Consider the following 102381-nt stretch of genomic DNA (forward strand, 5'->3'; position numbering starts at 1 on the left):
CTAGAGATGTAAGGAGCAGGTAGGTTTAAATGGATGCCTTCAGAACCTTTGCCCTTAACTCCTATGCAGTACTGAATATGACTGTATGATCAGTGTGGATATATGTATGTTGGGGTGTGTTTAAATCTATCTCCCTATCTATCTATCTATCTATCCATTCATCCACCCATTCATCCATTCATTTATCCATCCATTCAGCCAGCCAGACAGACAGACAGACAGCTAGCCAGCCAATAATCTCTACCTATCTATCATTGGCAGCTGAGTTGTTGCCCTGGGTCAAGTTTTGTGGAAGCCAAGCTGTGGGAGACTGGAGGAGACGTAAAAGAGGAAACCATGACCACTTTCAGCTGGCTCAAAAAAGATCGAAGTTCCTGTCATGTGTTCCCTTTAGTTCGGAGTGCCTGTAAGGGACAAAGCCCTGTCCCAGTGTGCAGGGGGAGAGTTCTCAACCAAAAAGATGGATGCATCCTCTTCATCATTCCCACCGACCCAGGCCAGTGACCAGGCACCAGATGGGCACAGAGGGAACTCATCACACTCTTCAGAAGACAAATCGGGAGCTGACCATTTATCCATCAGTGTCAGTGCTCATCCAGAGGACTAGAATTTGTACACTGGAATCCAAACCAGTTCATATCTTTGAGAGTGATTTCCTTCATGATTCTCCTTAGCACTTACTAATTTTTGGGACGGGGTGCTAAATCTGGTTTTAAACAGATAGAAAGCTGATAGGAAGAACCGAGTTAATGCTTCAAGGAAAGTGGGACTGGTGGGCAAAAGAATAAAATGATTTGGGAGACAAGAAGGGAACTGACCAGTATGACTAATAAGTTACTTTGGGGACTGGGGGCCAAATCACCTGGGTGTGATGGGGTAAGTATTATTTTCTATCTTGAAGAAAAATGTGTGATGTTTATACTGTCTCAGAACAAATAGGCCTGTGACTGATGGATAGTTTACCATTCATGTAGCTGGTTTCATGTACTTTTGACAGCTCAATCAGGATTCCAACAGTTATAAAAAATGATTTTCTTCTTGGAAGTTGCAGGAGGGAAGTATGTACCCCTCGCCCCCGCCCTGTGCCCACTCGCGCTATACTTCTGAGTGAGGAAAGATGGGATGTTCAGAGCAGCACGGGGAGTGGGAAGAGGCCCGTGGGTGCCCCTGAGTCTTCCTGAGTTGGACAGGGGGTGTCTCACTTCTCAAGGGCTGCCTTGGGACTCTTTGGCTGAACTGAGGCCTGGAGGGCCATTCAGGAAGGTCCATGAGCCCTCACTGTCTCTAGGACTGGGATGGAGAGGGGACTGTAGACACGAGGAAGTGGAGATAAGCCCACGAGAAATCGAGAAGAGTCAGACCCAGACAAAGACTGGCCTTGAGGCCGTGTGGAAGATTTGGATTGCGTGTGGATCCACCTGGATCCAACCTATGACCAAGCCCCTGTCTCAGCTGACCTGCTTCCCGGCAAGAAGGGGACCATGAGGATGGAGAGAAGGGCTCCATGAGGATGGAGAGAAGGGCTGTGGTCTCCCAGCCTTCAGGCTGTGGTCTCCTGGCTTTCAAGTGGTGGCAGCAAAAATGACAGTGGCCAAAGCAGGAAGATGGAAGGTAGGAGGTCGTATTTTGCCATGTGCCCATGCCCAGGGCCTTTGGGTTTGGGTTCATCCCCTTTAAAACTATTTCAAAATAGAGAAGTCTACTTGGCACCAAAGATCAGTTAGAGGCTGATGAGATAGTGAAGCTGGAAGCACAGGATGGTCTCAGCCAGGTTTGGAGGTTTTGCCCACACTGGGGCAGGTGACAGGTCTGAGAGCCCCTCAGAGCTAGCACTGCCCACTTACCTGGCACAGACCTGCCACCAGACATGTCGTCAAGCCTCTAGCCTATGACTTTGGTAGGATTAGTGGGATATTCAAGGTGACTTTCACGGAGGCAGCCTCAATATGTGACTCAGCCCCAAGTACACATGGGTCCTCCTGAAGAGTAAGGCTCTTCCCATACTTTTTTCTGCATCACCCCCAACCTGAGCAGGTTCTGGAGTCAGGCCACCTGGGTTCAATCCTTTCCCTTCCACTTACCGGCTACGTGACCTTGGACAAGCTGCTTCTCCTCTCTGTGCCCACTTCCTTCATTTACAAAATGGACATGATTGGCCCGTTCCCAGAGGCTTGCTGAGAGGAGTCCATGAAATAACCTCCTGTACTTGTTTAGGACAGTGCTTGGCACATTGCAAACACCCGCTAAGTCATCATTACTTCTCCACCTCCCTCTTTTTCTAATTGCTATTCTATTAATATCAACCGTGAGCTAGGCATAATTTAACATGAATTTACCTTATTTATTTATTTATTATTAATTAATTAATTAATTTTTTGGCCATGCCATGTGGCTTGCAGGATCTTAGTTCCCCAACCAGGGATCAAACCTGGGCCATGGCAGTGAGAGTGCCAAGTCCTAACCACTGGACCTTCAGGGTATTCCACCTTTCTTTAAATTTAAATTTTTTTTACATAAATTTACTTTAAAATGTATGTCAAGCACTATAGTAGGTGTTGAGGATAAAGTAGTGGGTGCCTATCATGATATTATGCAGCATTTATTGAGCACCTACTCTATGCCGAAGCTCTACTAATTACTCAACATGCACGACCTCATTCACGAAGGTCCTTGCCTTCATGAAGCTAACAGTTTAAAAGCTTTTTTTGTATTATATCTCATGACGTCCTCACAAGAAATCCATGATGCAGATGTGGCTCCAGTTCTACAGAGGAGGAAATTGAGACTGAGAAAGTTCAAGCAGATTGGAGATAATGAGACTTAGATTCAAACCCAGCTCTGTAGCCCAAAGCCCATGCTATTTCCACCACACCACGCCTACATTGCCAAATACTGACAAATTAATTGCCATGCCTATAAAAGGATGGGTCTCATATCCAGGGTATATGCTCCTGTATGTCTGGACACCCGAGCCTGGATGTATCTCTTTGAATGGATACCTTATATTAATAAGTGTAGAGGATGTGTGTGTAGCTGTATTTCTGCATCTTATGCCTGAAGGGAGACTTTTTATGTAACTTTGTGGGGTTGTGCGGCTAAGTGCAGCTGTGGTCTGGTGAAGGGTCAGTGTAACTATGTGAGCAGGGGTGTAGGGGTGTCTGCTTAGATGCCTGTTGGTCTGTGTGGCTATGGTGTGCTCAGATTGTCAGTGGGTTGCATTGGGGTGAAGGGCTCTCCAGACTCTCCCCTTAAAGGAAGGGAGAGAGGTGCTGGGAGCCAGGAGGGGGTGGTCTTCTGGATAGACCCTCCTGGGTGGGGACATCCGCTGGGCCTGGGCCTTGCCTGCTGGCTCCAGTGCCTGGTGCTGGGCTTCAGGCTGAAAGCTGGAGATGCTCATTTCCCCTTAAACACTGCAGATGAAGGTCCCGCAGTGGGCATGGGCGGGAGGGCGCCGTGTCGCTCACGTTACAAATCAATTCATTACCGGCACTCGCAGTCGCCTCCGATCTTCAAGGATCGGGGGTTTGATGAAGAGGTTTCATTTCAAGAAATAAACCTTTTAAATTAACCAAGAGATGAGGGAAATTTCTTTATTTAAAAAATGCTCAGGCCCTGCTGGCTTTGTTTTCTCTCTCTTATTAGCATTGTTATTAATAATCCTACCCTTTCTCTCCTGTGGATGGTTCACCCTGTCGGGGAGGCAGAGCGAGCCACTCAGACTTGGGGGCAGACCCCTGGCCCCAGGCACCTCTGGCCAGGCCTGTCTGCTCCACCAGGTCTCCCAGGTCCAACAGTGGGGACCCACCCAGGCTCCTACGCTCCAGACAGACTCTCAGGCAGGTGGCCACGAACCTGCTGTGTGACCTTGGGCAAGTCACTTGACCTGTCTGTCCTCAACAGCAAGACGAACATAGAATCACCAGTTTCTACAACTGGATCTTAAAGATAGGAGTTTAGCCTTTGCATGTTATCAATGAGAAACCAGGCTCAGAGAAGGCAAGTGAGTTATTTAAGGTTACACAGAATCTTCATAGCAGAGATGATTTTGACATCTACCTAATTTCTAGTCTAGTTTCTACTTGGAAACAAGCATTTGGATTTGTGGTCTATAAGTTACAAAGCACCTTGATACACATGATCTCACTGGATGTGTACTAAAAACTTAGCTGTATATTATCATCCCTCTTTTACAGTGAGGGAAATGAGGTGCTCTGGGAATGCACCAGCCAGAGTTTTGACAGGAAACTTATGACATACTCTATTGGGTTATTTGAGAAGAGTTTCATAAAACAACTATTTACAAAGGTATGGAAAAGGATTGGGAAAAGTACAGGTAATGGTGCAGTATCCTGGGGCTGGCAACAGTGGAAAGCCATGACTAACCCAGGTCTAAAAGGAACAAAGATGGAGATGGAGAAATGTGGCCAGAATCAGGAGAGAGAGCTGAGTGGATAGGTGGGGAGAGCTATGGCCTCAGGTGGGGAGATGCAGCCAACCGCAGCAACCTGGGCGTGAGGGAGCCAAGGAAGGAAATACCCCAACTCCCCTCTCCTCTCCTTCTAGTCAAACCCAAGGGGGCCAGTGGATGCAGACTGTGCAGGCCAGGCTCCTGGGCACAGAGCAGGGTGGAGGAGGGTGGCAAAGGATCTAGAGGGCAGACAGCCAGGGGGATAGCAACTTGCCAGTAAATGGCAGAGAGAGGATGTGACCTCAGAACTCCCGAGCCTAAGGGTCTCCTAAGTCCAAAGCCATAGTCTTTTCTGTCACCACACTCGGACCCAGTGATACCTGACCCTGCCTCACGGAGTTCTGCACAACTCAAATGCAGTGCTGGGTCTGGAGGTGTAGCCTAGTATGAGGGACGGCTGTCCCTCCTGATGGCCACTCCAGGAGGGACCAAATGCTGGCATCGAGCAATGACAGCTAACAGAATCTCACTTCCCAGAGAGCAGGTTTGCATCAGAACAGGGACCTTCCGGAAACCCAAGGCTTTCACCCAGCCGAGTAGCCCGTGGGGTGTCCCTGGGCTCCTTTCACAGGCCCACCCTGCCGACAAAGGTCAGCCCTAAAAGTCTGCACACCACAGAGCCAGCACAGGGATCAGATTGAGCAGATGCCATCCCCCTTCACACAGACAGAGAAAAGTGGGGCTCATAGAGGACACCACCCACTGCTTCCTTTGGGGTTCACTCCCCACTTGATGTAGGATGGGTTGGAGGATCCCAGAGAAACCCAGATTAGAGCCTCTTTTTCCTTGCCATCCCCCCCCCCCACAAGGAAAACTAGGCTGACAGATTAAGGTCATGGGGAAACTTGAGAGACAGTGGCACCCAGAAGGGTGTAGAGCTCAGTTCTGGAGGATCCAGGGCCTGGGGACACCAGGGAATCTGAGGTTCTACACACAGGGAGAAGGAGGGGATGGAAGTTATCAGAGGCGGGGCAAAACCAGGCTGTTTAAACTCTATTTTCCAGGTCCCATCCCAGCTGGTATTTACAGAGTCATTTCTTAGGGGGGCAGGGTCTGTCTTCCTGTTTAAAACAAGGCTGCCCAAGGCCAGGACTATGTTTTTCATCATCAGACTAGGGGTCTCCGGAAGTGGAGCTTAGCTCATCCTCTGTGTGGCCTCCTAAACTCAGTCCAGGGCTCTGATCTCAGGTGGGAGCGTCAGCTCAGCAGACCTCCCCATCAAAGGACCGCAAACCCCAAGGCTCCCCCTCCCTTCCCAGGTGCCCTCCCAGTCTGCCCCCGCTGCAGACTGGGGGAAGGAGGGAGAGGAGGAGAAAAAGGCCTTCCCAGCCTAGGCATAGACCTGCCCAGGTGTGTGGGGGACCAGTTCACCATCTCATTAACGTGGAATTGTTTTTAGGTTAATAATCTTGCGTTAATTTCCCCTTAAAATATTGTCTTTGACCGTTAAATGCTCACACTGTTATAAAAAGAACGTAATAAATGATCTTGAAGCAAATTCTCCTGCCAAATGTCATAATTTATTTGCATAATTAGCTCTTAATTTTAATTCAATATGCAAATCCACGCTTCCTTTTCATTGCAGCCGCCTGTTTCCCAGCCGGGTGGCCATGAATTTACTGTGACACTCTCTCCACGGCTGTCAGAGGCCGGGGTGGGGAGGCAGGTGCCTTCTGGGGCTGGTGCCTGGAGGAGGGGTTCAGACACACAGACTCAGATGGACAGGCCCACAGGTCCCTGCTACTTGAATGCAGGCTCCCAGGATGGACCGGTGTGGACAGTGGGATACCAACATGCAGACTGGCAAGTGCAGAGACCCACCAACACTTTGCTCAGGCAGAGACCCAGAGGTGAAGGTGCAGAAACCCAGACTTATAAGCTGACACATTAAGAAACCCATGGACACCCTAGGCACACTACACAGGCAGAAACGTATGAACACTGACTCCCATGAAGTCCCACGGCCTCCTGGACCCAGACATGTGTGCTGACACTCAGACACATGGGCACATCCAGATATACCTACAGATGTGGATGAACTCAGAGACCCAGCCTGCGAGCAGAGGTGCATGGGCACAGAGAGCACTGTTTGGATGGAGAGGTCCCTGGGCCTAGATACAGATGTGCGGAGCCACGCTTGCCAAGACACCCAGAGCTGGGAGACCACATCTATGCATGCATACATATAACAAGACACACCATCACAGACAGGAACTGGACAACCCTACAGAAAAGCCAGGATGCTACGTGGACCCCCTGACGCAGGTAGGACTTGGCCTTCAGGTCTCCATAGTAAGTATTCTGAGGCCTTGTAGGGCCTGTGGGAGGAGCACTGAGCTTAGAGTCAAGGGACCAAGTTCTCGTACCAGCACCACCTCCCACTTGTTGGGAGACCTTGAGCAAGATATATCATCTTTTTTTAATTAAAAAACTTTTTTTCATCTTTTTTTAAAATAAGAGCTTTATCGAGATATAATTCATCTATTTAAATTGTACAAGTCATGGTTTTTAGTATATTCACAGGGTTGTGCAACTATCATCATAAGATGTTTTAGAACAGTTGAATTATACCCCCAAACCCTATACCCACTAGCAGTCAGTCCTCTTTTCCCCCCACACCCTCTCTTCCCCCAACACCCCTTCCCCACCCCCCAGCTCTAAACAACCCCTAATCTACTTTCTTTCTGTGTATAATTGCTTATTCTGGACATTTCCTATAAAGGGAATCATACAACGCATGGCTTTTGGGGACTGATTTCTTTCACTTAACATAATGTTTTCAGTATTCATTCATGTCGTATCATGAATCCGTACTTCATTCCTTTTTATGGACAAATATTCCACTGTATGGATGTAGTACCACATTTATTTATGCATTCGTCTGTTGGAAATTTGGATCGTTTCTACTTTTTGGCTGTTATGAATAATGCTTCTATGAACATTCTTGTATAAGTTTCTGTGTGGACCTATGTTTTCATCTCTCGAGTTTATTCCTAGGAGCGGCACTTCATTGTCTTAGAGTTTGATTTTTGCATCTGTAAAATGAGAGGGTTCACTCTAATGGAAACTCGAAGGCTTATCTTGTTGCATTTGTTTATGATTAACATGGCATTTTCCAGCTGAGGTTATGGTTTTCTCACACAGCCAGACACACACAGCAGCTCAGATACATACTCACACACACACACACACACACACACACTCACCAACACGGCCACCCAGACACTTAGCCACAAAGGCACAGGTGCACCCAAATTGACCTAGACCCCCGCAGGAACCTATCCCTGAGTTCAGGGCCTAGAGAATAAGATAGAAATGCAATTGGAGAGACTGTGAGAGCCACAGGGAGGGCCTTTCATGGTGAAAGGAGGGTAAGTCTGAAATTTGGGAGGAAGGAGGTCAGCCAACAAGATGGAGAAAAAAGGCAGAACGAGAGGATGAAGTGTTAGAGATGGGGAGTTGGGGTCAGGATCTGGTCTAAACACCAGGACACTTGGGTCCCATTTCCCCAGCTGTTTCTGCCTTATCCCATTGACTAGGTTCCCCTTTGTTTCCCTGCTCCCTCACCCTAGAGGAAAACTGACCCCTCCCCACCCTCCAGCCACCCCCCCCCCCCACCTTCTACAAGCTGAGGAGACAAAAGGGATCCTTTTCCAGGATAATTAAGCCTCAAAGACAGCAGCTCCTCCCAGGAAACTGATCGGGTTTGCCCTGAGAGAGCCCTTTAGTGTGGGAGGGGAGGAGAATGGAGACAGGGAGAGACAGAGAGATGCCTAGGAGACAAGAAAGTGAACTCAGACACAGCTGACACTGATTCCTGTGGCCATGTACTGCCTGTCACAGAAGTTTGATCTTTAATTTTCCCTCTTAGGAGAGGGGTTTATGAGGTTAGGGGGCTGATTAGCTGTAGACCCTAATACATGGCCTCTCCATGATCACAGAAATCCTGGGTATAGATGAGTGGAAAGTGTCTGAGCGTGTGTGTGTGTGTGTATGCGCGCACACTGTTATTATGGACGTGTGTTGATGTTGTTGCTGTGTACCAGTGTGTGAATGTGTGTCTGTCTCCAGCCCTCATGGGCCCCAAACTCCCACCCATGCCCCCCTGCAGAAGATTCACTGTGCGGCCTCAGCGGAGTTTCTAACCTGGAGTGATCACTTTCCTGATTTGCCACTTTAGTACTCTTGTTAATGAATTTTTAATCTTCTTAATGACATTAAACACGGAAAGTAATTAAGGAAAACAAGTTTGAAACTGCTGACTTCAACCCTTTATTCACAACTATTTAATGTAGAATTAATTTGATTTTGCCCATTATTCAAATGAATGCGCTACCTTCTCCTCGGCCCCAGGCCTGTCCCCTTGCCCCGTCCCCACATGCCCAGAGACACCCTGTGGCAATCACCCAGTTAGCATCTGACCCGAGTGGGCGATGGTTTCTGTGTGACACATCCATGCCGGGAACCCGGGTGCGAGGACTGAGCCAAATTCCTGGAGGGTGAGGGGCAAAGAGTGACCTCTCTAGGTCGAGAGAACTGAAGACACTCAGGAGGGCTCAAGGAAGACAGAGGGAGGCCTGAAGAGATGATGCTAGAATGGCGAGGACTCCCCTCCATCTCAGATTTCCAACCCTACATGCTCAATCATCAGCCCCCAGGAGCTCGGTGACCTATGCACACAAATGCTTGGATGATGGGGGACCTTCACATTCACATGTATTTGGTATTAGAATATTTAAATCTGTTGACCTCAAGAGAGTCAGGTGTTTGGAGGCTCAGATGCTGAGGTCCCATGAGTTCCAATTTCTGGCCATTTTTCAGATTTTCATTTTCAAAATTTTAGAAAAAGAAGCTCCTCCCCCTAAACCGTAGGCCTGAAGCCACTATTTGGATGGCCAAAATGGGCAAGTAATAGCTGTTTGAAACTGGGCTTAAAACTGACCCAGGTCTTAGGAACAGAAACCATGCTCCAGGGCAGAGACAGCCAGTCCCTGAGCCTGAATGGGTTTGGCCTCTATCTTCCAGAAGGGGTTCTTAACCGGCCTCTGAGCCCTGGGTGAGAAGGAAGAAAGGGTCCAAAGGAGCCCTGGGAGTGCCCCTGGGAGGACCTCAGTGTTCTCACAGTGGGGGGAAGCTGGGAGAAGAGAACAGCTGCAGCCCATCTCCCCCAGCCTCTTGACTCCTGCCCCAAAAGGCCCCCCGACTTCAGCCTTGGGTCCCAGATCTTGCTCTGTGTGAGTGTATATTGTACATGTGTGAGGGCAAAGACAGGAGGGGTGGGGTAGATATGACCTTAGAAGGCAACAGAGGGGAGTGGGGAAACCTCAGCACATGGCCTCAGGCAGATGTGACCTAAATCCTGGCTCTGCACTTCCGCTTGACTTTGGGCAAGCCCTGACCTCTCCCTTCCTCCACTCTGAAGTGGGGAGACAGATCCCTACCTCGAGGAGTTGTTAGGAAGAATAAGTGGGAATCACAGGTGCAATCCCAGCACATTGCCCAGCCTACAGTGTGATTCTCCATCAATTCCTGGCCCATTCCCCGCCCCCACCGGCCCCACCTGTGGGGAAAAAGGAGACTCCAAGAATGTGCCAGAGAAGGAAAACTGAGGGCTTCTGGGGCTAGAGGCCAAAAGAGGGTCTCAGGAAGCCATGGATTTGCCTAGATGTGCTGAGAGTGGCGAGGGAAGCCAGCATTGGAGAGCTTCCTCCCTCTAATCCCTTGAATATCCCCAGAAATATTCCTTGGAGTCATTCCCCTGAATTCTATTCCCAGGAGGGGTTTTCTCTCTTCTTCCCTCCCACTTACCCTTTCTTCTTGTCTCTTTTCTCCAAACAAGCCTCCCCCAAATGACTTCACTCATCTCAGCTCCTGGAAGAAAACCAGCCCTAACCTTGTGCACACCTCCCAGCCCAACTCTGCACTGAGCCATGACTGGGCCTGAGCTGATGCAGTCTCTCTCGCCTCTTCCTCCCATTCCAGGGACTTTATGGGCTGAGACGCTGCCGGCTTGCTCACTTCTCCCTCTCTCCCGCTCCTCTCTCCATCATCCTCCAGGTCTCTTGCCCCTCTTTCTTTCCTCCCCTGCCACGGCCGGCCTTGCTCTGCTCTGTGTCTGTCTCCCCCCACCCCCTCACAGCCTCTCTCTTTCTTGAGAGACCATGGATTCTAGAACACTACACCTATCACTGTCCAGCACACACTCTCAGGAAAGGAGAACTGGCAGAGGGCACTGGAAGGACCCCACCTTGAGGGTGCCCCAGGATGGAGACAGTCCTTGAACCCAGCTGTTCAGCTCCAGGAAGCCCAGAGCTGGTGTGACCTGGGTCTCCTGTCTCCCAATTGCTCTGCCCACTTCCCCTCCTTGCTGACATCCTGGGAAGGGCCAGGCGGGTTCTGAAGAAGAGGACCTGATCCCTCCCACACGTACTCACCACCCCAACTCTCTCACTCATAAAACCCTCTCACAAAGGCCCACGCTATCATACACACACACGTACTCACATACTGGACAAACTCGCATCTCACTTACACACAGACACAAGTATGCATGGGCACAGACACACACAGATGCAGGCGCACACTCACAGACACACGCAGCGCCCCCCCCCAACTCACACAGATGCATACGCGCACATACATACACATGCGGAGATCCCACAGGCGCCCCAAAGCACAGGGCAATGATTAATGTCCCCTCAGAAAAAGAAATTATATCGAATAAATTAAACTACTGTGGCAGCAAATTGAAAAATAAGGATGTAAATGAGGTTTGAATACTTAATATCGAAGACAAGGGGGGAAGGAGAAGGGATGGCTGGGTCCCCTGAGAGGGGAGAGGAGGGTTCCTCCTGCCCCCCAATTAGACCCTGGCTCCTGTCCAGAGACCTGAGAGCGGGGGACTGGGGTGGCATGGGGGCTTCAGTCGGCACAGGGGACCCTCTCCCTAGCGGCGGTTGCAGAGAAGGTCCCAGACCTCTAGAAAGACTCAGGGAGGGGGGATAGGGAGGAGGTGGGGTGACCACCCGGTAGCACCTCAGAACTCATCCATGACAGGCCCCAGCGTACAAATGGACACTTGCTTTCTGGTCCAACACATACTCCTTTGAAGGCCTGTCCTGCCTTACCTGAGCCCATTGCTCTCCTCCCCGAGACCCTCACCCACCCCAAGATACCCAGATGCATCTGATCACATATGCCTCGCTCAGCCCTCCACAACTGAGCCCCAAAGCTGCGTACATTCTCAGAACTCACCTGCCTCCTCACCCCCCAAGGTGTCCTAATCCACCCCCCACCCTGCCCACACCACAGACATTCCGCCCACTCACCCACCGAGGCCTCAGTACTCGCCTGGCACAGTCCTACCCACTCCACATACCCCAAACACACACCTGCACACACACACAAATTCTTTCCTTGGAGCACATCATGACATACCACTGTCACACACACACACTACCTACAAATCGTCACACACACACACACACACACACACACACACACACACACACACAGCAGGCAGGTTCCATCCAGCCCCCATCTCTGCTTCTCTCTGCCTCCATCTCTGGTGCTGTCTCAGTTTCCCTCACTCTTCCTGCCAACTTCTTTTTCCTGGTCGCCTTTGCCTCAGACACCCCAATATTTCCCTGCCCCACTCCTTCCCCTCGGTGGTCGGCCCTGGGCTGCTTCCCCCACCCCCACCCCTTCCTCTCCTCCGCTTCTCTGGCTGTCGTCTCTGTTCATATATATTTAGTATTTATTTACAAGGCTGGGTTTTTTCCCTGGGCGGGAAGCCAGCCGTGCACAGAAATCCTTAAGATGCTATAAAGCTGGTGAGGTATAAAATGGAAAGTGGTTAGTGCGCTGTTTGGAGATATCTCACCGGCGGCCGGGGGCCCGCGCCGCCCAGCCGCCCGCTGTAAATCTCCCGGAGTTTAGCGCGCTTGTTTGTATCTGGCCGGGAGGGGAGGGACGCACGCCGGGAGGGGCGGGGGCCGGCGGGGTAGGAGCCCCCCAGCACGGGGACCCTTCTGGAGAGGCTGTCACTCCCTTCTCAAACGAAGGAGGGGTGAAGGGAGGGCTGGGAAGACCCCCCTTTTGGGAAACAGAGGCTCTTCAGCTGTGCCTCTTCTGAACTTAGCCTTGTCCGCAAGGGGGATCCAAAAAAGGAGTGAAAACCCACAGCCCAGAGGTCCCCTACCAGTGCCTGAGATGGGACAGGGACTTTACAATACTCCCCACCCATCTGTGAACCTCTTGCCCCAGAGTCGGCTTAATCTACCCCGCGCCCCAAAGGGCTGGACGGATGGAGAGGGAGTCGATGACCCTGGCAGGGAGGTCACTCAAGGAGGTGAAGAGTTTAGCGCAGGGAACCACGGTTCTGTCACTGACAAGCTGGGTGATCTCACACAAGTTATTTCAAGCCCTGAGCCCCAGTTTCCTCTTCCTCAATGGAATCATAATAGTTCCTGCTCTCAGGGCCCACGGGAAGACTGAATGAGTCAGTGCAGGTGAACGATTTCGCACAGTGCCTGGTACTTAGTAGGTGCTCAGTAAATGCTGAGAGTGTGTCCATCTGCCCCGCACTTTGTTCATCCACGCGTCTAGTTAGTTGCTCATTTTCTCATTTCTTTCGTTGACTATTCACGACATCCATCCACCCATCTATTCAGCAGCTTTAATCTGTGGGGTTCTGAGCTCTGTAGTGGAGAATTCTGCAGAAGGCAACAGACCTCCCAGGGGAGCTCCAGTCTGGATAGGGCAGTAAGATCTAAACCAAAAGGATAAAAGAGCCATCTCTGGGGCTTCCCTGGTGGCACAGTGGTTAAGAATCCGCCTGTCAATACAGGGACACCGGTTCGAGCCCTGTCTGGGAAGATCCCACATGCTGCGGAGCAACACAGCCCGTGCGCCACAACTACTGACCCTGCACTCTAGAGCCTGCGAGTCACAACTGCTGAAGCCCGTGTGCCACAACTACTGAAGCCCGTGCACCTAGAGCCCGTGCTCCACAACCAGAGAAGCCACTGCAATGAGAAGCCCGCACACCACAAAGAAGAGTAGTCCCCACTCTCAGCAACTAGAGAAAACCCGTGTGTAGCAGTAAAGACGCAATGCAGCCAAAAATTAAATAAATGAATTTAAAAGAAAAAAGAGCCATTTCTGGATTATGTAGCATTTCAGGGTCACTTGGAGAAAAGGGCTCGCCCCACACATCAGTGTGCCCATCCCTGCCCGCAGCCACTGATGGAGCCCTTTGAGTTCCTGTGGCATGAGAGTCACAGGAGGAGTGAAGGAGCAAGTGGACTGTGAACCCCCGGAGGGTAGCTCTCATCCCCCACTCATTCCCCCCTAAACCCAGCAGAGCCCAGAGCCCAGCTCTCAGGAGCTGTCAGTAAGTGCCCTTTGATTGATGAGTTGGGAAGGCTGAACTCTGCCACACTCCCCTCTCGCTCTGGAGCAATGACACACCTGTCATACAGCCTGCACACGCATGTCCCAGCTCACCTGGACACATGTCAGGAGGGTTGGGAGTAATGACCGGGAACTCTTAGGTGGTCACCGTCCAGAAAAGGAGGCTCAGAAGAGCCAAGTCTGTGTCACACAGCCACGTCCTAGCTTGTTTTGCTGTATTGGTTCATTTGTTCACTCATTCATTCATTTATTCAACAAGTGTTGACTGAGTCCCCTCACCTAGAGGTGAGGAGGACACATATGAATGTTTCTTAGTCCTGGCTCTCAAGAAGTTTATAGTCCAGGAGAGCTGTTGGGCAGACATACTAGTAATAATAGTATCAGGAAAGCTATGATAGGAGCCAGGATAGCCGTAGAGAGAACTAGAAGGTTCACAGGGAAGAGAAAGCACTTCTGGTCATCATGGGGAATAATCATTAAAAAAAGTAAAAAGAACAATAATAACAGCTAGCAGGCACCTTGCTAAGCATTTCACAGGGACTATTCAAAATAGATTTACTTGAATCCAGTCTTGCAAAGGATTAGAATATTGATGGGCAGAGATGAGTTGGGGTGTTGGAGGGTGATGCCATTCCAGAAGGAGAGCATCACAGGCAGAGGAAGAGCATGAACCAGTGCACAGAGGTGGGAAATCACTAGGTGGGGGATGTGCAGGGGAACTGCTTAGAGTCCAAATATGAGTGTGAAGGAAAGTAATGGGAAGGTTTGGAGAAGGAGTAGGTAGGGGCCAGATCACAAAGGGCCGTGAACATCAGAGTAAGGACTTTGTACTTTATTTAGTAGGCGATGGGGAGCCATTGAAGGTTTTTGAGTAGGGGAGTGACATGATCAGAGCTGGGCTTTAGAACAGTTAATCTGGCAGTAGTGTGTAGAACAATGAGATGCAGAACTTAAAGGCAGACAGCCCCACTCGGAGGAAGATGCCGCACCTGGTGCATGGTAGGTGCTCCATAACAGTTTATTGGTTGAATTGAAGAGATCCAGGAGAGCTGTGATAAGGGTCTTCCTGGGGCCAGTGGTGATGGTGAGCCAGTATGGGTGCAAAAGATATCAGGAAGTATCTCTGAATTTGTAAGCTGATTGAAGATAGAGATGAGGATGGGGGAGGAGCTAGAGACTCCAAGGTTCCTGTGAGGGTCAATGGGGTGTGTGCGTGACTCCTAACAAAAAAGGGAGTCACAAGTTGTTGTTGACTTTAGGAGAGATGTACGAGTTTTAGGAGAGACATATGCTTTTCAACATATTAGCCCCACACTGCCTGGATTGTGGGCTTGGATCTCAAGAGAAGATTGGAATTAGAGGTCAATGTTTCCATCACTTGCAGGGGGTGGATGAGATCTCCTGAGACAGTGTAGGAGGGAGTGGAGGGCTGGAATTTGAGTTTTACACTGTAGCCATATTGGGGGGAGGATGTAGAAAGCAAAAGAGACAGAGAAGATATGTTAGAGACATGGGAGAAGCAGGAGAATGCGATGGGCAAGGGGGCAGAGAGATGAGTGAGTTTCCCAGAGTGAGCAGTATTCCAGGGGTTCTCATGGGGCGGGGCCTGGGAATCAGCAGTGGGGTCTGTTGGCCAGGACATTGGACAAGAGTCCATGGGCAACCTTGTGGGGAGAAGCGTTGGTGGAGTGGAGGCTGGAGGATGTTCCTGGGTGCAGGGGTTACTCCACGGCATGGCATTCAGGGACACTTTATCACCTATCCATCGGGCAGACCAACCCCCCAGACTTGAGGTTTCCCCAGAGGCTGTCTTTTGTCCTGCATGGAGCAACTGCCAATATGGCCTGGAGAGGAAAGTGGGGCTTGGACTGCTCCCTGACTCAGGATCCCCGAGACCCTCAGGTCTCAGCACACTCAGGGGTTGTTGGGTTCATGCTATTTATTTGGCTTCAAACCTACACCACTGTGCTCTGCTCTCTGATAAAGGTGACCCCCTTGTCCAGTCATCCCCTGGACAGGCTTGGCTATCCTCTTCCTTGCCATTGGAGATTGCCCTGGTCCATGGCCTGCTACCTCTGTCCTGGGCCATACCCCAAGCACTTGAGCTGGTGATGCCCAGGTCCCCCCAGGAGCCCCAGGACTGTGGGGTACAGGAAGCAGCTGGGGCTCGGTAAAGCAGAGGGGCAGGACCCAGAACCCTGCTTTCCATTTAGGAAGAGCAAGGCATGGGAGGTGGTGTGGACCCCCACCCTCCCGGAGGGGACCTGCAGTCCTAAATGCCCCTGTGCCTTCTCCATATTGTGGGAAAAGCTGCCGCATCCATCACTGTCAGGCGCCGAGTTTGAATAAATTTGAATGCACTGAGCCGTGGGCTGCAGTTTCTATAATATCACTTTCCAGTTTGAATATTTCACTTACTTTTTTTTTTTTTTTTGAATTTCTTTTCATCCAACAGTTTCTCCTTTTCATCTACCCCCGTTGCAGCCTGGCTCTGGATACAGAGAGAGGGCAGTGCCTTGAGGGAGTCTGAGACAGGAAGAGGCCAGGTCTTTGCCAGCTTTGATACCTCTGTCCTCCCACCTTCCACCCCCCCACCCAGCACATGTGCTCCCTGGACCGGGAGCTCCAACTCCCCTCGAGTGTGATGGGGAAAGGGCAGCCGGAGAATGAGTCACCCTCATACTCCCACCCTTCTGCATCGGCAGACCGAGTGCACCAGGGCCCTGCTTCTTCCCTACAGGGGTCCCCCCAACCAGTCCCTCACCTACTGAACCTCCATCAGACACAACACACACGCGTGCACACACACCATCTGATATATTAATATATACCTAGATGTCAATGGCAGATTGCAATTTCTACCTAGGAAGCTTGCTCCTAAGTCCCTCCAGCCACTGTCCTGCCTTCCCCTATAAATAAGAACCTCCTAATTCTGGATCCCCTCCCCCCTCCCCCATCTCTCTGTATCGCTTCACTCCCCATTCATCAGTGTGGTGCCAACAGCCATGCCTTCTAGATGCAGGCTGCTGGGAGGGAGAAAGGACCAGAGTTCCGGCAATGCACTCCAGAGAACCACCCTCAGTTCCTGGCCACAGGCCCCTTGACTTGCTAGACTGTGGTTGGCGCCACCTCCACTCCTCATCAAGCGCTCAGGGACCAGGGAGAACTGAGGTGCAAGCAGAGAGAGACCATCCAGGAACAAAACGAGTCAGGGTTGCATGCAAAGTTAGGTCCAGATAGAGATGAGGGGTGAGCAGGTTGAGAAGGGTATTCAGGGAGCCCTGAGTCTGTATCTCTCCACAGGGGGTCTGGCCACACTGCCCCTTGGACCATCCATAAGGCGCCCTCACCACAAGGACAATCTCTAGAGGGCAGTGACCATCCAGGAGGCTCATAGCGATGCTGCCCATCAGTGAGGACACTCTACCATATGGGGCACACTAACTGGCCGGAGGGAGCATTGAGTACCCCAGCCATCTAAAAAGGACTCACAATGACCATATGTGGATCCCTGACCCTCCAAGGGGTCACCAGCCATCCAGGCCGCATCCCACGGAGACATATTCATAGGGCAGCTTCTCCTCCTCGCTGCCAGAAACAGCACTTACTTTGGATATTAATCATCCCCCAGCAATGCCTACATCTACCACGCGGTAGGTATGTAGGTAGGTAGGTACTGGGGGGAGATAGGCGAGCGGAAGTAGGAGGCAGAAAGCCTCAGTGAATCTGTGACTTTTGAAGGCGACGTACAGCTCCCCACTGTGTGCCTGGTCCTGTGTATTCAAAGTTAGTGGAAAAAGCAGGAGACAGGGAAGAAATGGTCAGAGTTTGGGGAGCTCACGGTGTGGTTCAGGAGATGAAGGTGCCGTCAAGGGCAGTATTTATTTCTACTTTACATTTTGCCATGTTCAAAGAGGGGTTGAGTGGATTTAGGACACACACACACACACACACACACACACACACACACACACAGTTAAAAAGAGATAGGGAGCCATTTAAAGGCAGGAGAAAGATAAATGGACTGGAGATTCAGTTGGAGCGAGCGTCTGCAGTTCACAAGGCCATCACAGGATGGGGGCTCATGCGGTAACTGTCCACCTCTCAGGGAGCTCAGTCACTGTGGGTCAGGTAGTCAGGGAAGGCTTTCTGGAGGAGGCGAAACCAGTCTGGGGACTTGACAGGTGGCTCAAGTTCTAAGCAGGAAGAACAAACAGGAGCAGTGCTCCAGGTGTGGGACTGGAGTAGGAAAATCAGAGAAATGGAGCTGAGCGTGTGGCAAATGCTGCAGTGGGAGTGGTGAATCCGAGGTACGGGTAGCAGGTGGGAGAGATACAGCATGTCCAGGGGACAGTGAAGAGATGAGAGTCCCTGTAGACCATTGATGGAGAGGTGTGAGCACTTAGGAGATACCCCAGACTAGCCTGGCCTCACCCTAGTATTTCCCAATTCTGATATAGGCCCTCAACACCCTCATCCTGCAAACCCCCCTTCTCCCTATGAGCTCAAACTCAGCATCCCAGCAAAGACAGACCTCACTGGGGGAGGAGGAGCCGTAGAAAATAGCCCCTTTCCCCACCCCCAGGAGGAGGTACCTGCCCCTGTGAGAGGGGGGGAGCCCAGCCTCCCCTCCCCCCAGTGTGCCCCGGCAGTGGGAGGGAGCATGGTGTGAAGGGAGAGGCTCTCCTGCCGCACCATGACAGATGATTGACTCGAAACAATATCTAAGGCGATCAGGATAAAGTGCTGGCCATTTCAAGGCTCAGCAGAATTCAGATTCTAATTAGACTTCTCACCACATTCCAAATAAAAATGGTTCCCCTGGTATCCTCTTTGCCTATCAGGTGTCTCTCTCTGATCGCTGGAACAAAATGCATAAAGAAAGTGATTAAAGCCATAACAAAGGCATAAAATTGGAATTATCGCTGCCACCACATCTGGGAGCATGGAGTGTCACCACACCGCCCCCTCCTCCCCAAACCCTCTCACACAGAGAAGTGCTGTCCCACCTCAGCTCCTGGCTGGGCATCCTGCAATGACGGCCATCAATTGGGTGAGGAGGTGGGGTGAATAGTGGAATTGGGTGGGGGGTCCGAAGAGCCAGGGACTGGGGATTAGGAGACAAGTAAAGTGGGTGAATGAGGGGCCCAAGGCCTGGGGAAGAAGGGGGTGAGTTGACCAAGGAGTAAGGAGGGTTGGCCCAGACAATGGTTGCTGTCTCTAGTGTCTAGAGATTTACTAGTGGGAGGGGCCTTGGGACTCTTGCCTTGATGACCTCACCACCCTCAGGACTTACAGGGTCATGTGCAAACACAGGCACTCCTCATGTGTCCATCCCTGTTGGGAGACTGCCCCCACCAACCCATCAACAGACCACAACTCCCCCAGCTGACCCACCACTGGCACCACTGAACCCAGTGTTGGTTTTTAGTCCCCTTTCCCAGCCTACCTCCAACAGGGGGCACCCGCCTACAGAGACTACTAAGGCCCCAGTGGTCCCCAGCATGTGTGTGCACAGCCAGCACGCAATCCAGGGATCTTAGTCCCCTACGCCGCACATTTGCACACAAGCACACACGCGCGCGCACACGCACCATGCCTATAATAATAGCCTCACACAGTGCACAGCACCCTGGGAATACAGCAAAGGCCGCCCATCTCAGTGGGGTGCCCTGGCCAGAGGGGTGTCTCAGGCCTCTCCAGCTGCTGCGCCCCCGTCTGCCTCTCACAGCCAGCCCGCTAGCCAGGACTGGGCAGCCTTGCTCCCTGTGCGGCGCGGGTAGGCGGGCGGGAGGTCCGGAGGAGGGTGAAGGAGTGGGAGCGGGGCTCTGAGCAGGGACGATATAAAATTAAAAGGTAAAAAGCAGGAACGCAAATGGAGGGTGCTTTCAGCTTTCACATTATTAATGACTCTTCAAAAAATCGGCGAGTTTTCCAATCTTCTCTGAGAAGCGCTTGAAGGAGCTCACAGATGAAACTGACCTTCAAAATGTTCTTTGGTCTTTAGTTAAGAAATTCGCTCGCCATTATGGCATCATTAGGGAAACAAGGATAAAATTACTCCATGGTTAATGACCTATAGTATCTCCCCACCAAAATTTGTTTCAGATCTAATAAAACTGTGCTTAACACACTCGGATGAGTTATGAGGACTGTTCTGCAGGGTATTAAAATGTGGAAAATAGATTTTCCGAAGCTGGGGGGACTGGACTTTTTGAATCAGATAGCAGAATGGAATTTTCTGGGCAATAAATTCTTCCATGTCTCAATTTCATCTCGCACTCTCTCTCTCCTGCCTGCCTCTGCCCCTCTCTCTCTCCCTCACTCTCTCTCTCTCCCTCACTCTCTCTCTCCCTCTCTGTCTCTCATCTTTTCCTAAAATACTGAAGCAACATAGAAAGCTTTAGAATTTGAAGCCTACATAAACTTTGAGAAAAGCAGAGTGACAAAGGCCATCTGTGTATGACAGTGGGGACCTGTGTGTTTGTGCACACATATATCTGTAGGTCCTGGCTGCCTCACAAGAATGGAGGCAACTCCCTCCATCACCTCACCCAAGTGCTTCTGGACACACGCAAGGCAGGAGGGACACCCCCCATCTCTCTACTGCCAACGAAGCTGGCAGATCTCACCCTCTATGCCAAAATCACAGGACACCCCATGCCAATGACCCTTCCTAGGACCCCCACCCCGACTCAGGGCCTCGACACACACCAATGCCAGGTGTCAGCCTGTAAGAGAACACAGTTCACCCCAAACTTCACGGTGATGGGAGGGTGCGCTGAGCCCGCCTTGGGAAGGGTCAGAGCTGCCCTGTTTTGCACACGTGTGCACATCAGCACATGCTAGCGCTCTTCACGAGGCACACCCAGATGCCCTAGCCAGCCAGGCTGCCGGCAGAGGCCTGAGCCCGGGCCCCAGCACTGGCCGAAGGTTTTCGGGGGCTGGATACTGCCGTGGAGAGAGGTGGCTGGCGAGGTAATGGCATTTTGCTCTCTTTAAACTTTAATCTTTCCTATTAATTCCCTGCAACTGGAGAATGTGTGAGAGTTAATGTTCCGTGAACGTGTTTCGCACTCGGCAGTCTCTTCGAGCTAATTACCTTCAGGTGCTAAATGGAGGGAAATTGCAATCCATTTGGATGTGAAAAAATTTCGCCTTCCCGTCCCCTGTGAGACATCCTTTTTCCTGAGTGCTGCAGAAAGAATGCTCTCTGGGTGGGAGTTTTTTCCTAATGTTTTTTTTCTTCGGCCCTCTCCCCCGCCCCCTTTCTCCAAGAGTCTGAGATCTGCAGGATGACAATAGTTGGAGACAGGAGGAGGCCTGAGCCTCGGCACAAGGTCCAAGTCTGGGGTGGAGGCCAGGTGGGAAAGGACTTACACGCAGGGGAGACACCCGGGCTGAGAATCCGGCCCCCGCCCCTTGGAGGCCCTGGAGTGGAAGTGTATTTACACGCTTAATAACATGCTTATTACCAGTGTTTCTCAGCTGCTAGGTTTTGAATACAGATATAATAGAATTTTACAAGCCACATAAAAGCTGTCCTTCTCTTGGACCCTGAACTGGGGTATCTGGCAGGGCAGAAGACAGAGAACGGAGATGAGGAGGGGGCTCGAGGAGGGGGCTCAAGGAGGGAGGGGATGAAAATGGGCCACAGAATTAGATGGGGAGGAAAGAAGAATGGGGTGGGAAAGAGATGGGCTTCCGGATGGGGCTCCATGAGGGTGAGAGTGGGGAGAGATGGGTCAGGACCTCTGGCTCTATCCCAGAGGGTAACTGGAGCGCTGAGGATGAAGGTATGAAGGCCAGGAGAGTCTGTTCTTGAAGCCCATTAGGTCTCAGTGGAGCACACCCACCTTAGTGAAGCACCCATCCCTCCAGCCCCATCCTTAATCTCTGATCTTGAACCTGAACCTCAACAAAGCCTCACAAAAAGAGACATCTAATTCCACCACCTCCCTCTGCACTGGGTCCAACCCACTAGCCTTTTCAAACCCTATTTCTTAACCTGTGTTGAATCGGGGAGCTGCCCAGATATACTATTTTCTTCTCCCATCCAACAGGGAACAGTCTGGTTTGTTTGCTTGTTTATTTATTTATTTAGGCAGCATTGGGTCTTTGTTGCTGCGCACGGGCTTCTCATTGTGGGGGCTTCTCTTGTTGCAGACCAGGGGCTCTAGGCGCCCAGGCTTAAGTAATTGCAGCACGCGTGCTCAGTAGTTGCGGCACGCGGGCCCTAGAGCATGCGGGCTTCAGTAGTTGTGGCAGGCGGGCTCCGTAGTTGTGGCTCGCGGGCTCTAGAGTGTAGGCTCAGTAGTTGTGGTGCACGGGCTTAGTTGCTCCGCGGCATATGGGATCTTCCTGGACCAGTGCTCGAACCCGTGTCCCCTGCATTGGCAGGCGGATTCTTAAGCACTGTGCCACTAGGGAAGTCCCGGGAACAGTCTGGTTTAAAAACACAAGACAGAGGCTCCCACAGTAAGCAGCACTCCGTTTGAAAGAGGACTAGGGTCCCCATGATGGCCCTGGGTTTCACCCTCCCCTCTGAGTTCTTTCTCTGACCTCATCTGTGCCCTAATTGTGAGGGGACATTCATTCTTTCTGACACTGAAGAGCCTCCTTTGGGAGAATATATTAGGAAAATATTGAAGTGGCTTGGGTTTACTTATTTTTTAAAACTATATTTCAAATATATTTTTAAAAAATCCATGTACCTATCACATAGTTCTAACAACTATCAGCACGTGGCTGGTCTTATTTCTTCTATAACCACTACCCTTTCCCCCAGGATTATTTGAAAACAAATCACAGACATCAAATCAGTTCACCCATAAATATTTCAATATGCATTTCTAAGAGTTAAGGACTCTTTTAATATAACCACAATACTATTATCTCAACTAAATAAAAATTAACTATAATCCCTTACTCTCATCAAGTATCCATTCAGTGTTCAAATTTACCTGATTCGGGTTTTAATCAAGGTCCATGCACTGTGTGTGGTTGATATGGCTCTTAAGTTTCTTTTATTCCATAAGTTCACTTTCTTTCCTTTTTTTTTCTAGAAATTTATTTATTGAAGAAACTGTGGGCCATTTATGCTATGAAATTTCCTTCATTCTGAATTTTGCTGATAGCACCCTTACGATATCATTTAACATGTTTCTCTGTCCCTTAAATTGGTAGATTCTAGAGCTGCTTGAGTTCAGGTTTGATTTTTTGGCAAGAATATTTTACAGGTGGTGTGAACTTCCTATCACATCACATCAGGACCACATATTTCTCATCATTTTTCCTTTTATGACATTAAGATTAATCAATGGGTTCAGGAACTGTCAGCCAGATCTATCCATTATAAAGTTCCCCTTCAGCTTTTTCCCTTCTATCAGTTTTTCAATTAATGATTTTAACAGCCATTTACTATCATTGACTAGATCCATTATTTCATTAGGAATTGTATTTGTTTTAAAATTGTTTTTCTTCAGCTTTTTATTTTGAAACATTTTAAACCTACAGAGAAGTTCACTGTTGCAATGAACACTCATATACCCTGACATAGATTAACAATTTGTACCTATTTCCCAGATTTGGTTTATCTCTCCCTTTCTCTTTCTGAAACACTTGTGTGTTCCTTGCTGACATAAATGACACTTCACCCCTAAATACTTCAGCATTCATCTCTTAGGAACAAGAACATTCATCTGTACTGCACAGTGGAATGATCACTTTCAGGAAATTTAATATTTGCTTAAAATACGAGTCCATATTCAAAACTCCTTGATTGTCCCAATAATGTCCCTCATAGCTGCCCTTCTCTCCATCCCAATCCAAGATCTTCTACTGCATTTAGTTATTTTGTCTTTTTAATCTCCTTTATACTGGAATAATTCTCCAACTTTTTTTGTCCTTCATGCATTTGGTAGTTTTGGAAAGTCTGGGCAGCAGAATGTATCTCAATTTGGATCTGATTGTTTCCTTATGATTAAATTCAGGCTAAACATTTTGGGGCAGGAATACCACACAGGTGATGTATCTTTCTCAGTGCATCATATCAGAAGCCACATAGTATCAGTTTCTCCCATTATTGGTGATGATAAGTTTGATCATTTTAAAGGTTGCATTATCCAAATTTCTCCATTTTAAACGTACCCTTTGCCCTTCATGAATAATACATTATGGGGGAGCAGGATTTGAGATTGTGTGAATATCCTGTTCTTTAAGCATCTTTTATGCAGTGGTTTTAGCATACATTGATGATCTTCCCTGAATCAGTTATGACTACAGTGGTTACAAAATGGTGAATTTTGTAATTCTATAATTCCTTCTACTTTTATTAGTTGGCACTTTTCCATAGTGGCATTTATTTTTAATGAGGGAGGCTATAGGAAGTCTTGGTAAGAATGGGGATGCTATGCTGGACAGGACCAGGCATGAGTGTAGTCTCTGGAGATGCCACACCCACAGAAGCAGTGCCACTAACCAAGCAGCCTGAGTACACCTGTGGCCCCAGGGACACCTTCCCACAGGGCCAGGTATAGGGACCTCACCCCATACAACTAGATACAGCAAGGTTTCCTGGAAAACTGCCTGCAAGATCAGATATACTTATGATCTCTGAGAATATCACCCTCAGAAACAGGTAAAACCATAGTACATGGAGAATACAGGTAGAATTCAGGATATGTACACCAAAAGTCTACAAGTAACATCACTCCACAGGCTCAAGTATAGCCAGTATCTTCAGAGAACCCCACCCTCTACATGCAGCTCCAGAACGCACAATAACTCATTATGGCTTCTTGCCCTAATTCCCTGCTAGTTCTTTCAACACAGTTTAAATCCTGGAGCAGTTTAGTTGCCTGGGCCAATGTTATACACTTTGGTGTACCTATTGCCTTTGGTGTAATGGAAGACCAGGCTACCTGCTGGGCAGGGAAAACCCAGGTCAGAGCCTTCCAGATACCGCCCCTGGAATGAGACAAGACCTTCCTACTCAATGGATGACAGGCAGACTCAGTACTTGTTCTGGAGTGGGCTGACCTGCCACCATATTGGAGCTCTTAGGCCCATCTACCTTCTCCTTCATGCTGCCATCAATGTGACTTTGTTTGTAAGCATCCCAGTCTCTGGCCCCATCGGTTCAAATTCCCAACTCCCAAGAACAAAAATCTGATTGGCTCACTTTGAGTAAAGTATCTGACCTCGCCTCAATCAACCGTGGCCAAATGTGTCTCCTGGGAATCCACTCCCATGGGTGGGAAGAGTGGTTCCCAAAGATGCTGAGCAGACACTCCAAGAGATACATGTCACAGAAACAAACTCAAAATCTCACCAAAGGATGGGCAGATTAAAAACTCTTCAGAAGAACAACTCCATCATAAAGGTCAAGACCTTTGCCCTAGGGTGTATTGATTAGAGTTGAAAGATGGGACCAAAAAGGCCACATTGCCAAGTCCCATGGACCAATCATACTGTAAAATGTCTGGAGGGACATGATACATAAGCGGAGGTATGTCCAGAAAGTGCAGTTCTGTGTGTCTGTAGATGTCTGGTCAGGATGAGGTTGGAATATCAGATACTGACCCAGTTTCAGGATTCTAGGTCTTCCAGATGGTAAGCCTCACTCACTTTCCTGACTCCTTACTTTGCTGTTACCAGCTCCACAAAAGGACCTATATCAAACCCTCCACTTTGGCCTCAAATCCTAGAGCCCCTTAGGTCCTTTCTACTCACAGAAGTGCGTCTGAGAGAAACATCAAGGGCACATCAGTGGTATTTGATATTTTTGAGCCCCATGGAGGATTCAGTTCTTCCCCAGCCTGGATTGTTACCCTTGCCCACTTAAAAAATGTTTTAAATATTTTATTTATTTATTTGGCTGTATTGGGTCTTAGTTGCGGCATGCAGGATCTTTCATTGCAGCATGCGGTCTCTTCATTGCAGTGCACGGGCTTTTCTCTAGTTGTGGCGCGCAGGTTTTCTCTTTCTAGTGGTGGCGTGTGGGCTCCCAGGCACGTGGGCTCTGTAGTTTGCGGCACGCGGCCTCTCTCGTTGAGGCGCGCAAGCTCAGTAGTTGTGGCGCACGGACTTAGTTGCCCTGCGGCATGTGGGATCTTAGTTCCCTGACCAGGGATAGAACCTGCGTCCCCTGTATTGGAAGGCAGATTCTTTTTTTTTTCTGATCCTTAGAACTTCTTTTTAAAACATCTTTATTGGAGTATAATTGCTTTACAATGGTGTGTTAGTTTCCGCTTTATAACAAAGTGAATCAGCTATATGTATATATATATCCCCATATCCCCTCCTCTTGTGCCTCCCTCTGACCCTCCCTATCCCACCTGTCTAGGTGGTCACAAAGCACTGAGCTGATCTCCCTGTGCTATGCAGCTGCTTCCCAGTAGCTATGTATTTTGCATTTGGTAGTGTATATGTCAGTGCTACTCTCTCACTTTGTCCCAGCTTACCCTTCCCCCTACCCATCTCCTCAAGTCCATTCTCTACGTCTGCGTCTTTATTCCTATCCTGCCCCTAGGTTCATCAGAACCATTTTTTTTTTAAGATTCCATATATATGTGTTAGCATATGGTATTTGTTTTTCTCTTTCTGACTTACTTCACTCTGTATGACAGACTCTAGGTTCATCTGCCTCACTACAAATAACTCAATTTTGTTTCTTTTTATGGCTGAGTAATATTCCATTGTATATATGTTGGAAGGCAGATTCTTTACCACTGGACCACCAGGGAAGTCCCACCCCTGCCCACTCTTGGGGAATTTTGGTTAGTGTTTTTTTCTCTCAACCTTAGACTTTGCAAAATCCAAATATTAAAAGTTTACAATAAACATATACCTACACCATGCAACAATTATAAGCTGTACCCAGGAAACACAGCATGTTTTTCCCCCGCAGTACCCTGTCACGGTGTACCTTTCCCAGCCCAGCAGGTGCAAGCAAACGCAAATGCAGTCAGAGCTGGAAGCTCCCCACCGACAATAGAGAAGCTTGCCTAGGCTGGACTCAAGCTGCCCAGCCTGCTGATAAGTAAATCTCCTTGTTGAATTGTTCCTTCTCTCAGTAAGTAATGTCCCATTTTATCCCCATTAATGCTTTTGTTCTTAAATTTTTGTCTGTTATCAATATTGCTAGCCCAGCTTCCTTTTGGTTAGTATTTACCTAGCATATCTTGTTCCATATCTCCATTTTCAATCTTTCTGTAACTTTATGTTTTAGGCAAGTCTTTTGTGAAAACCTTACACCTGAATTTTTTAAAGAATCCACATTGAAAGTCTTTTTTAATGGTCAAATTTGATATGTCTACCTTTATTGTGATTAATGTATTTGGACTTACTTCTATCATCTTACTTTGTGTTTTCTATTCTTTCTGCTTTTTCTTTGCTTTCCCTCTTTTGCCTCTTTGCTTTTCCCTCTTTCATGCCTCCTATAGCATGATAAAGTTTTCTTCATTCTGTTTTTTATTTTCTTTTCTACTGGTTTGGAAGTTAAAGGAAAGGAAATACAATTACTCTTAATTTTTAAACATTTTTATATTTTAACATTTTTACTTAACAAAAGCTAATCTATTTTTCTGTTCTTTTAAACAATAGAAGGATATTAGAATGCAAACCAACCTCTTCCATTTTTTCATGTTATATACTGATTAGTATTTCAGTTCCATCATATTTTAAAAATATATTTCTAAATAGTTATTATTTAGAGTTACCTACATATTTACCAATTTCTTTGCTCACTACTGCTTCTATTAGCCCAATTCTTCCTTTTGGGTTCAATTTCCTTCTCAGTGAAGTCTTTTAAAAATTTCTTCAGTAAGGTCTGTAAATAGTAAACTCTCTTTCATTTGTATCTGAAATTATCTTTATTTCACCCTTTCTGTGTTGAATGATAATTATCTGGGTTATAGTATTCTAAGTTGACAGTTATTTTCCTTCAACTGTAATTATGTATCTTCTGGTTTCTGTTGCTCCTAATGAGAAACCTGAAGCCTGTCTATTTATTTATTTTTAATTTTGGCTGTGTTGGGTCTTCATTTATGTGCAAGGGCTTTCTCTAGTTGTGGCAAGGGGGTCCACTCTTCATCGCGGTGCGCGGGCCTCTCACTATCGCGGCCTCTCTTGTTGTGGAGCACAGGCTCGACGCGCAGGCTCAGTAGTTGTGGCTCACGGGCCTAGTTGCTCCACGGCATGTGGGATCTTCCCAGACCAGGGCTCGAACCCATGTGTCCTGGATTAGCAGGCAGATTCTCAACCACTCCGCCACCAGGGAAGCCCCTGAAGCCTGTCTAATTGTCATTATTCTGTTAGCTTTTAAGACTTTTGTCTTTGATATTCTGCAGTATCACAACAATGTGTTTTGGGGTAGTTTTTATTTATTCTCCTCAGAAACTCAGTTGTGTTCCTACTCACTGGGAATTTTTACATTCAATACTGGTCAATTCTCCACCGTTGTATCTTCATATATTGCTTCTCTCTCTTTTCTCTTCTTCAGGAATTTCTAATATCTCTATTGGACCTTCTCATTTTATTCCTTATGTCTCAACTCCTTCATATTTTCCATGACTTTAAATGCAGCTCTGTGAGCTGCATTTTGGGTACTTTTGAATTTGTCTTCCAATTCACTAACTCTCTCTTGAGCAGTGTTATCAACTGTTTAAACCCTCCACTGAATTGATTTTATGTAAATATTATTTTATTTCTAGAAGCTCTCTTTGGTTCTTTTCCAACTCTACTTTTCTTTTCCATTATGTCTCATTGTTGCTTTTGAGATTTTGCTCTTCCCTTTTTTGAGGGGACATTTTAAGGTATTTTCCATATTGTTTTGTTACCTATACAGTTATTTAAATTCTTCAATGTATTGTGTTTGTTGATTCTCTTTTTTGCAGTGGTTTATTTCTTCTTGTGGTTTGTAGTTTTTGACTGTGATCTCATCTCCAGCAAAACGTGGGTTCTGTTAAGGAGGCTTACCTGCCCTTGGCCATGGAGGAGGAATCATGTCATGTCAAAGTTTTGTCTCTACTGGGATTCTATGGGTTTCACCATTTATGGACCAGTTTGTTATTTTCTTGAATTGAGTTTCCCACATCTTGTGAGTAGTACAAAATTTGCGTGGCAGATCCATGTTTGGCACAGGCTTGGAGTTCTAATATCTCACAGATGACTCTTATTCTACCCTCAGCCACAGAAAGATGACAAGCTTCTCTACTGAGTCCTTATCAGTAAGTGGAGTTTTCTGGTTCCTGTTGCATAGATAAGTAACTCTTCATGGCTCCTAACTTTATGAAGGGAGCTCAGTTTCAGCTCCCCAAATGCAGAGGCTTTGGGCTTGCTCTTCTATCCTCATCACTGTTAAACTCTAGCTCTTATGACATATTACTGGCTCTAAGGACTCTGAAATCCCCCTGGCCACTTTGGCTCTGAGTTTTCTTTCCATTCCTGGCATTTAGGCTCTTCCATTTATTGCTTTACAATGTGGTTATATACTTTTAAGTTGTTTTATTTTATATTTTTAAAGTTTATCATATATATAATTATAAAGTTCCTATTTCTAGTGGGGGACATTTTCCTATATCAGTTCGGTCTGCCACATTGACCTGAAATCCACTTACATTCTTGTGTTTATGATCCAGTCCATCTCTTCCACTAGGTTATAATGTTATATAATATAATAGTATTTACTATTTATATTTTTATACTATTCAAGTAAGTAGCCCAATTCTCTTCACTGAGTAGGTCCTCAGCAAATGTTGTTATTTTTCCTATTGTTATTATTTTTACTATCTCCAACCTCACTGTTCAGGGGTGACAGAAAACCAGGTTCTGCATATGTTATGAGCATTTAAAGTATATAGCCAGTCTGTTCAGCCTTTGGCATTGCTCATCTGAATTTCATTATTCATGAACAACATCTTTCTCAATCACCTTCAAGGACAATTCATCATCTATTAGACCAATGTTTCTCAAAGTGCAGGTTGCAATCCATTAGTAGGTCATGAAATCAATTTAATGAAATAGAATAAAATAGAAAAAAACCCAAGGTGCATCACACATGCAAGTGTAGGAACTGCTTACTGAAACTTTATTTCAGGTGTGTGTGTGTGTGTCTGTGTGTCTGTGTGTGTGTGTTCACGCATACACACACCATGCAAAATGGGTATTTTGTGTGGGTAACCATGCAAAGTGTATTTCAGGCTGTAAGTCAGGGTAAAAATGTTTGAGAGTCACTGGTTAGACTTTCTTCTGAGCCTCCACCCAACCTACTACCCATTTTTAGCAGGCCCATCTTCAAGAGAAAAGATTAATTGCAGAGCCAGGAAACTCAAGACCTATCTTTTCCATATGAAGTTCTTATGCCCCAGAGAGGAGAGCAGGTCCCACAAAGGCCCACACTGCCCTGAATTGGAAGCCCCACAAGTGGTCAAGAATACCCATTGTGTCCTGTGAATCACAGATATTCTCTGTGCTCCAGGCCCCCGTACTTCACCCTAATACCCCTATCAAAAGCCTGGACAGGCCTTTCAGCTGATGTTTAGCAGGGCTTTGAGACCCTTAAATGCAGCTTCTCTAGGGTCTTGACCCGAGACAGCTCCTTGAATGTAGCTCTCAAGGCCACCATATAATATCCACCTGGGAGGACAACTGGGCAATTACTCCCCTGCACTCAGCTCCCAGGGAAATTATCAATTGCAGAACTCCCCTACACAGTCTAGAAGGTAGAAGTGTCAGCTGTAAAGACTTTGTTTTGAGCAACAGCATTATTGAGAAAGGCCTCAGCACTTGTTCCTCCTCTGTACCATCTTGAACATCTGCAAATCACAGAAGGATTCAACCCATTTCATATACAATGATCCCTGGCATGAAGGGATTTGAGCCTCATTTAACTTCCACATTCAGCATATCCCAAGGTTCCAAAATAAAAGAGCCAGTTATCGCTCTAAAAATCAGACTGGTATTTGTTGAGCTCCTACTATGTGTCAGACATTTTTACATGCATTATCTCATTTAATCTTTACATCAACGCTATGAGGTTAGTATGATTATCCTCATTTTATAAATGAGTGTAAGAGTTAGAGAGTTTAAGTAACTTGCTAGAGGTCACCTAGCTAGTAAGTGGTTGGTGAGCTGGGACTTGAACCTCAGTTTGGCAGGGTGTTGGCCTGAGCACTTAACCACTACTCAATACAGTGCTCAAATAAAGGGGCCTCCCTGCCAGTAAAGACATAGACTCCAGGACTGACTCATGCAAAGCCAGTGCTTTCTCTGCATGACTGGCCTAAGAAGTGAAATGATCAGAATGTGGATGCCTGCTCCCTGGCTAAGTCACTGTGTGTCCTTAGGTAAGCTACTTACCTCTCTGAGCCTCAGATTCCCCATCTATACTAATAGTTGAACTATCTGCTTCAGAGGGCTGCTGCAAGGAAGACTTAAGATAATGACATGAAGACTTCCCTGGTGGCGCAGTGGTTGGGAGTCCGCCTGCCAGTGTGGGGGACGTGGGTTCGTGCCCCGGTCCGGGAGGATCCCACATGCCGCAGAGCAGCTGGGCCTGCGAGCCATGGCCACTGAGCCTGCGCGTCCGGAGCCTATGCTCCGCAACGGGAGAGGCCACAACAGTGAGAGGCCCGCATACCGCAAAAAAAAAAAAAAAGAAAATGACATGAAAGTATTTTGTAAAGCATAAAGTGCTATGCCAGTGAAATATCATATTATAAAAAGCCATATAATTAATTAGCTGCATTTCTCCTGTTGGAGTGGGAGCCCCTTCATTGGCTCCAACTGCACTTCAAATAAAATTCAAAATGCCAACTTGACGTGTGAGGCCTGCATGATATGGCCCTTTGTTCACTGTTCCTTTCTCAGTATGTTCCAACTTTACTAGCCCCTCTGTTCCCACCTCAGGGCCTTTGCACATGCTTTATTCCCTGTCTAGTACATTTCCCACCTCTAGCTGCAACCTCTACTCTCTACTTCCACTTTGCCTGACTAACGGCTCATCTTGTAAATACCAGATTAATTTCCTTGCCACAGTCTTAACATGACTAGGTAAGGTCACTCTGGAATATATTTACTTTGTATGATAGTGAGGATGGCTGTTGTGTTTTAATATGTGTCTTCTCCATTGGAAGGGATGCTTGATGGGAGCAAGGACCATATATATTTCAGCAAGTCCTGTATCCCCAGCATCTGGCAGAGCACTTGGCACAAAGTAAGGGCTTCACAGACATTTGTTGAACACATTTGAAAAATCAACAAATGTGAGCAGAGACTGCTTTACTCATATTTTATCACATATTAGACGTGCCACAAAGGTTTGTTATGCTCCAGCCCCTTTAGACTGGCATTTCTAAGCATGAGGCCCATAGGATATAAATAGTTGTTGCATAAGAAAAAGGGGTCTGTGGTCAAATAAGTTGGGAAATAGAAGGTTAAACAAATATAAACAGGATTTTAACTGTTTTATTTTAACCACAAGACTTCTTAGAGATATGCTTGGGTTCCTCAGAGGCAACAGTGCAAAGCAGAGCCCCAGACGAACCAAGATGCACACATGATGTGAGTGAGAAATAAACTTCCCTTGCCTTAAACCACTGAGACTGGGGGTTGTTATAGCCACACATCCCAGTCTATACTGACTAATACATCTTCCATATACAGTATTTTTTATATTGGAAAATCCTCAGAAATAGAAACCAGAAGGTTTCTGAGAACCTAGGAAGATGAGTCAACTGAGTAGGTGAGTGGCTAGGTGACCTGCACTTGCTCATTCACTAGGGTTGGGACATGAGAGTCATTCTGCCCCACACATGATGAGGGAGACAGAAACATCCTTATACAGCAGATGAAAGTTGACGTGTAGTAGGTTAGACTTTCAAAGTATATGTTAAATAAACAATATTCATTGAGCACCTATTACATGACAAACACTTTTAGGTGCTGGTACCACACCAGTGAACAAGACATATGTTCTCAGGGCTCAGAGCCTAGAGCAAGAGACATATAAATAACAAGTCAATTTCAGAATGGTGTTTTAAGAGCTAAAAAGGCACCCAACACAGAGGAAAGGCACCCAACACAGAGGAAAGGCACCCCGCACAGATGTAGGATTGGAGAAGTTTCTTGGAAGAGGTGACATCTGAGCTGTCATCCATAGGATAATTAAAAGGTATCTAGGTAAGAAAGGAGGGAAGGGCATTCCAGGCAGAAGGAACAACTTTCAGGAGGTGAATAATCTGCTCCAGGCCATGGGAGGGATCCAGCAGGAGACAGTGAGCCACCAGGGAGCACACTGCCTTCAAGGCAGTTGGAGACACCAGACCCAAATATCAGCCAGGAACCTGAGCGAGGAAGAAAACTAGCTTAAACCTCAGCCAGTAGGTGTGCCTTAGGTAACGGGATTTAAGAAGGCAGGGAGAAATGGGCCTGAGGGTGAGAGCAGGGCCTCTTCTAAGGATAAGTCACCCAAGAAGCAGAAGAAATGAGAATGGTTGGGGAGGAGAAAGGCAGAAGGGACTGAAATACAAAGATGAGCCAAACCTTGACTGTTCTTCCTCACTAGGAGACTAGGACCCTGTGGGCCCAGTGGCTTTGAGGTGCAGAGGTATGCAGCTGGCCAAGGGGCAGATGCTCAGAGAGAGCAGCTAAGAAGGAGGCCTGGGGAAGAACTGAGCATCCCCTCCCTACAGCCCAGGTCAGACCATGGTGCCAGCCTGAATCCATCATGCTTGATCCACCCAGGGCTGAGGTGAGAAAATGAAATAAGAAGGTGTTTGGGGGACTTCCCTGGTGGTGCAGTGGCTAAGACCCTGTGCTCCCAATGCAGGAGTCCCAGGTTCGATCCCTGGTCAGGGAACTAGATCCCACATGCATGCTGCAACTAAGAGTTCGCATGCCACAACTAAGGAACCCATGAGCCGCAACTAAGGACCCCCTGCTGCAACTGAGGAGCCCTCCTGCTGCAACTAAGGAGCCCACATGCCACAACTAAGGAGTCCTGGAGCTGCAACTAAGCAGCCCGCCTACTGCAACTAAGACCTGGTACAAACAAACAAACAAATAAATAAATAAAAAAGAAGGTGTTTAGCCCATAAGCCAAGTTCAACTTCTAGTATGTTGGGATCATGAGTCCAGGCACTAAGAGTGTAGCTTTGCTGTTTTCCCTTTGTTTTGTAATTAAGATTTAAAAATTCTAGCCAGATTCAATTGAAATAAAAGAAGGCAGAATTGAACTAAAGGGAGGCCAATGGTGATGATGGTCAGAAGTCTAGACTAGATAAAAGAGAGGGGCCCCACATGTCCCAGCACCAGGTGTAGGCTTCCTCCAGCACTCTCAGTGGGCCTCCCCCAACTCCCAACTCCTCTAGGAACAGCCAACCCTCTCCTTGGGAACCCCTCTCACCTCAAGAAACTGCTAAGAATGAGCCAGTTGGTCTTTAAGGGACACTTTCCTGACTGTAAGAAAACGTCTCCCAATTTCCAGCCTTTCCCTGGCCTCTGTATACTTGCCTGCATTCATTCATTCATCCATAAGACAAATACTGGAAATAGGGTAAGTGTAGTGCATGTAGTGCATAAAAGTACAGATTTTGGAATTGGACAGAAACTCAGCTCTACCATCTAATAGCTATGAGAACTTGTGAGAGTTACTGGACTTTGCTGAGCTTTAGCTTCCTTATCTATAAAATGGGGATAATACTTTCTTCAGCTAGTGATTAATTGAGATATGTATAGAAGCACTTAGCATGATACCTGGCACAAAGTAAGCACTTGATAAGTGTTAGTTACTATTACTGATATCAGTAAAATGGAGCTTTAAACAACCTGCACTTACCTGGCTCACTGGCTTAAGTGACACCATCAATTCTTTTTGTAAAACATACTGACTTACACTCATGGTTCATCAAACCTTCATGGCTAGGATGCTGTACACTTGTGCTCCCCCATTTGGTTGAATTGCATACTTACCAAGAGTCATTTGTTTTTAACTCAGCCTGTTTATGCCAGCTGTGCATATTATTCTTATTATATAATTTAACTAGATATTACATAAACCAATAAAATATGAGTGCTAAACTAATGTTGCTGTTTGGAAAGATTCCATAACAGCAAGTTGCTAAAAAATGTTGTTATCAAATTTTGTATTGGTGACACAACTGAAAAAGAAGAGGAAAAATCATTTAAAATCTAAGGTGTTGAATCCAGATTATTTCTCAAATACTTTTAAAGTTTCCAATCCATGTTAAAGAAATCAAAACTGAAAATGGCAGTCAATGCATTCTGGGTGTAGCTCATGCAAGAAAGATGACAGGGGAATGCCAGCTGGCACACCCATACACAAAGAAAAGTCTTGGCCATGTATCTAAAAACTAGAGAGTAAATAGTCTTTTGTTTTAACTTAAAAATAAAACATTTAAGGTATGCAGAGGCAAAGTAAGAAATGGTCTCCGCCTTTAAGAAATGTACAGTCTGGAGTGGGAGACAGAAAAGAAAGTTATTAATCATAGTAGATTGTGATGCAGGTTAATGGAGCAGATGGAAGGGGATACCTAACTTGGGCAACTGTGCAGAGCATTCCTGGAGGGGGTGGCTCCTGAGCTGGCTCTGTCCGCCTTCACATCTGTCCCTCAACTCCTTTCATATCTTCCTCCAACATAAAAACCAGAGACTTTCCCTCCAGCTTTGCCCTATGGTTCCTTTAATTTCAGGTCTCATTATTGACAAAATCTCACTGAGTGTTACAGGGGACATGGCTGCCCTCCCTGGTATTAAGGAAGAGCCCCAAGGATCGTAGAATGACTTAGGGACCTATCATACATGCACTTATTTAGACTTTCTTTGATTCTGTATATGTTTTCAGCTGTGTCCCATATCCCAGGGTAAGGTTTATGAAGGGCTTGTGTAAAGCAGTTGCTGATTTTCTTTGATCATTTTTTAAAATTAAACTTTTTATTTTGAGATAATTCACACGCAGTTATAAGAAACAATACAATACTCTTTACCCAGTTTCACTCAGAGGTAATATCTTACAAAACTATAGCACAATATCCCACAATCAGGATATTGACATTGATAAAGGCAAGGTACAGAACACTTTCATCACCACAAAGATCTCTCATGTTGCTCTTTTTAGCCACACCCACTTTCCTCCAGCCCTCATTCCCTTCTTAACCCCTTGCAACCACTACTCTGTTCTCCTATTTGGTAATTTTGTTATTTCAAAAATATTATATAGGGCTACCCTGGTGGCGCAGTGGTTGAGAATCCGCCTGCTAATACAGGGGACAAGGGTTCCCCTGGTCTGGGAAGATCCCACATGCCGTGAAGCAACTAAGCCCACGCGCCACAACTACTGAGCCCGCGTGCTGCAACTACTGAAGCCCGCACGCCTAGAGCCCGTGCTCCACAACAAGAGAAGCCACCGCAGTGAGAAGCCCGCGCACTGCAACGAAGAGTAGCCCCTGCTCACCGCAACTAGAGAAAGCCTGCGCGCAGCAATGAAGACCCAACGCAGCCAAAAATAAATAAATAAAATAAATAAATTTATTTAAAAAAGAATATTATATAAATGAAATCACACACTATATAACCTTTGGAGATTGGCTTTTATTTTTTTAACTCAGCAAAATTCTCTGGAGAGTCATCCAGATTGTGTTATGTATCAATAGTTCATTCCTTTTTATATTGCTGAGTAGTATTCTATAGTGTGACTGTGCCACAATTTATTTCCCCACAGAAGAACATTCACCTATTGAAGGACATTTAGGTTGTTTCTGATTACTATGAATAAAGCTGCTATGGACAATTGTGTACAGGTTTTATGTAGACATAAATTATCGTTTCTCTAGGATAAATGCCTAGGATTACAATTGCTGGGTCATATGATAGATAGGATAGATAGACAGATAGATAATTTTAAGGAACTGCCAAACTGTTTTCCAGAGTGACTATACCATACATTCCCACCAGCAATGTATGAGTGACCATTTCTGTGCATCCTTGCCAGCATTTGGTAGTGTCATGTTTTTGTTTTTGAATTTTAAGCCATTTTGAATGGTGTATAATCTCTCACTATGGTTTTGTTTTGCTTTTGTTTTTGCATTACCCTGAATATTTTTCCATGTAATTATTTGCCACATATATATCCTCTTTGGTGAAATGTCTCTCTTCATGTCTTAAGCCCATTTCTATTAGATTGCTTGACTTTTTTTACTGTTGAGATTTTAAGAGTTTCTTATATAGTCTATATACTAATCATTTGTTGGATATATGATTTGCAAATATTTTATCCCCGGCCGTAGTTTGTCCTTTTATTCTCTTAACTGAGCTAAAGTTCTAAATTTTCACAGAGTCCAGTTTATCAATTTTTCCTTATATGGATCATACTTTTGGTGTCCAGTCTAAAAACTCTTTGCCTAGTTCTAGATCCTGACAGGTTTCTCTTATGTTTTTTTCTAAATATTTTTTAACATCTTTATTGGAGTATAATTGCTTTATATTTTACATTTGAATATGTGATTCACTTTGAGTTCACCTTTGTATAAGGCGTGAGACTTAGGTCAAGGTTCTTCTTCTTTTTTTAACCTATGGATATCCACTTGCTCTAGCACCACTTGTTAAAAAGACTATCTTTCCTCCACTGGATTGCTTTTGCACCTTTGTCAAAAATCAGTTGGACATATTTGTGGGGTTTATTTCTGGATTCTTTACTCAGTTTCATTGATCTGTGTCTATACCTCTAAAATACTTCACAATCTTTGTTACTGTAGCTATATAATAAGACTTGAAATTGTTTAGACAGATTCCTCCCACTTTATTCTTCTTTTTCAAAATGTTTTAACTATTCTAGATCCTCTGCCTTTACATACAAATTTTAGAATTTTGGTTATGTTTACCAAAAACATCTTGCTGGGATTTCCATTTATTTATTGGCTGTGTTGGGTCTTTGTTGCTGCGTGCAGGCTTTCTCTAGTTGTGGTGAGTGGGGGCTACTCTTCGTTGCAGTGCACGGGTTTCCCATTGAGGTGGCTTCTCTTGTTGCAGAGCATGGGCTCTAGGCACGGGGGCTTCAGTAGTTGCAGCATGTGGGCTCAGTAGTTGCAGAACGTGGGCCCTAGAGCACGTGGGTTTTGGTAGTTGCACTGTATGGGCTCAGTAGTTGTGGCTTGTGGGCTCTAGAGCACAGGCTCAGTACTTGTGGCGCACAGGCTTAGTTGCTCTGCGGTATGTGGGATCTTCCTGGACCAGGGCTCGAACCCGTGTCCCGTGCATTGTCAGGCGGATTCTTGCCACCAGGGAAGCCCCTGACAGGAGGATTCTTGACCACTGCACCACCAGGGAAGTCCTGGGATTTTCATAATAATTGTATTAAACTTTATATCAATTTGAGGAGAACTGACACCTTTAGTATATTAAGTCTTAGTCTTCCAACTTGTGAATATGACATGCCTCTCCATTTTTCAGAAAGATCTTCTTTGATTTCTTTCATTAGCATTTTGTAGTTTTCAGCATACAAGTTCTGCCCATGTTTTGTTAGATTTACACTTGAGTATTTCACTTTATTTCTGAGCAACTATGAATGATATTTTAAATTTGTGTCCATATGTTCATTGCTAGTATATAAAAATACAATTGAGTTTTGTATATTTATCTTGTATCCTGCAACCTTCCTAAATTCACTCATTAATTCTAGGAGATTAAAAAATGTTTTTTATATTCCTACTTAGGGATTTCTTAAGTAGACATAATGTCTTCCTTTGTCATCTATATAGCTTTTCTTTTCTTCTCTTGCCTTACCATCCTGGCTAGAACTTTAAGCACTATGTTGAATTGGAGTGGGGAGACTGGACATCCTTGCTTTGTTCCTGGTCTTAGGCGGAAAATATTCAGTCTTTCACCATTAAGTATAATGTTAGCTCTAGGACTTTTATGGATGCTCTTTATCAAATTGAGGAAGTTCCCCTCTATTCCTATTTTTCAGAGAGTTTTTATCATAAACAGGTATTGAATTTTGTCAAATGATTTTTCTGCATCAACTAATAGGTCCATGTGATTGTTCTTCTTTAGCCTGTAAATAGGGTAGAATACATTGACTGATTTTTTTTTTTTTTTTTTTTCGGTATGAGGGCCTCTCACTTTGTGGCCTCTCCTGTTGCAGACCACAGGCTCCGGACGTGCAGGCTCTGTGGCCATGGCTCACAGGCCCAGCTGCTCCATGGCATGTGGGATCTTCCTGGACTGGGGCACGAATCCGTATCCCCTGCATTGGCAGGCGGACTCTCAACCACTGTGCCACCAGGGAAGCCCATTGACTGATTTTTAAATACTGAACCAGCCTTTCATGCCTGGAATAAACTCCAATTGGTTATGGCATATAATTCTTTTTATATATTGCTGGATTTGCTTTGCTAGTATTTTGTTGAGGATTTTTGCATATATTCATGAGGGATATTGGTTTGTAGTTTTCTCTTTTTTGGATACTGTCTTTGTCTGGTGATATCCAGGTAATATTAGCTTCATAAAATTAATTGGGAAGTCTTCCTTCCTCTTCTATTTTCTAGAAGAGATTGTGTGGCACTACTTTTCTTCTTTAAACATTTGGTAGAATTCTACAGTAAAACTGTCTGGGCCTGGAGATCTCCTTTATATAAATTTTAAAATTATTAATTCAATTTCCTTAATAGTTAGAATGCTATTAAAATGATCTATTTCATATTGGATGAGTTGTGGTAGTTTGTGTTTTTCAATGTGTGAGAATTGTTCATACTATTCCCTTATCCATTTGATGTCTCCAGGGTCTGTAGTGATATCTCCTGTTCATTCCTGATACTGGTAATTTGTGTCTTCTCTCGTTTTGTTTGTTGGTCTTGCTAAAGGCTTGTCAATTTTATTGATCTTTTCCAAGAACCAGATCTTTGTTTCACTGATTTTTCTCAATTTTACTGTTTTCAATTTCATTGATTTCTGCTCTTGTCTTTATTATTTCCTTCTCTTGCTTGTCTTATGTTTATTTTGCTTTTCTTTCTCTAGATTCTTGAAGTGGGAGCTTGTAATATTGATTTGAGATTTTTACTCTTTTCTAATGCATGACTTTAGTGTATAAATTTTCCTTTCAGCACTGCTTTAGCTGTGGCCCATAAATTTTTTTATATTGTATTTTCATGTTCATTCAGTTCAGTGTATTTTTAAAGTTTCCTTTGAGACTTCCTCTTTGACCAGTGGATTATATACAAGTGTGTTGCTTTGTTTCTAAGTGTTTGAAGAGCTTCTTGTTATCTTTATGTTATCATTCCATTCTTTAAAAATTTCACTTGTGGTCAGTGAACACATCATAAATGATTTCAATTCTTTTAAGTCTGTTGAGGTTTGTTTTATGGCCCAGGATATGGTTTATCTTCATGTTAAGTCCCACATACATTTGAAAATAATGTGTATTCTACTGTTGTTGGATAGAGTGTTCTGTAAATGTCAATCAGATTCTGTTGGTTGATGCTTGTGTTGAGTGCTGATTTTCTTCCTAGTTGTTCTATCAGTTATTGAGAGGGGATGTTTATGTTTTCAACCATAACTTTGTATTTGTCTGCTTCTCCTTTCGGTTCTATCAGTTTTTGCCTTAACACATCTTGCAGCTCTATTGCTTGGTGCATACACACTTAGGATTGTACATCTTCTTGATGGATTGACCCTTTTATCACTATATTACATCCCTGTCTCTGTTAATCTTATTTGCTCTGTAGTCTACTTTATCTGATATTAATATGGCATATGGACTGATATACATATGAACTCATGTTTTTTTGATTAATGTTTTTATGATATATCTTTTCCATCCTTCTGCTTTCAATCTGCCTCTATACATAGGAGATACATTTGAAGAGTGGTCCTTGTAGGCAGCATATAATTAGGTCATATTTTTAACCATTCTGCCAATCTGCCTTTTAATTTGTATATTTATACCATTTACATCTAATGCAATTATTGATATATTAGAGCCCAAGTCTGCCTTTTTATTTTCTGTTTTTTTTTTTTGTTCGTTCTCTCTGTTTTTCTTCTCTGTTTTCATTTCCCTGTCTTTCTGCGGTTCACTTGAACATTTTTTAGAATTCTGCTCTTATTTTTCCATGACGTTTTTGAGGGTATCTCTTTCCATAGCTTTTTTAAAAAAAATTGTTTCTTTAGGTATTATGTTATAACTGCATAACTTATCACAGTCTACTGGTGTCATCATTTACCAGTTCAAATGAACTGTAGAAACTTTACCTCATTTTACATCCCTTTATCCTCTCATTTATAATATCATTGGCTTAAATATTTCCTTTATGTACATCAAACAGTGTTGTAATTTTTTTTTTTTTTTTTTTTTTTTTTTTTTTTTTTTTTTTGGTGGTACGCGGGCCTCTCACTGTTGTGGCCTCTCCTGTTGCAGAGCACAGGCTCTGGACGTGCAGGCTCAGTGGCCATGGCTCACGGGCCCAGCCGCTCCACGGCATGTGGGATCTTCCTGGACCGGGGCACGAACCCGTGTCCCCTGCATCAGCAGGCGGACTCTCAACCACTGTGCCACCAGGGAAGCCCAGTGTTGTAATTTTGCTTCAACAAACATAATTTAGATAACTCAAGTGGAGAAGGAAAGTCTATTATATCTACCCATATTTTTGCTTAGCATGTTCTTTCTTCCTTCCTGATGTTCCAAAGTTCCGTCTTTTATCAATTCCTTTCTATTTTGAGAATTTTCTTTAGCCATTTTTTTTAGGATAAGTCTGCTAGTGACACATTCTCTTTGTTTTCCTTCATCTGAGAATATCTTGATTTCCCCTTCATTTCTAAAGGATATTTTCTTTGGATGTTCTAGGTTGACAGTTATTTTCTTTCAGCACTTGAAAAAAATGTTGTGCCACTTCTTTCTCACCTGTATGGTTTCTGATGAGAAATCCACTGCATTTGAATTGGTTTTCATCTATAGATAAAGTGTCATTTCTCTCTCCTTTCAAGAGTTTTGTCTTCAGTGTTTAAAAGTTTGACTATGATGTGTCTTGGTGTGGGTTTCCTTAGTAGGTTTATCCTGTTTGGAATTCACTCAGCTTCTTGAAACTGTGGGTTTATATCTTTTGCCAAATTTCAGGGAGTTTCTGCCATTTTTGAGTACTTTTCCAGCCCTGTTCTCTTTCTTTTCTCCTTCCGAGACTCCAATGACAAATATGTTAGAACTTTTGTTATAGTCCTGCAGTCTGTTTTCAGTGTTTTTTCTCTGTGTTGTTCAGATTGGGTAATTTCTACTGTTCTATCTTCCAGTTCACTGATTCTTTCCTCTGTTCTCTCCATTCTGCTTTTGAGCCCATCCACTGAGGTCTTTGGTTCTGTTACTGTATTTTTGAGTTCTAAAATTTCCATTTAGTTCTTTATATTTTCTATTTCTTTGTTAAGACTTTCTATACTTTTGCCAAAACTTTCTATTTTTTCATTTGTTTCAAGTGTGTTCATAATTGTCCACTGAGGCATTTTTGTGATGGTTGCTTTAAAATTTTTGTCAAATAATTCAGACATTTTTGTCATCTCAGTATTGGCATCTAATGTCTTTTTTTCATTCAGTTTGGGATCTTCCTTGTTCTTGGTATTATGAGTGATTTTTAAAAATTGAAACTTCAACATTTTGGGTATTATAAGACTTGATTTTAGTTAAATCTTCTGTTTTTGCTGGCTTCCTCTGATGGTCCTCTAGCTGAAGAAGGGGGAGAGAACTGCTTTGTAACTGCAAGGTAGAATAGAAGTTCAGGTTCCCCACTTGGCTTCTCTTCTTGTTACTACTGGATGGAGGTGAAAGTTCCAGCTCTCCACTAGGCCTCCTCTGATACCTTCCTGGCTGCAAGGGGGTAGAAGTACTTTGTTACTGTTACCCACATGGCTTTCATTGACACCATGGAGGCATGGAAGTCCTAACTCTACTAAGCCTCCTCTGATACCACCCCAATGTGGAGGGGAAGGGTTGCTTCATTGCTGCTGGGTGTGGATAAAAGTCCAGGCTCCTCATGTGGTCTTCACTGACACTGTGCAATGGGGGTGTGTTACCACTGGCAGGTATGAACATCCAGGCTTCCTTCTTAGCCTTCTCTGACACCATCCTACAGAGGGCTGGGATGCCTCCTTATGGACTGGTGAGAGTAGAAATCTAGGCTTAGCACTTGCCCTTGCTGGCATGGGTGGGAGTGGGGTCACAGGTTTTTCTGTGGCATTTGGCTAGAGTTGAGCAGTTGTCTAAAAGCTGTCTTGCTAGGCTGCCCCTTTCCCAGTTCTTTGACTAGAGAGCAGGCTTTCACTGGAACTTTTTTTTTGATCTGTACTTATTGGTGTTTCTGGGTTGCTAGCCTCTTTAGCTCTAGGTCTGAGATACATGAGGTGAGACAAAAAGAAAACAGGCAACTCACCACTATGTTGTTCCTTGGGTTTCAAGTTCCCTAGCTGCCTTCTTCGCTCCACTTTTCAGAGTTTTCTGATGTTTGCTTTATGTATTATGTCCAGGAGTTTTAGTTGTAATTAATGGAAGAAATTGGGAAAAGTATGTCTACTCTACCTTTCTAGGATAGGAACCTCTTTTTGATCATTTTGATACCCATCAGTTGGCTGAGCCTCTGACATATCAGGCACGGTGTAGTCACTGCAGCGTGGTAAAGATATATAAATTATGGCTCCTATATACCAGGACCTCACCACTTAGTGGAATAGACAGCCATGTCTTGTTTAGTCTGGCACATAGTTAGGAGCATGGTTTGAACTCAGATAGGACTGGGTCTCAATTCCAGCTCTGCCACTTGCAAGTTCTGTGACCCTGGATAGGTGAGTTAACCTCTCTGAACCTCAGTCTCCTCACTTGTAAAATATGGGATAGATTAGGACCAATCTCATAAGCTGTTGGTGGCTTAAAGTAAATGAAATAGTGCATGTAAATCACGTTGCATGGTGTCAGCACATAGTAAGTACTTAGTAAATATTAGTTGGTGTTGTTTTCATTGTTACAAGGCAGGCTGGGCCAAGTGTAATTATTCTCCCTCAGTCTGTCCTCTCCAGACAGAGGAGATCTTTTGGCTTACTTTGTGTCCACTGCCTCTCTCTCCTCCTTGATCAACTGTGGGAACCTTTTCAACCTTGTGAAGGGATTGAGATGGATGTTGCACAGGATGAGGAGGGAACATAATGTTTAGTATCTGTTTTCACTCACTCATTCCTTTGTTTCTCTTTTTAAAATTTTGACTCAGCCTCAGTTTCTTAAATATTTATTTATTTGGCTGCACCGGGTCTTAGTTGCGGCATGCGGGCTCTTAGCTGCGGCATGCGGGCTCTTAGTTGCGGCATGTGGGATCTAGTTCCCTGACCATGGATTGAACCCGAGCCCCCTGCATTGGGAGTGTGGAGTCTTAACCACTGGACCACCAGGGAAGTCCCACTCATTCCTTTACTTATTCATGAATTCCTTCAGCAAATCTTTGTTGAACAATAACCCTGTGCTTGGCACCATGCAGGGAGCTTATAATCTAGCAGGATAGGCATCTAAGTAATGATAATATGGGGCAAACTCTAAGTGCCAAGAAGAATACAGTTAGAATACTCTTGAGAGTTCAGAAGAGAGAGAAATCACATTTGGATAGAAGAATCAGGGAGGGATTCATGGAGAAGGGCACATCTGAACTAGACTTCAATAGGTAGACATGGAGGAAGAGCATGAGATGAGCAAGGAAACAGAGAAAGTAAGGTATAAATTATCCTTAGGAAAAAGAAAATAGTATGGTTTGACTAGAACATGGTGTATTTGTAGGGGGTAGAATGAAAGGTGACTGGATAGTATGTTGGGGCTAATATTTGGAAAGATTTCAATATCAGGTCAGGGTGAGGGTTGACTGCAAGCAGCCAAATTACAGTAGTTTAAACACAGAAGGGTTTATTTTTCTCTAAGTTAAATATAACCTCAGAGTTTGGTGATCTGAGATTGATATGGCAGCTCTACTGCCACCAGGGACCCAGGCTCCTTATATCCTACGCAAGTGCTTCCATCTTTAAAGTTGCCTCATGGTCCAAGACAGCTGCTGGAGCTCCAGCATTCCAGAAATGGAGGAAAAAGTAAGGGAAGACAGGGAATCTGTCCACCTATCTGCCCTCTTTATGGAACCTTCCAGGAAGTGGCACCCAACAATTTGCATTCACATCTTATTGGTCAGAACTTAGTCACATGACCATTTATTTGCAAGGATATGAAGAAATATAAATTTTAAAACTCTGGGCATATTGCTCTCCTGGATAAGATATGATTTCTATTGCTAAAGGTAAAACGAGAATGAATACCAAGTAGGCAACTGGAAGTCTCTGCAACATCAGAATAAGTGGGGGTTAGACTTAATTCATCTGGCAGTGGGAGTCCTGTGGGGGATTATTTAGCCAGAGACTGGCGCAGTTCAAGTTGCTGACTACAAAGATTAGTCTGGGAGTGTGGAGAAAAGACTGTAGTAGAAAGAGACTAGAGGCAGAGAGATCATTTAGGAGGTGATTTCACCAGTCAAGGAGGGAAGTGATGAAGATATGAAATGGAAAGTGAAGGGGACAGAGGGGAGACATACTTCAGGAGTATATCATTAGGGTGGCAGTTGATTGGATGTGAGGGTTAAAATAAGCCACAGATTGATTTCGCAATGGGAAGCTCAGACAATTGACCAATGGATATGGAATTGGATGTGGGGCCATTTCTGGAAAGAGGGAAATCAGAAGAAGAACTTAATTGGGGCCAGGTGATGAGCTTGGTTTGGAACAAGAAAGAGGTTCAGGCAGAACACTTATGTCAGTGGTTCTCAAAGTGTGGTCCCCAGACAAACAGCATCAGCATCATCTGGGAACTTGTTAGAAATGCAAATTCAGACCTAGTGAATCAGAAACTGTGGGGTTGAGGCCTAACAATCTGTTTTAACAAACACATACTGTATTTCTATAAACTAGCAATAAAACAATAGGAATAGAAAATTTTAAAACATACCATTTACAATAGCATCAAAAGTATTACTTAGGGATTAAGCTGACCAAAGATATGCAAGACCTATACTCTGAAAACTACAAAACATTGCTGAGAGATATTAAAGAAAACCCAAATAAATGGAGAAATATTATGTCCATGAATTGGGAGACTCAATATTGTTAAGATGTCAATACTCACTAAACTGATCTATAGACACAACGCAATCTCAAAAATCCCAGCAGGTTTTTTATTTGCAGATATTGACAAATGGATTCTGAAATGTGTATGGAAATACAACAGTCCTAGAATAGCCAAAACAACATGAAAAAGAACAAAGTTGGAAGGCTTACATTACCTGCTTTCAAGACTTTTAAAGATACAGCAATACAGAGTGGTACTAGTATAAAGACAGACAAACAGATCAATGGAGCTGAAGAGTCCAGAAATAAACCCACACATAAATGCCTAATTGATTTTTGACAAAAGTACCAAGGCAAATCAATGGGGAAAGGAGAATCTTTTCAACAAATGATGCTGGAATAATTGGATAGCCATATGCCAAAAAAAAAAAAAAAAAAAAATTAACCTTGACCCTTACCTCACACCACATACAAAAATTAACCTGAAAAGGATCATAGACCTAATAAAAGAGCTAAACCCATAAACTTCTATAAGAAAATGTAGGCGAAAACCTTAGTGACTCTTGGTTTCGCAAAAATTTCTTAAATATGTCCAAAAAAGGGCAAATAATTTAAAAAATCAATAAATCAGACTTCATCAAATTAAAAATGTTTGCTCTTCAAAAGATATTGTTTAAAGAATTAAAATGTAAGACATATACTGAGAGAAATTATTTGCAAAATACATATCTAACAAAGCCCGTGTGTTCTAGAATATATAAAGAACACTTACGGCTCAATAGTAAGAAGACAACAATTCAATTTTTTAAATAAGCAAAAGATTTGAACAGACATTTAACCCAAGAAGATAAATGGATAGAAAATAAGCACCTGAATAGCTGCTCAACATCATTAGTTATTAAGGAAATGAACATTAAAACCACAATGAGATACCACTACGTACCTACTGGAATGATTACGATTAAAAAGACTGATCACACCAGACAATGGTAAAGATGTGGAGCAAGCGGAATTCTCATACCCTGCTGATGTCTGTGTAATATGGTGCAACCAACTTGAAAAACAGTCTGGCAGTTCCTTAAAAAGTTAAACATACTCTTACCATCATGACCCAGCCATTTCACTTCCAAGAGAAATAAAAGTACAAAGTTTTTACACAAATGTTCTCAGCAGTTTGATTTGTAATTGCCCCAAACTGGAAAACCAAATGTCCATAAACTAGTGAATGGAGAAACAAACTGCTATATATTCATACAATGGACTACTACTCAGAAATAAAAAGGAATGAGCTCTTGATACATGCAGCAAAATAATTATGCTGAATGAAATAAGCCAGAAACAAGAAAGAGGTACATATTTTATGATTCTATTTACACAAAACTCTAGAAAATGCAAACTCATCTATAGTGACACAAATAGGTTAACGGTTACCTGGGAATGGGAGTGGAGGTTGAGGAGAGAAAAAAGAGGGATTATAACGAGAAACTAGAAGCTTTTTGGGGATACGGATATGTTCATTATCTCGATTGCAGTGCTGGTTTCATGAGTGTATTCATATGTCAGAACTTATCCAATTGTCCACTTTAGATATGTGCAGTTTATTGCATGTCAAGTATACCTTGTATAAGGCTGTAAAAAATATTTTCAGCCCCTCCCTAGGCCTACTGAATCCGAAACTGTGGGACTAAGCCCAGCAATCTGTGTTTTAACAAACACTCCAGGTGATTCAGATGCACAGCAAAGTCTGAGACCAATGAGTTAGGTGATAAACTTCCAGCAGGTGGTTGAAATAAGGCTCTGGACTGGAGTACAGATTTGAGAGTCACCTGCTTGGAGGTCATAGCTGAAGTTATAGGATGACAGGATTTAGAATGTAAAGAACAGAAAGCAAGAGGTGGGGACTAAAGAAAACCTACCCTCAGGAAATGGGAGGAACAGGTGACAGAAGCAAGGAAGAAGCCCCCTGAGGTTGGGGGAAGAACTAACAGATGCCAAGGAAGCGATATTAAGATAAGGGATGATCAATAATGAGGATACCAATGTGGTATCTTATATTTGCATAAGTGCTATCCAGTTTCCAAATCATTTTCATGTATGTTAGTGCATTAACCATGCCAGGGATGGGCAGACAGACATCAATAATATTATACCCGGTAGGCAGCACAGTTTAGATTCTACCGAGGTCTGTCCAACTCCAAATCCTGGGCTCTTCCCAGGATTTGGAATTGGACAGACCTCGGTAGAATCTAGCTCCTTCACTCACTCATGTGACAAGTTTCTTGAACTGAGTCTCCATTGCCCTGTTTTCAAAATGGAGATAATTCTACCCACTAACAGGGTAGAATATCTGTGCTCTGTAAAATACCTGCACCAAATGACTTGCAAAGTTGTTAGTTTCTTTATGGTATCCACCTACACCTCACGGTTCCTCATCTTACAGATAAAGAAATTGAAGTCCAGAGTGGGTGAGTGATGTACCCCAGGTCATAGGACTCCACATTCTTGACTTGAAACCCATGGGACCACTGGACAGGTCCATAGATGGGCCTCAGTAGGTATGGAACTCTTAAAATCATATGCAGACTGGATATGAGTGTGTGATGCGTGTTTTTCCTGGAGCAAGTGTTCATTATTTACATTGGTATCTCCAAGGGATCCAGGATCTAAAAAGGTTAAGAACTTCTGCTCAAAGGTCAGTTGTACTTATTTTTCCTGAAGTGCCTTGATTCATGCCTCCCCATATTCTTAGCCATCCGTCTTCCCATCACACACCTTCTTCTAGGACATAGTTTCACTATTTCTCTGCTCACTAACCAGTCTGAAAACCAGGAAACTTGCTTCATGGTCTCACCTCAGATCATTCATTCACTCCACAAGCAACTGCTTATTACCTGCAGGTCCAGTCCACACCATATATCTGGTACAGGGAAGGACCCAAACATGGATGAGGATCCCAGCTTGAAGGAGCTTATGGTCAGGTAAAGGAGTAGGCAGGAGCAGAGATAACTATGATAGATACAGTGTATGATGGGAAACATGAGAGAAGGGGCACAAGCAAAGGTCATCTGGAAAGACTACATTTGGACTGCCTCAGCGTGGACCTTGGTGAAATTTCTCCATCCATATGTCTGTTCATTCAAAGAAGTACAACCCTCAGCTTCATCTTTATTCTTCAAACCACCACAACTTGCCTTCCACCCACCACTTTGATGAAATGCTTTCCTCCAGGTAAACCACCAGGAACCCCTTGCCCTCTTTTACAGACTCTGCCATTTTTATCTTTGATGCTCTCTCTGTGACACTGAGCTGTTTTGGCTGGTACTCTGGGGGTCTCCTTCCTCCCTTGGCTTTCCTGACAGCAACATCTCCTTCTTTCTCCTGCTTCTCTGGGGTCTCTTCTTTCTCACTCCCAAGCTCCTGTTAATGATGGTATTTGCCACAGTTCCATCCACAGCCCACAACTCTTCCCTTTCCACATACTCACCCCAATGACCTCATCCAGGCCCATGGCTCCCCTGACCAAATTCACACAGACAATCCCCATACCGTTTTTTTTCCATCCAGCCTTTCTCAGAGTTTAGCTCTGAACAACTGACCAGCATCTCCAGCTGGATTCCTTAAGAATCTCAATTTCAAATCATCTACAACAAACTTACCACCCTCCCCATGAATCCATTTGTGTTCCCAGAATCAGTCACCCAACCAGAAACCTGGGAGTCATTGTGAATGCCATCTTTTTTATCACCTCTTTTCATCCAAGCAATCACTAAGTCCTGTGAATTTTACCTTTCAGAAGCTTTTAAACTGGCTTCTCCTTTTCCATCTCTGCTGCCGTTGTCCTAGTTGTGCCCTTACCACATCTTTCTTGAATACCTGCAGTAGTCATCTCACTGCTCTTTCTACTGGTCTCTGCCCATCCCAATCCAGCCTATAATAGCTATAACAACAGTTAATCTTCACCAAGGATTGCTACATGACAATTCTACCCATACTATCTCACTGCATTCTTACAACAACTCCAAGAGGCAGGCACTATCATTAACCCCATTCTACAGATGAGGGAATTGAGGCACAGAGAGGTTAGGTCACTTTTTAGTAACACAGCTAATAAGTGGCATGCCAAGATTATTCTAAAATGCAAATTTTAATTATGCTACACACTGTCCTAAAATCCTTAAAGGCTCCCCATCCCCTTAATACAAAAACTCAAATTCTTTAGCACAGTAGTGCAGACCTTCAGATCTGAGCCCTGCCTAATCTCCTGTGTAAACTTTGCCTCTGGGTTTTAGTACATGCTGTTCCTTTTTTTTTTAAATTTATTTATTTTTTAATTTTTTTGATGTGGACCATTTCTAAAGTCTTTATTGAATTTGTTACAATATTGCTTCTGTTTTATGTTTTGTTTTTTTGGCCGCGAGGCATGTGGGATCCTAGCTCCCCGACCAGGTATCAAACCCACACCTCCTGCATTGAAAGGTGAAGTCTTAACCACTGGACTTCCAGGGAAGTCCCCATGCTGTTCTTTCAACCAGAAACTCCCCTTTCCCTACATGTTCCCCTTCCCGACTTTTTTTTTTTTTTTTTTGCCTTGTAACCCCTACTCATTCTTCTCAAAGCTCAGGCATTGTCTCATACACAGAAGCCTTACTTCACTGTGAGTGCCCCGCCCTCCCCAGCTCAGGTAGGTGCCTTGGTGGACACTATAATGTGCTGTCCGATTCCCTTCAATGAAGGACTTACCCCAGTTGCTGGGAGTGCTAGCAGACAGTCTTCAGCTTTCAGCTCCCATGGGGGAAAGGCCTCAGTTGAAGAGAGCTGCCCAGCCTAAGGTCACACCCATTTCTGGGGCTACTTGCATTCCATGACCCACCAACACAGGGGTATGAAACCTCTGGCCCCAACTTGGGGAAAAACTGAAGGGCCATTCTAGCCTCAGAGTGACCCAAAGGGCTGGGCTCTGCCCAATTCTGATTCCTTCCTCTCCTTCCACAGGTTTTGATCCCAAGAGCTTCCTGATGACACTCTGAGCATTAATCTCTATCTCAGAAAATGCTTCCTGGGGAAGCCCTCAGTACTTATGTCTCCCCAGCTACGCTCCCTGAGGACTCAGTGATCCAGGGCTAGGGAACTACTGGAGAAAAGCAACAGTCTTGGGCTTCCCTGGTGGCGCAGTGGTTGAGGGTCCGCCTGCTGATGCAGGGGACACGGATTCGTGCCCCGGTCCGGGAAGATCCCACATGCCGTGGAGCAGCTGGGCCCGTGAGCCATGGCCGCTGAGCCTGCGCGTCCGGAGCCTGTGCTCCGCAATGAGAGAGGCCACAACAGTGAGAGGCCCGCGTACCGCAAAAAAAAAAAAAAAAAAAAAGCAACAGTCTTCATGAGCCCCAGCCCGAGGGGTGCAGCTCTTTAAACGCAGGGCAATAAGTGACAAAACCCTCTCTCTCCATTGATCCACGTGGTCATGGCTTCTTAACCAGATAATTCATCTCCAGGTAGCCCTGCACTTCCTGACCCCAGGCAAGTCATTAATTTGGTGACTCTTACTGTCCTCCAGTACTCACCTGACCTTCACCCCCCGGAAACCCCCAAACCATAGTGTGAGGCCAGAGCATGGATTTCAGAAGGCAGAGGGTAGGGATGTATGGCAGTGAGGTTGCACTCCCCTGTCACACACTATAACCACTCTGAAAACAAGTTACTCATACTCCAACCGCTCTCAGTCAAGGTAATGTGGACCCCCAAAGTACCAGCACCCTGAGACCTCATATCCTTGAATTGCTAATTCCAAATCCTAAACTCTTGATCCTCAAATTAAAGAAACGGCCCAGTGTCTTGGAAAAGGCACAGCTTTGGAATCAACTAAATCTGAGTTCAACTCCTGAATCTTCCCTGTCTTGGTTGTGAGACCTCTCGCAAGTCACTTCAGCTACCTAAACCCTCATTTCCTTGTTCGTTAAACAGATGTGGTGACAATCCCATCTCACGAGGTTTTTTTGTTTGTTTTAATTGAGACACCGCATGTAAGACACTCAGCACACAGGGGCTGCTCAGTAGTTTACAGTTCTCCTCCTCTATACTTGAGAATTCTGAATCCCTAGAGTCAGAAGCAGAATAAAATGAGAAGCAGAACTCTCACTGTTATAGTACCATGTGTCAGGGACTGTTCTAAGCACCCTACTCACACCAAATCAATCCTCTCAACAATCCTGTGAGGCAGGTACCATTATTAATCTCATCTTGCAGATGAGGAAATGTGGAACAGAGAAGTTAAGTAATTTGCCTGAGGTCACACAGCTAGGAAGAGGTGGAGGCAGAATTACAACCCAGGCAGTCTGGCTCCAGATCTACACACCCTGGGGGTGTGGAATGAGCTCACATAGTAGGCTCTCAAGGAAGCTTGTTGACGTTGAGAAGGAAGAGGAGGAGGAAGGGCAGTGGAGGGGAGGAGGAAGGAAAGGTCACTGTCTGGGCAGATAATGAGGAAGACTGAGGGAACAGGTCAAGGGCCATAACCCAAAAATCATATCAGGGCCTGTCTGGCAAGAGTGGGACCAAGAATATGAAAGGTCTTGGGGATGGGCCATCCATGAGCCTGGAGGAGCCTGGACTTTGACCAGAGCAGGGTAGAAAGCACAAGACATGGTGGTGAAATGTCTAGATGATGTTGTCAACATCTGTAGTTGGAGGTCAGTGTGCGTGTATACAAGGGTTTTTTGGTGCCTGTGGTCTGAGCTGGAGCCTCTTTCAGGGGGCGATCAGGGAAGGTTTCCTCAAATAGGTGACATCTGAGTGTGGCTTTAAAAGATGTGGAATGTGGTTGGTGGAGAAGCAGGGAACTGTGGGCCTGTCAAGGAAGGTGGCCAGTCCTGAAGGGCTTATGGGGGGTGGGAGTGAGGGTGTTGGAAGGGGTAGGTTGGGGCCCGTTGTGAAGAGCTCTGAATGCCATGCTGAATCGTCTTGGTCAATGGAGTACTTGCTCAGAGTAATGCTTCAGAAAAAATAATTAGGCAGCAGGAGATGAAGGACAAAGATGAGGAAAAGGAATACCCTGGGGACCACCCACCCCCTGCATCCCTGTGAAGTCATCTCCCCCCTCCCCGGTCCGCTGACAGACTGGTTATCCTGGGAGAAAGGAGAAGCAGGCCGCCACAGAGTCATCAATCCCCTGTGTCTTCTGTTCTTGGAAAGTGCCTGCTCCACTTGCTGTAGCCAAAGTGGGCACTGGACCCCGAGAGTGCAGGTGGGTGTGGTGTGGAAAGAGGGCAGAGTTAGAGGAGAGAGAGATGGAATGCATGGCAGATAGTGGCTCCTTTATGATTATTTCTTGATCTACTGACTAAGAGAAAGACAGAGACACCCAAAGAGAGATACACATAAGGGGAAGAAGAAAAACAGAAGATGCCTCCAATAGAGGGACTTACCTTCTTTCCCATTTGTCTCCCACAGCACCAGGTAGCACCTTGTATGCCACAGGAGCTCAAGAATTATTTGTTGAAATAAGAGACTCAAAGGATATTCAGAAAGTGGCCAATGACTGAGATGGACACAAAAGGTGGAGAGAACTGAGGTTTGGATTGAGGAGCTTGGTGGACCTCCCTTCCCTTGTTGCGTCTATATTTGCCACCGTTTCCTTGCCCCTTAACAAAAAAGCAAGTCCTGAGTCTGCTCCCTTCCCTCAAGCCTTCAAAGTGAACAGATCTCAGAGGAAGACTTCAAAGGCCTAACCCCAGGTTCTTGGAATCTCTGGCAGGGAGCAGGGAGGAAGAGGGGAGTGGCGGTCAGGAAAAGAACCCTAGGCCAGGACTTAGCTGCTGCCTGGGGCTGCCGAGGGTAGGGTGGGAGTAAAAGGAGGTTCTCTGCCTTCCATGGTTCCCATGCTCCTTCACTGTCCCCAATCCAAGCCTTGCTCAGAGGCAGCCTCTGTTCCACAGGTAACATGTCTTCTCATGAGAGGCAGAGAGTCAGCTGTGAGTATGGGGACACTTAAAGACAGAAGCAAGTAAGGCACAGGAAGAAAGCAGAGGGGGAGGACATAGGAAAAAGGGAAGGAGAAGACAGGAAAAGAGGGAAAGAGGGAGAGAAAGAGAGACAGAGGGGAGAGGGAAGAGATGGGAGAGAAGGTCAGGGGAGAGGGAGGGAGGGAGGGGATGGAGATACAGAGAGAATTTTTCCCCAAAATGAACATTACATAGTTAATAGAAGTAAGTAGTCATCTAACAGGTGATAAACATAAACACTGGGGTCAGAGTCTGATTGTCTTCCCAACTGTCTGCTGCCCAGTTTGTCTGTTTATCTCTCTGTCCATCTCTATCTATCCATCCATTCAGTTACCCATTTCTTTTTGCTTTTAAATTTGTCTAACTAGCCAGATATCTACATGTCCTAGGTTTGACTACCTGTCTGTCTTTGTACATCTGCCTATTTGTTTTTCTACCTGTTTTTGATCTGTCTGTCTGCCAATTTGTCAGTTGATTTGGGTAGCATTAGGATGCTTTTGGCTGCAAGTGACAGATGATCCTACCAAAAGTGGCTTAGGTACAGAAATGGAACAAAAAATTTCACAATTTGTATGGAAACACAAAAGACCCCGAATAGCCAAAGCAACCTTGAGAACGAAAAATGGAGCTGGAGGAATCAAGCTCCCTGACTTTAGACTATACTACAAAGCTACAGTAATCAAGACAGTATGGTACTGGCACAAAAACAGAAATATAGATCAACAGAACAGGATAGAAAGCCCAGAGATAAACCCATGCACATATGGTCACCTTATCTTTGATAAAGGAGGCAAGAATATACAGTGGAGAAAAGACAGCCTCTTCAATAAGTGGTGCTGGGGAAATTGGACAGGTACATGTCAAAGTATGAGATTAGAACACTCCCTAACGCCATACACAAAAATAAGCTCAAAATGGATTAAAGACCTAAATGTAAGGCCAGAAACTATCAAACTGTTAGAGGAAAACATAGGCAGAATACTCTATGACATAAATCACAGCAGGATCCTTTTGGATCCACCTCCTAGAGAAATGGAAATAAAAACAAAAATAAACAAATGGGACCTAATGAAACTTCAAAGCTTTTGCACAGCAAAGGAAACCATAAACAAGATGAAAAGACAACCTTCAGAATGGGAGAAAATATTTGCAGATGAAGCAAATGACAAAGGTTTAATCTCCAAAATTTACAAGCAGCTCATGCAGCTCAATATCAAAAAAACAAACAACCCAATCCAAAAATGGGCAGAAGACCTAAATAGACATTTCTCCAAAGAAGATATACAGATTGCCAACAAACGCATGAAAGGATGCTCAACATCACTAATCATTAGAGAAATGCAAATCAAAACTACAGTGAGGTGTCACCTCACACCGGTCAGAATGGCCATCATCAAAAAATCTACAGACAATAAATGCTGGAGAGGGTGTGGAGAAAAGGGAACCCTCTTGCACTGTTGGTGGGAATGTAAATTGATACAGCCACTATGGAGAACAGTATGGAGGTTCCTTAAAAAACTAAAAATAGAACTACCATATGACCCAGCAATCCCACTACTGGGCATATACCCCGAGAAAACCATAATTCAAAGAGTCATGTACAATGTTCACTGCAGCTCTATTTACAATAGCCAGGACATGGAGGAAATCTAAGTGTCCATCAACAGATGAATGGACAAAGATGTGGCACATATACACAACGGAATATTACTCAGCCATAAAAAGAAACGAAATTGAGTTATTTGTAGTAAGGTGGATGGACCCAGAGACTGTCATACAGAGTGAAGTCAGAAAGAGAAAAACAAATACCGTATGCTAACACATATATATGGAATCTAAGAAAAAAAAGGTTCTGAAGAACAGAGGGGCAGGACAGGAATAATGACGCAGATGTAGAGAATGGACTTGAGGACACAGGGAGGGGGAAGGGTAAGCTGGGACGAACTGAGAGAGTGGCATGGACATATATACACTACCAAATGTAAAACAGATAGCTAGTGGGAGGCAGCCGCATAACAGGGAGATCAGCTCTGTGCTTTGTGTCTACCTAGAGGGGTGGGATAGGAAAGGTGGGAGGGAGACGCAAGAGGGAGGAGATATGGGGATATATTTATACGGATAGCTGATTCACTTTGTTATATAGCAGAAACTAACACACCATTGTAAAGCAATTATACTCCAATAAAGATGTTAAAAAAAAAGAATATTGGGACAAATCAAGGTCATGTGCCTCTTGATATAATGCACTGAGAGGAACACAGCATCATTCCTGCCAAAAAATGCATAACATGAGGAAACATCAGATAAACCCCAATTGAGAGATACTCCTAAAAAAAACCCTATTCTGTATTCTTGAAGATTATGTAGGACATGAAAGACAAAGAAAGACTGAAGACCTGTTCCAGATGGAAGGCAACTACAGAAACATGACAATTAAATGCAATTGTGACTCAGGAGGGGATTCTGAACCAGAAGAGGAAAAAAGGTATCAAGGATATTATAGTACCAATGGGCGAGGTTTGAATGGATCTGTGGATTACGTGGTAGAATTAGATCTATGTTAATTTTCTGATCTACATGATTGCATATGACTATGTAAGACAGCATCCTTATTTTTTTTAGAAAATACACATTGAAGTATTTAAACTGGAAAAAAAAAGTGGCTTAGGTAGTAAGAAAAATATTATCTCACATAACAAGAAGTTTGGGGACAGAGAGATTCCTAAATTGGTCAGTGTGGCCCAGGGGCATCATTTGGCACCCAGATTTTCACAGCTGTCCTCTACCATCCCTGGCACGTCAGCTTTTAACTCAGAGGAACCTCAGGGTTTCAAAAAGGCTGCAGCAACTCAGCACATTACATCTTCATGTAGGAAAGTCCAAAATCCAGAAGGAGAGAAGAGGGCACATCTCTTCCATCGGTCCTTTTATAAATTTGAGGTAAAATTTCCCCAAAGTCTCCTTAAGAGACTTCCTCCCACATTTCAGTGGTCAGAATTGTACCACATATCCACTTGTAAATCAATCTCCAGCGAGGGGAATGGAATTACCAGGATTTTCCTGGACCAACTAAGACTCACCTCTGGGGCAAGGGAGAGGTTCAACCTTCCCCAAAGCACTTGGTCTCCAAATACCAAACAAAAGAATGGGTTCCGCTAGCAAGAAGGGAGGACAGAATGTGGGGCATGGCTATTGGGTAGGCCTATTCTACATGCTGAGCTATACATCCATCTTCTCTGTGCAATCAGCTGTCCATCTAGCTGTCTATCGATTGGTCTGCCTGTCTGTTGGTCTGTCAGTCACTCCTGGAGACTGTCTGCCTACATGACTATCCATGTCAGTCTGTGTGTCTATCTGTACACCAATTTATCTGTGTCTCTATTTGTCTTTTGGTCTGTCTATAAATAAATCTATTAATGAGTTTGTGTGTTTACTCAATATGTCTGTCTGTCCATCATCCATCTTGAACTTCTGTCCACTTCTGCCCGTCTCTTCCTCACCTATCCCATATTTTTTTAATGGATAGCTCATTTCTTTTTTTTTTTTTTTTACCACAGGATAGTCTAAAATAACTCTTGAAACTCATCACTCTGGACAAAGCACTGACCAGAGGGCCCACATCTCCTAACAAGAGAGACAGCAGCAGGGAGAGACTGCCAGAGTTCCCACCCCACCATCTCATGGTGCACCATCTCCCCTCTTCCCAGGTCCTGCCCAGAGGCTGGGCTGCTCATGGTCTCTACCTGTGACGATCAGGCCCTCCCTAAGCTATCTGAGCTCCCAGAGTGACTTTGTTCATTCATTCGTTCTTGAACGAATATTTACTGAGTACCTACTATGTGCCAGGCCCTTTCTTAGGTGATGGAGATACAGAGAGGATACATGGTTCCTGCCCCTATGGGATTTACAGTCTATGCATAGACACAGCCACACATAGCCACACTTACACAGGCTTATACACCACAATGGATGCTCCCATGTGTGTGCACACAGGTTCTCAAATATACATTTAAAGACCCACACAGCCACATCCGGGCCCTGCCAGCCTCTGCAAACATCTGTTGAGCCTAATATGTATGTGGCACTTAAGTTAGTCCTGTACAAAAGCACATCTTACACACACACACACATACACACAGTTATATATTTTACTGCCCTGGGACCCTGATAGTAGGGCACAGGGAAGTGGCACAGGATTCTTATTTCTGTCCCCACATCTAGGCTTGACTCCCGTCATGACCTTGAGTAATTACTTCTTGACCATACAGTATCCCCTTGTACAAAAGGGGCAATGCCTGGCCCAGGGATGATCAACCCCCTCTCATTTCCTTGAACTACTCTACTCATGTTCCTTTATAGCATAAAAGTTGCTTCTGACCCGTCACTGGGAATATGTCTCTTTCTTTCCTCCCCTCTCTGCCTGTCTGTTTCTCTCCATGTCTCCGTAGGGTCTCCCCCAACAGTGCTCCTGCTTTTGTGTTTCCCATCAGAGTGCGATTGTGTCTGGGTCTCTGTCTTTGTGTGGTGTTTGAGTATTAGGACAGAGTGTTTGAATTCATGTCTATGTTTGAGCTGCTGTGTATTCCTATGTGTGTCTGCCGTGGGTCTCTGTGTGTTTTTATCCAAGAGTGTGTGTGTGCATACACACACACAGGCGCGTGCGCGCGAGCACATGCTCGGCTCCCCTAATATGCTGAATGGGCCATTACGCCTCTTGTATGTGGGGCTGGGGGTGGATGGGGAGGGGGAACAGAGGGAGGCAGCAGGATTCTGTAAGAACATTAAATCCCAAATAAAGTAGAAAATATTTTTTAAAATCACCGACTTCCCGTTTTCTCCGAAATGGAGTGAAACGAGGCTGGTCCCGAGGCAGGGGCTCCGCGGGGCCAGCCACTGGAAAGGGGCAGCGCTTTATTTTTTATTTTTGTAATAAGAGGAACTGAATTAGAAAAAACGGGGAAGGAAGAGCAGAGTCAGATTGTTAAAGGATTCAATGAGCTGTGGCCAATGTATTCGAAAGGTGCTTAAGGCAGCAGAGCCGCTCACCAAACACACACTCACACGCACGCACGCATGCACACACACTGTCATACACAGCCACACCAAGGCACCACATACCGCCATCACACTCACACGACCGAGACAAAGGCACATTCAACCACACTGGCATTGGGACACACACCCAGAGAAACACAGACACACAAACCCATCCCCACACATCCCCCACACGGCCAGTATACGCTCCAAGATGCACGCGTACATCTCAGGTGCCAGGGCAACTAACTCAGATACACCCTGAGACACAAAATCATCTACTGCAAACAGATATACGCAATGACGCAGACACCCAAAGACAAAAACACACATTCACAGTCACACACAGACACTCACACTCCCTACACTTGGATCCACACAGATATTTTCGTATATTTTATGACAACTACCAAATTCACTTCCAACACCTGTATACTCACTCGCACAACAAACTTATTGCAAATAAAGTTCACACTTACTATGATGCTTGTTCTCTCACCGATGCACCCACTATGGCTGATACACAAAGACGCTCAGGCCTCCGGACACACCCACACCTTCACACACAGTCACCCAACACACCCCATGTGTAGTTATTAACGATACCAAACGTTTATAGGGAGATTTACAGTTGAAAATGTATTTTGGTCTACTTAAGCCCCATAATCATCCTGTGAAACAGATACCCTTATCCTTACTTTAGAGATGAAGCAACAGAGCTCAGGGAGGTTAAATGACCCGCCCAACACCACACACCAGCAACAGGCCAAGCCAGGACGAGAGCCCCCTGTTTAAAAATTTAAATTGCCAACTGCAGAGAGCTGAACAAACACAAACACATAGGGTCTTGGTCTTTCACACGTTCTCATGAACACAGCCTCACGCTCATTTACATAGGCAGGTTCAATTTCACACACACACCCCACCTTTGCCTGGCCTGACAGTAACCTGCATGTGCTGTGCCCACATTCTCACACACAGTCACCCCCTTCTACCTCCCTTTCTCGTTTTCTGTTTCTCCAGCTGCTTCCTAATCCTGCCACCCCTGGATAGCCTAAGCTAAGGTAAGTTTTCAGGGGACAGGGATGGGGCATGAGCCAGGCTCTTCCTCTCAGCTACACCTATGACCGCATTCCTCCCACCCCACCAAAAGCAACCCCACTTCGTGGCTGCCCCAGCCCCCTCCCCCAGGGCCTGGGAAAGGTGAGCTCCAGCTTCCCTCGCCCTACTCCTCCCACACACTCTAACCAAGGGGACATTAAAAAGTGCTGACAGGGCAGGGGAGAGGCCACCTGCCTGCTCGCCAGTCGGGCCACTTTCATCTCAGCTGCCTCCTGCTGCAGCCGCCACCGCCCTGGCCTTCCCTCCCCCGGGTCCCTCTTTATTAATCTGGCCCGTCTGGCCAGCCCAGACCCGCCTAGTCGCCCCCATCACCACTTTCCCCTCCAGCGCCAGCGGGGGCGGCTCCAGCTCCCCAACATCCCAGGGCTGCGCCAGGTGCAGGCTCTATTCCCTGCATTGATCATCCCAGGGGCCACGGAGAGTGCCTCCAACAGTCTGGGGAAGCTCATTCTCCTCCAGATTTACAGCAGGAGATGGGGGTCTCCCGTGCCCCCCACTGACACACAGACACATCACACACCGAGCCTCACCTGTACAGGACATGCGTGCCACACACTAACAGTCCTATGTTCACACTGCACAACAACACACCCACAACCTCAGGCACACCCACTGTTGTTACACTGAGTTACACATAACACCCACAATGACAGTCACACACAAGGACCTCAAGGGGAGACATACAACAACAGCCATATGATAACACAGCCACCCGTAGTAACCATCATTTAGAGCACACGGTCAACACAATCACACACAAGCACCCACACATGACACAACATCACACACTAGGACACGCTCTCACCCAGCTTGTTGTTGCCCATAATGATAATCAAATGGTACCTGGCTCTTAGTGGCACTCAATAACTTAACATTTATTGAATGAATAAATGATACAGTCGCAGTATATTCACACACTACACTGCACACATATACCTTAGAGCCAAAATGCATATGCCATAAAGAGTGGAAACAAGCCCTGCTAAGAACACCCCAAGCAGCATGTGATTGATGTCAGAAAAGCAGACAGAAGGTGATGGAATGAAAGCAACCCAGCTGGGACAGGGTTGGGGACAAGGCATTCAGTTACCTTTTGGAACTGGAGACATCTTTCTGAAACACAAATCTAATTCCAGAATAAAGCCCCAGCGCTCCTCAACAGTCTGCACAGCCCCGTCTTGTACACACCTGCTGCGTGCCTGCCCAGCCATGGTCCTACTCCCTATGCTCCAGCCATACTGGCCTCCTCTCATTCCTCATCCCACTCTGCTCCCTCCTGCCGCAGGGCTTTGCATATGCTGCTCCCTCCACCTGCAACACTTTTCTCTCCTCTGTTCTCCCAGTTTACCTTTAGCTCTTGGCTCCAGGTCACTTCCTAACTAGGTTAAATCCCTCATGCTATAGACCGAATGTTTGTGCCTGCCCCCATTCATGTGTTGAAACCTAATCCCCAATGTGATAGTATTTGGAGGTGGGGCCTTTGGGAGGCGATTAGTGCCCTTATGAGAGGGACTCCAGTGAGCTCCCTTGTCTCTTCTGCCCTGTGAGGACCCAGTGAGAAGATGGTGATCTATGAACAAGGAAGCAGGCCCTCACCAGATACTAAATCTGCTGGTGCCTTGATCTTGGACTCGCCAGCCTCTGAAACTATGAGAAATAAATTTCTGTTGTTTATAAGCTACTCAGTCTATGTGTTTTGTTCTAACAGCCCAAAAGGACTGACATCCCACTTATAAGCCCACCTTATCAAACCATTGATCTCTCCTTTATGGCACTTTTCACAGATGCAGTTTTTCTGTCCCCACCACTAGACTGAAGGCCGTATGAGGGCAGTGTCTGCTTTTGCTTCCACCAGCTCACAGGACTGCTACCTAACAGTCCTGAGGGCCTACTCTGTACACATCGCATAGTAGGTGCTCAATAAACATCTAAATGAATGAATGACAATGACGAGGTACACAAAAGAACACTAGAGGGACAGCTTGGCTAGACGTTAACAAGTCCTAGAATGCCAGAACTGGGAGGGATATCGGGAAACCCTGAGTTTTTGCCCTTGCTGTGTGACTCTGGGCAAGTCTCTTCATATCTCTGGGCCTCATTTTCCTCACCTGTAAATGAAGGCATCAGAATGTATTCTGTAGAGCTCTAGGGGCTCAGGAGCATCCAAGCTGCTGTGGGCAAGGATGGGAGCAAAGGAGAGCAAGCTTCAGCCACAGCACTTCTGCTTTTATCTGTGTGTGTGTGTGTGTGTGTGTGTGTGTGTGTGTGTGTTCAGAATTGAAGGTTCTAAAGTTTAAAATATTCTTTGAAATCCCTGAACTAGGTGATCTCTAGTTGTCTTCTGGAATATTACAATGCAACAGAAGCAGAATAGTTCCAAAACAGTAAGATGCCAGAGCACGTGCTACTTTTTATCTGCAAAGTTATCTAAGTGGGCCCTCAAAATCGACAGAGGAAAGGAGCAATAAGAATTGAATGAGCCCAATTGGAGGAGGATTCCTCGAGGAGAGGAGTTTTCAACATCCTCTGCTGATTCCTAACTCTGGTGACAGACTCAGAGAGACCAGGGAGCTGGTGGGGGAGGGATCAGGGAACTGCTTCCCAGAAGGGACTGTGATCAAAGCAACAGACTAAAAAAGGTAAGTCCTGCCTGAATATGAGTAGGAGAAGACAATGGGTGGGTGGGGTAGTGGGGGAGAAGGGCACAGGGTGGTCCACAAGCTTTCTGAAAAGCCCATATGCACTGAGGATGGCAAACAGGAAAAAACTCTACAGTTAAGTCACCTTACAGGAACTGAACTTTATCCTGGGAAAGGGAAGGCTGAGGGCACAGGAGTTGAGAATCACTGAGTATGGAGGGCAGGGTAGGAAAGCCAGATAAATCAGGATAGTTACAGGACACGGGCTATCTGTTTTTCTCTGTGTTCCCTGAGGGAGGCAGAGGAAACAACAGCCTAAACTGGGGGTTAAGAAGGCGGGTGGGGCAGAGAAAGGCCAGAGAATGAAGCCTGGAGAAATCTACTACTTTGTACCTAAGGTGGGGATGGTTCCTTGGGAACCCCTTACCTAAGTGAAGAACTTCTTCTCCTACTCCATCCCTTCCATCAGCCTCAATGTTTCCTCTGTCTCATATACACCCTTTTCAACCTGCCTTGGGAACCTCAATTGTCTCCCTCTTTCCTTGAACTCCCAAGTTTCTCCAACCCACAAGCCACCTTCACCCACTGCCTCCTTCCTGCAGTGGCTCCCCTGCCTGTCTCTGGCTTCCACCCTGCTGCTGTCCTGGAGTCACTTTTTCTGGAAGCAGCCAACCCCTAGGCCTATTCTCTGGGGTACCTGGCGCTGGTGATGCTCTTCTGGAAGCTCTCTGCCCTCTCCTAGTTCTCCAACCTCTCTGATTCTCTCCCATCAACTCTTCTTATCTACAGAAGGGGCCCAGGCTCAGTCTGAAGGTTTTCAGTGCTTTCCCCTCCACACTCTCTCCCATGACCAACTTATCTACAAGCAAGACTTCAAATTCAACTAGCAACCCCATAGGAAAGCCCCTCAAAGGGCCCCCCTTTTATATGTGTATTGAGTGTACTCAGTAGATTTGGATTAATGACTCCCAAATCGGTACTTCAGTTCAACTTCCAACTGGCATCCCCAATTCCTCACCAGATATCTCCTCCCAGATTCCCCATCCCCCAAATTCACTGTGATCACCTTGAGTTCCAAACCAGCCCACATCTCCCAGAATTTCCTCTCAGGTCATGTGCCTGCTAGATCAGGCCCAGCCCACTCTCAATTCATGAATCTTCACACTGGGAGTTTCCCTTCAAATGTCCTTTAGTATTGCCGCTTATCTGCACATTTTAACCCCAAACCCAGTTCAACTCATGTGCCTTTCCTCCAGGGTTTGGTCCAGATTGTCCCCCTCACCCAGTGTCTTCCCTGACTGCATGAGTGGTCTTCCTAAATATGCCATGCCCTCATCCAGAACCCCACAGGTCTCCATTTCTCTGCTCAGTGTCCAGAGCTCTCAGTTTGACCTTCTGGGATGTGCTCCCAGCCTCCTCTGCAGCCCTAAGCCTGCTCTTCCCTCCAGGATCACTTGCCTCCAACAGAGTCTAATTCTTCCCAGCCAGACAGGTCTTCAAGCTCCTCCCGACATTTGCTCAAGCTGCTCCAATCTCTGGGATTGCTACTCTTCTGAGGAGTTAAATCCCAAGCATCCTTTCTAGCTGAGTTTCTCCTGCACATTATCAACTGGGACATGACTGACCACTGTTACCACTCCTGGCTCCTGCCCACCAAAAACCAGTAGCTCCTGCCGGCCACATCAACAAAAATATCCCTGGTTGAGAACCACTGGTTGTATACTGTTCTCTCACCTTCCTCCCAACTACTAGATCGTCTCTAAATTACCAGTATGTTCCAAGACCTTCTTTCAACTTCCTCAAAGTCCTTAGCTTCTGGCTAGAGGCTATGAGGATCAATGAGAAATAATAATAATAATAAGGGCAGCATCCCCTAAGTAAAACCTTCTATGTACTAGATACTGTTTTAGGTCCTTTACATATATTTACTTAATCCTCACAAAAATCTATGAGCTAGCATTACTATTATCCCCACTTTTCAGATGAGGAAAGTGAGGAAGAAATTAAGTAATTTTTTCAAGGTCACTTACCTAGTAAGTAGTGATAAAAAGGCATAGCAGAAAGCATACGCTTTGGAAACAGAAAAAACATTCAAATACTTAACTCTGACACCAACTGGCTGTGTGACCTCAGCTAAGTTACTTCCCCTCTCTGAACCTTGATCTCATATGTAAAATAATAATAATAGCAGCTACCTAATTCACGGACGGTCCTGTGAGGATCAAATCAGTTAATCTAAAACAGTGTTTGGCACAAAGCAATGCTCCCTTTCTGCATCTCCTTATGTTCTTTTTCTCCACTCAAATCCTACCTCAGATACTTAAAAAGAGTAACAATGATAATCCTTCACAGTTAAACTCAGGCTCTTGGCCCCCCTACACTGCATGGCCCTGCACTGTTCAATCAAGCCTTCCCAGGCCTGCTCTGGCAGCTGTTCCTCTCTTCCCCAGCAAGGCCCCTCCCTGCCTTCGTAGTGTTCTGGCCTCTAGGCTCCTGAAACTGTTGTAATCTGGTCGCACCATGGCTTGCTTGCCCCATCCTGCTCCCAGAAGCAGAGCGTCAGACCTGACCCAAGAGAAACCCAAGCCCGGATCTTCTGCTTCCCAGGTCTGCTGGGCAATATGTCAGATGTCCAGACCACTCCTTTGATTCCACCCCTTCCGCTGTATCCCTCCAGCCCAGTCCCACCCTGGCCACCCTTACTTGAAGGAGCCTACTTTAGGAGGTCAAAGTCTGGGTCCAACCAGAGCTCTACGACTTCACCCCTTTCTTCTCATCTGCGGCTTTGACCTCTTCTAGGCCCTGGCTCCCTTCCCTTACTTTCCTGTCTATAACTTGGCTCTTCCCAGTGTCTGCTCAATCTCTTCCTCTCCAACAGCTCCTTCTCCCCTGTCCTCTGTCCACAGATTTGCTCCTTTCCTCCAGGCTAACAAAGCTTTGCTGTGGCTTCTTTTTCAAACTATAACCCATCTCCAGCCCTCTGTGTATTTCTCAAAGGATAACCTACAATGGTCTACACTTGCTGCCTCATTTCTTCTCCACCAACTCACTCTTTAACCCCTACTATTCTGCTGACCTCTTAATCACCAACTCTAATGACCTTCACTGGGTCCTCACCCCCGCCTCCTATACCAAACAACTCTTCAGAGTTCGAGCTGGTGACTGCCCCTCCTGTGTTCTCTCCATTTCAATGACCTCCACTCTCTGGGTTCCACTCCTGCTTACTTGGGAAGTGCTTCTCTGGATGTATGTTCACACTTGTCCCTGGAACCCTCTTCTCTCCTGTCTCCTGGGTGCTCTCATTTGCTCAAGCCTCAACCCTCACCGTCCCTACTGTGAGCCCAACCCTGAGCTTCTTTCCTCTGTCTTCCACCTCACCCCTCCCACCACAGCCACACCCCTCTCTCCTCACTTACTCTGCCCTGACAGTGGTTCCAGCCCTCTAACGAAGCTGGTCTCTCTACTGTCCTCCAAACCTCAGATGGATTCAGGCCTCTATAGCTTTGCTCCCCTGCAGACAGATGAAGACGCCTCACCCTCTCATTCCAGTGTTTTTGTTTCCTTCATTTTCATAAAATCATAGTCAGAACAAAAGTTAACTAAAAATAATTCTACCCATTTTAAGGTGCAGCTCCAGCTGCCCTACTCTAGGGAGCCTTCCGTAGGTGCTCACCTAGCTCTGACCTCCTAGGTGTTTACTGGCAGAACCCACAAACCCCTACCTGACTCTACTGAGTCTCCCTTTTCCCTAGGTAATGTATGAGTCTTGTCATCCACACCAGGCTCTGGGATCCCCAAAGGCTTAGAAAGCAGGGTGTCCTCACAAGGTCCTCCCCAGAACCAAACTGAGGGAGACTGCATCAGATGGCACCTAAATTCTCTTCCAATTCCAGTTTTCAAGGATTTGAAATTTGAGGATTCTTTCTAGAATGTTCCTCTGGGAAGATCTTCAGAGTTTCTGGAAGGTGTTTTCAGTTAGCAGACATCCACATGCTCATGCTCATGAGCTGACAAGAGTGCCAGCTTTTGGAGAGTTGAGCCCCAAGAGAAACCAGGCAGGTCAAACGTTATTTTGTATGTGAAGGTAGGGGAGAGGAATCCTGGAAACTGACTCCCTCTCCTCAAGTCAGTGAGGAAATCCAGAAAAGGACTTTTTAAAATCTCAGTGCATAAGCTTGCCTTCCCCTCCCCATTCACACACACACACACTCTCTCTCTCTCTCTCTCTCTCTCACACACACACACACACACACACACACACACACACACACACTCTTCACCTATACCCTCTGGGACCAGGAAAGTTCCCCCAGAAGCTTAAGGAGCATCCCCCCCCCCCTTACACCAAAAAAGAGAATAGTCAGAAGCATGGGCTCAATGTCTCACCACAAAACACAAAGCATGGCTGCCCCCGTGGGGCTTCACTGAGCATCGCAGTCTCCACCACTTCATCTTCATGGCCCCATCATGATATAACAAACCTTCATCTCCAGCCCCTCAAGAAGACGCCAGTGTACTCCAACCCATCCTCTCAGCTCCTTCCCCTCCCAGTACACTCTGCCCCTATTTCCTTCAACAACACATTACACTCAGCACTCCAATGCACCAACATACCCCCATCACCCCACCAGTATCCCCATCCCTGGTGCCAGCATCCCAATTCCTTTATGGCCCTCAGTACATCCAACCTCCCCAAGTCTCAAAACACTCATCTTGGGCTTAAATATTGTGTCCCCATCTCCAGACCCATCGTCCTCCTCCAAACATCTTGGCTACAGTTATCTGGAGAACAAGCCTGTGTACTCTTGATCGCCACACTGTTCTTCATGTGTGCTCTGAGAAACAGAACTGATGCATACTAGGTAGTCTTGTATGTCCTAGGTCAGTTTCTCAAAATGTGGTCAGAGGGCCATGGACATCAGAATCACCTGGGGAGCTGGTTAAAAAAGATTCCTGAGCTCCATCCAGAACTACTAAATGACTGGTGGTGGAGCCACAAATCTGCACTTTCTACAAGCTCCTCTGGTGATTCCTGTTATCAGTTCAGAATCATTGCCCTAGATGACTTTCAATCCTAACAACTCTATGAACTTGGCAGTGTTATTCTACTTCAAACAGTTAAGGAACCCAAGACAAACAGAACTTAGTTTAGGTAAACTGGTGACAGTCATTCAGCCAGCCAGGGGCAGGGGATTCGGGTTGGTCCATGACCCCACAGAAATGGAGCTCTCGGTGCCAGGGAACCCTCCTGCCATAGGAGCAGCCCTCTGCACCCTGGGCTCCGTGCCAGGGCAGACAAGAGGCCACGTGCACAGTAGCTCAGGCAGGAATGCTTGGCTGTAATAGGAGACACACCTGAATTCCATGTGTGTTTGTGCTGTGAGTCTCCTTGCCACCCAGGAGTCCCAGGCCAGCCGCACCTAAGCCGAGTGGCCCCGTGGGCTCCCTGCAGTGGGGAGTGTGAGAAGTGCAGCTGCAGCCTGGCCGGCCACTGGGCTCCTGCTGTTGACTCAGGATCCCCACATGGAGTGAGGGCGCCACGCTCTGACCGAAGTGGGGACTACGTGTCCTGGGGGAGGGCGCTGGGGAGGTGGTGCTTGAGGTCCAAATCTGCAGATTCCTTCCTACCACACTGCCCCATTTTTCTACCCACTCCCACACTGATCCCCATCCTAGACCCCTTCTCGGTAACCCCTAATCGCCCGACTTCAGGAAATCCTGGGATGAAATTCACAGGTCAATGCCTCTGGGTACCCACAGGAAGTGAGAAGTAGGTCCCCCTATTTTCTCCCAAGTACCAGAAGAGTGCTCCAGATACAACTGTCTTTGCCTGGGGTCACTCCTGCCCTTCATCCCAGAACCTCAGCACCATAGAATTTCTGGAAAGTTTCTGGCAGTATTCCAGCCTAATGCCATGCTGGCTGCTTGTCCAAAATATTTTCTCATTTGTCACTGACCTCCTTAAAAAAAAACGGACCTCAGAATGGACCCAGTATTCCAGAGGTGGCCTGACCATCTCAGAAAGCAGTGGGGTAAGTACCTCCCTTGATCTGGCTGCTCCTTTTCGGTTAATGCAGTTTGTGATTGTATTAGAGGTTTTAGCAGTCGCATCACACAGGTGACTCATATTGAGCTTGCAGTCAACTAAACCCCCAGGTCTTTTCTTCATGAACCGCTGTCAAGCTTGGCCCACCCCGCCACCGGGTATTTATGTCATTGATTTTGTTTTAACCTAAGTGCAGGACTCTACATTTATCCCTGTTAAATTTAATCTTGTTGGTTCCAGCCCAGTGTTCCAGCCTGTTGAAATCGTTCTGAATCCTGACTCTTTCATGCGAAGTATTAGCTGCCCCTCCCACCTCGATCACCTGCAAACTTGATGAGCCTGCTGCCTCAGTCAGTTGTCAATAAAAATGTCAGACAAGACACAGGCCCAGACTGAGCCCTAAAACATACTACTGGAGACTTTCCTCTAGTACAGGCTGACATGGATCCATTAATCAACTCTCACTGGGTCTGGTTTTCACCAAGCTTCATGACCATTTGGTTCAGAGGTTTCTACTGTGTCTACAGATACTGTGAGAGGCTGTTGGCTGCACTGCTGGAAATTTCTCCTGCCCCAGGCTGTGGCCCCAACACCATGGCCATGCACCCTTCTACTCTCCAAACCTCCAGCATCATTTACTTAACCCTCACTCTAGGGGATTACAGACTTCCAACAGTGCCCACTCCTACATCTCTTGAGGTGTTAAGATGTTTCTGAGCTTCAGAATCTCCCTGGGAGTCACCAACTATTGCTATTTCCTATCCTATCACCCTATGCCTCCTCTGAGGCCTTATTCTCACCCTTGAATTCTCTCTCCGGCTGCCTTCTCCTCTGCCTACAACTATGCTCAGTCGCCTCCCTCACCTAAAAAGCCTTCTACTGGTTGCCTCCTTAAACTGTGGTTGGCTTCTGCCTCCATGCTTCTCTTGAAAATGCAAACACTTCCAACCTCACCTCCCATGTCTCCTGAATCTTCAACAATCTTCCATCCCTCAGCTGAGTAACCACACTGCCCAGAGAGTGAGCAGTGATGGTGGAGATGGGGTTGGGATTTGGGAGTCTGAGTCAGAAGATTCAAAACCAAGCCTGACAGACCAGGTATAATCAGGTACAGGAGCTTCACAAAGCAGAGCCTGGGAGCCCTCACACACCAGAGTGAGGCTGTGGTCAAATTACGAAGGGAAGCAGGAAGTTCACAGGAACTGAGACATGAGGTCAGAGCCCAGGCAAACTGTCTGGGCAAGAGAATCTCTGGAACCAGTGTGGTTATAGACAAGAGCAGCAAACACAGAAGTCTGAGCCTGGGAATGTCTTGCATATTTCCTCTAGTGACTGAAACCAGCCCTGGGGCCAGGTGGCTGGGAAAAGACAGCCTGGACAGAGGGGATGATGAGAATAGAGAGGAGGGCAGGGACTGCACTTTTCCTGAGCTCTTCCCCCAGCTATCAATCTGCTGTTAGGAACCTCAGAAAACCTCTAGTTCAGGGGTCACGTGCAAAAATGTGGGCCAGACAGGTCACAGAGGTGAGATAAACCAGGTATTAGGTACCAAAATGAAGAGTGGTGACTGCGGCAAATGGGAAGGACATGCCCAAAGGGGTGGCAGCTACTCAGCTCTGGCCAACTGCTGTCCTATGGGAAATGGGATCTTACTGTTACCAGATCTTCTAATTTTCCAGAGAAGCCAAAAGCTTTTGTTTTTATTTAGTTTTTATTTTTTTGGCTGCGTTGGGTCTTCGTTGCTGCATGCAGGCTTTCTCTAGTTGCGGCGAGCAGGGGCTACTCTTCGTTTCAGTGTGCAGGCTTCTCATTGCGGTGACTTCTCGTTACGGAGCACGGGCTCTAGGCACGCGGGCTCAGGAGCTGTGGCACGCGGGCTCAGGAGTTGTGGCTCGCGGGCTCTAGAGCACAGGCTCAGTAGTTGTGGCGCATGGGCTTAGTTGCTCTGCAACATGTGGGATCTTCCCGGGCCAGGGCTTGAACCTGTGTCCCCTGCACTGGCAGGCCGATTCTTAACCACTGCACCGCCAGGGAAGCCCCAAGCTTTTGTTTTTAAAGTTTATCATATATGTTGCCAACCAATTTTAAAAAGTTTCAAAATCCACGCTTGCACCTATGATTTGACCCATGGTGGCCATCTTTTTTTTTTTTTTTTTTTTTTTTGGCGGTACGCGGGCCTCTCACTGTTGTGGCCTCTCCCGTTGCGGAGCACAGGCTCTGGACGCGCAGGCTCAGCGGCCATGGCTCACGGGCCCAGCCGCTCCGCAGCATGTGGGATCATCCCGGACTGGGGCACGAACCCATGTCCCCTGCATCGGCAGGCGGACTCTCAACCACTGTGCCACCAGGGAAGCCCCATGGTGGCCATCTTAACTGCTGCCAGTGCCTGGAGAGCGACTGCTACCTAGAGAGGATGAGTGACTGGGTCTGTGGTAATACTATATGCAGAGTTTCCCCGGGAGGTGTTTGATATCCATGAGGGATACTTTTGTGTGTAGAAATAACTATCCAGAAATTACTTTGGCTTTAAGAATTATATTCAGTTTTTGAAGTTACATATTCAAAATCCTAGTTCTTGTCTAAGCTGTTAAGTTCAGCTTACAAACCTTATTATTTTGTTTATAAAACAAAGGAGTAATGTGAGGTTAATATATTTTATTTCTTAAGTACTTCATTTACCTGACTAAAACAAACTTTCCCAAGTACTTAATTATCATATCGCCAATAGATTATGTTCATAAATACAGCAAATCTCAAATCATTTTAAATGTTCCAAAACAATATAGAGACTTGGCGAGATTTTGACTTAAAATTCAAGTCTAAATAAATTATTCAACACTCTTTACTTGGTATTACAAGGTAAACCTATCAAACTAAAAGGCAAATTCTCCTCCGTATGTTAAGGATTTAAAAACAAACTGCATAGATTCCTTATAGCAAATATAGTAGTGCTGCAGGTTCCATGTTCTTAAACATGCCTATCCTTCATTCTAAGTTCTCCAGAGTTAAAAGATGCTTACCTATCAAGGAAACAATTGATGCTGCACATATATTTTGGAGGTTGCCTTCTCAGATGGTTGAGATGGTAAAACAACCAGAAACATTGATTGGGCTACTGACTGGATTCTATAAGGGACCCATAAATTCCTATTTGTTGTCTCTGAAAGCCCTATCATAGGGCCTCCATTACCTAAGACCTAAGAAGGTGGTCACCCAGCTCATATCCCTGAGTTTGATGCGCTTCAATACCCAACTGCATTTTCTCAGACACCTTGAATCCCACCTAGGCTGTCAGATACCTTGGTTAGGTTGTGCATTTCCTTGGCTCTGAAAACACTTAAAAAGTCTTTCCATCTTGAAGATTTCTGCTTTCTTTTTATATTCTTCCTTTCTGGGAGGACCACAACTCTCAGAGGTGTTAAGATGACAGCTGGCTGAATGCAGGACTTCTCTCACAACTTTGATTTGTAGTCACAATTCCTAAGGTTCCCCTGGCGGGACTCTGATCTCATCCATAGCTCACTGTCCTGTCCTCCACTCCACACAACCCCTAGACTGGCTTTTCCCTCTAGCACTCGGCACCCACCTTCTTTCTTCAAATTCACCTCTCAACATCACGTGTTCTTCACTCACCCCCACACCAACTAGATGACCAAAGGACCCCTACTCCAGCTCCAACATAGTAGAGTCCTGCCGCCTTCTCCCATGATTCTTCCTCACTCACATTCACACTCCTTAGGACAACCAATCTCACCCTAGACAAGAAGGGAATTCTGATATTACTTGTTCACACTAAGGCGTGGACAACTGAGTCCCTTTTAAACTGAGTAAACTAGCTGCTTCCTAAAGGGAAAAGAAATGAAAGAAAGGGGACTAATATTTATTGGGCACTTACTAGGGAGGCACTAGGCACTGAGATGTTTCACTTGAGCTGTCTCATTCATTCCCAATAGCCACTCGAAGGGGCCTGTTAAGAAAGCAAAGTTCAGAGACGATAAGTAATCTGACCATCTCAACGTTGGCAATGGTGAAAACAAGATTCAAACCTAATCCATGGGACTCCAAAACTTATGCCCTTTCTCAGCACACTGCTTTTCCTTCTTAAACCAAAACAAAAACCTGACCAAATATTGGCACAGTGAAAGACAGCGTTTGGTGAGAAATGCTGCTTTACTGTTTCCTGCTGGAAATGTGGGAGGCTCTTATCTGTGAACTCCTGCAATTCTATGACCCACCCACTCCAGGAAAGCTCTCCTAAACCACCACCCAACAAGTATTATATAGCGCTCAATTTAGACAGCATTTTCACGTATGTTGTCCCTTCAGCCCTGTAAGGGAGGTGGTGATAGTACTGACCACTTTTAAAGATGAGGGGACTGAAGCATGGAGACAAATGTGCCCAAAGTCACCCAGCCTGAAAAAAGGACATCTAAGATTCACATAGGGGTTCATGGCCCCTGAACCTTGTGTCCTTTCCACTTAGACACATCATGTCCCCCACAGACACCCTCCTGCCCTATTTCCTTCATTCTGGGGATCTGATGGTAAACCAGAGCCTATGTCTCTGCTTCTGCTCCTTAAGACACCATCCTAGCAAGACCACCTTTGTCCCCATATCTGCCTTTCACAGACTTTCAGTCTCTTCCACAACCTGGTGATCTCTTCCATTTTGCTTCCCCACCCCAAGTCATCTCTTCTGTGATTCCACTTCAAGTGTCATTATCTTGAGTCAGAGTAGGATCAAAAAAGCCCAGCTCTTCAAGCACTAACTAGACCCTGGGTCTTCATAATAAACCGTTTCCTGAGTGCCCATACTGAATTGAGCGTTTTTAAAACATCATCACAAACGCTCATAACAATATTGCAAGCCATGCGCTATTTTCCACCCCTCACAGCTGAAGTGGCGGAGGCACAGACTTAGCTTAAGAGGTTATAGTTAGGAAGTGGCCAACAGGGATTCAAACCCAGGAGTCACATCCGATGTCTCCATTCTTGTCAAAACATCACATAAACCCTTGTAAGAACAATGACTATACTGACTGTAAAATGGGTGGGGCTTTGTTCACAGTCAAAAGCTCACTATTCAAAAACTTGGAGGGAAACTTCACAAGCCTGGGGCCCTGCTGCCTCTAGACTATTGTGTGGCCTCTGTGCCCATCTCCTTGTCTCCTGTGTCCCTGCCTGCTGTGCCTCCTTCACACCTGTTGTGCCACCAGCTCACATACACTTCCAGTGCTTCTTATTCCTGTGGCGACAGCAGGTCTGATGTCTTCTATTTTCACTAACAGTGTTTCAGGTATTTTTAATATTATAAAAAAGAAATTTTAGATCATTCCTCAGCGATGGCAGCATAGTAGATTAGAGTCCTTGTGAGCTGGAGGTCACCGAGAAGGGGTAGGGGTAGGGAATGGTAACATGAGCAAGAAATTTATGCTCGTATCTCTGCTCATGACCTGACAACTAGACTTGCTCTGGGAGCAGACACAGGACCTTTGTCAGAAAGCTACATGGACGAGAAGTAAAGGCTTTAAAAGAGACAAGGCTGGGGCCATTAGAAGCCAATGACAATCAAGCTTCTGCTATGGAACAGTCACCCTGCTGTGCCTTTCTTTACATACCTTATTCCACATAACCCTGACAAGGCAGATGATGTTATCCTCATACATATGAAGTTGAATTTCAGGTAGTTTGTCATTTGCCCAAGGTCACACAGGATGACAGATCTAGGATTCAAAGCCAAATATGCGAAGTCCTCATTTTCAACCACTACCCTATATTGCACCATACACTATACATTCAAGAGCTTGGATATGGAGATAAGAAGCAGAGCTTCCCTGAAGGGCAGGATTGACCTCAATGACCAAGTAAGTCTTAAGCAAACTGAATAAAACACAGCAACATTTTCTGGGGCCAGAGGGAAGGCTTCCAAGGCCCAGAGCAAAAGAAACCTAGAAGTGGAGAGGTGACTGTAAAGTGACTACAGAATGGCCTGAAGCCCAGAGACGGCTTGGCACCAGCTAGAGATCTTCTACATCCATGGGGCTGGAGACCAGGGTCAGACCCAAGAGGATATGAGTGGCTAGAGGGGCACTGCAGAGAGGCGTGGCTCATAGTGGGGAGGAGGGGAGTGGCTGAGAGTGGGGGAAGAATCTAAGAGATCAGCCGGATATCAGTGTGGAAGAGGCTGAGAATTCCAGGCAGCCAGAGTACATCTTGGGCTGATGTCTAAGTAACTGGATCCAGCGTCGCTTCCAAGTAGGGCGGCAGGGTGAAACTCCAGAGGCCAGAATGAAGTCTTTTGCAAAGCAGTCAGGGAAAGGGTTACAACTGAGCAAGTCCAATCCATCTGCACTCCAGGACAAACCTGGGCTGACAATCAAAATGATTTTCAAATGTTTCTGTAGCTAACCAAAGGGTTTTCTTCTTTTGGGGGTCCACTGTCTGGCTCATTCCTACAAGTGATTCTTAAAACCCTTAAACATGGAGGAACAGAGTGTTTGCTTTGGGACTGGGAGAAGCCAGAGAAGAAACATGCCTTTTACTCCTCCCCAATCCCTGGTTATCTTCCAGGTATCACCTTAGACTATGTGACTTCTTGCAAGAAGCCTACTGTGAACAAAGGAGCTTGTCAGGTGCTTCTCCTCTGCAGACCTGTAACTGCCTGCTTGACGCCCCCCGATGAACTGAGAGCACATGGGTAGAGACTAGAACTGGGCCTGAAACAAATGCTCCAGGGGCTCCACAGATGGTAGCTATTAAGACTCCAGTCTTATATTTTTCTGAATTCTCTTCGGAATGCCCCTCTGTGCTAAAATAACCTTAACACATATGTAACTTAAATACATGGAAGAGCATGCAATAAAATTGAAACAAGCGGGCCTGATCTGACTGCTGTGGTGTTTCATGGTATGAGGTTGGCAACAGCTTCTCCAGGTGTAATGGGAACTCACCCAGCTGCCCTCACCCCTCACACAGCGTAAGGAGACCGCACACCTGACAGCTTCTCATGCCGGCCCTGGGCCGATGAGAGCGGTAAAGTCTGGCTGACCAAGTAGAAGGCATCAGGCTCTTCCCTGTTTCGCTCCCTCTAGGGTGGATTTAGATACCAAGGCTCTTCTGTCTGTCCCTATCTCAATATGAGTTTCTCCAGCATAATTTCCTTATTCTTCCTTATGCTCTTCTTGAGAGGGAAGGAATCACTGAAATCAAGTTTCTGAATAAGTCACAAAATAAATGTAACAACCACTACCACAGCCATTTATTAAGTGCTTGCCAGGCACTGTGGTAAAGCTTTACAAACATTGTTTCGATCAGTCCATCAGCCCTGAGGTAGATATTTTCAACACCCACCTTCCCCTACACACATACCATTATAGTTGAGGAAACTTGAGGCTCAGAGAGGTCAAGTCAATCAACAAGGTCAAGCCCAGCTGATTTAAGTAGCAAAGCTAGAAATCTGAACAAAATACATCTAACTCCCAAACCCATGTTTTTATACACTATACTAGATTGTTAGGTTGTTTCTCATTGGAAGTTAAAGGACACATGCTCCTTCCCAAAATATCACCTAAAGACTAGATTTCAGGTGGGGAAGAAGGCAAGGCCCAGTTGTTTTTAAACTTCTTTAATCAGCTATTGTACTAAACACCTGGAGAAGTGAAGTGACAGTCTGGGTATATAAGCTGACCACTGGGTCCCCGTCTCCTGCTACCCCAGCTTCCAGGGCGTTTCTCATCGAAGACCTCCACTCCTGACACGTGACTACTCAATATGCTGTTTCCCTTCCAGCAAACACTGAAACTAAGAAGTCAGCCAAATTTGGTGACTAAGAGCATCACCAAAGACACCTGAGAGAAATTAGCAGACATTCCCAAAACACCCACTATCCCTGAACTGCTGGACCCTAAGGCACAGAGATGCATGTATGTGGAAACACAAACTTCAGTTCTTCCCTCCAGGCTTGCCAGGCCTGGCTCCACTCCTGGGGAGTCTCCTGCTCAATCTCCCCTCACTGGTTCTCCACTGTCCATGATTCTCTAGGTTCCCTCCTCTCACCCATCTCCGGAGGCCTCACTAACCACAGACCCCTGGTCCTAAAGGTTGCCAGTGTCCGAGGCTTTGTCCCCCAGAAATGCACCAAAAGTGCTCAGCAGGGCTCCGCTGAAGATTCTAAGTTCTATGAAGATTAAACAGAACTGGCTGAAGACTAGCAGAAAGGGCTCCCAGAGTGAGAAAAGCTAAACCAGGACGTACAGAAGTGACAAGGGAATGGCAAGAGAACAGAGCAGACACAGAACAAATGGACTAACCGTGTGTGAACAGAATTATTGCAGATCAGAAATGGAAGATCCTAGAGAAAGTCAATCCAAACACCTGCAGCCAGGGAGCTTCTGAGAAAGCAACTGTTTAGGAAAAAGGACCTTGGTGAGGGGCTGCTGAAGAGCCTAGGCAGGGAGAGTATAAGTAGGAGAAACTGGGGGGACAATGGAAAAGGAAGCTGGAACAGCTCTTTAGAGCAGGCAATTTGAGAGGATACCAGAGAAGTAGGCAGGGACTGGGGGGGGGGGGGGCAAGAACTGGAGGTTCCGGAAAAAGGGAAGATGACATGGGCAGAAAGGCCAGGGCCTCTGGAAGCCCATGAGTTCTTAGGAGCATCCCAGTATCCACCCTGTTTGGGTAAAACTGGTCCCTGAGGGCCACTCTCTGCAGCCCTACTAAACCCTGCATTGGAGTTTGAAGGGTAGACAAACCAGAGGTAGGAAAGTTACCAAGGAGAGAGACACAGCCCTACCCATGGGAAGTTCACATTCTGACAAGACAACCAACCACCACCATCACCCCTGCCTCCAATCCTTGATGAAGCCACTGATCTAAGGAACCCACCAACACATAAGCCACAAAACTGAGAAACAAATAACTGGTGCAAATCCTGTCCGTGGTGTTTAAAGAGACGAGAGAGATGAGGTGACACAGAGACCTGAGAAGATCCAAGTTGGGACTCTCCACACCTTAACACTCAGCCTGTTAGTTCATCTCATCACCTGCTCACACATCTGGGCAGGGATCTCAGTGCCTTCCACATAACTACAGCTGCAATGACGTGCGAGGGGGGAGGGACAGAATCAACCTTGCTGGGAGCCTAGGATGAAGAGTCTTCCCTGGGGAGCCCAGGGGCTGGGAGGAGCCTGGAGGTTGAGGTTTGCTCTCTACTGATCTTCCTCCTCTCTCAACAGTCTCTAACCTTGTCCTCACAGGGTGTACCACACATGGCTTCATAACCTCTGGGTGTTTCATGCAGTTTCCTCTCCAACTAAGCAGAGGCTCCTGGAGGATAAAAGAGCAGGTTTTCTCCACACCCTGCAGTGCCGTAATGTAACAAATGCATGTCACAGGTGGGGTATCTAGAGTGTCGATTACAAAAACATTTTCCACAAACAGCATACACATGTCAAAACCATTCTATTTGCTATTCTTTGCCCTATCACTTGCATTTGACACCCTTTGTTGGCTCATGCCTCTAGATGTCTGTTCCTGTATCCACCTCAGCCTGGGGACTGGGCCCACCTAGACTTTGCTAAGAAAATAACAGCTCAGCTTATGGTGGGAACAATGAAAGGGTATGTGGCCCAAGAGTCTCTGGGGGGGCAGAGGGAGGGTCTCCTCATTTTGGGTTGGCCCACTAAGGATCCTTCCCGTCTCCTAACAGATTCAGATTAATGATCGCTCATTCCTAATTGTCAAATTTCTTTTCCTTCATCCTGTGTCTAATCACCAGTGACAGAAACCATTACGCAAATGAGAGCAGACGACTTCCCCCAACTGTTCGCATTGGTAAAAACCTTGTAATTTAGAGCTCTGATTTGTAGGGGAAGCTGGTCTCCCCCAGGCATCCTGGGCATCTGCTCAACTGATGCCCAGAACAGCCCCTCCTCCACCCCCCAAACTTCAACCCCCCAACAAATATTTGACTTTACAAAAGAGTAGTTTCCTCTGTACCTGCTGGTGTAAAAATAGGATCTTGCAACATGGCTGACCCTCATACAGGCCCAAACCCCCATCTTCCCCTCATGTATCTGCCTTCACACTGCCAGCCAGGATAGGAGTAAGCAACAGAGCAGAAACGTTCTACTCTGCTACGAGTAGAATTTGAGCCTGAACAGCCCTAACCTAGGTATGTGAAGGGAAGAGCCTCAATCTCTTCACTGGGGCAAACGGAGGCAGCAGAACATGAATCAAAGTCCTTAGTGAATATCTAGATCTTCAATTCTACAGATGCAGAAGCATGCTGGGAAAAGTTATGGGACCTATTCAAGGACACACAAGTAACCAAGGGGATCTAGAACTCAGTTTCCCTGTAACTTCTTCCAGAACTCTTAACTCATAATATGGCTTCCTGGCAGTTTTCCCAAGAAGTCTTTAGCTGGAGCCCAGAAGAGCTTTCACCCTGAGCTGTATCTTCCGTATCCTTTTGGGCTAAGCCTGTCTGTACCAGACACTGCCTGCTGCCTGTAGTCCAAAGGAGGTACAGTAGGAGAATCAATGTAGTTTGGTGGAAAAGAACAGCAGGGGGTTTGCAGCCAAACAGTACTAGGTTTGAATCCTGACTGCCACTAACTGCTTACTCTTGAACTGTAAAATGAGAATACCTACCTTGCACTAAAAGCACCAGGCACACATTAGGTGTCTAATAATCAGGGATCACTATTGGACATGAACCCAGAGACATTACCCAAGGATCAGGACCCAACCTGTGAAGGTCCCTCCCCCTCGTGCAGACCTGGGTCGGCACAGCACCCAGAGAGGAGCAGCTGAGAGACCACGCCTCCCTGCTGCACATCACCCACACCTTTAAGGAATGAGCCAGGGATGCAGCAGAGCTGCTGAGAAGGAAAATAATGTGCTATATTTCAAAGTGTCTTTGTGGTCAATTTATCTTCTGTCTGCCTTGTTTTCTTTGCTGCGTTCCTCTTTCCCAAAAGAGATGGAGGGATGGAGATCACTGCAATCACATTTTCCAGCACTGGCTATATTTGAAAGAACTACACTTGAGAAGGTACCATGTTTGAACACCCACACTGCATCAGAGAACCCCAGAATGGGGTACTAAAAATAAACACCCCTCCCCAAAATACACACAAGTGCGCTCATGCACACACACACATATGCATCCTCTCAGTCCATCAGTGCACTGTAACTGTAAACTGAGCTCTGGGGGTGAGAGCCATAGCTCGGACACTGGAAGTAAACCTTTGGCAAAAAAAAAAAAAAAAAAAAAGGAAAAAATGAACCCAGAGACTTCCAACTCCTTTTTCCTTCCAGAGAGAAGGGGCATGGAGATGGGAGTGGAGGTGAGCAGACGCAGGGCCATCACACTGCCCAATCCCAGGGGCCCCACTTCCATTATACAGGTGTGAATGATGGCCCTTCGAGTTGTGCAGTGCACAGCTGCCCAGCTGTAAGCTGCAGCCCTGAGAGGGGTTCCCATGAAAAGCTATGAACAGAAAAGGAAATTCCTCTCCATGCTCCACCAGTTGCCCTGACTTCTGAGGGTGTTTGTGGAACATTACAGTGGGGGTCTGGCAGAGGCGCTGGCTTTAAGAGGCAAGGCTACGTTTTTGCCCTTGCCATGAGGTGGATGACATGTGGTGAGTTAGCTGCCTAGGCTTGACCCCATTTTGTCTCCTGAGCCAAGAAGCTCTGCAGACACAGAGGACGGGGCCTGGGCAGGGAGGGTCGGTCATAGGACCTGGAGGCTCTAGCCAGTCGGCCTCAGGCAGGTTGCAGCGAGGCCTGACCAACATCCAATGGCTAAAAATGAGTTTAAAAGCTTTAGACCAGGTCAGGCAGCACTGCCTTGGGGCTCCCGCTGTATGTCCCACTGGACAAGGTTAAGCGGTAGAAACTTGGTAAGCAGAGAGGCAGGCCAGTGTGGACACACATGCACGCACACAGGCACAAACATCCACACACACATCCACACAGAGGCTTGCATCCCTAGAACCTAGAGAAGCCATTGCTAGGATGACTCCTCTGGCACCCAGGACAGAGAACAAGAGCTGGTGCTGAAAGAAAGAAGCTGTATGTGTCTGTAATTTGTAAGTTATGCACAATCCTTGGTTCCTGTGTCCCAAGGCTCTTTTCTGTGTATGGCTTGAGCTTGAAGGTTCAAGTTGGAACCCTGTCTAATTTACTCTCCTAGGAAGCTATTTAGGCTCTCAAAGGCAACCCTCCCCACTCTCCCTCTCCCCATTAGAGTCTCAGTAGCCATTCCCAACAGCCTAGAGCCTCTCTGTGAAAACTGGGAGGGGGCAGACTGACCTCACAGTTAGGATAGCTGTGGCCCTGTTGCCCAGATGCAATGGGCGTCCAAGAACATCTCCTCTCTCTCAGGCTGAGGCACTGAGATTGCAGGAGACAGAGCGGAGAGCCAGAGGTGGCATCCTGACCCAGAAGGAGGGAGCAAGGAACAAGTACATACACGCGTGTGCAGGCATACACACGCACACACATCCCAAGGTTGACAGACTAACACACGACATGATGACAACCAGAAGCTGGGGACTCCACACACTGAATGCAGGACTTTAGGGGGCAGAGAGGGAAGGTGCTGGGGCACAGAGGCAAGGGTAAGAAGTCCCTCCGAATGGGAGTGGAGCGCCAACCACCCTGCCTTGCCCCAAACACCTGCCTCCAGGGCCATGGCAAGAGTCCAGTCCATTAAGTGCAGCGTGCAATACTAGCGTTTGGAGTCTCCTGTCCTCATCAATGAAGCGGTGTGGACGGGCTAGCAGTCACCTGGCAGGAGGCCTCGACTCCTGGCAGGCTAGTTGTATCGGCCCTTGATCATTGTGTTCAACAAGGGCCCCACCTGTGAAAAGACATGAGGAGCCAGTCAGAACTGCCTGTCCCCTAGCCCCGGAGCCAGATGAGGTGTGTCTGGAGACATCGATGTCCAGCCAAGGGCAAGGACAAGGCTTCCATTCAATCTTGTAAACCCTCTAACCAACTCTCTTCCTAGCGGTCAACCCAGTATCCTGGAGCATGGCCCTCTCCTCTGGGTCCATCTTGTATTACCTTCCCTCTCACAATACCCTACATTTGTAAGCAGAACCAAACTGACAGACAGAAGGTCAGAGGAGCTAATAATCCCAGACACCCCGAGTGTTTACGTGCATGTTTTGTAAATGTGACTTAAGAATCTTAAGTGATTCTATATCCTGAAAAGATCATTTGTAATTGGGGCTGGTGCGATCTCCCAAGCCCACAGGTGCTCTGAATGCTGAGGCTATCCACAGGACAGAGGTAAGAACATTGCAAATACAAACCTCCCCCATTTACCCAACGGGCCACTGGCACACCTGCATGGGAAGCAGGTCTCAACATTACCTAGAGCAGTCTTGGCACGGCTGGGAGCGTGTGAGTAGATGCTTTACCGCTCGCTTCCCATTCCAAAAGAATCCCCTCGGGGGTCCCCAGCTGGCACACAAGCCCCATGCGGAACATTACTACTAGCATGGAACAGATTATAATTGATCCGCCAGTCAAGCCCAGCTCTCATCAGAAAACAAGGATTTTCTGAACATACCCATAACCTCTATGAAGAAACAGGACAACAGATACTGAAACAGAAGAGCTACAGAGACTGTGACACCAATCCTGACTTTCCCTGGTCACTCTGCCCACTGAGTCACAGGAGTGCCACCTTGGGGCAGCCACATACCTCTTGTGGGTTCCCCAAGGCCTCTCCAAGCATCTTCTCAATGTTTCTCATTATGGCCACTTTCTGATGGGCTTTGAGAGGATATTCAATTCTCTTAGGGGTGGGGGCCCCCTGCAAAGGAAGCAGCAGCTCAGGAAATGTCTTTAGCAGGCTTCAGTGTCACCCACTGTTCTTCGCACCATCCTCCCTTAAGAAACCCAGTTCAACCCCACCCTCTCCAGCTCCCCCAAAGATCTAGGAATCACTTCCAGAGATAGCCAACCTCCCCACCCTGCCCCTAAATAGTTTATTACACCTACCTCACCCCACTCCCATCTAGGAAAAAAAACCATATTCACCTTATACCAGAAGTTCACAGTGATGGTAATCCCCCCATTTAGTAATGACTCTATGTGATGCCACCTGCAAGAAAATAAACAGGCTCCTGTTTGCCACCAATACTTCTCAGAAGGAGGGATCCTCTGAAACTACGTAGAGTCCTGCTAAGGGATATAATGAAGACAGTATCTTCACACTCATCCTATCAAACACACCCTGAGGCTAGAGGCAGTGGTGTTCACCCTTCAAATACCCAAGAGTCAAGAACAGTTTCTCTAGCCTCAAGCCTCTGGGATCTCTTTGGACTTGAGGAACTGTCATCTTGTCTAGAAACAGTATTGCCATTTCCCCCATGTTCAGTATGCTCATCATCTGGATATGCCAACCTTCCTGTATATCACGTAAGTCCAATCCTGCCACAACTCAAAAGAAGAGACATGGATAAGGCTTTCCAGGGAATGGCAAAGAACGCTCCCTAAAAGCCCCCAGTCCTAGCCCCATCCTCACCAGTACATTGGGATGTAAAGAACATCACCAGGGCCAACCACTGTTTCGTAACCAACCACGTTCTGGAAATTGGGGAACCTCTCGTAGTCAGGATTGTCAAAGTCCACCTGAGAGGTTCAAGAGAAAAAAAAAAAATCAGTCAATCACCAAATTTTTATCAGTAACTTTGGTAGTCAAGAAAGATGCCTTAAAAAAGTCTTTAGAATTTATATCCAGCAGAAGACACAACACACATTAAACATACACAAACTCTCTCAGAGAATGACCTAAGAAGATGGGCATTGTTGAATGTTAAATGATAAAGAATACTAGGCCTCAGTGCTCCTGAGGTCAGAAGCCAATCATCACAGTTTAAAGGTCAGAAAACCTACTCATGGCCTGCAGATCTGAGGAATTAGGACTCATCCTTCACCCAAACCTTCAGAAATTTTTCCCCAAATACATATTCTAACCAACAAAGATTTCTACACGAGGTAGCTAAGCGGTTTTCTCAAGAAAGGAGAGGCGCTCTCTGGTTGGCCACAAAGTCAACCACACACCTCACTGAGATCCAGAAGAGACATTAAGTGACATATCTCAATTCTATTCACCCTTTTTTTTTATCAAAAAGAAGTAGCATCCGTGACAAAAGTAAACAATTATTAAATCCAATGGAGACATATACATTTTGTTCCATGAACTTATAATTCAAACAGAATAACCAGAGTCCACCAGCATCAGTGATGGGGTCTGCCCTAAGTATCTGGGGACCACCACAGGGACCTGGAATATATAAACTACATTGTGAAATTGTCCTCTGAGTTTGTCCAAACCTGGCATACCTCCACAGAGAAGGGGAAAGACATGGCAGCCTTGGATCTCAAAGGAGTTCTACACCCTCCTCAGACCACACGAGCTCACCTGGCTCTGTCTGTCACATGGATGATGAACAGGATATGGGTAGAGGCACTCAAACTGATCCGGAGGGAACAAAATGCATCGCTTGTAGCCTTTTATCTGAGCAAAGAAGTTCTGTTGCTCATCATAGTGAGCAGGTGTCACATTTCCTGTAGGAAGACAGACATTTTCTTATTCAGAGGAGTAACTCTACTGCACAGGATGGAACATAGGCCCCAGTGCTGGAGAGAAACCCAGCCTGCCCTCTCAGCAAAGGGTTCCAAATCAAAATTTCAGGCAAGATCAGGGAGACTGTAATTACAACTCTCAGCCAATTAGGTGCTACACTTTTAATGGGTGATAAGTCTAGTAGCAAACATCACTGGCTAAGAGTTCACCATCAATTAACAAAGTAGACTTTCTTAAATGATGACTGCTGCCCTTACTGGAAGCAACTGCACATCAAAGTGATACAAGTACGGCAAAATATACTCTGCACAGGTACACCCCACTTTTCAAAAGTTAGCTTTACATCATTTTGCTTTTACAAAAGACCTACATTTGTACCTGTTTTTGCTAACCGAAAGAAATCCAAAGAGGATTTTCATTTTTATGAAAAAAAAAAAAGCAAAAATATCATTCAGTGTTTGTTTTGCAGCGAGTTATCACAGAGGCAGCAAGCACAAGCAGTGAGAGTGGCACTGCCAATCTCCTCCCCTGGAAACTACACTCAGAATCTCAGCATCAAGCCAGCATCTCAGTATCAAGCCACCATAGCTCTGAACTGTGTCTGTGAGCATCTGTGCTTTATCTCGATTTACTTTGTGCATCCATTAGCAAGATGTGTCCTAAAGTAATTGCTTCTTTGTTTTACATCATCTCGGCTTATACAAGGTTTCACAGGAATGCTCTGCTTTTAGACAGCTGAGGGGAACCTGTACTTGTACTCTTCTTGACTATGGCACGAATTCGAGGGCAGCAAAAAAACGAGAGTTAGAACAACTGAACTGACTGGTATCAGCAATGCATGCATGATCTTCTTTGATGGAGTTAATCAGTCATTTTAAGTTGTACGAATATGTACTTGCTTTGGGTAGCTCTTTTGGAGCTCAAAGATTCTCAACCTCTGCTCCCACTTCATCACACCTGTGGGATTGCAAAACTTCTTTAGATCAACACTGGAGCTGCTGATTCTCATTGAGGGAAGCATATCAGATTCCTGAAGAGAGTTGTATACTTTGAATAAGGCAAATTATTTAAAATGCCATCCTGAATTAGTTCTGCCCTAGCGTATGTATGCTCCATCTACTCTTTGTAAGTGGGGCTGCATCTGATGTTTATCCTTTGCACAATCCTTGAGAGATCAAGGGACCTCTGTAGGGAATGGAGTTTAGAAAACATTCCCCAGGTCTGCCTGGGTGAGCCAAGACAGCTGCTTTCCTAAGTGCAGAGATCCATATGCACCCTCAGAGGAGACTTGCTCTTTCATCTCTACCTGAGGGATCTGTTTCCCTGCTCTCTACACCACAGGATAGGAAGGCAACATAAAAATTCAGTCAAGTAAACAAGAACTTGCTCCTGGCAGGTCAACCAAGAGTTGGTTTCAAAAGGTCAGGTTAAGGGTCAATTCATAAGTTGCACTGCTGGAAACTTTTATTAACACTGGCAGCAAAGGACCCAAATCTGAAGAAAGGACAATCAAAGGGGAAGAAGAGACTTCAGAGCCTAGTGGTGAATGACAATGAGTAATTACTCTCCTTCCTTGTTCAACCCAATTTATTCATCATTTACTAAGTACCTACTATGGGCCTGGCACTGAGCAAGTGACAGAAATAAAAATAAGAATAAAAAAGAAAAAAAATTAAAAAAAAAAAAACGAATAAGACAATGACCCTGGCTGGTAAGTAGCTCTCTTTCTCCTGATTGGAGTTTAAAGGTTCCTCTTTTTATTTAAAAAAAAAAAAGTATTAATGTATTTGCTTATGTACATGTAAAATCCACTAGCAGGATACACAAGCAACTAATAACATATGGTGCCTCCAGGGAGGGAAGGATACTGAGAGGCTGAGAAATAGAAATGGAAGAGAGATTTATCACTACATACCTATTTACACCTTTTGAATTTAACCCCATTAATGTATTATCTGTTCAAAAGATAAGGTTCAATTTACATTGGAAAAACGTTTCCCTCTTCTACTGGGATAAAAGTCTTCTGAATATAGACAGATCCAATAGAAAACAGCAGAATTTTAGAGATCCCTAATATCTAAATATATATACTCACACAGCAACTGAGGAAGGGAATAGGGAACTTTCTTTTTAGAGTACCTGACATAACGTACGTTATCTCATTTAATCTTCATAGTTAATTATAAGATATTACTGTGTTCATTTTACAAATGAGGAGACTGAGACTTAAGAAAGTTACGTGACTTGTTGAAAGTCATGGAGCGAACAAGTGGTGGGGAAAGGTTTAGAAATCACTTCATAAGACCCCAAGCCATGCTGCTTTCTGAAAGATTTCTTACCTTCCATGCCAATAAGCAGCAGGTTAGAGGTCAGCTGCCCCCAGCCACGCTTTCCCTGTTGCTTATTAATCCAGTTCCAGTTAAAACCCAAGAAGTCCATGACAATCTTCCTGCCCACAGTGTCATTGAGTGTTTGCTGCAGATACAACCTATGTTCCCCAAGAAGAAAATCCCATTAGTGCATGTACACACTGTCCCTGGCATGGCCTCTCATACCTGGAAATCCAAACCCAAGCCCATACCAACATCTCCCACAAAGAACAGCTGCAGTCATGGGACTCTCACAGAACTGAATCCTTACCTATCCTTCTCTGAGCTCTGTTCAACACCAAATTTTATATTTTAGAGAAGTGATTCTTAACTTTTTCTGGGTCACAGTATGACTCATTTAAGAATCCAAGAAAAAAAAAGAATCCAGGAAAGGATCCCCATAAAAATGCACACATTGAACTTTAATATAATTTCATAGATTTCCTCGAAGCCTACCCACAGACCCTAGAATGATGACTCAGCCTTGTTCCAGAAACTCTCGGGGCGCGAGACATCCCCTTTGGCCCTTGATGGCCATTTCGGCAGCTCGTATTATTGTTCACCAAGAACTAGTTCCCTCCCTGTGAGAGAGATTCTTCCTCACCTCCTTGAAGCAAGGCTTGCTTATATAACTTGCTTTGGCCAATGAGATGTCCACAGAAGTGACTGGTACTACTTCCAAACTGTAATTTTAAGAACCAGTACACACTACCACATCACTTTCCCTCTGCCACAGCAATTGCAAAGCTTCCAATGGCAACTGATGGAGCAATCTGTGTCCCAAAGTGCAAAAGATGATGTAGGTAGAGTATCCAGGTGACCTGAGATGGACATGTAGCATGAGTGAAAAATAAACCTTTGTTGCTTCAAGTCGCTGAGCCCTGGACTGAAGCCTAGTTTATTTTAACTGATTCAGACACCTATCTGTAGCAGCCATCTATAGCTGAAGAAAAATACCTCACTAAGCTTTCCACAGACCGAGGGCCCCTAACATGCCTGAGGAAGGTAAGAAGTTACTTAATAGATATGAAAAGCCAAACACACTCGATCAAGTCCCGAAAGAAACATTATTTAGGGGGCAAACGTGAAGAAAAAGAAGTAATGGTCCTGAGAGCATTACTTCAAAAGCTCAAAGGTATCCCAGTGCCTGGAATCACAATGTTTAAGGCAACATTAATTAAAAATCTTGATAAATTGGAAACAGCTACCTGTTTGGGGACATGGAAACCTCAAGACTCCAATGCAACCTTGGAATGTTCCCCAGAGATTATGATGTACACATGTTCATACAAATATTTCTCAAGTAACTCTGAAAGAGTCAGGAACACTCCCCGAACAGGAATCTAAGCAATTCCTGTGAAACCTTAACAGTAAATCCTCAAAAGAGCTCAAAGAGGATCCTAACACCCTTCACCCTAGAATCATAACAAGCTGTACAATTATACAATAGAGTTGGTTGGTGCTAAAGTCAGCTGATAGGGCAAATCTTGCAAATAGTAAAAAATTTTCCTTAAATCACCCATAAAGTACAGACTACACCCATAGTTCAGACTTAGGCAAAATGCTCTCACTATAGGAAGCAAGAAACTTAAAGTGACTGAGGAACCAGAGGACTCATGTGTCTTATCTCACGCTCGTTCCATACATATGTTCAATCAATAGCTTTACATTCCACAAGCATCATTTAAATCAATCTCTCTTCTCAACATTGGGTGTATGTGTGTGAGCACGCGCGCATGCACTGTGGTAAATCTGAGGACATCATGCATGAGATGATTCAACTGAACCAGTCTCTATAAGACATAAAGAACAAATCAACCATAGTTCAGATTCTGGAAACTCTTCCAGTCAAAGTTTCATCATTATGACAATAGCTAAGAGTCAAAAGCCAAAAAAAAAATTTAAAAGTATGTTTCAAATCCTTTCACTCTGCCACATACTACTAACAGAGTCAAGAAGAGAACTGAGGCTGGAGAGTGAAGAAAAGCCCAGGGTTGGGCACCAAATGTGAGACGGAGATAGTCATTCACCATCAAGTACTCAATGACAGCAATTCCCCAGAGGCAACGTTATTCTGTGGGACTGAATGTTGTCTGGAACCTACCTAAGAGGCTCTCTACCTAAGGTAGAGAGAAAGAGTCACTCCCATGTGTGTGTATATCTTGTGTTTGCTATCATCAATTCAATGCAACACATCAATATTCTCCCCCGCCTCACCTATACAACTTTTTAGCCTGCACTGCCCCCAGTGCAGTGCAGGCTGCACAGGACAAAGGCTGCAAACCCATAATCTTAGGAAATCTACTAACACATATTTTAAATTGGCCTCTTGCAGCATTTTAAAAAATATGAATTAGCTGCCCACATTTAAAAAGATTTTAAATAAAAATGCTGATTTCTGGTTTCTCTTGAAAAAAATCAGACTATCTGGCAACCCTGGGGCTGCACTTCAAAATGGAAACAAGAGTCAAGTAATGACTTCGCACTCTGAATAAGGCACATGCCTTCAGCTTCATCACAGCTTTCACCCAAACAACTTCACTCACTTCATTCACCTACCTGACTCTGCTAGGCAAGTGTGACTCTCACTTTATGAAGACAACAAACTTGAGAATCACAGTTCAAGTCTAGTCATTCCATCATCCCTCAAGCTAGAAAACTCATCCTCAGATAAGGAAAGGAAAATAGATGCCCTAGATCCAACGGAAAACCACGACCTGGGAATTTACCTCTCTTCACCTCCTCGCTCCTGTATATCCTGCAGTTTCTCAACAAACTCATGGAATTTCATTTCTTCCCTATTGGACCTCGGCTTAAAGTTCTGGAAATTAGCCATCTTCTTCTCATCATAGTACAAAAACTTGTGGGTGCTGGCACTATACACAGAGAAGTCTCCATTGCCAATATTTTCTTGCAGGTATTCAAGGTCCCATTTTAGGGCAGGATACACAAGATTTGTGTCGGTCAGCACCACAGGCTCCTAAGTGGAAAAAACAAATGAAGTCGTCCCAAGGAACTAATGGGTTCTTGTCCCAAGATTCCAATACTTCCCAACTTCAAAATTACTTCTGTTAACCAGCACGAACCTCGCAAGTCCCATTTTTCCTCGCTTCCCTCTCCATCTCCCCTTAGGCCCTAGTCCACACCACGGCCTAGTCCACAACCCCTCCCTTCCATCACCACTCGCCTTTGACCTCTCCTCCCAATCTGGTCCCTTCCCCCATCCCCCACCCCCACCCCCTCTTCGACGCGGCCCCGCCCCCTACCTCATTCTCGATGAGCTCCTCCGCCCGGGGGTCGCTCTGACTTAGACGCGGGATAGGCCGGGTCGGGAAGGTATAACTGCGCAGTTGGGACTCATCCCAGGCGGGGCCGGGGGCTTCAGCCTCTTCCCGGGGTTCTCCAGAGCCCGAGGCCGCAGCCTCAGCCGCAGTCGCCGCCATCTCCGCCGCTAGGGACGGCCCCACCGGAAGCGGAAGCTCTGCCTATTCCGGGGAAAACACAACGGAAACCATAGAGCTAGGCTGCGAGAGAGAGCGTTCCAGACACTAAGAACGCGGGACCGAGCCCTGGGCGAGCGCCTCCTAATGGTAACCTATAGCTCTACACCCTACGCTCCGCCCCCGAAGACCCGGGACTAGACTTTAGTCCCACTGAATAGGGGTGATCATCGGGTTAACCAATTCACAAATTATTGCTGCCTCAGTGTGCCCAGGCCTACACAACAGGCAAAGAAGGAGGTAAGTTTAGTGGGGCATTAAATTTTACACTGATGGATGGGGAGAGACGCAAACTTGACCCACCTAAGGAAGTCAGAAGGAAAAGCAACTGTCCGATAGATAGACGTTGGGTAAAGATTGCTCCGAAAGCCTCGGCAAAAGATATATGGCAACTTGAATTCTTTCGAAATCAAAGACGGTTTTCTTTTGCTTGGCACCATTTGATTTTTCTGCCTGTGTCACCATCTTACCTTCTTAAAGGCATTTTTGTCTATCTTGACCGAATTAGATCAGTGTTTGCTATTGATTGAATGCAGATGTCGTCCAACCATTCTGAACATCCATTCGATTTTCATTTACAAGAGGGCAAGTTGCTGTAAGGTAGTTCTCCCCAAATTCATATACTGAATAGTATATATCAGTTTTTATTGCTCTGATATATATTTGGTAATGTCTATAATAATGGATTCTACTCCAAAACAGTGATCACCCTAAAACTTCCTGGAAATATGTGTATATTTGTACTGTAAATTATTCAAATCATACTTGTGTAGATAAAATGAACACATATTCATATGCGAACAATAATGCCCCCCCCAATTCTTTTGTTAGGCTAGTGTTCGCTAATTGTGGTTCGGCTTGAAATGTATTTATCCAAGTCCTAGTAAATCTGAGCGAATTCTAGCAAATCTGAGGTGGGTTCAGATGATAGGATTGGTTTTACATTTGTTGGGTTGAGGTGACTGGGACGTTCGGATGTAAACACGAGACTGAAACTGAAGAACCAGTTTGGGGGAATTCCCTGGTGGTCCAGTGCTTGAGACTCAGCGCTTTCACCGCCAAGGGCGCGGATTCAATCCCTGGTCGAGGAACAGGGATCCCGCAAGCCGCGCAGCCAAAATAAAACAACAAAAAAAGAACCAGTTCGGGGCCAATTTGTGTGTTGCATCGTGCATCTAACTGAAGGAGATAACTAATTTGGAAAACAAAACAAGAACAAACAAGAAAGACCAAGGGCTGAATTTGAAGAATGATCACGTTTGGGGATGGAAGGAGGAACTGCCAGTGAAGGAGAGGAAAAAGGCAAGCAGTCAGAAAAGAGATTGACAGGCTCCTTTTACTTGTACCGGTCCTGGGGTAGGTGGGTCAGCTGTCCACCTGAGATGCTCAGGTTCTGAGTGCCCGTTATCCCTGGATGCGTCTAAGTCAGCTGAGGTAGAAAAGGGACATAACGATCTGAAATGTCAAAGCAGTGACCTGCTTGTTTTTCTCTCCTTTCCGCTTTCCCTCTCTGCCTCTATCCAACCGCTCATCTTCCCTCTGGCTTCCTAGCACCGTTTAAGCCCCGCCCTTATTGAACCTTTGAGACTTTTCTCCCTTGTCACGTTTGGCCCGGCTCGGCCGCCGTGACAAGGTCTTTGCGCATGTGCGGGGTGAAACGAGAAGAAGGTGAAGATGGCGGCAGCCAGGGCGGGGGTCCTGGGAGTCCGATGGCTGCAGAGGGCATCCCGAAACATGGTGCCGATGGGTGCACGGACAGGTCCGCGAGAACGGGCGAGGCCTCAGTGTGGGAGAGGGGTTCCTGAGGTTTGGTATGTCGGACGGAGGGTGGGTATTGTGGATACCGCGGCGGGCGAGTCCGGGCAAGGGCACGGGTGGAGTTGGTGTATTCAGAAAAACAGGTGGAGGGTCTGTTCGTCCCTCGAAGCCTCGGGCTCCGGTGTCTGCAGCCACCGCAGCTTGAAGCCTTCAGAGTGGAAGGAGGAATAGGGTCGCTTCTGACGTGCCCTCATCTGCTCTCCAGCCTCCCACATTACCAAGGACATGCTCCCGGGACCCTATCCCAGGACCCCAGAAGAACGGGCTGCCGCAGCCAAGAAGTATAATATGCGGGTGGAAGACTACGAGCCGTACCCAGATGATGGCATGGGGTGAGATAGGGTCTGCTCGCGCCTGGGTAGTGATGGGAGAAGTTCGGCTGGGTTGGGTAGCTCAACTCTGACTCTTTTCCCCGAACCTTTTCGTGATCCCCTCAGAGTCAACGGTGTGGGCGCTTTTCTCCGTGGAGGGAGGTGGGAGGGGATGGGTGAGCAGCTGCAGCCGAGAGGACTTCAATTTTTTCCTCGGCTCAGGCTGTTTCCTCAAATGAAGAAGCTGAGGTTTTAATAGCTCCCTTGAGGACCCCTGAATAGCAGAAACCTTCTTTGTCTCCATCCAGAGCGCAAGGTTTCATTTAGATTGAGCATCTGCTGGGCTCAGGTGCTGTCATCCAGGCACGTGACCAGGCTGGAGCTGGATTCCTGTCATGAGAACCGTATTTGTAGATGGAGTACTCTATATCATGTATATGTCTCTTTTAAGAAATATTTTGCTGTTAGCACTGTGGAAGTCGTAGTAACTTTAAAGCAGATTAAATAGCCAACTCCCTTAACTCCAGTTGATGGTTTTGCCCCCGCACCCCCGTAACATCCCTGTGGTTAATTGTCTGAGTTGATTACCATCACCCTCATTTTCTGTCCTAGCATCACTCTTTCAGCCGTGGTTTCAGCAGCTCCTATTCGTCTTGTTGTTTTCTAATCACTTTCTGTGACACATGTCTAGTTGTCATCATTTCCTATGTCTTTTATTGTGTTGTGGACAAGAGCAGCCTCGGTAGCAGTCTGTATAAGTTGAACCTGGTTTTGTTGGGGAAAAATCCAGCTTATCATGAAGACCCATGAGGTGTTTGAGACTTGGAGTTGTATGTCAACTCTGTGGTTGAGAAACACAGTTGCTATGAAAAGTGCTTTTCTAATCTGTACCCTTTTGTTTTCATTCCAATTAACTGGGCGATCTTAGGTTCAGACTCTAAACTTCAGTTTCTTTTTCTGTCTAATGGGGGAAACAGCGATTGATTGTTAAATTCCCTTCCAGCACTAACATTATAACATTGCATGACTTTTCTTCTTTCTGTTGAAAGAAGATAAGAAAAGCTTACATATGTTAAAATGTTTCAGAGTTTGACATAAATTTTTAATGAAAATTTGTGGACTTCCTCGGTTATTCTGTGCTTAGTGAGTAAAAATTGAGATTTTTTTTCACTTATCAAATAACATTTTATTTTATTAATGATAAATTTGGTATTGGAAGGCATTCAGGAAAATGGATCTCTTTTATACCATTTGTAGGAATGTAAACTGGCACAGTCTTTTGGGGGGGAAATTTGGGATATTTACCAGTGGCCCTTTAACTCAGCATTTCTCAATATGTACACCTCAGGGAAAAAAATTGAGATCTTGATTTGAAGGTCAGTTCCCCTGTCCTTAGGGGAGGCAGTATCTCTGTCACTTGGTTTTTCATCTCTGAGATGAGGAGACTGTGAATTGTCTGAGTGAGGCTGCTCAGAGCCCTGTCCAGAAGTTCTTGCTGTCTCTCAGGTATGGTGACTATCCAAAGCTCCCTGACCGCTCACAGCAGGAGAGGGATCCGTGGTATGACTGGGACCACCCAGAGCTGCGATTGAACTGGGGTGAACCGGTGAGAGAACCATATCCCATTTCACCTTCCTTCCTTTTCCCTATGTCTTCTGTAGCTCAAATGGCACTTTTCTGCCCAAGCAACACTAAAGTTTTTCTGCCCAAGGAAGCGAGGTCCAGCAATCTGAGATCTGATGTTCCCTGTGTGATGTGTGGAATGGGATGTCTGGGAGTAATCAAAGCTCCGTATTGTAAGAGTCAAAGCTCTGTATTGTAAGAGTTGTGAACTTCTATGATTGAGCTGTCTCTGGTCAGCAGAACCTAGACATAAGCCAGCATCCAGTCCTGTGGGCCACAGTATCTCAGATGTGGCTCTCAGAATATTGCCCAGGGCAGTAGAATGCCTTTGCAGTAGAATGCCTTTCAAGCCTTCTATGAGGCTCTAATCACTCTGGACTGCATGCCTTTTGCAGGAAGAGCAGTATGTGACAGTGATCTGCCTTTTTGTCTCAGATGCACTGGGACCTAGACATGTATATCAGGAACCGTGTGGACACGTCCCCCACTCCTGTTTCTTGGAATCTCATGTGTAAGCACCTCTTCGGCTTCGTGGCCTTCATGCTGTTCATGTTTTGGGTGGGGGAGACTTACCCCACCTACCAGCCTGTGGTGAGTATCTGAGAAGTGCTCCCTCAGCCATACTTACTTAGCCTTGTTTCCTGAGGGAATGAAGTCTCTGGAGTAGGGATCCAGCCAATACCAAGCTTGACTTCCTGGTAAGGCCTGTAGAGGGTCTTACCCACTGGCCTGGTACAAGTACCAGAGCATTGCTCCTGCCTGCATCTTGGATCAGTCTGAGTGAGAAGAAACTGTAGGACTAGGTGAGGAATGAGAATGGAGAAGCCAGCTAGTCTTTAGAGTTGCCATTTTGGGAACTGTACTTAACAATAATATTTCAGCAAGTGATCTTTTAAGGTAGAGTCAAGGAATCTCGAGTTGAAAGCTTATCCTTTGTCGGTGTGAAGGGCACTTCCTGTAGGGTACTGGAAGCAATTAAATGTTTACTGCAAGCATGGACAGTTAGATTTTAGAGAATGTAAAGGACATAGAAAATATACTGTCTGTAGAGAACAGACTTGTGGTTGCTAAGGGGGGTAGGGGAGGTATGGATTGGGAGTTTGGGATTAGCAGATGCAAACTAGTATAAATAGAATGGATAAACAACAAGGTCCTACTGTACAGCACAGGGAACTATATTCAGTATCCTGTGATAAACCATAATGGAAAAGAATATGAAAAAGAATATGTATATGTATAACTGAATCACTTTGCTGTACAGCAGAAATTAACAAACAATGTAAATCAACTCTACGTAAATAAATTTAAAAAAGAAAGAAAATATACTGTCTAGCTTTAAGGACATTTAATTTGGATAAGAAGAAAATTTAGATACATGACATGAGCAACATTGGAACATATATATAGGAATTTGGCACAGTTTTTGTGTATATATGTGTGTAGTGAATGTGTATGCTGGGGGTATCAGGTGCTGTTAAGGAGAAGGATTATGCTAGATGCTAAAATATGTATATTTTAGATGGTGGGGAGAAGTTGAAGAGAACATTTGGGGCAAGAGAAAATAGAATAAAGGAAGAGGACAGTGAGTTAGCTGGAGTGGAATAGGCTTATAAATAGTTCCTGGATAACCAGCTGCATTGGTTACCTGGAGAGCTACTAAAAATTCAGATTCCTGAGCTCTACTGCCTAGAGAGCCTAATTCAGTAATTCCAGAATGGGGTTCTAGAATCAATATTTAACAAGGTCCCAGGTAATCTTGATGTCCTGGGAAATCAGTTGTCGAAGCTGTGTTAAAAAATATGGTGAAGTGAGTTTGATCAGTTAGGTTGCATGGCTGAGGGATCTGGACTTGATGGTATAGTAATGCACTAATTCAGTAAATATTTATGAAGCCCCTATCATGCACCAGGTACAGAAGGTGCTAAGGGTTGGGGGTACAGGGATGACTTGGTCTGCCTCTAGGCAGCAGGGAGCCATGTTGGGTTTCTGAACAGAAGAATGCCATAAAGAAGCCTAGGTTTTTAGGAAGATTAATTTGGGAGTAGTCTACAGGATAGATTGTGAGGAAAGGAACTGAAAGCAGGAGGCTGCCGTGTTTGCAGTTGGCTGCACAGTGCTACCTGTGCTGAGATAATCAATGTCCTAACGGTAGCGTGTGTGTCTGTGTGCACTGACACAAGCCTTCCTACCAAGCCCCCAGGGGCCCCAGGCTGGAGAGTGCACATAGGGCTGGTGTGAGCGCTAACTTCACTTCAGGAGAGCAAGAAACACAGTGTGGCTCTTCCATTTTTCAGTTCTGTAAGCACATCACCCTTTTCTCCTCCCCGTGAGCTGTGTTCTCTGACAGCTGTTTGTTGGTAAAGCCAGCAGCCCCTAAAGCACGTCCGAGCCGTGTCTCCTCTGTGCTTTCCCCCACTGTTGCTCCTGCACGCCTCATTTGCTAGGCCACTTTAGTGGTGGAACCATTAGAGGCTGAGTGACTTAAAGGAGATTGAGTCTGTCTCGACCCCGAGAGAGAGTGGGATGGATGGATGCGTCGTCTCATTTAGAAAGCTCTCCCTCACACTCTCCCTTTCTCCCTCTCTTTCTCCTTTCTCCCTCTCCCTCCCTCTCTCTCTCACTCTCACTCACACACACACAAACAGTGTAGGCACCACTTCTCTTACAATCTAGGCCTTCTCTCTGCCTTGGGCTGAGTGGGGAAGAGGAGTGCTGTCCCTGCTGTTCTAGCCCAGCTGGGTCTGACCAAAGGCTACCGTGTACCCATTTACTGTGTGTGATTCTTCACTCAGAGTGGGGTGTAGCCAGGTATTGGATACATAGATATATGTTGTTCTTGCTGACCTGTGTTTTTTTCTTAGGGACCAAAGCAGTATCCTTACAATAATCTGTACCTGGAACGAGGTGGCGATCCCAACAAAGAACCTGAGCCGGTGGTTCACTATGAGATCTGAGGAGGCTTCGTGGGCTTTGTGCCCCCTAACTGACTCCCTCAATCCTAGAGATTTTACCTTAATGAAATCGCTAATAAAACTTAGTACTGTGGTATCTGTGCCTCATTTCCCCAGGAATAGCCATTGCTTAAGCACAAGAAAATGTTGATTTGCTAATTTCACTGGGAAAAGTAGTTGAGGGTTCCAGTTGTACAGCAGGTGGTAAGGGTAGCTCCTTTCCCCATCTACAGGGTTGTGGGAGAAGGAAGATATGTTCCTGACTTCACAAGTTGGAACAAGATTTATTTCCCATAAAAAACCTTTTTAATAATAAGTGGTTAGCTAAAAAACAATACTCTAACATGTTTCAAGTACATTATAGGATAAATAAGTGTTTTGGGACTGGCCTAGGGCTGTGATTGCCTCTAATCTTATATCTCTTATAAGAATATGTATTTGGGACTTCCTTGGTGGCGCAGTGGTTAAGAATCTGCCTGCCAATGCACGCACGGGACACGGGTTTGAGCCCTTGTCCGGGAAGATCCCACATACCACGGAGCAACTAAGCCTGTGCGCCACAACTACTGAGCCTGCACTCTAGAGCCCGTGAGCCACAACTACTGAGACCGTGTGTCACAACTACAGAAGCCCATGCACCTAGAGTCCGTGCTCTGCAACAAGAGAAGCCACCGTGATGAGAAGCCTGCACACCACAACGAAGAGTAGCCCCCGCTCACCTCAACTAGAGAAAGCCCGCGTGCAGCAACGAAGACCCAGCGCAGCCAAAAATAATTAATTTTTTAAAAAGTATGTATTTATTAAAAACACAACATTGTAAATCAACTATACTTCAATTAAAAAAAAGACTATTCCAAAGCAACTTCTGAATCCTAGACTCTTATAAATTGATAAATTGACATTACTTATGTTTATTAATTAGAGGATAGTCATTGACTTATGAACCTACACATGGCTTTCACTACCTTAATGATTCATCCAAGCTCCTATAATAGCCTTAGAAAGAGAAAAACCATGTTTCTGAGGGTCTGTTTCTTTTTTTTTTAAATGAAGTGTTTTTTTTTAAATTAATTAATTTGTTTTTGGCTGTGTTGGGTCTTTGTTGCTGTGCGGGCTTTCTCCAGTTCTGGTGAGTGGGGGCTACTCTTTGTTGCGGTGCGTGGGCTTCTCATTGTGGTGGCTTCTGTTGCTGAGCATGGGCTCTAGGCACGCAGGCTTCGGTAGTTGTGGCACGTGGGCTCAGTAGTTGTGGCTTGCGGGCTCTAGAGCGCAGGCTCAGTAGTTATGGCACACAGGCTTAGTTGCTCTGCAGCATGTGAGATCTTCCTGGACCAGGGCTGAAACCCGTGTCCCTTGCATTGGCAGGCTGATTCTTAACCACTGGGCCACCAGGGAGGCCCTGAGGGTCTATTTCAATGCATCTGTTTAAAAGAGAACCAATTTATGTTCTTTTCTTCCCTTTAGGGACATTTTCTTAAATTACAATGATATTGCCTGAAAACCTGTCTCATAAAGCATACATTCAACGTGATCTGTAGAAGCAAGTCCATTCATGCTAGATAAGAGGTCCTTTAGTGGTATTCAGGCAGTGAAAGACCTTTATGATATCAGGGAGTGGGTACTTCTACTGAAATGCCTCTCTTTGAAGGTCTCCACTGATTTTTTTTTTTTTTTTTTTTTTTTTTGCGGTACGCGTTCCTCTCACTGCTGCGGCCTCTCCCGTCGCGGAGCACAGGCTCCAGACGTGCAGGCCCAGCGGCCATGGCTCACGGGCCCAGCCGCTCCGCGGCACGTGGGATCCCCCTGGACCGGGGCACGAACCCGCGTCCCCTGCATCGGCAGGCGGATTCCCAACCACTGCGCCACCAGGGAAGCCCCTCCACTGCTTTTTATGTTTTCATTCTCTGTCCTTTAGAGCATTTGATAATCATTTAACAAACGTCTGTCTGCCTAATATATATCAGACACTGATAGGTCCTGGGGATATAAAGTTGAACAAGAAAATAATTGCCTTCAAAAAGTTACCTAGAAGAGAAGACGCATTTGTAAAACGAGGTGAAAAGAATTTCAAAGTGTCTGAGTTGAGAGAAGGGTGCACTTTTTTACTTTACTTTTTTTTTTGTTTGTTTTAATCATGTCCTACTTGAAACTGTGACCTTATGCCTTTGGTTCAGATTTCCTTCAGAGCACTCCAGTGACACCTCAGCCTCATTCCCTACTTCGAGGTGTTGCCTGAAGTTCAGTTTTCAACCCTGTTTCTCATCCACTGTTGTGCTAAGTTCAAGAAATACTTAGTACGTAGAGTGGGCAGGCACCACCAATGCCCTAAATTCTTTTCTGTCCTGAGTTCAAAACTCCCATGTCCACGTGAAAAGGAAATCTAGAGCTGTGTCACAATGACTTGGGGCCACGTCATAAGTCATAAGATAACCAGCTCACCATCTTTGGGGGTATATCAGGCTGGAATATGGTGGTAGAATTCATGCATTAAATTAAAAATTTAAATCAAATAACTTAGGTCTAAGATCTTCAGCTGCCTACAGAACATTTTATTTGGAAATGCCATAATCCCCTCAATCAATATAAAAAATATATATGATCACCCCCCCTCCAACTTTTTATCAGTCACAAGAGCCTGTCCAGCTTTCTTTTACAATCATTGCCACTATGTTAATCCAGGCTTTCATCACCTGGTACCTGGATTGTTCTCTTAGTCTAATTTGATTCCCTGCCTCCAGCTCTGTTCTCTCTGCATGGTGATCCATATTGCTAGTCTGATGTAATCTTATTGCATATGTGCCCATAATTTTCAGTAACTCCCAATTACCTGCAGAGTTGAATTGGTATTCCACAATCTGAATCCAGCCCACTCCCCCAGCTGTAGTCCCTTTCATTCATGGTATGGGAAACACCAGGGCGCTATTAGCCGGTTGGGCCCCTTCCTCCTCGCTGGGAGTCCACCTATCTTCTTGAAACCCCAACGTATGACACCTGTCTCGTCCCTGAAACCTTCCAGGAAGCCCCTGGTACCTTGCCCCCCGCCCATCTATAGCTTTTAATTAGTTCAACCACCGGTTGGGGGCACCAGTTGCTGGGCTGCAGAAAGTCACTCACCGCTCTTTATGGCCTAGATGGCTTTTTACCTTTTCAACTAAGTGGATTCCGCTGAGAGCCCCTGGAGCTAGGTCCGGGTCTTCTCCGCTTCAATAAGTAAATAATGAGTTATTTTCCCTTTTCAGAGGCTGCCCGCGGAGCCTGACTCAAATTGAATAGACCAGAACTTACTGGTCGCGGGATCTGACCCACTGCGCAATCACAGGACAGGTGAGGGAGGCCCGATTAAAAGCTATAATCCTATTAGGGAACGTTCTCCGTGGGTCAGCGGGGTGCTGGGCCCCGCGCCTTGCGGCGCGTGTGGGAGGTGGGGCCTGCGGGCCAGGACTACTTTTGGCCCTCCGCAGCCGCCTTCCACAGCTCCCCGCTGAGCTCCGAAGCCCTGAGAGAAGACCGGCTCCGGCTCCGGCTCCTGCTACGCCGCGCCAGACCCCTGGCCTGGGCTCTCCGCGCAGGTTGGTTTTCCCCGCCTGTACGGGGCCGCTGAGAGGGGAGGCCGTGCCGGGGACCCCGAGCGCCGCCCCTCTCTCGGGAGGGTGCCGGGGCGCGCTCGCCCTCCGCTGGCACTCCGGCCCGCCCCGCTCCCGGGGCTCCTGCCGGTGTGCCTCTCAGGGGACCCTACGACGCCTGCCCTGCTCTCGGCCGCACTCGGCTCGTTCTCCCTGCCGCGCCTGGGTGCCTCAGCCCGAAGACGGCCTCTCTCCAGCGCTGCCCTGGCGCCTCCCCATCAGCCCTGGGCCCTGACCTGGCCTGGGCCCAGTGTCGGCAACGGGTCTCTGCGTCTGGCCTGGGCGGGAAGGCCTGTCAGTGCTGACGCCGGCGCGCCGCGGGGGAGGCCGACCATCCTTCGGAGGGACTGGACAGCCAAGGGTAGCTGGCGTCCTCTTTCACTGCACGAGCGTGTCCAGCTCTTGGTTGAGTGGTCATAGCTCTCCCACTTTTAACGCCCCCGGCCCCCGGCATTCTGACCGCAGCGGGGACCTTTTTTGTGATCAGATGTCTTTGAACAAAGTGGATTAAAAGCCCATCTTCCCAATTTGTAGGCTGGGGTTTAAACACTTCATGGAGTTTAGTTTAGACTGGTATAATGGTTAAAAGCACTGGGCTCTGGAGGCTGTTGGGGTGCACAGCTTGGTCTAGCCAGTTTTCTTCTCTGTAAAATGCGGATAGTATCAGTACTGACCGCCCAGAACCATTGTGAGAATTAAATGAGATATGCATGTCAAGTGCACACGGCTAATTGCAGCTCCCGCTTAAGAGACCTTTCTCCAGAAACGTGAAAATGGTATTGACCAGCAGGTGGCACTGGTGACCGTGTAGTATGATGTACAATCTTGTCCGAATATTCCTCAAGTGTTTAGAGGTCCCCGCGAAATCTCGGCTGAGTTGGCAGCCTTAAACTTTCTTCAAGCTGGAGAGTCATTTGATATTATTAAGTAATAAAACTTTTGTTTTGGTAGGTCAAGACTAACCTGGCTGTGGCTTGCTCAAGCAGGTCACAGTGGGTCCCAAGTTTACTCCATCAAGTTCAGTGTTAACTTTTTTTTTTTTTTAACTTCCCTGCCGCTTTAGCCTGTTGGGATGGCACCTTGAGTATGTGTTAGAATTGGTTTGGAAACTACTGAGTTAAAATAGATGTCTGCATTCATTCATAAAGTATTATCAAGCACTTACTATGTGCCAGACATTGTTCTGACGCTAGTTATAACATGGAGAACAAAGCAGACACAGTGCTAGCTCTCATGGAGTTTACTTATTAGTGGACAATGTAGATGTAAATAAATATATAATTATAGATTGCTAAGAAGAAAAAAAGGAGTCTGTTTTTGATTGGGTGGATGACCTCATTGAGGTAAGAAGCTGAGCCCTGAAAGATGTGATAAGGAACCAGTCATGCAGAGAACGAAACAAAAAACCATCAAAGTATAGCAAACAGAATTTACAAAGCTCTAAAGTGGGGAAACGCCAGGAAATGAAAAAAGGCTAATGCAGCTGTAGCACAATAAGTAAGGGGGAGAGTAGGAAGAGATGAAGTTGAAGTGGTAGGCTAGAGCCTTTGAGCAGGGATCAAAGGGGTTCGCATTTTATTCTGAGTGTGATAGAAGCCACTGAAAAATTTTAAGTGTGGAATGCCAAAATCCAATTTTTGATTAAAAAGTTTGCTCCTGCTATGCAGAGAATGAATTGGGTGACAGGGATGAGTAGCAGGGAGAAGACCAGTAATCTAGG

At 45.9% G+C, this 102381-nt stretch overlaps 2 protein-coding genes across 4 annotated transcripts; one reads left to right on the top strand and one right to left on the bottom strand.

Moving 5' to 3' along the window:
- Positions 1 to 5979: 5979 nt before the first annotated feature.
- HIF1AN (hypoxia inducible factor 1 subunit alpha inhibitor) lies at positions 5980 to 91759 on the bottom strand. Of its 2 annotated transcripts, XM_060034244.1 has the most exons (10): positions 91682 to 91759; positions 90102 to 90320; positions 89565 to 89815; positions 86806 to 86954; positions 84302 to 84447; positions 83402 to 83508; positions 82915 to 82978; positions 82577 to 82687; positions 81652 to 81724; positions 5980 to 6154 (listed from the first exon to the last, which is right to left on the bottom strand). In XM_060034244.1, the coding sequence occupies exons 2-9, from the start codon at positions 90276 to 90278 to the stop codon at positions 81680 to 81682; spliced, it is 1050 nt and encodes a 349-aa protein (XP_059890227.1). In that variant the 5' UTR covers positions 90279 to 90320; positions 91682 to 91759; the 3' UTR covers positions 5980 to 6154; positions 81652 to 81679. The 2 variants fall into 2 exon arrangements, with proteins under 2 accessions (XP_059890227.1, XP_059890226.1); XM_060034243.2 differs by lacking the exon at positions 5980 to 6154 and having other exon boundaries at positions 71267 to 81724.
- On the top strand, positions 90447 to 97132 carry NDUFB8 (NADH:ubiquinone oxidoreductase subunit B8). Of its 2 annotated transcripts, none has more exons than XM_060034246.1 (5): positions 90447 to 90575; positions 92359 to 92485; positions 93971 to 94070; positions 94523 to 94678; positions 96949 to 97132. In XM_060034246.1, the coding sequence occupies exons 2-5, from the start codon at positions 92379 to 92381 to the stop codon at positions 97039 to 97041; spliced, it is 456 nt and encodes a 151-aa protein (XP_059890229.1). In that variant the 5' UTR covers positions 90447 to 90575; positions 92359 to 92378; the 3' UTR covers positions 97042 to 97132. The 2 variants fall into 2 exon arrangements, with proteins under 2 accessions (XP_059890229.1, XP_059890228.1); XM_060034245.1 differs by lacking the exon at positions 90447 to 90575 and adding an exon at positions 91939 to 92094.
- The last annotated feature ends 5249 nt before the right edge of the window (positions 97133 to 102381 follow it).

Source organism: Delphinus delphis, chromosome 16, assembly GCF_949987515.2.
Source record: "Delphinus delphis chromosome 16, mDelDel1.2, whole genome shotgun sequence".
Classification (NCBI taxonomy): Eukaryota; Metazoa; Chordata; class Mammalia; order Artiodactyla; family Delphinidae; genus Delphinus; species Delphinus delphis.

Bases quoted from the DNA above. Each gene is read 5' to 3' on its own strand.
- HIF1AN (XM_060034244.1), bottom strand. From the start codon at position 90,278: ATGGCGGCGACTGCGGCTGAGGCTGCGGCCTCGGGCTCTGGAGAACCC. The intron at 86,955-89,564 runs GTAAATTCCCAG...TGGGGAACATAG, and splicing joins GAGCGAGGAGGTGAAGAGAG to GTTGTATCTGCAGCAAACAC. The intron at 82,979-83,401 runs GTGAGGATGGGG...ATTTTCTTGCAG, and splicing joins CTTTACATCCCAATGTACTG to GTGGCATCACATAGAGTCAT.
- NDUFB8 (XM_060034245.1), top strand. From the start codon at position 92,010: ATGGCGGCAGCCAGGGCGGGGGTCCTGGGAGTCCGATGGCTGCAGAGG. The intron at 92,486-93,970 runs GTGAGATAGGGT...GCTGTCTCTCAG, and splicing joins TACCCAGATGATGGCATGGG to GTATGGTGACTATCCAAAGC. The intron at 94,071-94,522 runs GTGAGAGAACCA...TTTTTGTCTCAG, and splicing joins GATTGAACTGGGGTGAACCG to ATGCACTGGGACCTAGACAT.